The sequence below is a fragment of the Myxocyprinus asiaticus genome, chromosome 27 (genome assembly GCF_019703515.2).
Source record: "Myxocyprinus asiaticus isolate MX2 ecotype Aquarium Trade chromosome 27, UBuf_Myxa_2, whole genome shotgun sequence".
Classification (NCBI taxonomy): Eukaryota; Metazoa; Chordata; class Actinopteri; order Cypriniformes; family Catostomidae; genus Myxocyprinus; species Myxocyprinus asiaticus.
In genome coordinates, this window is record NC_059370.1 from 39,336,058 (window position 1) to 39,457,738 (window position 121,681).

At 37.2% G+C, this 121,681-nt stretch overlaps 1 protein-coding gene across 4 annotated transcripts; it reads right to left on the reverse strand.

Moving 5' to 3' along the window:
- Positions 1-585: 585 nt before the first annotated feature.
- LOC127417740 (LIM and calponin homology domains-containing protein 1-like) lies at positions 586-118,028 on the reverse strand. 4 transcript variants are annotated; one of them, XM_051657929.1, is made up of 28 exons: positions 117,791-118,028; positions 73,538-73,608; positions 64,391-64,460; positions 46,380-46,483; positions 43,042-43,072; positions 41,349-41,459; positions 38,765-38,963; positions 34,050-34,302; positions 32,809-33,207; positions 26,460-26,495; positions 25,743-25,869; positions 25,498-25,652; positions 24,149-24,587; positions 21,081-21,320; positions 18,387-18,474; positions 17,939-18,048; positions 17,702-17,807; positions 16,723-16,745; positions 16,008-16,121; positions 10,650-10,742; positions 10,434-10,556; positions 10,276-10,358; positions 9,742-9,848; positions 6,131-6,218; positions 5,537-5,620; positions 4,097-4,205; positions 3,146-3,248; positions 586-2,931 (listed from the first exon to the last, which is right to left on the reverse strand). In XM_051657929.1, exons 1-28 carry the CDS (start codon positions 117,908-117,910, stop codon positions 2,906-2,908), a joined length of 3,612 nt encoding a protein of 1,203 aa, XP_051513889.1. In that variant the 5' UTR covers positions 117,911-118,028; the 3' UTR covers positions 586-2,905. The 4 variants fall into 4 exon arrangements, with proteins under 4 accessions (XP_051513889.1, XP_051513892.1, XP_051513890.1 ...); XM_051657932.1 differs by lacking the exon at positions 32,809-33,207 and having other exon boundaries at positions 9,751-9,848; XM_051657930.1 differs by lacking the exon at positions 32,809-33,207.
- Between the last annotated feature and the right edge of the window lie 3,653 nt (positions 118,029-121,681).

Genomic DNA, 121,681 nt, shown 5'->3' on the forward strand with positions numbered 1-121,681 from the left:
TATTTGTGAATTTTATGAATATTGTAAATATGAGTATTCGTCAAATACAGTTTAATTAAATTTTGTGTGTTCATTGAATGTCTTTTTCACATCTTGTTGAAATCAAAGAGCATATTTTTTTTCATATATTATTTTAAGGGAAATTAAATTGGGACAATCACCGATTCCTTCACCGGAACACAAACAAATTTTGTGCAAATACTGCCGCTTGTCTGCTTTGATTTTGTAGGTTATGTACTTTTTCGATTTTTCAGTTGATATGATCTAACTCCAGCTGGATTGTTTGGGAAACAGTATTATTAATTCAATGTATTTGAAAAAAAAACAAAACAAAAAAAAACATTATATATATATATATATATATGTATTATTATTATTATTGCTCAAATCATGTAATCTGTGTTAAAGGTGTTTTGATTTTTCAATCCACTTGCCCCAACACCTCTTCCAAAAAAAAAAAAAAATGTTTGATCTGCTCCTTTGCTGATGTTAGAATGATTGAATTTTTTTCTTTTTTTTTCCCTCTTCCATATACACACTGATTCGAAACATTTCAGGACTGAGAAAATAAGGAACATGAACTGATTGTATTTTTCAGTATTTTATTTATAAACATACAGTATACTGTAAAGCTGTTGCGTTTGAACATCAAATTAATCTATTGTGGATAGTGTAGATTTGAATAACACAATAAATATACCTTAGATATAATATATACTTTCCAAGGTAACTATTTTCCCTTCTAAACAACATAAAACATGCCTTGGCCCTGTGTCAACCTAAAGTTATGACAAATTAAACAAAATACATGACCTGATCCGAAGCAAAGAAACTCTGGCTAAATAAATCAATTATGACAGAAGATTAAACAGCCCACATGATCAAAAAACCTTCACATGCCTTTATGGTCAGGTAAATATAATGAATGGGCTAACATTCATAAGCCAACTTTTTGCCAAAATTTTGCCAGTGAGTGTGTTATGATAGGGTTTTTAAAACAAATTTGTACAAAGTTGTATTCAATAATCTTCAGAATGATGAAATAAAAAAAGCATTTAATTAATTAACTAATTAATTTGTTTATTTATTTTTATCCTAAACCAGATTTGCAAACAAAATCTCCTTTTAGCCAATCCAAATTTTGGATTAAAGAAAAATAATGTTCAAAAACGTACTGTGATATGGGCCATACATTTCAAATAAACCTTGCATAATACAATTGCTAAGAAAAATTATGTACAATGTGCTGTAAAGAGGGCAAAACTCAAATAATTTAGAGGCCGAGACCTCACAATTCAAAGAGCAAGGTGCAACTTGTTCCATACCATCAAACGTGGCCAAAAATATTCCATTCTTTCAATTAAGCGTAGAAACAGTCTTTGGATCTGAACACATCTCTTTAAGTTTCTCATACAGGCATTGTGTCTCTCCTAAGGCACATTGTTTCAGTGCAACAACATTCCAACCCATCTGTTTAGAGTAAAATAACTTTGAATGACTTGCCGATTTATGTGAAAGAAGCAGCAGTTTCGATATGACTGAATTTTGAACCAGCAATTTGTTTTCATGCATTAGTTTCAGCCAAATGTGACTTTTTATATACAAAAATATGTACTTTGCTTCAATACAAAGATCATAGGTCTTATAGTGACTGTGTTCTCACAATTAACCTTCAGATAATTGAGGCACTATGGATGCTAACATGTTAAGCTTTCAGAATTAAGACAAGATAAGTAAGATTTCAGTCAGTTACAGCTTGGTATTTTGGACATTTTGTATTCAAGGAATATTCTGGGTTCTAAACAAGTTAAGCTCAATTGTCAGAATTTGTTTCATAATGTTGATTGCAACAAGAATTAATTTAGACTTGTCCCTCCTTTTCTTTAAAAAAAGGCAAAAATCACAGTTACAGTGAGGCACTTATAATGGACGTGAATGGGGCCATAAAAGTTACAATACCCACTGTTTTAAAAGAATAGCCACATACATAAACAATCTGTGTGTTAACATGATTTTACGATTTTAAGTGTAAAGTTATTTCCAATTTTACAACTTCACTGCCATGACGACATAACACCGTGAACCCTAAAATGATGGTAAAAACTTTACAGCTCAAATAACACACAAGTTTTAACAGAAGAATTAATGTAAGTGCTTTTATAAAATTATAAACTTCACATTTCTGCTTTCAAACCCTCCAAAAAATTTACCCATTCACTTCCATTAAAAGTGCTCACTATAACCTCAACTTGTTATTTATTTAATTTTAAATATGGATGAGTCGAAATTATTATTGTTATTTTTTTTTTAATTATTTTTTTTTTGTAATCAACATTATGCCACAAATTCTTTCGATTATCTATTTATCTATCTATCGAACCCGGTATATTCCTAGAAGGAACCCTTTAATCCACTCCAAAAACAATGTAAAAACACTGATCATATGCCATCTAAAAATCTGCTCTGAATGCCAGGAAGATTATGTAGCTTAGCTGTGTTTGGGGAGCAAATTAAGACAATTATACAATTTCAGGATCAGGATTTAGACAAAAATTCAAAGGGAACTGGAGTTCATCCAAAAATTTAATTTCTTTCAAATATTCTATTTGTCTGCATACAGTATGCTTTAAAAACTCTTTTTTGTCTGATGAATGGGCTTACTAGTCAGTAACAATGTCAGTTCAGTCAGAAACTTGAAAATGTAAAACATGATTTTCACTACAGTCACATGCTTTTAGTGGCATCCTCACGTTTAGATTTGGATAAAGAAAAACCGGGAAAACCCAGCTTGAAGACAGTGCAGTGGTTTGATTTTAAATGTGCTTGTGTTCACGTAAGTGAACACTGTGAGTAATGAAGGTGTGAGTATTACTGGTAGATTTCTTATGCTTCCAAATCAAAGAGCTCACAAGGTAGTTGGCTGACCAGCGGCTGAAAGAGATATTAAAAGACAAACACATATTAACAATGAACTGCGAACTGGATTCAAGATATTTAGGAATTTTTAAAAAGTTTGTTGTATTGACTTCCTGCATTGTATTACTTATATTATTTATGTCATTTTACAGGGTTGGGTACATGTCATGATTTTTCATCTTCATCTGCTAAATTTGAATGAATAATAATACAGGTATATATGACTTACAGCGGGAGCGGATATAGCACTGATTGCAGTTGAGTAGACCGTTTCTGATACGCACATCTGTTCCTGTACTGGTGTCACCCAACTGGCCCTTACAGATTCCACACTAACAAAGAAGTACAGAAAGTATTTGAAAATTGTAAAAACAAAAAACCCAACACAAAAGGTACAAGGGGAAGAACTACAATCCTTGTACAAGCATTGCGAATGGCGTAATTGAATTAAAAATGATGAAAAAATATAAAACTATTGATTTAAAGTTGTTGATTGTTAGTATAGAATCAATATATTTAAAGTTTATTGCAAACTATTCAGATATATACAGATATAGAACTAGTCTGAGAGTGTATGGAGAAAGACTTGGCTGTGTCTGATGGCTTTAACAGAAGCATATACCATTTATTAACAACCTCTGAGCTCATGGTAGATCTGTCTTTAAAAGTTAAAATGTCATTGTTAAAAATCTATTTGCCTATTAAGGGAAAATGAATGAGATTTTTACTTCCAGAATCAGACTGTTGTGCTCTGTATAATCAGTATAAACGCTATTTTATAATCAGCACACAATAAAGCAACTGGTCTCAAGTTTTTTTTACCTCCTTGAGGTCCCCTTTTTGGCGCAGCAAAGCACTTGTAATTATATTTTTTTATGTCAAAATACTTTCTCTAATACCAGTTTAATGTACAGAGATTGAGCAGAGATACCTCAGTATACTGTATATATAAAGTATATTTGTAAAGTGCATTCAACAGGCAGCACATCTATTCTAAGTATGTGCTTTACTTTGTTAAGCTCTAGAATGCTTTGAAAAGTTCCTCTAATAACAAACGATGTACAGTGCCAGAGCTTCAAATGACTCTTCAGATGTTTTGGAAGACAATAAAAATTACAGAGATTTACAGAAAACGCACTACTAACAGCTCTCTTACAAATATTAAGTAATGTACACATACCTTAAAGCACTGGATGTGGAAGTACAGACTGAGCGTCTCAATAATCATAGCGGCACCTTTGCCAAGTGGGTGACCACAACTTGAACACAGCTTCTTTCCACTCACAGACCTACACACAAACAAACAAAAATAAAGGGATAAAGTTATACTTCAAAGAAAAATCAAGCTGCACTGGCATGACTGGAAATAGCCTCCCGGAGCATTCCAAAGATGGCCGATAGACTGTGGACTGACTTTCTAGTACTAAACTAATTGAGTGCAAAGTTGAACTGAAAAAATTAAATTTTCTGAATTTCTTAGTTTTTGGTGTGTCCCCTATGTTGAATGTCAAAAATTTGCTTATTGGATTGGGGACCTAGAAATTGTGAACAAAAGTCACTCAATAATATATAAAAAAAAAAAAAAAAATAAAAAAAAAACAGAAACAGAAAACTCATGCATTGTCTGTCAACATGTCTGTTGGTGGATTTTAGAATTGACACTTAGGTGATCAAACACTTTTGTTGATCAGTCAAGTGGGCACGGTTATCGTCAATGTTGAAATGTTCAAAATGGCCAAAAAATCTGCCTGGCTGATAAAATGGTTTCACTATTTATAACACTATAAATGGCCATTATACGCGCCGGTTACACTGTTATTGTGATTTATAATGACACTGATACAATTGCAAAGATAAGTGTAGAAAAGTGGTAATGTTCAGAATAAAGACAAAAGAATGATCATAGGCATATCTTACTTTAGACAGATGTGTGAATGGTTTTTGCTGCAGATGGCATGAGTGAATGGACACTTGAGAGTATTTGAGAAAATCTGATTCCTTTAGTAGACTAATTAAACAAAAATATATTGCATGACATGGTCTTGGAAAATGTCTCTAAGCGAACGATCATACAGATGTACAGGGCTGTAGCAAGGTATTCTGGGCCCCTTGACTGTATATTGCTCTAGGCCCCTTTTCTATTAAAAACTACAGTTTAGAATTTGTTGTGGGGCCTTTCTGGACCTGTGGGTGCCTAGAATCATTTCCATCTTTCACCCCACTAGCTATGGCCCTGCAGATATAGGTAAGCTGCAGCAGGTCGCTAATAACTCTAAACGCCGATGTGTTTATGTTGACTAATTTTGACTCACTAATCAACATAAACAGAACTTGCTGTCGGCATCAAGGTAGGTGGAGCTCTGTCACACCTACCACTGATGTGGACCAATAGCAGTAAGAAGGTGTTTTGTTGTCGAATAGAACTTTTCCTAAAAGTTCGCCCCAGCGCGCTGTTACGAACCACCGAAATGAACGCGAAAACACCTTCTTTTTGGCCAGATTTTGTTCTAAATTATGTCACACCCATTTGTTCTTCTATTTCGTAGGAAGTATATCGAGGCCTTAAGTCGTTGGTTCTGAGAAGTCTGCAGTGACCTGTAGAGAGAGAAACTAAGTGTACCTGTTTGGTGATGGAGGTGGTTGCGTGTCTGTGAACGAAGTTGATGTGGTTGAATTTGGCCCAATGTTCTCTAAAGAGTCAGACCTGAGGATCGAAAGCCACATGCAGCGTTCATCTCATGCAAAAACAAATGCTCACAAAAGACAAGCTTCAGTCATGAGGATGAATGAGGATCCAGTCAAGCTTACAGAATTTATGAACAAAACAAACAAACAAATAAATCAATAAATGAATGTATGCATTATACAAACACAGGTAACACCTTACAATAAGGTTTCATTCGTTAACATTAATTAATGCATTAGTTATCATGAACTAACAATGAACAATATATTTGTTACACAATTTATTAATCTTTGTTAATGTTAGTTAATAAAAGTGCAATTGTTCATTGTTCATGTAAGTTCATGGCGCAGTAACTAATGTTAACTTCTGATTTAAAAAATTTATTAGTATATGTTGAAATTAACATTAACTAAGATTAATAAATGCTTAATAGGTACTGTTCATTGTTAGTTCATTTTAACTAATGTTAACAAATGGAACCTTATTGTAAAGTGTTACCCAAACACACACACACACACAAAAACACACCTCCTGCGTCCACCAGGTTTTGTTTGTGAAGTATTCTTTTTCAAGGTTTCATTCTGTTGTTGCTGCTGTCGATTGCCCTTTGGCACATCTGTACATGAAAAAAAAGAAAAGAAAAGAAAAAGAAATCATAAATAAGCAAACAAACATATCATTAACATACGTCTCAAATATAATTTACAATAAAAGTGTAGAAATTCACATCTAGTTTTACAAGTACTTTACAAGTACATTCAAATCATTTGTAGGATAAATGCATATCAAGAGAAATGTTGTGTATATTTATATTTTATTAAATCCCAAAAAGTGTCTCTAATAAATAGTTCCAATTAAACATGGACTAATGCAGGGGATTTAAAACTTTTTGATGCCAAGTACCCCCTAATATCATGATTCCAGTGCGAGGGACCCCCTTTCTAAAATATAAAGATAGCTATCTATTTTCATATATAAAGATGCTTTACTATGTGACAATATAAAGACAACATGTTTGCAAAATTAAATTTATTATCTATTCTTACATTTTTATTTTAAATTAAATTTGCTATTTTATGAGGGGGTAAAGATTAGCTAGTTCGAATCCCAGGGCTGCTGAGTGACTCCAGCCAGGTCTCCTAAGCAACCAAATTGGCCCGGTTGCTAGGGAGGGTAGAGTCACATGGGGTAAACTCCTCGTGATCGCTATAATGTGGTACGTTCTCGGTGGGGCGCATGGTGAGTTGAGCGTGGTTGCCGCGGTGGATGGCGTGAAGCCTCCACACGCACTATGTCTCCATGGCAACGCGCTCAACAAGCCACGCGATAAGATGTGTGAGTTGACGATCTCAGACGCGGAGGCAGCTGGGATTCATCCTCCGCCACCCGGACTGAGGCGAATCACTACGGGACCACGAGGACTTAAAAGCACATTGGGATTTGGGCATTCCAAATTGGGAGAAAAAAAAAAAAAACATAATTCTTGCTATTTTATTACCTTTGTACTAAAGCCAAAAGACAATAAAATATATATGTCTTATTGGAAAATATTTACTTTGAATTGACAGCATATCTTTTTTCTACTCACTATTATAGTCATGTTAGATGTATAAACCTGATTCAGGCTTATCTGTATAGAACTTTTTACAATAAATATTGTTCCAAAAAAGTTTAATAGAGAATATTGCTTTACAAACAAGCTAAGCTAAGCAAGCTAAAGTTTACAAAGGTGAGGAAAAACTCCTTAGCAAGATACAAAAATATAAACTATTGTGAAAAGAATGTATTTCAAAGATGAGATGAACACTTAAAATATAAAATACATTTTTCACAAAACTATATGCAGATTTTTTTTATTTCATACTGTGAAAAAATAGGGCTGTCAATAGAATAAAATAATCACAATCAATCATCCATTCATTTCTGACCAGTCTTCAAGGAACGTCTGTGACGTCTGTGGAAAGCAAGGCCAGGAGAGGAAGAACGGTAAGGATTGACACCTGTGGGAAATTATCTCTAACAGCTGTTCTGTGTTACAGTGAGAGCTAGAGAGAGGAATAAAAAGGGAGTCCAGACAGCTGGTGGTGAGGGACAGGGACACACAAAGCTGACTGTGTGTGTGTGTGTGCAATGTTATGCTGAAACGCAGAACTTTGTGTGTGTAAAATGAAAGACTATGTGTATTGTTTACCTGGCTCCCGCTTCCTCCTTCAAGAAGAGAGCTAAAAGAACCGGTCACACCATATAAAATAATTTCGACTAATCCCTCCTTTTCTTTAAATAAAGAACAATTCGAGGTTATATTGAGGCACTTACAATGGAAGTGAATGGAGTACATTTTATGGAGGGGTTAAAGCTTATAACTTTATAAAAGTGCTTACATTAATTCTCCTGTTAAAACTCATGTATTATTTGAGCTGGAAAGTTTCAATTGTAATTTTTACAACTGTTTTAGGGTTTGTTGACACTACATCTTCATGGCAACAAAGTTGTAAAATTGGCTACAACAGTGCTTGAAGTGGAAGAAAAAAAGGGCAGGTACTCTCCTTGTTAGTATTAATATACTCAAGACTCTTTTTGTTCGCAACATATGTTTATTTACAATATCAACCCACATAAGAGTACAATGGCAATCTAAAGTTGAACTGTCTTTTTATACAAAATATATGTAGCCTAAAACAAACAAAAAAAGCATTACGTCTTTTTTAAATTTGTATTATCCTCCCATTCAAGATGGCAAAATTAGACTTTCCAAACACAAACACAATCAGAATATATACATGTTTGTCGGTTCAGCTTCACATAATCTTTTTACGAACACTACAGAAAATAATGGAGAATAAAAAGCACATTTTCCTGTGTATTTTCTTTGAAGGTTCGGTTTTCATCACCAAGCTAACTTTTGTGAAAACATTTTGTGCATATGAGCTGACATCACTTCTGAAACAGCTTTGAATTGTTTTTTAAGTCTGTAGTTTTGACTGCACCCAACAGCTAAGCAATTTGCATAAAAACATTTAAGTGAATAAGATGCGATATAATGTGCTCACCCAAAAGTTGCTGGTTCATGTTTTGGAGAAGACTGTAAATGAACTATGCCAAAACAAGCTTAAACTTGCGTCCTCCTCCGGAACTGGACGGGACCACGGATCACTTGACAATTACCGATGCTGTTGCACATGTTGAGTGTTGAGTGTTGTTAAGCTCTCCGCTGAGTTTTGCGCAGAGAGCGCTTGGAGGTTTACTGTGATTTTATCAAAATCATTTGGAAGGTCAGATAAAAGTGATTGGCAGGCCTCATCAAATCACTGACTTACATTAAATAAAGACATTACATCATACCAGAAGACTCTGAAAAGTGGTGGTACCAAGAAAAACTGCCGGTACTCTGTAGAGTAAATTAGAGAAGAGCAGGTAATACGTACCGGTGAGTACCCGCCCATTTCAAGCACTGAGCTATAACTTTACAGCAAAGATTAGTAAGTGATTTTAGTCACACTAAAATCATGTTTACATGCATAATGTTTATGTCTTGTGGCTATACTTTTGAAACAGTGAGTATATTAATGTTTACGGATTGGCCCCCATTCACTTCATTTTAAGTGCCTCACTGTAACCCAGAATTGTGCTTTTTTTTAAGAAAAGGAGGGACTAGTCAAAATTAATTTTTGTGGTAATCAACATTATGCCACAAATGCTGTCAACTGAGCTTAACTTGTATTGAACCCAGAAAATTCCTTTAAAGCAGAAAATAAACAGTAGCCTAATTAAAAAAAAAAAAAAAAAAAAAAATGTCCCCCCATTTTATACATTTTTTTCTCTTCTGTGGCCCCCTTGGGGTTCCCAGATCGCAATTTAAAACTCCTGTACGCATGGACCCAATATTTTTTGATTTTAGAGTATTGTGTCATTACCATATGTAACCGGTCCTGCCCGACCCGCTCCGAGTGGGATTCGGATGGGAGGCGGGCACGCTAACAAGGAGGCTAAAGGCTACAGCCACTAGTGCGCCTCTTGGTTTACACATACCGAACAGCTATCACGTACCAGCTGACTCCCGTTACACATAGCAACTTATTAACAGCAAAATCAATAGAAATCAATTGTGAGTCAACTCTCCCGTCTGCTTCAGGACTCACCAGACTCACCCTGACTACGCTGTAGTGTTGGCTGTTTTTCTTGACTCACGTCTGGTCCTCTCTGGCCATATGACTGACCCATTGACCCACAACTTTGAAGCGGAGAACTGAAAAAAAATAAAAATAATAATTTGCAAATGTAAATAAAGCCATTGATGCATCAGAAAACAATAGAGTATGTTTAACAATAATGATAAAAAAGGAATAATTCACCCAAAAATTTAAGTTCTGCTTACTCAAAATTATTTACTCACCCTCATGTTATTTATTTCTTCTCTGAAACACAAAAGAAGATGTTAGGCAGAATGATAGTCTCAGTCACCATTCACTTTCATTGCTTCGTTTTTCCTTACAATGAGTGAAAATACAAAGTGAATGGTGACTGAGACTAACATTCTGCCTTATGTGTTCACTGGAAGAAAGCAAGTCAGATATTTGTTTGGAATAATGAGAGTGAGGAAATGATAACACAATTTAATTTTTTTTTTGGTGAACTACTCCTTTAAGTTTGTTCCTAGAGTTGTTGTCCCAGACCTTGCTGTCATCTGTAAACACTCCGTATTGTTCTGGGCTGCTTCTCTGATGCCGTTTTGCCTTTGTCTGAAGTTCTCAGACATCTGATGGAGTGAGAAATACTGTCAGTATCATTTACACAAGTATCAAGCAACTGTTGTTGTTCCTTGAACTCTTACCATCTGTTTCTCTGCGGGTTCCCACTGGGTGTGTAAAGTGCTGTGGGTATTGGGAAGGGCTGAAGGTGCGATTGGTGAATGAGGGGTCAGAGAGGTCACAGTCTCTTTCAGAATCGTTCCCTCCTGTACTGACAGTGAAACACAGTCACTGGCAAAGCTTCTATTACCCCCCCCCCCCCATCTCCAGCATTAAACATTCAAGAAAGATAACTGCACCTCCTCGTGGTACCTCCTCTCCTCCTCTTCCACCTCCTTCTGAGCCTGTTCCCATTCATGCTTTAACTTCTCCTGTTCACGCTGATATTTATCCTGTTATCACACACATATGCGTTTCATTCTTTTCAAGTCCAAAGGAAGAAAAGAGCCATCAGAGATGATGTCAGACCTGCAAAGCTCACAAACTGTCTGTAGAGATCCTTCTATGCTTGTTTAGCATAGTTTGTGTCTTCTGTATAATATGGTTTGGTTCTTTTAAATGAATATTATGCAAATATGGGTTAGATGAAGTGATTATAGTGTTTTGGAAGATACATTTTAAAGATAGACAAGCTAGGCAGCCCAAGAAGCACAACAACATTTTAAAAGGCAAAATCAAAGTCTTGATAACATTTCTTTATTTTATTAGATGAGACGAAAACAGTAGTCATTAGTGAAACATACATACTTCATGACACCCATTAGAGTCTGTAACAGAGCAATCTATTACATTTTGGTAAATGATTACAAAGATAAACGCCTTTTTTTTCAAAATATCACGCTCTAATGAATCATTCACAATAAGACCAGAAATGTGTATGGTATTCTTTCTTCTGTTAAACACAAACGAAGAGCTTTAGAAGAACATCTCAGCTCTGTAGGTGCATACAATGCGAGTGAATGGTGATTAGACCTTTAAGCTCCAAAAATCACAAAAGCAAACATAAAAGTAATCCATAAAACTCCAGTGATTAAATCTATGTCTTCAGAAGCAATATAATATGTGTGGGTGAGAAACAGAACAATATTTAATTCCTTATTTATTCAAAATCTCCACTTTCACTTTCACATCTGAAAGTCACATGTTAGTTTTACTTTCACATCTGAAAGTGAATGTGAAAGTGGAGATTTAGAGTAAAAAGGACTTAAATATTGTTTAGTTTTTCACCCACACCTATCATATCGCTTCTGAAGATATATATTTAAACACTGGAGACATATGGATTACTTTTATGTTTCCTTTATGTGATTTTTGGAGCTACAAAGGTCTGATCACCATTCACCTGCATTGTAAGGACCTACAGAGCTGAGATATTTTTCTAAAAATCTTCGTTTGTGTTCTGCAGAAGAAAGTAAGTCATACACATCTGGGATGGCATGAGGGTGAGTAAATGATGAGAGAATTTTTAATTTGGGGTGAACTGTCCCTTTAAGAAAGTAAATATTGTTAATTTAAAGCTACACTACACTATGTAACTTTTGGCCCTCTAGTGGTTTAAGCATAGAACAGCAAGTTACTTGCAGAGGAACACTGTTTTGGTAATTATGTCAGTCGGCTTTGGCTCTGCTCTCCTGCACGGATGAATCTGATAGTTTGAGGAGAACCGGTATAACCATGGAAACAGATTATCAACTTTTCAGAGCGAATGTCACTAACAACAACAAAACTCGCACCCTCCCCTCCCCTCAAAAAAATAAATAAATAAAATAATGAACGATAAAAAGATGGATATCCGAAGAATATGTCTTATTAGCAGATACAGTAAATAGTATATCTTCCGCTGTAGTTTTGACTTATTGAAATGTTTTTTTCAAAATAAATAACGTTACAAAAGCTAGACAATGATGACATAAGGAACAACGATTGCTAGTCATATCAGATAAAGTTAAACAGCGGAAACGGTGCAAACGGTGGAAATTATTATAATTTAGCTAGAAAGCAAATAGACCAAGGTAGTAACTGGTTCAGAGATTGGCACTGTTACCAGCATAAGTTTATTTTTTTCCATTGTCCTTCCTAGAAATGAAATCAAGCACTGCAGTCCCACAATCCAAAATAAAATACCCCATTAGAGACGCTAACTCTATCTAACGAACTACCGCGCTAAGAGAGCTTCCTGGCTAACTATCGGTCCAATAAAATATCTTTCTTTTCAAGCAAAAGAAAAAAAAAATTTAAATCCTTTAAGATCTCTGAGTTGTTGCCACCTCTGAAAAGCCAAGCTGATGTCGTTTCATGTTTTATTATTACAGGTTGTCTCTTTTTTCAGAATTATGTAATTTTTCCACCAAATCCATCCCGACAGCTCTAAAATATAAATAATTATTATAGGCTTACCATAGTAAATCGGGGTATGGCAAAAATGGTTTAGAAGAGTGTTGGTGTACTTGATCATTAATGAAATTGTTCATTTCTAACAAAAAAATCTTATATAGTGTAGCTTTAAGTTAACATAACTCAAGTTTTAAAAATTGATTCACAAATATCTGCATGATTGTGCCTTTAAATAACTTGACATTTGCAGTGAAAACCAATTTTCTCAAATAGACACACAAACACTTTCCCCTCTACACACACAGACAGTTGTACTGTACACACACACACACACACACACACACACACACACACACACACACAGGAGTGTCTTATTTTAGGCAGGAGCCCATGCATCTAGCTGACTTTGATTTAGGCTTGCGTTTTGCTGCTTAAGCTCAGAGTGATGGACCAAAAACTGAAATCTTTAAGGCTGAAGTTAAGTAAAAGTTACTGAGAATTTTAGTGGCTAAACTGTATAAATTCTTATCAAAACAATTAAACATTTTCAAAAATCTATTATTAGGTTTTCGGGACTGATGTATAGTTAATAATGATGCTGGTTATTTTAGTCTTAATTCTAGTAGTGCATGGTTGAAAAGGGAACAAGAAAAATCCAAGAGTGGGTTAAAACAGCTAAAAATGCATCGATTCTCTTCTTATCAAGCAGTTCCGATCAACCCTCAGAGACCCTGCTTAGCAGAATTGCAATGTTTGTTTAAAGCAATTAATTGATATCTTATTTTCATTAAATATGGGTAAAACTACACATAAGAACAGCTGAGACTCTGAACTGTCACAACAACAGTTGCATATTAACTGACATAGCTTTCTAAAGTCACACAAAAAGTTGACACAGTTGCTAACCCTTTTAGATTAAATTTAGCAAATTTCCAAGCAAGTAATTGACCGGTTTATTTTATTTTTTTCTTAATTCCCAACATTATTACTGATTAAAAAATATTCATGGTATATTAAATATACACAGAGACCGTTATTTTTTATTATTTTATTATACAAGCACATTTAACATCAATAACAATTGTCCTTTTAAAATGTTCAGATTTCTTAACTGTTCATGAATTTACCCTTACTGCTTGTAATTCATAATCTTTTCATATACATTAGTGTGTTGAATTGTGTTGTGAATTCAAAACTTCCATGTATTGCCTAAAACAAAAGTGGTGAAATTGTGCAACCCTTTGCCAAGTACTAAAATTTTGCATAAACAAAATATGCATAAAAATATTTTTATAACCAGTGGCTCCCCAAAACACACTTTCAAAGAGGAGGGGAAAAAAATCATAAACATCAATGCTTGAGTCTCTGAGGGTTAAAGTTCTACTTTTTTTAAGACCATAAACTTGTTTAGATTAACATTTTGTGTCCAATACCAAACCGGTCTTCTGATGATATTGTGTCTATTTAGTTGATTAGGAAATGGAACTTAAAGGAATAGTTCACACAAAATTTTAATTCTGTAATCATTTACTCATCCCCATGTCATTCCAAAGCCACTTTCTTTCTATTGTGGAACACAAAAGCAGATGATCAGCAGAATGTCTGAGAATGTCTTCCATACAATGAAACTTAATGGGGACCAAGGAACTGTCAAGCTCCAAAATGACACCATAAAAGTAGTCCATATGACTTATGCACTATTTTCTAAGGGTGCGTTTACACGACAACGTTTTCAACTAAAAATGGAAAACTTTTTATGAGTTTTGGCTGTTCGTTTACACGACAATGCCGTTTTGGGGCCTGAAAACGCAAACTTTTGAAAATGGATTTCAAAGTGCAAGTTTTTGAAAACGATGCCGTTATCGTCTCCGTGTAAACATACAAAAACGCGAATTTGTGAAAACGATGACTTCATGCGCACACGTATTACGTGTTATATAAAGAATGATGGATTGACAGGCATCAATTTGAGATGTATAATTATCAGTATGAATACTGATGTCTGTGCAAATAACAATAATCAACAATTTATTCATTTGGAGTGTTTTGTATGGAGTGTGAACATTGTACAGTAGGCAGAACCTTCAATTTGAAAATCTTGAAATTTATGTATGGATTCAGATGGGAAAAATATATTTGTATTTTAAATGTTATTTATTTATTTACTTAATTTTATTTGATGTAACTTTACCCTGCAATTCATTCACCTACCGCTTATGTATATAGCCTATAGACAGAGATGTGATATCATGTACAGTAGTCAATGATATGCTTAGAATATGAAAACATGAGGCAGTGAAAATGCATGTTAGGTCCAGTGTACACAAGACCTCTCTCTCTCTGTCAGAAGATATCCATATATCAGAGTTCTGTCTGATATCCAAAACCAGTCAACATCAACAGCTTGTTATGTTAACTTACTCTCCTACCAGCCCAAGAGTCAGCAGGGGGAATACAGAAGAAGGCAGGAGATGAAGTGATGGTAAAATGAGCAGAGTTTATTGAATAATCTTGAGAGTTCAGTCTATAGGCATGCGCGCGAGTACTTCAAAACAATGAGCGAGACATTCAAAACTACAATGGCGGACTACAGGACTGTGTTTGTGCTGCTCAAGATTTTGAGTTTATTGACGCTTCTTCAGCAAATTAATTGTAGTAATAAAGCAAGACAAAATTGCTCGATGCTTTCGCCATCTTCATTGTTTGTATTCACCGCTCTGTGGAAGAATGCTTATGTGTGCAGGCGCGTAGTGTTTCTTTACAAAGTGACATTGCCAGCTACTGGCCTGGCATGCATAATACGGCCTTTTTAGTCGTTTTCGCGGATCTGTGTGAAAGGGGATCGTTTTGACTACGTTGTCGTCTGTACGGGAAACTTTTCAAAAACGCAAAGGAAAAACGTTTCCGTTTTTAGTAAATCGTTGTTGTGTAAACGTACCCTAAGTCTAAAGCCAAACAATAGCTTTGTGTGAGAAACAGACTGAAATTAAGTTGTTATTCGCTAAAAATCTTGCTTGACAGCCTCGGTCACCATTCACTTTACTTTTAAAAAAAAAACAGCAGCTTGGACATTCTGCTATATATATATACTGTATCTCCTTATTTGTTTCATGGAATGAATAAAGTCATAGAAAGGTGTGTAAATGATTTTTATTATTGGCTGAACTATCCTTTTAAGCTTGAAGCTTAAAAGTGATCAACGGCTACTTAGTCTACAGTCTGGTTGATTGGTAGAGTCTAATCATGCTCAGTTTGTGCTCTTAAAGCTCATCCAGTTCTCAGTGCCGTCTCAAGCGGGGCTCTGGTTAGTCAAGCCGTTGTACCTGAAGCATGCGTTCCTGCTCTCGCTGCCACCTCTCCTGACGTTTGCACTCTTCCTCGTGGCTCCAAGAAAAGTGCTCACCTCGATTCACCAGATTCAGCACTGTGGGAGGGACCTAACCATACCGTCCGCAATGATCGAACCCGCACGCACGCCGTACGAAGAGGCACCAAACAACACCAAATAAAGATGAAGGGAGTGGACAGAGAGAAAGTAGGTCTATTACTCTTGAGGTAGTCGTGTCTAACTATTCTACTGGAGAGGATATGACATAGGAGAAAAGAGAGGAAAGAATAGGGAAATTCTGATCTCTTCCCATCTGGTATAGAATATATTTATAGTTTCCGAAGACTATTTTCTCTACCGATCTCAACAGTGAGCACCCACTTTTTCAGTGGCTTTGGTTCCGGAAATATTTTTCCCATTGATTTTCTCCGTAGGCATTTCAGAATTTTTTTTTATTTATTTTTTTATGAAAATGACAGTTTATGCTTTGAACCAAACCAAACAGCTACAAGTTTTATTTAAATATTACAAATAAATTTGATTAACATTACATTTGATTGTGTTCAGTGTTGTGGAAATCTCAAATTAAAATTAAATTAAAAAATTAAAAAATTAAAATTTATCACCAGATGAAAAACAGCCAGAAACCAAAGTCAACCCAGATTAGAAAAGAGGACAGATAGATGAATAGATGTGTATTCTTTACTTACATTTCCATCTTTCTCAGCCATATCTGGAAAAAGGAAACAAGGCACTTACTGCACATTCATGCATCCATTAAATGTTTTTTTAAAATTAAAACTGCATAGCAAACGACTGTAAACCCAAAAGGAAATAAAGAATCAAATGAAAGAAAAAAAGTTGCCATATCAATTAAGACATTAAATAATAAAAAATGTCAAATATAAAATAATTTGCTAGATTTACACTGTTAAATACAGCAGAAAAGAGTCTGTGAAAAAATTGTATCACGCAAAGTACAGATACAGTTGTGCTTCTATCAAGAACTTAAGTTGAAACTGATGCTGGACATTTAAGTATGACAAAACATGTTTTTGTGAACCCCATGTCAAGTCATTTTTATTTGTATAGCGCTTTTCACAACACACATCGTTTCAAAGCGGCAACAGAAAATGAAACCATAATATCTATAAAGTCTTAGAGTGATCATTGTGTAGTTTGATTAGATATGATTGTAAATTGTGTATAAAATTAAATAATTAATTAATAATTGTATTTAGAACCCATGTGAGCAAGCTGAAGGCGACTGTTTAACAAGAAAGTTAAATATTGCAAGTTTATTTGCTCATTTACATTACAGAAATTTGTTACTGAGATTTGCACACAACATTATGAATTTTACCATGTCCATTTGCCACAATGATGGAATATGTGGGGTTAGACCAAAATAATGGCCATGAACTTGAACTGGCTTGCAGCCAATGGCAGACTCCATGAGACGGGACAGTACAGTATAAAGCTCTGATGGGGTGAAGAAATCTCTGCGCAACGTAGGGTTACTGGACAACGATGTAAACTGGGCACTGGCTGACAGCTCTAAACAACGGCCCAAAAATGGGTAGATAAGAGAGTTTTACTCTTGGCTGCATTTATCTAGTGGGAGAACAGAATTTTGGGGAAACCGCCGCTAGGTCATTGTTGGAAATTATAATATATAATGGGACTCACCTGTTATTGGAGCGCCACCCACTGGTGTGGTTCTAAATGATGATATGATGGATGCTGCTGAATGATTTGATGATTTCTGCATGGACTCATTTGCTTGTGTATTGACCTACAACCAAAACCAAATCAGATAATTTCATTGTTAAATATGAGCTGCTATGAACAATAAGAAATTATCAAATTTGTTTGCTTGTGTTTTTAAGTAAGCACAAATAAAATCCAGTTCACAAACAGACTAACCTGTGTATCAGAGGTGCCAGACTGAATCACATCCTGTACAGACTCACTCTGGTTCACTTCAGTTGGATCTGTGATCATACATGTTTGATCTTCAGAGAACTGCCCTTGATCTGTAAAGAAACATTTTGCCATTGCCAAACAGAATTTACATGAAATGAGACATGATGATATACAAACCTACAGCACACAATAATTGGAAAAATGTATAATTTGTATAATAAACTGTTTAAAAAAATCTTAAATCATGAATTAATGACCAAGTATTTCATTCGCTAAAATTATGTTGAAATGCCTTAGAACATTATTGGCTTGTCTCATTAGACAAATAAATTGATTCCATAACAACCTGAATTTACTATACAAAATTGTGAAAAAGCAGTTTGCAATTGCATGAAGCATTTCTGTATTTGTCTGTAGATGTCCATTTACCAAATAAAAGCTGACCGACCTGCTACAGTCTCATCTGTTTTGGGCTCCAACACTTTGGGGGACATAGGGGCGTCCCCGACCAGCGGGATTGTCCCTCTTTTGTCCATCTGCAAACAATAACACATAGTAAGACTTCCTGAATGTATTCAACTGCTACACACAGTCGGTAAACTCTCCATACATTTGCTTTAGCCTGATAACATGAGTTTACAGCATATGGACAAAAAGGTCTAGGATGAGTTTTTTTTATGTCAAGGACCCCAAAATATGATGATCCCCATGCGAGGAGCCCCCTTTCTAAAATATGAAGACAGCTATATATTTTAATGTATAAAGACTACTGTGCGAGACAAATAGTAAGCATGATGTTTTAAAGACAGCACGCTATTTGTAAAATTAAATAATTAGCTTTTACATTGTCATTGTACTAACAGCAAAATAAATTATTACATTAATATCTGGAAAACATTATCTGTGCTGTTAGTTGTATAAACCTGAAGATAACTTTAATTTAAATGTATTTATATACCACTTTTCACAATAAACACTGTTCCCTTTCCAAACACAGGGGCGGATCATCCAATGGGTTTTATGGGCATGTGCCCAGGGGGACAGGCCACTATGGGGCCCACGCGAGCAAAAAAAATCAAGCCGATGTAAACACGGAGACGATGCGCGACAGCAAAATGCGTCTGTGTAGCGCATGGTCATAGTGTAACGTTCTATATCAAGTCGATACTAAAATATGAAGTCGCGAGGGCTCTTCTTGCATGCGTGCACATACTGGAAACAGCCTCCAATAAGACAGTGTATTGGTACTGAATTGCATCTGTATTTGGTATTATTCTGTAGAAAGACCGGTATCTTTAACTTTTAAATACTGTATATACAGTGCATTCAGAAAGTATTCAGACCCCTTCATTTTTTTCACATTTTGTAATGTTGCAGCCTTATGCTAAAATGCTTTAAAAAAAAAAAAAAAAAAAAAATCCACATTAATCTGCACTCCTTTCCCCATAATGACAAAGCAAAAAACAGATTTTTAATAACTTTGCAAATGTATTAAAAAGAAAAAACTGAAATATCACACTGACATAAGTATTCAGACCCTTAACTCAGTACTTAGTTGAAGCACCTGTGGCATCGATTACAGCCTCAAGTCTTTTCGGGTATGATGCGACAAGCTTTGCACACCTGGATTTGGAGATTTTCTGCCATTCTTCTCTGCAGATCCTCTCAACCTCTGTCAGGTTGGATGGGGATCGTCAGTGGACAGCCATTTTCAGGTCTCTACAGAGATGTTCGATTGGGTTCAAGTCTGGTCTCTGGCTGGGCCACTCAAGGACATTCACAGAGATGTCCCTAAGCCACTCTTGTGTTGTCTTGGCTGTGTGCTATGGGTCATTGTCCTGTTGTAAGGTGAACCTTCATCCCAGTCTGAGGTCCTGAGCATTCTGGACCAGGTTTTCATTAAGGATATCTCTGTATTTTGCTGCATTCAGCTTTCCTTCAACCCTGACCAGTCCCCCAGTACCTGCCGCTGAAAAACAGCCCCACAGCATGATGCTACCACCACCATGCTTCACCATTGGGATGGTATTGTGCAGGTGATGAGCGGTGCCTGGTTTCCTCCAGATATGATACTTGGAATTGAGGCCAAACAGTTCAATCTTCGTTTCATCAGACCAGATAATCTTGTTTCTCACAGTCTGAGAGTCTTTTAGGTGATTATTTTGCAAATTCCAAGCGGGCTTTCATGTGTCTTGCACTGAGAAGAGGCTTCTGTCTGGCCACTCTGCCATAAAGCCCAGATCGGTGGAGTGTTGCAGTGATGGTTGTCCTTCTGCAAGTTTCTCCCATCTCCATACATGATCTGTGGACCTCAACCAGAGTGACCATCGGGTTCTTGGTCACCTCTCTTACCAAGGCCCTTCTCCCCTGATTACTCTAGGAAGAGTCCTGGTTGTTCCAAACTTCTTCCATTTATGAATTATGGAGGCTGCTGTGCTGTACCTTCAATGCAGCCTAAACATTTTTATAGCCTTTCCCAGATCTGTGACTCGACACAATCCTGTCTCTGAGCTCTGCAGGCAGTTCCTTTAACCTCATGGCTTGGTTTTGGCTCTGATATGCATTTTCAGCTGTGAGACCTTATATAGACAGGTGTGTGCCTTTCCAAATCATGTCCAATCAATTGAATTTGCCACAGGTGAACTCCAATCAATGTGTAGAAACATCTCAAAGAAGACCCAGAGAAACTGGATGCACCTGAGCTAAGTTTCAAGTGTCATAGCAAAGGGTCTGAATACTTATGTCAATGTGATATTTAAGTTTTTTCTTTTTATAAATTTGCAAAGTTATCAAAAATCTAGTTTTTGCTTTGTCATTATGGGGTATGGAGTATAGACTGATGTGGAAAAAAATTATTTAAAGCATTTTAGCATAAGGCTGCAATATAACAAAATGTAAAAAATAAAATAAAAAATGAAGGTATTACACTGTATTACTTATCATTAAAATATATTTATATTAAGTATCAACTTGATACCAAAACACTGGTACTTTTGACATCACTACAAGATGATAAATACATTCAGGGCTTTACTGAATTCATTCAGGGCTTTACTGAATTCATTCAGGGCTTAAGCCCCTGTAGCCCAACCCTAGCGCCGCACATGGCTGATTTCTCGAGCCATTCCGGATCCCTTCTTACCTCTGTCATCTCTCTATCTTCCTCCCAGCGATCTGGCTTGGGTGTGTGTGTGGACGAGAGAGTGTCCATGGGCTGAACTCCTGACACATCAGTCTGTATGATCTCTGTGTGCTGGGAGGGAGAAGGAAAGAACTGCAGATAATGTTCCTCCTCCTCTCTGTCTCTCTGTGGTTGTTCCTCCTCCTCAATGCCACAGATGTCATCCTTCCTCTCTCCATTCACTTGTGTCATTTCATCCACCTGAGAGACAGAAAGGCTTTGTTCACACTGCACATACATTTCTGATTTGTTTTTCAAATCTGATCTTTAGGACTGACTGTCCACGCTGTCATTATGTAGTGATAAAATCACATCTGTGTGGCAACGGGGGCGTGGTCGAGCGTCCGTCCGGAGAGAGAGAAAGCGGTAAGGGTGCACACACCTGAGTCTGATAATGTCTAACACTTGTTTCTAGTTGCAGAAAGCAGTGGGGAGAGCGATAAAGAGCGACCACGCCTGAGACGGGGGAGAGAGTGTGTGCTATGCCTAAATGTTACGCTGAAGAGCCAATTTGCGTTTACTGAATTAAAGTCTTACCTTGAGTTTCAACCTCACGTTTCCTGTGTCCTCCTGTTTCCTGTCTACAAACTTCCTTACAATCTGGTATTTTTACATCGGTTGGTATAGTAATAGAATATAACAGAATTTAGACAACTGTAGATGCCACTGCACTTTACGTACGAAGATACAGTCACGTTGCATCCCAAATAATTGAGAAAAAATAATTCAAACTGTGGTGCATTTCCCACAAACAGATTTTAATTACATATGGTATGTACTGTATATGGTTTGGATTTGTAAAAATTTGAGTAGGACAAAAACAACACCATAGAGGTCTGAAAAAAAAGGCATGAATATGAATGCATGGCATAAAATAAAACAAATCCTATAAAATCCAATCTAGTTTAACAGACATGTTTAGAGAGCTCAAATAAATCACTGTGATTTGGGTGTTTAAATGAGTGGGTGTTTAAGATGGGCTGGTCTGGTGATTCTTTTTGTCCCCATAAGAACCACTTAACCCAGAGACAGCCCATCCATACATTCATACAGCCAGTTCAGAACACAAGGCCCTATTCAGCACACTCCCACTTTAACACCCACATTAATCATTCCAGCCAGCAGAGGGCAACATATAACTATTGTTGATGCTTTCGGAACCACTTTATTCTTGCTCAGGAGGATGAGAAATATTTGAGTTCATATTGAAATCACTGACTTCTGGTTGCCGACTTTGGTATCTTGGCAAATTTGAGCACAGTTTTAAACAGTGTTCTGAAACTTTAAAGGATTGCTGGGATTACTGAATTCTTCTGAGAAGCAGGAGTCTTCAAGGGATAGTTCACCCAAAAATGAAAATTCTCTCATCATTTACTCACCCTCATGCCATCCCAGATGTGTATGACTTAATTTCTTCTGCTGAACACAAATAAAGATTTTTAGAAGAATATCTCAGCTCTGTTTGTTCATACAATGCAAGTGAATGGTGGACAGAACTCTGAAGCTCAAAAAAGTATAAAATCAGTATATAAGTAATCCATTAGACTCCAGTGGTTAAATCCACGTCTTCTGAAGTGATATGATAGCTGTGGGTAAGAAACAGACCTTTTTTTTTTTTTACTATAAATGGTCACTTTCAAACAGCCCTACTAAGCGCTGTTCTCTCCTTAAAGTTCTTAATGTTTTTTTATTTTTGGCGATTCACATTTTTCGTGCATATCACCACCATATCACTAGGCAGAGAGGAGATTTATGGTAAAAAAGGACTTAAAGATTGATCTGATTCTCATCCACACCATCATGTCACTCCTGAAGATATGGATTTAAACACTGGAATCGTTTAGATTACTTTTATGCTGCCTTTATGTGCTTTTTGGAGTTTCAAAGTTTTGGACCCTGTTGACTTGCAGTGTATGGACCTACAGAGCTGAGATATTCTTCTAAAAATCTTCATTTGTGTTCAGCAGAAGAAAGCAAGTCATACACATCTAGGATGGCATTAAGGTGAGTAAGTGATGAAAGATTTTTCATTTTGGGGTGAACTATTCCTTTAAGTAAAAGTCCATTTTCTCTCCAAAAGCATTGCTGTCGATATGAAACAGCTGATATATTAAAAATATAACATTCGTAATTTTGTCCAAAAGCAAAGGCCAATCATCCGCATAAGTGAAAGAATCCAGAAGTTCAAGAATCACTAACGGAACCGTCATGAAAAATCATTCGGTTCAGGCTCCTTTTTTTTAAATTCTCAAATCCCAACCTAAGACGGCATTTTAGTGCCATGTTAAAATAAAAACAAGAGTAAGAATTTGAGTATAATGTCGTAACATTACGAATTAACCGTAACGTTTCCAGAATAATCTCATAAAAAGACTTTTACAAGGGGTCTGTGTAGCTCAGCAAGTATTGACATTGACTACCACCCCTGAAGTCGTGAGTTCGAATCCAGGGTGTGCTGAGTGATTCCAGCCAGGTCTCCTAAGCAACCAAATTGGCCCGGTTGCTAGAGAGGGTAGAGTCACATAGGGTAACCTCCTCGTGGTCACGATTAGTGGTTCACGCTCTCAATGGGGTGTGTGGTAAGTTGTGCGTGTCTGGTGGAGAGTAGCATGAGCCTCCACATGCTATGAGTCTCCGGTGTCACGCACAGCGAGCCACATGATAAGATGCACGGATTGACAGTCTCAGAAGCGGAGGCAGACTTGTCCTCCGCCAACCGGATTGAGATGAGTAACCGCGTCACCACGAGGACCTATTAAGTAGTGGGAATTGGACATTTCAAATTGGGGAGAAAAGGGGATAAAAACATTTTTTTTTTTAAAGTAAAAATTCAGAGAATAAAGTCGTAGCATTACGAGAATAAAGTCATAATATTATTAAAGTAACATGTTTTAAAAAAAAATCAAACCATTACTAATATTCTCAAAATCTTCTCAGATTTTTAATTTTTTTTACGTGGCACTAAAATGTCATACCAACCCTAGTCTGCATGGAGAAAGACAGTGGTGAACATGACATTTTGTTTGTACCTTTGCTGTCCTTTTACCAGTGTTGCCACTTCTGCTTTGTCTATTCTGTTTTGGACCCAGTGAGGGTGCTGTCACGTGTGAACGAACTGGACCTGAAATGCCCTCTGTATCCCTCATGATTCCCTGCTCTAAATTGTATCCCGTCACCCGAGCCTCAACCATGGATGTGAACTTGGGAACGGGGAGTGACTGCTGCCGCAGGTACTGCAGCGGGTTCGATGTGGAGCTGAAAGCAGAGATGTCTAAGGAGGTGGGGAGGGAGTCGAGACAGGTGGGGTTGGCCGACACACTCCTCTCCAACAGCTTGGGGAGTTTGATGCGCTCTAGAACGGCCTCGCTGATGGTGAAGCGTTGGGCATAGCGCTGTAGCACAGCTGCAGCTTCCTCTGGCGTTCGGGCGTTCTGATATGCTTCATGCAGCTCTCGCTCGCGACGCTCCCTAGTGGAGAGAAAGAAACAAAAGAGAAAATGAGACTTGTGCTTGAAGTGAAATATTCTGGGATATAAAAAATGAAAAAATTCCTCAATTTGCAATTATAATGGAACCATATGTAATCCAAGTTTAGCTGGCAGGCAGTACTGCAAATTAATTATTAAATATGCAACACATCCCACTTCATGTTCATATACACGTTATGTTTACATACAGATACCTAGACATCAGGTAAAAAAAAAAAAAAACAGAATATTCCTTCCTGGCACATTACTGCATTAGTCAATAGTGATAATGCCAAGGAGTATAAAAATATGAATTTTAAAAAGGTAAAACAAATTTAGTATTAAAAAATGTTTTAATAAAGTGGCATCTTAGTTATATGCTCAATTATTTTTTCATTTTCTGAAAAACATAAGTGCAACGCAAAACTCGCAGTCACAATGCTAGGGTGATCTGGGTGGTTGCTTGGGTGTTGCTATGTGGATGCTAGGGTATTCCGGGTGCTTGCTAGGGTGTTGCTAAGTGGTTGTTAGGTTGTACTGGGTGCTTGCTGGGGTTTTTCTAGAAGGCCACTAAGGCATTGCAATTTGGCTATGTTGCTAGATGTTTGCTTGGGGATTGCTATGCGGTTGCTAGGGTGCACTGGTTGCTTGCTAGGGCTTTGCTAGGTGTACTGGGTGGTTGATAAGGTGTTGCTATGTGGTTGATAGGGTCCAGAAGTCCGCTAAGGCATTGCAAAATGGCTATGTTGCTAAACAGTTGTTAGGGTGTACTGGGTGGTTGCTAGGGTGATGTTAGGTGGTTGCTAGGGTGTTCTGGCTGGTTGCTTACTTGCCCAAATCAAAAGAGCCCACCCCAAAGTCTTTAAGATATTTTGTTCCCTAGATATGTCTTTGAAAAAAGATGGACATACTTCTCCTCTACTATCTCTCTGTATGTCTTGATGCTCTTCCTTCTCTGTGATCCTTCATCTCCACTCAATAATCTCTCCACCATCTTCCTCTCCTCCTCTTTCTTGATCAGGTCCTGAGACACACTCCTCCTGCGACTCTTCCACCTGGCCAGATCCTGATATAACATTATATTGGCTTTGTCACACCAACACAACAAACATTATCAGGGCTGACATCAAACAGTACAGGTAATGAAAACACTTACATCCTGCCAATGGTCTTCTTCCTCTTTCATCCTGTTGTACTGATTGTGCATCAGCTCATGTCGAACTTGACAGTGTGGTGGCAACATGGAGTCTTCATCACTCCTCATGTCAAACATACTCACACTCCTGTCATAGAGAGAGCAGAAATTCACAAATTTACTGCCTTAGGTTAATTGTTTTATAACATGAAATTACTATAGTTAACTTTGGAAAGGCAAGGGAAATTATTCAGCAACCAGTAAATAACCACCGCTATTGTGAGCATTTGTAAATAGGCAGGTTGTGCAGCCCATAAGCCATGCATCCAAAGAAAAAGGCAAGAAGAATAAAAAAAAAAAGACTTTCTGAGACGACTTCCAAATTACAGTTTCAAAAGGAAAAACGAATACATTTTCAATACGTAAAAGAAAATACAGAGGTTCCATTTAGAAAATGAATAGCATATTCAGTAAAATCTATTTTAGACATAAGTGCTTTAGTAAACATAAGTATTAAAAGGTCACATTAGTAGACCAATACCAGTGATTCTTCACTTTTTACATAAATACAGATTGAGGACAAAGAGGTTACATTAAGTAATACAGCCACATTGCAAAGTTGTGTTTGGTACCAAAACCAAGTGCCGAATGCACAGCTGGCTGCATGCAGACATTAAGCACCGTGAGTGTGAAAATGCATCCGCACAAGCGTGTTTCAGACAGATTAGAATCACTTACTCAGGATCATCAAACACACTAGATGAGCGGCTGAATCTACAACAAGCGAGACAAAAGAGCACAGACACAATGATTTATGAGGACACTGATGATCAGCAATGATTTCAAAATGAATAAAGAAAGCTTACTGAATGAATGTAATTTAGAATATTGAGGATATGATTTTTATCCGATAAGTACCATGTCCAAGCAATCCCACAAATTGAATTTAAAATTATATAAATAAAAAATAAAAATATGTGCTATACTTGATGACATATTTTAAGATTAGAAATACATAAAACAGTACAATGTTTTCAGGGGAAAAAGGTAAATGTTGATATTCTGTGTTTCCACATTCTCTCTATATTAGCTAAAATGGCAATGTGGACTTTCTCAGTAAACAAAAATTCAAATTCACGCCATGTCATGTCTTTGGTGTAACCATCTGTCACCGCAACACCACAGTACTGTCTGTGTTAAATATGATTAAGCTCTGAAATGTAGGGAACCATAATGGTAAAGTGTAGAACCATGATTCTGAACTCAAGTCTCAAAAGTTTCTTAGATATTTTCTAAGCTGTTTTAACAGTTAATGAAGAATCACACATACATGTTCAGTATTTTTGTGTACTCTGGCAGCCCTGATGAAGCTACAATACAAATGTTATAACACACATGCATGGACAAAAGAGGGCACCAGAAAGCAGTATTACAATTTCAATGTATCTCTATTAAATCCATGCCATGGTGTATAACCTATCATATTAACCACATCAAATCACTATTCACTTATCACATGGTCATTAAGATTCTTAAAGAAGAGGAGAACAACCTAAAAGAAATAGATCTAGCCAACAACAAATGGTTTCAGCTCTTTAAAGCACTGAGATGTGTGTCAGTGAAAGTAGCCTGCGGTCTCACCACAAGAAACACACAGACACTGAAAATACAGGCCACCCAAAAAACAAACCAATTATAAAGCCCAGAGTATTCCTCATAAATGTAAATATGTCTTGAGTTTGCTGCAAATCCGTCCAGCAGAAGAGACCAAAGGAAACAGAAATAGAGCTGAGAGTCTCCACTGAAAACAAAACAAGAGCTTAGGTTGGACTGTAACTGTATTTGTGAAGGGATCCTGTATAAAGTTTAAGCCTTTCCACATCCTAAAATACTTTTTCAGCACATTCTTTCTAAATGAATCAAAATAAATCTGCAAGAGTGCTCCATGTAGGCCTACCATACATTAACTGGCATTAAAAGAATAGTTCACCCAAAAATGAAAATTCTCTCATCATTTACTCACCCTCATGCCATCTCAGATGTGCATGACTTCCTTTCTTCTGCTGAACACAAATGAAGTTTTTTAGATGAATACTTAAGCTCTGTTGTTCCTCACAATGCAAGTGAATGACCAGACCTTTGAAGCTACAAATAGCACATAAAGGCAGCATAAAAGTAATCCATAAGACTCTAGTTGTTAAATCCATGTCTTCTGAAGTGACATGATAGGTGTGGGTGAGAAACAGATCAATATTTAAGTCCTTTTTTACTATAAATTCTCCTCACTGCCCAGTAGGTGGCAATATGTGCAAAGAATGTGAATCGCCAAAAACAAAGAAGAAGAATGTGAAAGTGGAGATTCACAGTAAAAAAGGACTAAAATATTATATTGAGTTTCTCACTCACACCTATCATATCACTTCTGAAGACTTGGATTAAACCACTGGAGTCATATGGATTACTTTTATGCTGCCTTGATGTGCTTTTGCATTGAACTTCAAAATTTTGTTAACCACTCACATTTGTTGGGTGAACTATACCTTTAAATAAATGTGTTAACTATGAGTAAGATTTTTAAAAAGCTTCATTACCTACAGCAATAGCCTATAGCCTATAGCTATTTGGCTATTGGTTAACATTAACCAATAGTTTGCGCAGCCTCACATGGAGCATTACACATGGAGTTATTAAAATTTGATGAAAGATTACAACGACATACATTTTTGTTCTTCGGAATAACATGCATTAATGAATCATGCACAAAAACACCATGTGTTTTAAGCAAGTAAATATGGTCAATTTTGATTTCGTGTTGACTTTTAAGAATGTTTTGGTAGTGTTCTGATCATTAAAGATACCGACAGTCATGGGTTGATTGGTTGGCAAAGACACAAAACAAAAATGATACAGATCTGAGGACATGCCATGGCTTGGCCTTAAGTTTGTCTTTTTTAAAGTGAATTCTCCCATAGGAAAACCAATAATGGTGATGTAACAGGCATTTTATCATCATAAGTTTTCTTATTTATGCTTAACTTCACTCTATTTCATCTATTCTGCTGAACCGTCACCTTTGCACCAACCTATAAACGGAAACACATTCCCCTATTATTTTTTTTACAAAATACATAAATAATCTTGTACACAGACAAGTGACTTTTAACCCTACTGAAACCATTGAAAAAATATTTTCTTGAAGCTCACACATACATATACAATTCATCTATCAGCAAAAAATCCAATAATTAAAGTGGGTGTGTAAGAACAGGGTTGGGACCGAAATTCCTGCTGTTTCCTCTCTACTTTTTCTAGCTATGAACAAAAATATTATCCCTTCACCACATTCAGATCTGACTCACATCGAATGTTTTTATGTAATTAGTGCTTGACCTGTAGTGTTACATCATGATTAAAACAATCAGACGTGAGAATACAGTGTTTATAAAAGCCTAGAAACTCTCACACATGGGCTCTAGAAAATGTACATTTATTATAGAAATTCCCATTAATTGATTTTGATTATTTTAATCATTTGAAAATAACAATTTTAAAATTCTCACATATTTTCAGGTTTTTCATGATCATAGGAACCCTGACCAAATTGGCAGGAAACAGTTCACATTACTGGAAGGGCTTATTTCATTATGCAACATGGACTTATTCCTGTAGCTCAATGGGTAAAGCATAATACTAGCAATGCCAAGGTCATGGGTTTGAATTCCAGAGAACACACGTTGTCCAATAATGAGTACCTTGAATGCACTTCGCTGTGGATACATTTTGATGCAATTGAACAGAATAAAATAGAAATAGAATAGAAAGTGTCTGACCAATAAATTCCTCCAAACTTTTGAATTGTTTCTGATTGTGTAACCTCCATATAATATCCAGTGGGTAGGCAAAATAACAGAAGCACCATGAAATATACTGATATAAAGTACTTATTGAGTAATAGGGTCACCATTTGGCTTCAAAATACATTCAAACCTGTTTGAAATGCTGTCATTCAAGTCCCCTGAAGAGTATCTGGGAAAAATACTGCACCTTTCTTCCAGAATACAAATTATCCAGTTCTTTCATGGATGAAGAAGGAATTTCCCATAAACATCAATGACGTTTGTTCATAGGGGTTTGTTCAATCCCTTACCTTAAGTATGAGCAATAGTAAATGTGATGCTTGCCTTAGTTGACTGTTAATTGTACTGAAACGAACATGTCTCACATTTGAAGCTACATGTGTAATGGTGACTTGGTTACCTCAAAGTTTTCCATATGGTGAATCTATTATTTTGTCCACCTTCTGTAGGGCTACAATGTTCTAACACATTCCTGACAGTGCCAAGCCAAGCTCAGATCAGGCCAGTTCATGGCTGAACACAGGAAATCTGCACATTCCCCATCTTCCTCTGGGTGGGTCGCCTGTTCCTTGTGTGCCTGTATGAGCGACTATTTTCATAAACACACACAATTGGAAAGTACTCAGTGCAGCATTTAAAGTCTTTCCTCAATAGTGTATACATTCGTGTGTGTGTTTGTGTTGATGTATGGTTACAGTATGTGTCCTATCTGTAAGCTGATACAATGGCCATTGTGAACCGCTAACCTTGTTGTTCCGAGGCATTGGGAAGGTAGGTTTTCTAAGGGTGGGAATCTTTAGACACCTCAACATTCGATTTGGATTCAGGGAGACACAATCTGATTCCAAAACGATTCTTGATGCATCTAAATTTTGATGAACAAAAATTATTTAAAATACTGTATTTTAAATATTAAATAAAATATATCCCTTTAGAGCCAGACGATCATCTGCCAAAGCTCTTTATGAAACAAACACAGTCAGGACCACCCTGTCTCAGCCCACCATGTAAATCTGAGCTACCAGAACCAAAGGCATTCATTGGCATGTCATTGAAGCTCATTCACACTGACCTACATCAACCCCAAACATTACAAACAGCAGATGCCTGGCGTGGGACTGGAACCCAAACTTGTCTGGCTTTTGTTTCACCTGACAGTCAGAGTCAGGCAAATGTGCCAAAACTGGCCCTTCAAGACCCTGATTTCATAGAACAACTCCAAACATAAAAGAAAAAGAACATAAATGTGCATGTTCTTTTTTCTCTGATCTTCAGTTCTGATCCCAAAAACAATACAAGACTCCTCCGAGGAGGACAGACTCAAACACTGGCGTTTAGACACAGCAACAAGAACGCTTGAGAAAGTGACATCAAAAGAAGCTACATTTGTTGTCAAACAGTAAACATGGTAGCAGGTTCCCACCGGATTGCTATAAAAACTACTGTTATCTTTATATGTAAAAGGACTTTTTACATATTTCAAGTCAACAAAATAGGGCGGGACTTAATTTTATCAACTAGGAACTGATTGGATTGTGGAAGTGGGTGTTCCAAGAGTTTGCAGTTATTTTGGAAGCACTTTGGGAGGACTAATTCCCTTTCTAAAAACATCGCCAGAACTTGTTGTTTGAAACTTAAGTGACCTTGGTAACGTCAGCCAAAAAGTAACATCAAAATTGACACTATTTACTTTCTTAATAAACATTCCTGGTCTTACTGTGCACGATTCGACGGTTATCTTGAACTGATTTCAAATGACTAAAGCCCCGTAGACACATGCAGCGACTTCCAGTGACAAAACGACTAGTTCTCATTCATTTTCAATGAGAGCTGGCGACTTCCGGCGACACGAGCGACAACGACCTATGGCGACTAGATGTGGGCGTGGCGAGCGACACGACAAAGCTGAGAAAAGTTTAACTTTATGCAAATGAGGAGTGACTTTCGGGAGCGACAACAAATAGGAGTGAAGACGGTGTTCACTGGGGCTCACGTCACCCTTCTCCTTTGAGATAATGGAGTCAAGTGCAGGCGAGACAGAGAAGTTTCTGTGAGCAATTTCACTGTTCTGTTTGATTATTCTGTAACCACATGCATGGATATAATAAAAACAATGCATGGAAAAGAAACTGTCGGCAGTCTGAGTGAGTTTGATTTGTACATTGATAGATCGTTCATCTTACTAATGATATGGTGCATTGAGCACTGCAGCAGGTTACATAAAAACACTCCCCCCTGCAAAATACGCATGTTTAGGAGCAAGAAAACTGAATCCTTGTCAGAGTAGGGTGATATCTTTGGTTCACTGGCAAATGCCTCATCTGTGATCAGATTTTCAAAAGACTTGGCCAGACATGCAATCCACCAATAACGTTAGAGCGACAGTAGTAGAAACGCCCACTAGAGACTTCACAGTACAGAGATTAGCGACATCAAGCGGTAAAGCCGTTTTGTGTGATAAAATCACTCACTAACATCTTCTTTGTGAAGTTATACAGAACTTTACAACTTTTACAAATTTGACGGCATAACCCTGTAATCCTGGTCATTTAGTAGTCTGCCACAAAAATGGTGATTTAAACAACTTTGTAGCTCAAATAATACACAGTTTTAACTAAATAATTAATGTAAGTGCTTTTATAAAATGATCAAATTCACATTTCTGCCTTTAAAACCTCTAAAAATTTGTCGCATTCAAGTTCATTGTAAGTGCCTTACTGTAACCTCCATTTTTGCTCTTTTTAAAGAAACGGAGGGACAAGTCAAAAATATTTTTGTGGTAATCAACATTGTCACAAATGCTGTCGAATGAGCTTAACTTGTATTAAACACAGAATATTCCTTTAAATAAACATTAGTAAACATAAAATCAAACAGCAACTCTATTTGTCTGTCGCTGAGTAAAACAAATGTACTTACAGGGTCACGAAAAACTAACACTATGCTACTCAAGATGGAAGACTGATAATCTATCAGTCTTTTTTTTTAATTTAGGAGCATAATCAGTACATTTACGCACTAGTTATGGTCATTGGCTGATACTGTAGGTAATGTAATCAACAGGACTGTGTAATGCAATTCATAAAAAGTAACCTGATTACACATTTTAAAATGCTATGTAATCTACATCGCAATCTAAAAACCTGTTTATAGTGCATAATAGTCCAGTGTAAAATCGGGGTCGTGTAGCTGTTTTGTATGTTGGCATAGTGGAGGGGAAGTCTGGGCACCTGGCATCATTTCCAGCAGTCTGATTATGGAACATCTCAACGTCGCTCTGAAGGGAATCACTGATGTTTTGAGAGGTTTGGTTAACCGTGACCTGTCCATCTCTCTCCATTTCCTCCTTCTCCATCTTCTTACAGTCTGAGTGGCTCTGCTCTTGAGGGTGGGGTGGTACAGAAGGGTGGAGGTGGTTTTTGGAAAGAGAGGGGGATCTAGTCTGAGGGTCACTGAGTTGTGGATTATTTGATTCAGGGTCACTGGAGGGAAGCTCATTTTGAGGAAGCACTATAGTCTTTTTAGGGTGAGTATCAGTATCTACTGGTTCCAAGTCTATATAGTGAACATCATTTCCTGTTACCACACACTTTTTACAGGACTCTTCTGATGAAAGGGAGTCAATCCCACTACAGCACACAACAACAGTGACACACCCCCAAAAACAACATACATGAGCAAGACAATGACACAAAAGACAGAAACACGTGATGGCAGGGAAATGCAGGAAGGGGAAATGGAAAGGGAAGTGTTATGTCACAATAGGAAGGGAAGATAAAAAGGAAAACAAACATTACATCATGTGTGCTTACAATTTGGCAAAAATCTACAGAGGCAATGTTCGGAATGGAACACTGCGCAGTAAACTGTATGCACTACTGTATATTGTCATCTATAAAAAAAAAAAAAAAAAAACAGCCAACCCTGTCTCATAGAAACTCGCTACTCTGCCAACATTTACGTGGCTCATTGTATGTCTCGCGTCGGTTTCCTGCTGAAATAAACACTAAAGATATCATTCTATTTTTCATTGATTTCCAAAAAAATAAAAAAATGTCGTCATTTTTTAAGAATTCAATGAAAAAATATATAAATAATATACATTGTTAATATATACATTATATACAGTATATATATTATATATATATATATATATATATATATATATATATATATATATATATTGTAAATATATACATACACATCATCATAGTATTATAATAATTTATATATAAATAATATAAACAGATAATTTATGTTTTTAATTTACAGTAATATGTGGAAATTTTACAGCTATAAATATATAATATAAAAACATATAAGATAGACAGACAGACAGATAGATAGATAGATTGATAGATAGATAGATAGATAGATAGACAGAACCCTTAATAACAATCTTACCTTCATTAAACACTAAATGGAAAATCAATCCTTTTATGAATTCACCAGAGTGACAAAATTGATTTACCTGAAGGGTCTCTCTCCTCCAACAGGTGAGGTTGCATTACTCCAGCTCTTGCGGTTGTCCTCTCTGTCGGCACGCAGGTGTCGCGCTGGCATTGGTATAAATGAACTCTGGTTGCTCTTGTTGGGCAAGTACTGGTTGAATGGAACGGCAGTCCGTGGCTCATTGCAGGAGGTTCGCCGCACCAGCATGTCATCCTTACGCACATCCGGCATCTTCCTCTGGGGGGCGTCGCTCTCCGAGTCGCTGCCGTGGCCTGCGATGGTACAATTAGTGTTCATTTACGAAGATAAGTGGAGTGTTTTGCAATTGTTTTGAAGGGGTCATGTCATGAGGAATCAAATGTTCCTTGATATTTGACATATAAGAGGTCTTTCTACTATAAAAACAAACTGTAAATTTCAGAACTCAAAACTTATTCCCCAATGCAATAAAAGCATTTACTGAAACCAAGCTGCAAAAATGCCTCCTTCTCTGCATCCGTATATTAGTGATGTCACAATGGGTACTCATTAATTCATGCCTCTACAGCAAAAACATCAACGCCTACTTTACATCATCGCACCCTTGGCCCCGCCCACTGGGGGGTCAGTTCGTAAAGAGAGAGTGAGAGAGCAGGATATAGGCCTACTGCTCTGCTTCTTGTTGTTTTGTGCATAAACTGCTCAACAAACTGTTCTTTCGCCCAGCTGTGATATTTTTAATTGATGGTGTATGTACACACACACTAGATGGATGTCTTTGACCGTTTTTATGTGTTTCTGGCGATTATACTGTAAACTGGATGTGTGCGTCTTCAGAGTGCTTTAGACTATGAATGTGTGTCATGTGGATTTGTCTTTAGCGTATTTCAGCGCGGACTGCATGTTTTGTCGACTGATATCAGCGTGGATTGCTTGTGAACCAATCATAAACGAATCAAGCTTGGCCAAGGAATTGTCACTGAAGGATATGGGGCAGTTAAAAACACTACTGGACCCTGAAATGAAGTTTTTTAATATTGTGGGGTTGTTCATTCTCTGCCAATTTAATTTCAAATATGGCTGTATTAGAGGGGCTGCACAAAGTTAGCCAATCAGAACAGTTTACGTTGACATTTAAAGGAGGAGCTGAGGCCAAAACCGAGCGTTCAGACAGAGGGCCAGAAAGAGGGTGGAAAATGATAATATATTACTAAATTATGACTGTTTTGGTGACTATAAAACTATAAACAAAAGAGCATTTCATTACCCCTTTAAAACATATTCTTCCCTCCTCCTGCGCTTATTTTTAAGAGAACAGACTTCTGGATTTGTGGAAGCTATAATGGGCACAAAAATACCATAGACTTACATTGAAGGATGGACCCTAGACATATAAAATGGGCAAAACTCACAATTTCTTCAGAACATTTACAAACTCTAGTTTGTAATAAACTTTTAGTTAAGCAATACAGAAGCGGTAAAACCTACAGGCCTACTAATATAATGTACAGTACTGGACATTTCAGTGGTAAATAAAATGGGTCGAAATTGAACTTTGAGGCAGCTATTGTTTTTAAGTCTGGGAACATTTTCAGCAACACCAGTTTGAAAAAATACAAATCCATCATGGTCCTTTTTTGTTTGGGGCCTGTGAGCATTATGAATTGCATACAAATACAAGCCAAAATTTATATGTCTGACCGAAAATGATGACGGTCCAATCCCTGCCACTCAAAACAATATCTCAAGCACCCTGGAGTACAGACAAACAGCTATTTAATACACCATTTGCTTAAACAAGCACAACCAGTGGCTGCATTTGGGAGGACTGATACACAACATTGAATTCTGACAAAACTATTGTCATTCTGAACTTTGATTGAAGCAAAAAAGCAAATGAAAATTGAAAAAAAAGATGAAGAAACAAGACATTATTGAGTTAAAATACAATCCCATTAAGCACTGCAAATGACGTAATTGAATCAGATTTGATGGTACAAAATAAAAACTATTGACTTATAGTCAATGATTATAATATGCCGTATATAGTCATTGTAAACTAAATGTAAAAAAATATAAACAAAATATTTAAGTTTATTACAAAATATTTATCTATACCAAAATATAAGTAGTTTGAGAGTACAGGCAAAACGTCTCGATTATGTCATTAGCAGTGCATCGTCATGGGAGTGGGCCACCATTGCACCAATTTCCGTTTCCATGGTAACAGTGAATTCTCTGCTCAGTTGATAACTCTTTTAAGGATTCATGGGTGGTGTAGTTCTTCACCAGGAATTGTGTAATCAAAACACATTTTTCAAAAAATTAAGTTGAAATCACACTAAATTGTGGCTTCTATAGAGGCATATACCATCGTTTTACAATCTCAAAGCTCGTTTTATGAGAAAAAAATGAATGGGATACTTCTATTGAGTTCACCTCTTGCTTTCAAACTGAGGTAGTTCAACATCAGAGTTCTTTTACAGAGCAGTTTTCAGCAGCACCTGGATCAACAGTGACCTAACACTGAACTTCTTCTCCTCATCTTCCATCCGTGTTCACATTCCTGGGCAAGGTGCTCTCCACATGTCACCCTGTCTGTCTGTCTGTCAGCCTCCGTGGCCAAGGTTAAACACACATCATGCATAATGATGACTGATGATTCATGCCACGCCACTCAAACTTTAACTACTGACATCAGTGTTAAACACATAAGGCAGGAAAAATGGCAACAGTCTCTTTTATATCCTCCTAGAGCACAATCTCATCTGTAGTGAGATCTCGTCTGTAGTGATTTGTAGTGATTCTTTGGGGATTCAATTTATTTGGCCCCAGTTGGCTAATTAGCATAGCAAGAGAGTCAAGGGGTTGCATTCACACATCCAAAATCCATTTTTGCCACCTGAGTTGTTGCCTAGAGCATGGTAAACGCTAGCACTCAAATATGATGTGAAAAGAGAAAGGGTGGAATTTAACTCAGTTTCGGGTGAAGCAACTGAACCATGTGCGAAAACAGCCTGCCTTCCAACAGCTTCCTCTTAATCTCCAATATGACTGAAAAACTACAGAATTTTGACCAAAAGGCTTAATTCCCATGCTATGTATATTGTTAACGAAAGCAATAAAGTTTTACACACGTCTTGTTAAAACCGTTAACTGCTTTTGGTATATTCTCTTGAAACCAACTTATGAGAAGAGTAACATTATAAAATAACTTTATATAGTGCCAAGATATAATTACATCTCCATGTGTACTTTAAACCCTCACATAAATATCCTGCAGAACTGTTTACAGTTCTATCACACATTTATTAAATATTTACAAAGTGAACATATATTGTAAAACTTTTTTAACATGCATATGCTGTGTGCATGTTACTCATCAAATGAAAAAGAATCAAAGACACGGCACTCTTTGTGTTCTGCAATGCAACTTCCGGAACTCCAAAGAATGCTTTAGAGGAACTACAAAAAAAAAAAAATGGTGTGGTATTACTGAACAAAATTAGCATGTAAGCACAATTTACATTTGTCTACAAAACTAATTTCAAGCTTTTAAAGGGATAGTTTTACCAAAAATGAAAACGCTGTCATCATTTACTCACCCTGATGTTGTGCCACACCTGTATGACTTTCTTTCTTCTGTGGAACAGAACAGGAGATGTTAGGCAGAATGTTGGTCTCAGTTACCATTCACTTTAATTTAATCTGTGTTCCATATAATTAAAGTGACTGGTGACTGAGGCTAACGTTCTGCCTAACATCTTCTTTTGGGATCTCTCTCACTAGATTCTATCTCATAGGAAGTCTGTAATCCATACCAACACTCTTCTCAATAGAAAAACTGGTTGAGGACCGGGTTAAGCTACAGAGCCACTGAAACCACATGGATTATGTCCACATGATGTCATATCTGTGCGATGTGCCTTACCAACCCAATCAAACCAGCGCAATAACAGCCATGGCAAATTGCACATATGAATAAGGTATTACATTTGTTTTGAGGAGAATTTACTTTAGAATAAAGAGACTCGAATTCTAATGAATTTTGACCATGCATATGCTATCATTTAGATAAATCTGGACTATTTTAGGGAACTGAGACCAAAATAACATGTTGATTAAATAAATTGATTCCACATATTTGGCTAAAGGCACAACTGGTCTAAAATCATAAAGCATTAGGATTTGAGGCCTCCTTTTTTTACAATTACTCTATACTTAACATCATGATTACTTTATTATTATTTATTATTTTTCATACTGTTATTCTACAGACTTGGTTAAGTGTTTTAACCAATATTTTCAATATCCTAAACCAAGACGTAACAGGTCTTATATCTATCTATCTATCTATCTATGTATCTATCTATCTATCTATCTACCTACCTACCTACCTACCTACCCCTCTCTCTCTCTCTCTCTCTCTCTCTCTCTCTCTATCTATCATCTGTCTGTCTGTCTGCCATCCATCCATCCATCCATCCATCTAGCCATCCTTTAAACTTTAGCTTTTTAAAACTAACTTTTAGACAAGACTTTGTCTTGACAAACCTTACCTATCTAGTTTTAAGTGTAATCTCACACATTTGCTATTTGATTTTATCTATTGGGTATTGATTGGAAGTTTTTTTCTTATTTGGAATAATGTGCACTGATGAATCGTTCACAAAAAGAACAGGAATGTGTGTTAATGAGGTGTAAATAGGGTCAATTTGGATTTCAAGTTAACTTTAATGTGTGTGTGGCGCTCACCATCACTGTAGCCACGGGCGAGCAGGCCGTCGGGTGAGGGGGTATGGCGGGAACGGGAGCCGATGGAGTCCAGGCTGTCGAACGAGTCGTCTCGAGCGTGTCTTGGCGGAGAGAAAGAGTCACTGCGCTCGGACTCCCAGGAATCTATATAACCACTGTCCCTGATGCTACGCTTCGGGCTGTCCCACTCCTCTGCCTCCTGACAAACACACACATATAATCAATATCACTCACTCATAAAGTTCAATCACAAACTCAAGTTCCTGCTAGCGGTGTTTCAGTCGTGAACGACTTGGTGTTTTAGAATGAGCCATTTAAAGTCCCCATGAAAGAGCTTGACGAGCAGTTTTCTCTCCTGTGAAAAATTATTCCAATTTGTAAATGTGAATAGATGTGTACAGATGACCATACCCAATTAAAATGTCAAAAGGACATCATTGAAACTCATAATTCATTTATTTATGCTATTATTATTGTCTTTATTCTAAAGCTTGATATAAGCCCACACCCAAAAACTGACACAATGGAGGAATAAATGAAGTATTTGCTTTGTTGTCATTTGTTGGGAAAACACCAATGCTGCGTAAGCACCATTTCTCAACTCATAGTACATTTGTAGATGAACACATTTTAATAAAGGATAGTAAGACTCGTTTCAGTGATTAATAACTTAATGTATTGAAAAAATTACACCACTTACAGGTGTAATGATGTAACTGACAGAAAGGGTCACTAAATGAATCAGTGAGCAAGTCTTTTTGGTGACTGGATTTAAAAGAGTCAATCAAAAAAATCCCCAACTCTAGTTCCTCCCCTGGACCTAACCTTGGAGAGAATAAAGGGAAACTGGAATAGGCGAGGTGTGACAGAGGAACTGGAAGAGGAAATGAGGTGAGCAGCTGTTTATACAGAATAACCTCATCGCTGTGACTGGCAGGAACTGGGAAATAAAGAGCAGTTTTCTAATTAAAGAAATAACAGATCTCAGGTCAAGAGCACCAGTTAGCTCTTTCTCAATTAGCATTGCCCAAAACACAAGCCTTTCATTAACATCCTGCAGCTCTGCACTGACTCTAGGACTGAACCGAGATCAGTCTGTTTGTGACCATCTGAACAGATGGGAAAATGCTTTTCATGCAAAGGACACACGACATGATGGAAAAATAAATTGCAGCCCAGTGACATCACCCTCTTTTTGACCACGTCCATTTAGCTGCCATTTGACATGGTCTCTCCACTTTTCTAGAACAAACGCCAAGTTCTCTAGAGCAGTGGTTCCCAACTGGTGGGTCACGACCCAAAAATGGTTGGCAGGTCTGTTCAGGGCTACTAACAGAATGGAAAAAACAAAGCTAAATGCAAATAATAAAATGCCACTGACCGTATAATCGTGCATAGTTACGACTACAAAATATATAGACTTATCAACTTTTAGTAGTAAACACTTCCATGTTTTTTGTTGTTGGCGTCAAAGGCCGTGTCCAATTAAACTCTACAGTATTTTGCCGAAAATTCTTCTGTCACTTGGAAATAAGGCTAAAACTAATACAATATTTGGTCCAGTGTTTGTTCCATGCTTTAGATTGGTAAATCACACTTTTAACAGCAGGGCCGCTACTAGGATGTGACCAAAAAAATTTAAGGGACTAAAGCCCCCTCTAGCCATGCCCCTACAACCCCCCTCAATAATACCCCTCAATAATTACTGTTTTCTATTCACCCATGTAATGTTAATAATTTTGCATGATTTTGAATTTATGCAGATTATAGTGAAGTTCTTACATTCCAATGAATGATTTTAAGGACAATTTAGCTTACTTTTGTACAATAACTTATTTTGGAACTATTTTGGGTCACCACTGTATCCAATGTAATGTCATACAGTCATCCAATGTATCCAATCTGGGTCCTAGAGGAAAACCAGTTGAAAACCACTGCTCTAGGCAGGGCATCATCATTTCAACATCCATGTGAGGTAGAAATGTTAAAAAACAGGGCACATTTGAGAGAAAATATTTCAAACAGAGACACTGTTATTTGGCCAACAGAAGTGTGTGTGAGATCATTGTATTCTCTGGAGACCAACAAAAGATCTCAGCCCTGGTTGAGTCCAGTGATCCTAACCCATCTGAAACAATGATGAACAGTCACTTCTAATAACGACCCCAAGATTGATGGGGAGAGGTGGGGTGTTATTCCAAAGACGGGACACCATACACTTAGCCCATGCAAACAGTTAGAACCCTGTTAAACTGATACCTCTTTCAAAAATCATACTCAACGTGCTTTATACAGTACACAAGTTCTAGGAGAAAAAGTCAGTGCATTTTAAAATTCTTTCTAAGTAGTTGTTAGGGTGTTCCGGTGGTTGCCTAATGGTCTACATTGAAGGCACTCCCTTCAGTGTAAGTCTTTAAGAGATTTTTTGGGCTTGTTTTCGTCTGCCAGGCAAAAATTGTAAGTGTGACTGCTTCATCAAGTGCTTGAAACAATCCAACTAGAATCTGATCCATCAAGTTCATATCTAAGCTGCAGAGTGTGTAGATGAGGGCAGTTAGAATATGAGGTTTTGATTTGTCTTTACCTTTCTCATCTGTGACAGCAGCCCTTCAAACTCGTGCAGGTCCAGGGTGGGCCCGTTGTATGTGGCGCTGCTGTTGGCCGCTCGGCCCAGCCAGTAGATTGTGATTAAAACCTGAAGGAACAAAATCGATTGTAACATTAAGTTAGTTTCTAAATTAGAGAGGAGCAACAGAATATTGTCCTCTTGCAGATTATAGTCTCCACAAGTTTGTGCAAGATCTGATGATCCATGCTATCCAGTATAATTTGAGAATGTCCCAATCTTGTGTGTTTCAATGGAAGCAAGGAAAGGTCTGGATCTGACTGTAACTTAGTAAATTTCACAAATGTACTTATTTGATTAGTGACCTAGAAATAGAGCACAATCTTAAATATTTTCTCTTCCGATTACATTTTAAATGTTTCAAAATCCTAAATCTTTGTTTCTTTCCATGTTTAAATTACATTTTGAATCCCAGATTCAGACTTTTGGACCCCAGTGTATGGAACAATTACACTATCCTGTTATTGTATGCTGTACTGTTCTCTGTCCGCTAGCTCAGTGATGTCAGGACTAGGTAAACCAAATGGGCCTGTCATATTTATGCTAAAAGAGGGTTAACTCAAGACTACAAAACTTCTCCTTTTCTCATTTCCTTCTGAAACAATGAGAGGATTATTCTTTCCAACACATATTTGATTGTAAGCAAAGCTGAACACCTCATTGAACGTGTTCTCACGCTAGGAACACCAACGCTTTGTGTGATAATTTGTGGATAATCAAGCTAAATAATAAATTAAAAGATAAGCATGTTTCCTTAAAGTGTTTCTCAATCAAGTATGCATCGCTTAAGTGTTTTTAAGTAGGTCCTAATGAAATCTATTTTATTTTTTCACGAATCCTGTGTTTTCCATTTGATTTTTGATTTTTTCATAATTACATGTTTTAAAGTTTAATTTAATTTTTATCATCAAAGTGTCTACTGAAGTAATCCTTTTTTTTTTTTCTCCCTAATTTGGTATGCCCAATTTCCAATGCGCTCTAAGTCCTTGTGGTGGCGTAGTGACTCAATCCGGGTGGCGGAGGACGAATCTCAGTTGCCTCTGCATATAAGACCGTCAATCCGCACATCTTATCATGTAATTTGTTGTCGCGTTACCGTGGAAACCTAGCGTGTATGGAGGCTTCACGCTATTCTCCGTGGCATCCAAGCACAACTCACAACGCGCCCCACCGGGAGTGAGAACCACACATTATAGTGACCACGAGGAGGTTACCCCATGTGATTCTACCCTCCCTAGCAACCGGGCCAACTAAGAAATTCCCACTAAGAAATTTCACGATTTCATTTTATTAACTGTGCATTTTAGTGTAAAAGGAGTAACAGAGCACATGCTCATATAAGTCGTGTGTCAGTCATACTGCGCACTGTTACCGGATTGAGTCAGTGCTCGGTACTACCGGCATTGTTGAAACACTGGTATCGTGACATCTTCTTTATTTTAGTATTGACTTGGTACTGAAGAACCGGTACTTTTAATATCACTAGAACCTACCAATGGATTGCTTTTTATAGCTAATATATGCATATCAAGCTTGAATAAGGGAAAATATAAAAAATGTCACACTTCAGCTTTAAAAAAAGTAGTCTAGGGACAATCCTAGGGGTAATATCACTACATATCTGAGCAGACATGGTACTCTATTTACTTACATTTTTTATCTTCTTGTTACTATCTGGACCTCTGAGAAAGAGACAGAGAGAGAATATAAGTACTGTATATGTCACTCAATCAATCAATTAAACTGAAGTGAACAGGTGTGATAAAATGAGTGGAAAAACAGCACATACATACATCCTCAGGTCATAGGCAAGGCAAGGCAAGTTTGTTTATATACCGCATTTCATACACAATGGTAATTCAAAGTGCTTTACATAAAAACTATAAAGAAATACAAGACACATAAAAATCTATTTTAAAACAATCAATAAATAATCAATAATCAATTTTTTAAAAATATATATTCATAGCAGAATATATAATATATTCCTCCTTTTCTCACATACAACATCCGAAACCTTTGGGCTTTTTTTTTCTTTCTTTTTTTTTTTTTTGGCAGTCTTTCAGCTGCCATACATAGGCCTATACTTACTCCACTAAAATAAGAGAGAATTCAGCTATAAACATCATGTTTGTGTTTAGATTAAATTCAAGTATAATTGGGAGATATAAAGTGTAATTTTCTTTGTGATTTTGTACTTTTTGCTCTTTATCATAATGCAGTAACACATTAGCATAGTGCGTGTTGTTTGCAGTCATGAAATCAGAGACCCTCCCCTTGAAATCCTAACACAAGTGGTCACAGGAGACGAATTTGAGAGGGATATTTATGCCAGGTTTAAATGCTACTGCTCCTTACTTGACCAATTGTGATTGGATCATCGGAAACGCATCTTAAAACCAGGTGTAAACAAGGCCTGTGACAAACTAGTAATGACCTCTAACTCATGTGTCCAGTACAACTGTTCTGCAAGTTTATTTTCTCTTCTGTAACTTTCAATTAATAGAAAATGATATGAAAAAAGATAGTGAGTGAGAGAGAGAGAGAGAGAGAGACAAAAAATAGAAAGGAAAAGATGAATAGAAGATTGATAAACGAGTGCAGCAGTGGTTTCTGCTTTCCTTCATGACTGCAGAATCAGAGAATGGATTGTTGTTCTAGGAGTTCTCTCTTTAAAATGTTCGCCACATGACAGATTCCAATTCATATTAGATCATTCACTCTGATAGCACCTGTCTGTCGACCTCTCTTTCTCTCACTCCCTTTACCTGTCATAAAGTGTTCATTGTTTCCATCAACAAGCAGAATTTCTGCATACTTCATTTCTGAGCTCACTTTATAGATCTGTCCCTGCTCCAGTGGAAAGAGTGTTGACAGAGAGATATGAGAGAGATGAGATATACTGGAGAGAGCACTGACAGGACAGTAGAGGTGAGAGACAAAGACAAGCACATTTTATGTTGATTTCAGATGTGCAAATGAGCCAGTTAAATGGTACACTTATAGTAATTTTTCCCTCATTTAAGACGTTTTACCCCTAAAGAAATAAATAGTACTGTTAATTTAAAATATGTTTAAAATCATGTACACTCAGATGAAATGAAGACTCCAGTCATATCTATATACGAGGTTAACTCATGTGGGTATTTTATTGGCTGACGCCGATATCTAGAGAGCAGGATGGCTGACGGCCAATTATTGGTAGAAAATTAGATATACACCAGATTGCAGGGTTTAAATTTAAACTTATTTTATGCAATTAAAAAAATAACTAAAACAGAAAATGTGCACTATCCTTTGACAATGCTGCCGTAGCTTTTATTGTAGATTTTGAAATGGACACTAGGTGGAATAACCACTTCTATAGATCTTAATCAGGGCAGATGACATATTTAATTATTTTAGCAATTTCAAATAAGGCTGACTTAGAGTCTGATCAATGGGCTGTACAATCGAAATGTTCTAGATCACTTCTAATGATCATAACTCATGTTTTCTGGTGTTATTGTTCAACTGGATTTCTTTTGGCTTACCGTATTTTTAACATTTAGTTGCCTGAATGATTGTTAAAAAGACATTAAACATCACAACCCAGTGAACAGACTGTACATGCATCCCTCACAGCCTCTTTCTTAATTGCAAAAAAATAAGTTTGGAGTCTACCTTAACAGAGGTCCGTTAATCTGCCAAGTAGGCACAATTATCGGCCAATGGCGATAACATCAAAATATCGGTTGATTAATCGGCCTGCCCGATATATCAGTCTATCACTAATCGGTATTCTAATAAAATTATTGTACATGGAATGGGTCACCTCATGGGGGTTGACATGTTAAGATCATATGACCAGGTTTCCATTAATTGGCCAAGTAGGAACATTTATCAGTTAATACCAATAATATCAAAATATCGGTTGATTATTCTGCCTGCCAGATATATCGGTCTATCACTAATCAGTATTCTAATGAAAGCTGTTTTATTACTCTTGCAGTGAGTCACTTCATGGAGGTTGACATGTTAAGATCATATGACCAATTGAAAATATTTTAGTGGACGAGGCATAATTTAGTCACAGATTTATTGTGCATCCATACTTTTAAATACTCTTTTGGAAGAGTTCTGCCAGATATGTTGTAAGTGGTTATACAAAAATGGGAACCTGATTAAAGGGGTCTTTAGTACAACTCACAACAACTTTAAATTGTGGCACTAATTTAATTCAGAATTGCGACACTGAGTGGAGTGCACAGGCCAACAAACACATTCACGTTGAGAGGAATGAAATTTTACCTATCTCGCCTATCCTTTGAGTTTGACAAACCAGTCCTGTAAGCAAGCTGATCTCTGTTATTTACTGTAGTTTCACTCTGGACTCTCAGAAACACCTCCTTACACCTGACGGCTTATCCTTCACTGAGAAGAGCTCAGTCTCTACAGAAACAACTACACTCTTGAACTCTGAACAGGACATATGAGATTACAGAATATGCAGTGGACAAACACAGCTCTGTTTAATATCTGATCCTACTGGCTAAGACCTTTACAACAAAGACAACAGCAACAAAAAAGCAAAAAGTTCATACAAGTCATACAGGTTTGGAAGGACACAATAGTCGGTTGTGATGTTTTAATTTTTATGTGGACTTCAATCTCATTGTGGTCTTTGTGAAACAATCAACATATTAAATAAGTCTACTTAATGATTAAGATATTTATAGAGTACATAAAAAATGCAGATCAATACAGTAAAATCTCTGATTTAATGAGACAACCTTATATTCATCAAATCTTGAAGTATATACATAAATGTAATCAAGTTTATTTTTGAATTTAAAACCAAAACATTTGGGAACATTCACAGAGATCCACTATTCAAGTAACAATGCAGAAGAAATTACTTCAACGTTTTAAATCCAGTGTTTCAGAGTATGCATACATATGGACGTACACAAACACATAAACACAATAATGAAGATTGGTTGATCTTACTTGTTGGTGCATGTGGCGGTGTCTTGCAAATCCCCAGGATCAAACAGCTGAGAGCCCTTCAAACCCAACTCCTCACAACCCTTCCGGAAGAGTGACACATTATCCTAAAAACACACACACACGTGAGTGGATCCCGCACAAACTTAGTGCCAAGACTAACTTCACACACACATCGTTTAAAAACCAAGAGGGGAGGCAAATCGACGGCAGTGGTTTTGGGCACCCACTGCCTGCGGACTCAAAACACTCTCTCTCGCTGCTAGTTTATACTTTTAAACACGTAGGCTACTTTAATTCAGGTGCAGGAATGTCTCTCTCTCTCTCAGGTTACTCGGGGTCTTTTGTTGAAGTATGCAACCTGAGCTCTCTTATCCGCTCTGTTCTTCTCTCCTCCGCTGCTTTCTCTCCTCTCTGGTTCCCAGCACCATTGAAAGGCCCCAGACCCCTCCCTGCTCAACACTTTGTCTCTCAACCTCTCTCTCTAGTGGACCTGGAAGGGTGGCACAGTTTCCTGTCCCTAGTGATTGTTGTCCCACTGTTGTTTTGGAAGGACAACTTATTTTAATCTCACACCCGAGAGAGAGAGAGATTTTATAGTAAAGAGTTATATATTTTGCTGATATAATAAATTATTATATATTAGGATTATTGTATTCTATTTTATGTTTTTGTATTTTACTTTACATTGTTTATTGCATTTATTATTTGTATTAACTAAGCTGGTATAGTACCATATTTCCATTTTATTTCTTGTATAATTTGTATTATATATAATTATAATTTTATAATAAAATACAAATAAATCTGAATAAAATAATTATAAATATATATTATTTATTAAAATTCTATTTATAAATTATATATTTCTAATATATTATTTTATTAAAAAAATTGTTTTAGGATTATAATTTTATAAATATAATAATATATTATTTTAAATAATATATATATATACAGGTGCATCTCAATAAATTAGAATGTCATGGAAAAGTTCATTTATTTCAGTAATTCAACTCAAATTGTGAAACTCGTGTATTAAATAAATTCAATGCACACAGACTGAAGTAGTTTAAGTTTTCGGTTCTTTTAATTGTGATGATTTTGGCTCACATTTAACAAAAACCCACCAATTCACTATCTCAAAAAATTAGAATATGGTGACATGCCAATCAGCTAATCAACTCAAAACACCTGCAAAGGTTTCCTGAGCCTTCAAAATGGTCTCTCAGTTTGGTTCACTAGGCTACACAATCATGGGGAAGACTGCTGATCTGACAGTTGTCCAGAAGACAATCACTGACACCCTTCACAAGGAGGGTAAGCCACAAACATTCATTGCCAAAGAAGCTGGCTGTTCACAGAGTGCTGTATCCAAGCATGTTAACAGAAAGTTGAGTGGAAGGAAAAAGTGTGGAAGAAAAGGATGCACAACCAACTGAGAGAACCGCAGCCTTCTGAGTATTGTCAAGCAAAATCGATTCAAGAATTTGGGTGAACTTCACAAGGAATGGACTGAGGCTGGGGTCAAGGCATCAAGAGCCACCACACACAGACGTGTCAAGGAATTTGGCTACAGTTGTCATATTCCTCTTGTTAAGCCACTCCTGAACCACAGACAACGTCAGAGGCGTCTTACCTGGGCTAAGGAGAAGAAGAACTGGACTGTTGCCCACTGGTCCAAAGTCCTCTTTTCAGATGAGAGCAAGTTTTGTATTTCATTTGGAAACCAAGGTCCTAGAGTCTGGAGGAAGGGTGGAGAAGCTCATAGCCCAAGTTGCTTGAAGTCCAGTGTTAAGTTTCCACAGTCTGTGATGATTTGGGGTGCAATGTCATCTGCTGGTGTTGGTCCATTGTGTTTTTTGAAAACCAAAGTCACTGCACCCGTTTACCAAGAAATTTTGGAGCACTTCATGCTTCCTTTTGCTGACCAGCTTTTTAAAGATGCTGATTTCATTTTCCAGCAGGATTTGGCACCTGCCCACACTGCCAAAAGCACCAAAAGTTGGTTAAATGACCATGGTGTTGGTGTGCTTGACTGGCCAGCAAACTCACCAGAACTGAACCCCATAGAGAATCTATGGGGTATTGTCAAGAGGAAAATGAGAAACAAGAGACCAAAAAATGCAGATGAGCTGAAGGCCACTGTCAAAGAAACCTGGGCTTCCATGCCACCTCAGCAGTGCCACAAACTGATCACCTCCATGCCACGCCGAATTGAGGCAGTAATTAAAGCAAAAGAAGCCCCTACCAAGTATTGAGTACATATACAGTAAATGAACATACTTTCCAGAAGGCCAACAATTCACTAAAAATGTTTTTTTTTTTTATTGGTCTTATGATGTATTCTAATTTTTTGAGATAGTGAATTGGTGGGTTTTTGTTAAATGTGAGCCAAAATCATCACAATTAAAAGAACCAAAGACTTAAACTACTTCAGTCTGTGTGCATTGAATTTATTTAATACACGAGTTTCACAATTTGAGTTGAATTACTGAAATAAACGAACTTTTCCACGACATTCTAATTTATTGAGATGCACCTGTATATATATATATGAATGATTATATTGTATATATACACAAAGTATATTATCATATTTATTGTTTTATTTTTTCCCCTTTTCTGTCACTGTTTTTAGAATGTGTGTATTGATGCTTTGGCAAAATTGTATGCAAAGCAATCATGCCAATAAAGTTCTTTGAAATTGAATTGGAGAGAGAGACATCCCAAGAACTGATTTATCCATGCCCCATACATGTAAATATAAAAAGCGTCCTTTCACTCGTCCTTGCTGAGCATTGGTAAAAAAAATAGATATAATAGTAATCGAGAATAATTTACCATAAGTAATTTCCTCAGTGGTTGTCTTTGATTTGCAACTATGAGATATTAGAACGGTCCAGAGGCGTCATGCCCATTCTGAGTTAGGGGCACGTGCCCCCTCAGTTTTTTGAGCGAAGAGGATTTTGAATGGTTTATTTGAACTTCCAAAAACGCATTTGTATAGTATCTTCAAAACATAGACAACGACTGTATTATTAATTCCACGAAGACTGTCAATGTTACGCTCCTTTTATACACATGGAAAATGTTATTCTCATCTGAATTTGGATGCACGCTCCATTAAATTATAAGGAATGTAAGTATTATTAACCATTTTCATCTACATACAAATCATGGATAGAATTAAAAGTGATTGTATCAGCACACATTCACTTCTACCGGTCGATGTCCCTGCTCTCACTAAGGGAGTGCATGTGCGCGCTCTAAATGTGTCATGTGCACTCGCAAATTTATTATGAAATCATACAGCTCTGCCCCTGTTCATTCGTAGCCTACAAACATTCTGCCTCTGTAGACATGTTATAAAGACGTGTCCATTAATGAGTTCAAAATGATACCGGGTCGACGTATCTTCATGTTTTTGCGACAAGTACAGTTTCACCAAGAGACGGAGACTCGCTCATGTGATGCGAGTTTATAACAGATATAGGTTAAAAACATTTAAGTAATCCCATTGTGATGAGGACAAACAGGTAGTTTTAAAAAAAAGTTATGCAAAATACGGTTTCATAGAAATATTTATAGCCGTTAATCACGCACCATTGTATGACACATTGCCAAATGAGTCCGTCAATCAGATTTTAAGGTTATTGATCATCATTGGTGAATTGCTCCAACACCTGTAATATTATGAAATATTATGAAAGACATGGTTTTCAAAGTCTTTTTCAAAGCGATGACCTTCATTAACCTCACGAAAACAGAGCCCCTTTTCTCTTATTCTTCTTTTTTTTTTTTTTTTCTCCTTTACCATTATGTTGTCTTGTCTGCCCAGGGCTTGGTTTCCCAAAAGAATCGCAAGCTTAAGTTGATCGTAGAGACCATTGGCGCCAATGGTTTCTAGGATCTACTTAGGCTTACGATGCTTTTGGGAAACCAAGCCGAGCTTAGTTGAGACGTTTGTCATAATGTTTTGGTGCCTTGTTTGTTGTATATTTGAATTTTTTGCAATAAAAGATGCAACAACAAAAAAATCCCTATATGCATTGTGTGTCCATATTTAAGACACTTAAGACCATATTTGTGGTCAAAATATGTTATGGAGAAATAACACACTCTTAGTAAAATGCAAACCATTATATTTAGTTAATTTTCTTACACTGTAAACATTTTTAGTGTGAGTTTACAGTAAATTCCTGGCTACTAGTTGCATGAGTTTCACAGTATGTTCGACAAAAATATTTCTACAATTTATTAAATTTAAAACACAACCGTATACTGTGACTTCACAGTGAACAGGACCAAGAAATTACTGTAATTTAGTAGTGCTATATTGTAGAATCACAATGATCATCTGTATTTTTTATCTACGTTGTTTGTTGATTGTCACCATAGTTGAGATTTGTATGCTGAGTGTTGATATCTGTGTTGATAACAGTTTTTTTTTAATAAAAGTTCATGAGATATTAAACCAATCATATCATAGACATAAGCATTGGACTAATATGATTAACTATTCCTTTACTTTCATATGCATCATATAGTCTAGACAATACATCATGGTCTGACATAATATCAACCCCTAAATTGACAAATTTTCTCCATATATCACAGTACAATAACTTCCATTCTTAAACACACTTGCACCAATTGGGAGAAAATTAATTAGAAATAAATAATACAAGGTCCCATTCAAAGGGAACACTAAACACCATAATGGTAACTTCAAATGAAACACCATTTTCCCATAATGCAGTGCGATTATTCTAATTTCTTTTCTTTTTTTTCACAGTTATTTGTTGTGTTGTGACAGAAAATGACCTAGCCTGCATTGATTTTACAGTTCAGTACTGAAAACAGTATTTTATCGTAAGAAATTACTGTTAAAGCTAGTAAAATCCTTGGAATTTGTTACAGTGTAGTTTTATTAGCTATCATTTACACTGAACACGGAATACAATATTTACAAGATTGCCTCATTCAGAGATAGGCTACATGTTTTCATTCTCTATTGAGCTGAAGCAGTGAGCATCGTTGCATTTGTGCTGGTACCTTTTGCACCACCTCTCGTGTGGAAAGTGCTTGCAAAAAAAAGAGGTAGCAAGATCACAAATTGTGATGTAAAACAGCCAAAAGATGTCAGACATGCACACTAACTCATAAAATGTAACCAAATGTATCCATTACAGACATATATTGACAAACAGCTGCAAATGTAATAGTTATACAAAAAAAAAGTGATCCCATGATTTAAAGGAAGGGGGTGGGGGTTTCGGTTGGATTAGGGTTGAAGTGGCTTGACCTTGGTGCCTGACGCCCCTGGAACGGTCCTAATCTATACCTTTAAATCATTTGATCGAGATGCCTTTAAACTTTAACAGCTGAAACAGAGATTTCTTTAATATGACCACACCACCAATATTATAATTCCTGAACAATAAGCAAGAATATTTCATTAGACTAGCTGTAGTATGCTGCCCTCTGTCGTACAGATGTTCATGCTATTCTCCACAGCATCCACACACAACTCACCACGCGCCCCACCGAGAGCGAGAACCACACATTATAGCGACCACAAGGAGGTTACCTCATGTGACTCTACCCTCCCTAGCAACCGGGCCAATTTGGTTGCTTAGGAGACCTAGCTGGAGTCACTCAGCACGCCCTGGATTCGAACTCGCGGCTCCTGAGATTGATTATAATAAATAACTCCACCTAACCCCTAACACCCTGAAGTAATTTTTGTCTTTAGTGACACATCTAAGTAAGCATGCTTACGTACCGTGCAGTTGTGCGTTTGTCTTGCAGAGCCAGTCTTATAACTATCAGCATAAAGTCTGGTCTACTTCATAGCATTTTCCGGCCACAAATCTTTCAAAGATTTGCTGTTATAAGCTTCACAAACTTTGTGAAGATCCTAGTTTGGAACTCTGTAGTATGTGTTGCAAAGGATTATGTTTATATGCTACCCTCAAGTACTCAACAGTCCCATTCTGTTGGCTTGTATGACATATCACTTCATGGCTGAGCTGCTGTTGTTACTAGAAGTTTCCATTTCACAATAACAGCACTTACTGTTGGCCATGGCACCTTGAAAAGGGCAGTAATTTGATAAACTGACTTGGAGAATGGATGTAACATTGCCAAGTTGAAAGTCACCAAAGTTTCAACATTTACAATTACAAGTCATGATCCAAGCCAATATGCAGAATCCCTCTCTTTTTTCTTCACCTCCATCCATACAACCTACCAGCCAAGAATAATATGCTTACACATAAAAAAGCTGACACCTGCATTAAAAGGAACCGGCAAGCAAACAAAATATGTTGCCGATGGAGAAACAGAGAAAATGAGAAGCAGACTGTTGAGATGGAGAGGAAACAGGCTGCAGGACAGGGCAAAGTTTAAATTAGAACCCTGCAAGTTACATTTTAAAAAGAACATTATTAACCGTTCTTTTATTTAGTTCTAACTGGTTACCATTTGGAAAGGAGGCTGTGGAATGCCAGAACCAAATACGGTTCCTTCTCAGAACGAACCAAAATGAAAAACATTTTGTTTTTGGTCCCTGGTGCAAACATAATCTGCAGCCTGAAACTAAACTTTTGCCCAGAAGTTAGGAGTGAATGCACTTGGCTGAATAGGAAAGCTATAGGATGCTCCCTTGCTCCCTAATTAGTGAATGACTTGACCTTCAGCGTGTTGTCTGACTGCACTGGTCTCAGAACAGTTTGAAATGCACCTTATTTTCAACCTAACTCCATATACAGCCTCTGAAAGCAACATTTTCTAGCTTTTGGATATACCTACTGATTCTCAATGTAATAATGCACAGTAGATACAGGATTTCTAAGATAAGTAAGGCTCACTGTCCTCGCAGGAGGCCATCGTGTTTAACAGTGTGTCGTTTCGCAATAAATCTGTGAAATTTCAAAATGGCATATCTTTTCATACAAACAGCGTTTCTCCCAAAGATAAACTTCACCATGTTGTTTTGTCACACAACTCTGTGTGTCAAAAGTTTAACCCTTTAATGACAGCCAAGAGTGTCCTGAACTGAGATCAGTTGGTTTAAATTAAATTAGATTGTGCATAGCATATAGCGAAGACAAAACAACATGTATGCGCATGAGGATGCGAGGTCGCACAAGGTTAACTTGCAAGCGGCATTGCTTTGTGGTCCGGTCAAATCCTTAAGCCTTTATTTTGGCAGAGGCTTTTATTTTGGCAGAACGCTGAAGGAACAGTACAGTAGCTGAGTTGACAATGGCCTTTTAAAGCAGAGAAATGCTCTCATCCACTGTTCTGTCAACAAAAACCCAGTGCTATGAGGTTCCTTTGGATTTGGATAGTAACTTTTAGCGGCCAAGCATATTTGAAATAACGCAAATATGCAATTAGTGAATCGAAAGCACTGTAAATATAACACGCTCAGCTCAAAAGCCTCATGCGTACAGACAACAGAGCTGTGCACGTACAGTAGGCGCAGCGATTATTAAATCGCAACCCTTGTTGTTTGATAATCGCACTACATCATGTTGCGATTTCGATTTTATTTTGATTAATGTTTCAGCCCTATTATGACTTAAAACTATGTCCAACGTGAATGTTGGCCTATCACAAATTTGAAGAATTTACCTTTTTTATTTTACAGACATGCAACTTTTAAAGCAACAATTACACAAATTATTCAGCATGAAAAACAATAACTAAGGGGTGTGGCTTAGCAAAGGGTCAATTCAACACCGAACACACTAGGACCTGCAAGGGAATTTATGCTCGTCTGAATAGGTCTTTTCAGCAGGGGTACCATTTTTGCACCAGAAGGTCTGAAACTTTAAGCTTATTTGTGTTTCCAACTAAACTTCTGTCAAAAGAAAGACTTTATATTTGCTGATATGCACATATGGTTGATAAAACATAGTTTCGCAAGATTTATGCATGCATTTGTGCATTTTTGTGGTTTGAACTTGCAGTTAAAAGGACTCCAAATTTTGGCAGATAATTCCAAACAATACACATAATAATACACAGATAATACGCAGCATTTTGGACCAACAAAATTTAACAATGGGCAAAGCTACCTAGTGCAACATCACAGATTTTTTTTATATTTATTAAATAACAATTTAATAATTAGCATGATATCCTTTCACTTGTGGTTGTGCTGGTTAAGTTAAAAACTTGGATTTACATGGAAGCGTTTTTGTCGTTTGTTGCTCTTTCGCATCGCGCCTGGTCATTTGGTCACTGTTGGACAGTGGCGATTGCTTAAGACTAAAGAGGAAGCAAAGCCTCCCCTAAAATTTTGTAAGAAATGCAGCAATGACGAGTTTAATTTGTATAAATTAACATAATACTATTTATGCAATTCAGTATTTTACCAAATTAAGCTCACACATCACAAATTGCGTTGTTCATTCAAGTAACGCAATCTGCTTTTTTCCCACATAAATATGTCCACAGTAGTCGCTAGACAGACGACTCATTAAGTGCTACTGAAGCCGAGCTTCAATGAGATTCTATAGCAGATACCTGTACTAGAGGTGGGGGGGGGGATTGATATATTATAGCATTGTGATATTTTTCCTCACGATATTGTATCGATATTCAAATTTTTCAAATTCTAAAACCGTCCCTTAGATGGCGCAATTATTATCCTGTACCGCTGAGACAGAGCGGAACTCTTTTGACGTCACCCACAACACGGAAATTTGTTGACAGCATGAACACGTCAGAGACTATTCAAAATCCGCCTTCCTCTTTCAGATCCAGAGGTTGGCAACATTTTGGTTGGTCAAAGATCCATAAAAAAAACATTGTTTATGTTGTACATTAAAGGGGACTGTAGAGCCGAGGAGGGCGGGGCCGGGTTGGAATGACGCACACCTGGTCCCCAATCAGCCTGATGGGGCGTGCAAGGGATAAAGGCGGCCGGGGACGACAGTTCGAGAGAGAGAGAATTACAGGCAGCTGTACTGTGTGTGTGTTTATGGTTGTGTGTTTTTGTTTAAGTTGTTCATTAAATTATTATTTAAGTTGTCAAGCCGGTTCTCGCCTCCTCCTTTCCCTCGAACCCCCTTACACTGGTGCTGAAACCCGGAAGGGAGGAGGGATTCCCGTCGCAGAGTCCTCGACACTGCCGTCCACCCAGGGGAGCGCCGCTGCCATCCGACGGGGGACGGAGTAGCCCGACCACCCGGACGCGGGGAACGGCCGCCGTCCGTGAGGCGAGTGGGGACTGGACTCCCCGACCACCTGGAACGAGGGAGCCGCTGCCGGGGGCGGAGGAGTGCCCTGCCGTCCCCCGGGAATGCGGAGGGGTCGAGAGAAGACCGCCGTCCGCGGGGGGAGGAGGGAAGCGACTCCCCGACCACCTGGAGTGGTAGGGCCGCTGCCAGGGGCAGAGGAGTGTCCCCACGGGACGCCGGGAACACGGAGGGGCGTTCTGTCCTCTGGGGGTCAGAGGTCTGACTCCGGTCCGCCCGGGGAGGAGCGGCTGCCGTCCGCCTGAGAGGGCGGAGGAGTGATCGAGGACCACGCGACGGCGCATCAGAGAACCTGTGAGTTTCTTTTTCTCTCCCTCCTCTCTCTCTCTCTGTCGCTCCGTGTTGGCCTTTCCCTCGCCTATTTTGTTTTTGTTGTTGTTTTTCCCCTCCTGTCTCCTCCCAGGTCGAGGAAGGCGGGGATGACCCGCCGGCCCCCCGGAGAGGAAGGGGGGATGTACGTCATGCAGGGGGCTCCCCGGCCTGAGGCAATGCCGGGAGGAGTGTAGAGCCGAGGAGGGCGGGGCCGGGCTGGAATGACGCACACCCGGTCCCCAATCAGCCTGATGGGGCGCGCGAGGGATAAAGGCGGCCTGGGACGACAGTTCGAGAGAGAGAGAATTACAGGCAGCTTTACTGTGTGTGTTTATGGTTGTGTGTTTTTGTTTAAGTTGTTCATTAAATTATTATTTAAGTTGTCAAGCCGGTTCTCGCCTCCTCCTTTCCCTCGAACCCCCTTACAGGGACCTATTATGCAAAATTCACTTTTACATGGTGTTTGAACATAAATGTGAGTCGGCAGTGTGTGCACACAACCACCCTACAATGTTAAAAGTTCACCCACTCCTCTTTCTTATATTTCTATTAATCTAAAACAGTGTCTCAAAATGATTGGTTTTCGTTTCTGCTCTAACGTGACGTCACGTTAGAGCAGGCCTCGCCTACAACTGGTGACGGACTCCACCCTATTATCATAGATCCTCTCCTGAGTGATCTACACACAGTCTGCCATTTCCACACTGGAGCAGCTACGGTGAGAAGAATAATGTCTCAGCTTCGTAAGCATCATAAGTGTTCTGTTGTTGGCTGTAAAAGTGAACTTAAGATTCTTCATGTACTCCCGGCATCAGAGCCACTGAAGACGCAGTGGACAAATTTTGTTTTTGAAGCAAATGTGCCCCAAAACATACCAAAATTCTTGTATGTTTGTGCAAATAATTTTACACCGGACTGCTTTGTGAATGAGGGTCAATATAAAGCAGGATTTTCCAAAAATGTGATTCTCAAGCATGGATCAGTACCAACTGTTCGTGTTCCAGCTTTATATCCTGAAGATGTAAGTATCGCACTTTATATTTTGTGAATGTTTGCAAATCTTGTTAGCTGATTCCACGGCTAATGCAGCTGGTTACCATTATCTCTGATTGTATTCACGGAGAACAGAGCTATGTCATTATTTTTACAGAAAGGGGGCGGGGAGCAGCAGCTCATTTGCATTTAAAGAGACACACATGGTTAACCTCCTCATGGTCACTATAATGTGGTTCTCGTTCTCGGTGGGGTGCGTGGTGAGTTGTGTGTGGATGCTGCGGAGAACAGCGTGAGCCTCCACACACTATTTCTCCGTGGTAACACGCTCAACAAGCCACGTGATAAGATGCGCGGATTGACTGTCTCAGACGCAGAGGCAACTGAGATTTGTCCTCCGCCACCCGGATTGAGGCGAGTCACTACGCCACCACGAGGACCTAGAGCGCACTGGTAATTGGGCATGCCAAAATTGGGTAGAACACACACAAACACTATTGAGAAGCATATTAAAACTACTGTGAACTAGCCTACAGACACAAACTTCAAGTTCTTCCTGCAATGTAACGCAAAAATAAAAGCAAGTGGGTTTTAGAGTGTAATATAACTATATTATGATTAACAATAATAACACTTAATAATAAGGTAATTAGAATAATATTTAAATTGACTGAGTAATGTTACATCCTATTACAAATAAAGTGAACACAAAAGAGATCCATTAAAGTATCCACAGACTTATTTGAGGGTCAGCATTTTTCATCTTCACAAATAAATTGTATACTTTCAAATTATTTGAGGCACTTTTATATTTATTTAACAATGCATTTGGTGATTTGGCAACAGTTTTCTGAAGACCTATGAATAAGAATGAAAAACGGTGAGTAAAATACGGTAAATACCACAATATATCGCAGTTTTGAATCGCAATACACCAAAAATAAAGAATCGCAATTATATCGTGTAGATATCTATATAATAGTGCATCGCCAGTTACCTTGTAATTCCCACCCCTAACCTGTACTATTACATTTTAGGGGAGTAAAGATTGTTGTTCGTTGGACTAGGAGCTATAAACTCGTCATTTTGGGTCCCATCCGAACACCATGCTTCTATAGGAGTCTAGGGGAGCTTCATAAATGGTATTTGCTTTGGATTTGTATCTGATTGCCTTTTGGACAATGGGATTTCAATCAATGTATTTCACTCCCGCCTGGAAGAGAGGCTTTTCTGTATGATGACTGGTCTAGCTCTAAAATGGACATGACTTCACAACAAACAGCTAGTAATTAAAACGATGGTTTTCATGATTAACAATGGATAAAATGTACAAGCACCACTGCCCAAGTGTAGAGTGTTCTTTTACAACCTTTTACAGTTATTTACATCCTGATGTAACATTTACTTCAGCAATCATAGTTGGATATTTTGCCTATTTTGCTGCAAAATACAGTTTTGAGCTTAGTTTATTATTTTCGTTAAGAAATGTCACTGTTTGAGTAGTAGTTTGATCAGCTTTGGAAGCAACACTGCAGATACCAAAAACCATAGTATGTGCTTCTTCCTCTCCACTGTCTAAGTAGGCAGCTCGCTAGGTTTTGGAACAGAGCTATTGTGATACAAACGTGAGAGATCTTGTCTGACACAACAAGCAAGCGAAAGTATTCCAGGGCTTTAATGTGCGATAAGATATTCTAGCGTAATTGTAGTTCTGGGATCACAGTGAGACAGGGGAATCAAGGCAGAGAGAGCGATAGAGAGAGCGTTAAGGAATGCAGGCGTGAAATTACCCATGCCTGTTTACGAGCCATAGGAGGGGTGGAGGCACTGATTAGTGGACGGGGAAGATAAGACGGCCAATCTAGCAAGTGAATGATGGAGGGGAGAGGAAGCGGCCCAGCCAAAGCAAACTTCCTTCAAAACACTAATTCTGAACACTGTGGTGATTAACACCTGATATTTTCCCTGTTTTTCCTTCTCTTTATTTTACAGTGTCTTCCTCTGGCTGCTGTAAGTTCCCTCTGTACATCACACACTTATTAACCTTTGGGTCATTCCTGTAATGCAGTACCTTTTGAACTCTGCAACCTTTATAAAAAAAAAACAATTTGTGTTGTAATTTAAGAAAGTATTTATATAAAAGGGTATACCAGAGTTTCAAATAAGCTCTGGTTAAAGTCAGGCATCTAAACTTTATTAATCATAACTTATACAATGGCAAAAAAAGTAACGGGATTTAATCTAACAAGATTTAAATAAAGTTTATTTACTAAGTTAAGTTAGTTATGGATAAATTAGCTAAAGTTAGGGATTAAGAATTAAGAATTGGCTTACATGAGGGTGTCAAAAAGAATTTCATTTTTATATTTTTAATAATCTTCTAAAATTTTGAAATTATCATACAAATTTATGTACAATAAAAAATATTTCAGCCTATTTTTAAGATTTGCATATTTCAATTTTGCATCAAAATTCCATCAAATTGAATTGTGTTGTCATGATTCACTGTTGTTTGCCTTGTGTTTCTCCCCTGTCATCTGTTCCTCCCGGACTACATTTCCCATAATTCCCTGCCTTCATCACTACCAGCTGTCCTTGATTGCCCCTGTCTTCCATTAATTCATTACCATTGTGTATATAATGCCCTGTTGTCTGCTTAGTCCTTGTCAGTTGTTGTGTTTTGACCTCCTGTGTATTACCAGTGGCCATCATAGATGTTTCCTTTGTTCCTGTGTTTTGCCCATCATTGATGTTTTCATTGTTCCTGCATTTACACCGTTACCTTGTACATTGTTTATTTAATAAAACTCTATTTTAGCCACACCTAGATCCAGCTCTTGGGACTTCCTTTCTAACGTTCTTTCACAGCCACGCCTCAGCCTGCTCCATGCCATGTCACAGCCACGCCTCAGCCTGCTCCATGCCATGTCACAGACAGACCTCAGCCTGCTCCATGCCATGTCACAGCCACGCCTCAGCCTGCTCCATGCCATGTCACAGCCATGCCTCAGCCTCCTCCATGCCATATCATAGTCAAATCTGAGTCCGCTCCACACCATGTCACATTCACGTCTGAGTCAGCTCCACGTCATGTCACAGTCCAGCCTTCTGCAACTCATTGCTCCAAGCATTCTGCGGCCCTTGTCTCGAAGCCTTTCACGGCCCTTATCTCCAAGCTGAATTATTCGCCACTGATACCGGTGCGTAGGGCCATGAAGATCCTTCCCCACACATTGTCAGTGCCCACGCCTGCCACACCCAACGTGCCGACACCCACGGCCAACGTGCTGATGCTGACGCCTGCCACGGACAACGTGCCGTCGCCTGCCACAGCCAACGAGCTGGAAGCCTCGTCCGTCCCAGAGCCGGCGTTGCCAGCCTCGTCCCCGTCTATGCCTACGACCACAGAGGTAGTCCCCGAATCTCAGTCCATGCCCACGACCACAGAGGTCGCTCCCATGACTCTGTCTATGCTCAGGACCACAGAGGTCGCTCCTGAGACTCTGCTCATGTTCACGACCACTGAGGTTATTTCCCAGTCATCTTGGACTCTCAGCCTCAAGCCTGCCACGGCTCAGCCTTCTAGGGCTTTGCCCCTCGAGACTGCCACGGCTCCACCTTCTATGGCTTTGCCCCTCAAGCCTGCCACAGCTCCGCCTTCTACGGCTTCGCGCTCTGCCTGATCTGCTCTGGTCTCCTTGGTCTCTCGTCCGTCCACCTGATCTGCTCTGGTCTCCTTGGTCTCTTGTCCGTCCACCTGATCTGCTCTGGTCTCCCTGGTCTCATGGCTACCCGCCTGATCTACTCTGGTCTCCCGGCCTTCCGCCTGTTCTGCTCTGGTATCCTTGTTCTCCAGCTCCATCTTGGCCCTGCCTCCCTGACCAGCCTTCCTTGGGCTTCAGGAGCCGCCCATTAGAGGGGGGGTTCTGTCATGATTCACTGTTGTTTGCCTTGTGTTTCTCCCCTGTCATCTGTTCCTCCCGGACTACATTTCCCATAATTCCCTGCCCTCATCACTGCCAGCTGTCTTTGATTGTTTTCACCTGTCTTCCATTAAGTCATTACCATTGTGTATATAATGCCCTGTTGTCTGCTTAGTCCTTGTCAGTTGTTATGTGTTTTGACCTCCCGTGTATTACCAGTGTCCATCATAGATATTTCCTTTGTTCCTGTGTTTTGCCCATCATGGATGTTTTCTTTGTTCCTGTGTTTACACCATTACCTTGTACTTTGTTTATTTAATAAAACTGTATTTTAGCCACACCTAGATCCAGCTCTTGGGACTTCCTTTCTAACATTCCAGCAAATGTTATATGTGTAATGTTTAGCTAAATTAAATGAATAAAACCTTAAATATTTGCTTCTTTTTTTTATATTACTCAATTCAATTTGAGTTTAGTTTTGAAATTAAAATGAGTAATTTTTAAAAATATTTGAGTGTAATTCTATCAAACAAGATTAAATGTTTTAAAGTGAGACAAACAGAATTCAAAATATCACAGAATTCATAAAATCCATTGCTAATACTTATTGATGTTTGTGCTGATGGTATCCCACCAAAATGATGTAATTTCCTGGAGGATTATGTCAGCTGGCTTTTGTTAGTTAATGGGATATTACAAAAGACTAATTGGATGGAAAGTAACATTGTGGATGGAAAAACCTTTAAATTGATTACCAAAAAAAAAATATTCCCATACAAATGTGTTGTTTAAAACATTTCAATTAGGAAAAAAAAAAAAGAAACACCTGGAATATTTCTTAATAAATTGGCAGTTTTTCATTTTAGAAGTGTATAGCATGCAGGGACATAGCAGAATGGCAACATCTGCTCATTAGCTAAATTTCACCCCAATGTTCACTTAATTGTGAAAGTGTAATCAAAGAAAACTAAAATGACTTGCATCTTTAAAAATTAAGTGTAGTTTTTATCCAACATATTAAGACGTGATGAGGACATGAAAATGTACTGCAACAGGAATGCCCCTTTCTAAAACGCTTCAATCTTCAACAAACGAGCACGGTGAAATGAAAAACAAGTTGTGCCGCCCCCCTCTTGAGTGCATACTTTTCATTCACTAAAGAGCTCCATAGATGAGAGCAGGGGAACCTGGGCAACTCCTCCTGAGACATACAGGCACATAATTGATGTGAAAGGAGTTGGGATAAAAGAAAGTGGAAAGAAAGAGAGAGAACACCCTAAAAGAAAATAAGAGGTGGAGTCTGAAACTCCAGGAAACAGCATTCAGGCTTCATGATTTTTTTACTCAGTTTACAGTTTGACATTTTGACTAATATCTACAGCATATCTGAGTTGAACTAGGTAAACGCACAAATGCCGACAGTGACCTTTATGTTTTAGAAACATCAACCTATCAAAGCTGTGCCACAAAACAATTCAAGAAGTTTAATCAAACTCATACTGTAGCAGATATCTTCATCTATGGTGAAAGTTAATGTGAATTCATTCAGCAACATCTTCCTCCGCAAGAAACTTACAATTTGTCGAAAGAGAGCCTAGAACTGTGTAATTATGCCAGACCTTCTTTTCTTTGTTTACAAACATGATTTAATCATGGACAAATGACAGAAGCCAGAAACATTCCACCAAATTAAACTCGACAGCTAAAATATAAATTATTACTGAAGGCTAAGCTTAGTGACTCAGGGTAAGGCAAGAATGCATTTATGAACTGGAGATGTTCATAAAGATTGTTCATTTCTAAAAAAAAAAAAACAAGGCGATAATTTCTCCATAATGTACCTTTAAGATTGGCAAAACTTGCAACAGTAGATGAACTTTAAATTGGTATTAGCAACTTTACTCAAATAACATGCCACACTAGCAAGCATACATTTCAATTGCATTTTTATAATAGAAAAATCTTAAAATATTTATGTCTATCTCTGTATTACAGAGTCAGACTATTATGCCATGGTAAGATAAACAATTTGTAATTTTTATTGTTTATTATTTTGTTTTAGTTAGTATTCAACCACTGTTTAGTTTATAGTACTATCTTATAAAAGTAATCCACACAACTCCAGTGGTTAAATCCATGTCTTCAGAAGCGATATGATAGGTGTGGGTGAGAAACAGATCAATATTTAAGTCCTTTTTTACTGTAAATCTACACTTTCACTTTCACATTCTGCCACCTACTGGTTGGGGCTGGTCAAAGGTGGAGATTTATAGTAAAAAAGGAATTAAATATTGATCTGTTTCTCACCACACCTATCATATCGCTTCAGAAGACATGGATTTAACCACTGGAGTTGTTTGGATTACTTTTATGCTGACTTCATGTGTTTTTTTGGACCTTCTGAGCTCTGGTCACCATTCACTTGCATTTTGAAGACCAGCAAAACTGACATATTCTTTTAAAAGTCTTTGTTTGTGTTCTACTGAAGAAAGAAAGTCAATCACATCTGGAATGGCATGAGGGTGAGTAAGTGATGAGAGAACTTTCATTTTTGGGTGAACTACCTTTAAGTTTAGTATACGATAATAACTCTGTCTCATGTCTATATAAACATAAGGTGATTTTCCGTGGGATGTAATGAATGGAATTAACTTTTCAAAGTGTTTCAATATGTTTTAGAAAAATACATGTTTTAAAACATTTACATTTTTCATATTGTGAAAGCAAATATTTGTTTAAAGCTTTCTGAAAGGCATCCAGGAAACCTTTGCCTTGGATACTAAAACTCAAAGGATTTATGTTGAAGTTAGAGAAGAAAAATCAGCATGCAAAACTGCATCACCACAGCACTCGTTTTACTGTTTGTTTATATTCTCAGTTAAACAGTAATAAAAATGGTTTGCCATACTTCAGAGGGGATTAGCCCAGCACACGGTGATCATCATCAGTTAAGAGCCTGTCAAAGACTGCAACCTCATTTGCAGCAACACACACACACACACAAGTAAACAAATCCCTAAATAAAATCAGAGAGGCCAAATCCTCAATGTATTCATCGCCATTCAGAAAAGCCAGTAGGCCTTTCATTGACCGTTTGGTGCATTTTGAAAATTAAAATGCCAAGAGCTGGCTGAAATCACCAGCTTCAATCTGATTAACCAACTGCTGACGGACAAATATTCCTAAGTCCACTGGTAAACTAAGATTTGTTTACAAGTTTAATGTTTCACGGCATTTAGTCTTTAAACGATATTCCAACATCACCTCATTAATATTTGTAGGTATTCATATGAAAATCAGTTCTATCACACATAAATTTTCATACATTTGCATAACCACTGAAACATATCAATATCAACATATTAACAGCATCTAAAACATAAACTTTGTAGATAACAAAAAGTCCAGCCTGCAAGATGACCTTTCAGCTAGCCTATGTGGAATGACAAAAGAATACAACAAAGGTGGACAGAGAACGTAATGAATGCTTTAGATGGACAAAAGTCCTTACCAGTGCAGCTACAGCAGTGGGCAGCCTGTTAATCTTCTTCACAAGACCTGGTTTGATTGAGCTCAGCAGTCTGAGAGAGAGAAAGAGACACGTCAGACAGTCTGACTGTGAATCAGATTCAAACCCCACCGATCTTTCATTACCAATCAAGCATCTTTGAATAATGACTGCTTCAAGGATTTGTCAACATGATGAGAAGAGTCCAAAAAACAACAACATTGCTCTCTTTGCTCTTTGGGACATCACTCGCCAGGAACTCTTTTAAAACTGATAATGTTCCTAATATGGTTTGTTATTTTGGTTGGATAAATTTTTTTTAGGGAATGTAAGTTTAAAGGTGAAAGTACAGGCTGTAAAAATCAAGATGTAGTCTAGAGGGTCTGGCTGAAGACAGGGGCACTAAACTAAAGGGTAAATTGGCCCTACAGGACAACAAAATATACATGATACATGATAAAATGTGTAATAAAAAATGGCCATCATGTTTCAAGAAGGACAGCAAATCAACAGCCTGCAGAGGGTCTTTAAAGGAATACTTTTTTTTCATTTACTCATCCATATGTTGTTCTGATCCCATATGCTATTATTATTTATGTGGAACATAAAAGTAAACATTTTTGAAGAATAATTTACGCGTTTCAATTTCATAACAAAATTGTATTAAATTGAGTTGAGTAATCTTTAATCAATTTTAAAAAAAAAACGAAATATTTAAAGTTTTATTAATTAAATAAAAATAATTTGATTTGAATTTTGAAACTTAAATGCGTAAATCTGAAAAATAAGCCAAAATTTTGTTTTGTTTTTAAGTGTATGCACCTCTTGCCATTCGACAGTTCTTTTAGGGCTTTCATAATTCATTGTCATATAAATTGTCATATTTTTTTTAGGTGCATGTGTGCTTCATACACCTTAAGAAGTAATTTTTGCATATAATACAAATATATATATCGAATAATAAAAGAGGGATATATGGCTTCCTTTTAAGGCTTTAAAAACCTATGAATGACATGAAAAATGGTTTTAAATATCAAAATATTTCTAAATACTTAAAATATGTCTCTCTTTTTGGTCAGCTTTAGTTTTGATAAATGTAACTTTTACACTGTTGTTTTTGGAACACATTTAAGTCATTATTCACTGATAATCTTTCATTCTGTTATCACACATGCAAGACAAGATATCGTCTGGCATCAATGACGCTGACGTGCGATTTTTACATTTACACTTACATTTTGGTCTGTTCCTCATACAAAGCAATTGAATGGCTTTAGAAAACTTACAGCTGAAGTCAGAGGTTTACATATACCTTAGCCAAATACATTTAAACTCAGTTTTTCACAATTCCTGACTTTAACCATAGAAAACATTCCCTGTTTTAGGTCAGTTAGGATCACTATTTATTTTAAGAATGTGAAATGTCAGAATAATAATAGAGAACTATTTATTTCAGCTTTTATTTCTTTCATCACATTCCCAATGCGGGTCAGAAGTTTACATACACTTTGTTAGTATTTGGTAGCATTGCCTTTAAATTGTTTAACTTGGATCAAACGATTTGGGTAGCCTTCCACAAGCTTTTCAAAATAAGTTACTGGAATTTTGTCCCATTCCTCCAGAAAGAACTGGTGTAACTGAGTCAGGATTGTAGGCCTCCTTGCTCACACACGCTTTTTCAGTTCTGTCCACAAATTTTCTATCGGATTGAGGTCAGGGCTTTGTGATGGCCACTACAATACCTTGAATTTGTTGTCCTTAAGCCATTTTGTCACAAATTTGGTGGTATGCTTGGGGTCATTGTCTATTTGGAAGACCCATTTGCGACTGAGCTTTAACTTCCTGGCTGATGTCTTGAGATGTTGCTTCAACATATCCACATAATTTTCCTTTCTCATGTTGCCATCTATTTTGTGAAGTGCATTAGTCCCTCCTGCAGCAAAGCACCTACGCAACATGATGCTGCCACCCCCATTCTTCACAGTTGGGATGGTGTTCTTTGGTTTGCAATCTCACCCTTTTTCCTCCAAACATAACAATGGTCATTATGGCCAAAAAGTTCAATTTTTGTTTCATCAGACCAGAGGACATTTCTCCAAAAAGTAAGATCTTTGTCCCCATGCGCACTTGCAAACTGTGGTCTGGCTTTTTATGGTGGTATGGAGGAGTGGCTTCTTCCTTGCTGAGCAGCCTTTCAGGTTATGTCGATATAGGTCTCGTTTTACTGTGGATATAGATACTTGTCAACCTGTTTCCTCCAGCATCTTCACAAGGTCCTTTGCTGTTGTTCTGGGATTGCTGTGCACCAAACTTCGTTCATCTCTAGGAGACAAAATGCATCTCCTTCCTGAGCGGTATGATGGCTGCGTGGTCCCAAGGTGTTTATACTTGCGTACTATTGTTTGAACAGATGAACGTGGTACCTTCAGGTGTTTGGAAATTGAGGTCTTGGCTCATTTCTTTTGATTTTCCCATGATGTCAAGCAAAGAGGCATTGAGTTTGAAGCTATGCCTTAAAATACATCAACAGGTACACCTCCAATTAACTTCAATTAGCTTGTCAGAAGCCAATTGGCTAATAGCCTAAAGGCTTAACATCATTTTCTGGAATTTTCCAAGCTGCTTAAAAGCACAGTTAACTTAGTGTATGTAAACTTCTGGCCCACTGGAATTGTGATATAGTCAATTAAAAGTGAAACAATCTGTCTTTAAACAGTTGTTGGAAAAATGACTTGTGTCATGCACAAAGTAGATGTCCTAAACGACTTGCCGAAACTATAGTTTGCTAATATGAAATCTATGAAGTGGTTAAAAATGAGTTTTAATGACTTCAACCTAAATGTATGTAAACTTCTGACGTCAAATGTATATATAGCACATGGACTACTTTTTCTGTGGTTTTATTTTTATAAATTTTTTTGCACTTTTTGGAGCTCGACAGAAGTGGTAGCTGTATGGCAAGAGCTTAGTAACAATTTTTAAAACATTTCTACCATTGTGTTCCACAGAACAAACAACAGTATAAAGGTAGAACAACATAAGGGAGAGTAAACTATTATTACAGAATTGAACTATTCCTTTTCGGTTCTCAGTGGTGTAAAAGGTCAAGTGAAATATTGCGGAAGTTTGTGTGTGTGTTTTACATCAAGCTGTAAATGTGAGAAGAAGTGTTTGAGGATGCACCTGGAATGTCTTAAAGGGATCAGACACGAGGGGTCCTGCTGGCCTGACCCACAGAAGTCACGCTATAGACACACTCATGTACAAGATCATTCATCGTGCGTTTATATTAGTCTTTACCTGAACACAGCATGTACTTACTGAAAAGCAGCTCTGTCAGAATTGAAACATTATGTGTGCGCCAGTGTGAATGGTCCATATGCTCAAGCTTCCTGCTTGTCCTGGGGAGATTGTGGGCATGGGGCTGGATTCACTAAACATTCTTAAGAATAAAATTTTCGAAGTAGTATTTTCTTCTTATCTTATTTTTACAACTTAAGAATAAAGTTACGAATATTTTGTATTCCCAAAAAGTCTACTGAAGAATGTTCTTACGATTTTTTCCTAAACTGCCAACATTTACATCTAGATATCTTCTTATTTTTTTCCTAAACCGTCAACATTTACATCTAGATACCTTCTTACAAAGTAAATATAATGTATCTGAACTTTGTTAATTTTTTTTTTCTCAAAACGATTTTTGTGAATCCAGCCCTAGGTTTTACACTTTACAGTCTGTCTGATGCACATTGCACACAAAAATCAAGCTTTAATCTGATTGACTGGCTTTATGCAATTTCCAGGTGTCATTCAGAAATGTATTTACTAGTCTGCTGGGAAATTTGTGCTCATCAGAATAATTAATGGCGGAATTTACCAAAGTTTGCAAGGGTAATGGTTTTGAAACTCTGAAATATTTTGAGTTTTGAGACAGTTAATAGCAAGCAAACAACATATCGTTCAGAGCTTTGTTTAAAAGAGTAATGTTTGATTTCAGATCTACCTGGCCTTAAACATCACACAAAATATCTTACTTCGATTGGTCACTTTCATGTCTGTCAGATACACCTTTAGGTCTAAATGGCCGGTTCTGGGTCAGAATAACTTTATCCCGATAATCTGGCTACATAACGATTATTGTTTGGATTAGTAATTACAATTATCGGTAACACTTTACAATAAGGTTCCATTTGTTAACATTAGTTAACAACATTAGTTAACATTACCTAACAGTGGGGGCCTGGGTAGCTCAGCGAGTAAAGAAGCTGACTTAGAGAGCATTGGGAATTGGGCATTCCAAATTGGGGAGAAAAGGGGAGAAAAAAAACCAAAAACATTAACTAACAATGAACAATATATTTTTACTAACTAACATTAACAAAGATTAATAAATTGTGTAACAAATATATTGTTAACTGTTAGTTCATGATACCTACTGCATTAACTAATGTTAATAAATGGAACCTTACCCAATTATCTTATATAAAAGAAACTGTTCCCCCAAAAATGAACCTTTTGTCATAATTTACTCACTGTCATGTTATTCCAAACCTGTATGACTTTCTTTCTTATGCAGCACTCAAAAAGATCATTTTTAAAGGACACCCCGGTTCATCTTTTCAATAGAATGACAGTTGATTAAAACTCACATTAAAGCTTATAAAAGGACCCAAAAGCATCATAAAAGTAGTCCATGTGATTCATGTGCCATATTCCAAGTCATCTGAAGCCATATAATGGTGAGAAACAACTTGAAATTAGGGCTAGGTATCGATACAGATTTCCCGATTTGATTCGATACCAATTCACAAGCTCTCGGTTCGATTCGGTTTTCAATACATTTTCATTCGATTCTGATTCGTTTGGGTATATTTCAGTTATAAAGTCCATTTTGCTTAAATATGAAAGAAATTCTCTCTAAGCTAACGCTCTAAATTATTCAGTAAACTTTCTAACTTAGTACATTACCAAAACATTCATTTGAAAATGAACAACAGGGCCCAAACTATGCAGTTCGATTGCTATATATTAACAGGGTATAATAATCAACACAGCCAAAATGAAAGCAAACTTTAAAGTAAAAGTTAAAGATCAATTACGATTAATCTGAAAATTCATATTTTTACCCAGGCCTACCCCATATGTAAGTCATTTTTCTGTGAAAATCTTAACATTTACTGCGCATTCACTATAAGAAAAGCTTGTTTACAGTGGCAAACATGTTCACACAAGAACTTTGTTGCTATTATATGCGCTAAACAAATAATTTAAATTTTTTGGCAAACTTTTCCTTTAAGAACAATTTATGTGAATGAAAATGGCCACATTGATAAAGGTTGTGTGTGAGAAGGGGGGGAATATCTGTATGTGCATGCATGTGTAACGAACAATGACGATATTTTATTTATCAGACCGAAGAGTTTGAAGTGTTGAGCTATAAAATAAAAAACTCCAACACAAACACTGCTTTTAACAATTAGTCTAATGATAACCAACACTGTTAAAAACTAGCCATGAAACCACTGAAAGGTTTGTTCGGTGAGAATTATCCTCTTCTCAAGACTTACCATGGGAAAGAAAAATCTCTTTAATATCTCAATTGTTTCTCCTAGACAGCAATGAAAGCTATTGGAACAAACTCAGACTTTTGCTGAAGTCTCCTGCTTCTCAGACAATTCTTTTGAGATGTTTCTATTCAACATTTATCTCCTCTATAAAGTTTCAGAGGAGATCTCAACAATGTCTCAAACTGTGCTCAGATTTGCAAAGTCTACAATCAAAAGTCAGATCTAAACACAAACTCAAGTATTTTTTAGCCAATACTTCCAAGTCCAGATTATCTGAGCTATGCAATCCACATTCATTGTATAGCTCTATACTCTTACTGTATGTAAAAGGATATTCCGGTTTCAATAGAATCTCAGTCAACAGCATTTGTGGCATAATGTTGATTACAAGGTTAGACTGAGGCACATGCAGTGCAAGTGAATGTGAAGCTTATAATATTATAAAAGCATTTACAAACATTCTCCTGTTAACTTGTGCATTATTTCAGCTGTAAATATTGTTTAAACTGTCACTTTTACAGTCATTTTAGGATTTTAGGGTTTACACTAAGTCATCATGACAACGAAGTTGTAAAATTGGATATAAATGTTACATAAAAAAGATAAGTAAATGATTTTATCATATGAAAATCAATTTAACACACATACGTCTTTTGGCTATAATTTTGAAACTGTTAGGGAGGAATTCACTCAGCGGTTCCGCTGCTTTTGCACATTGTATTTCAGCGCAAATACCTGCATCTTATTCACTTACCACACACAATCTATTTTAGCAGGAGCAATCAGCGCTGAAATTGCGCTGCATCTTTAGGATTTAAATGAAGTCACTGTCATTTCTTTCTACGCAAACACACCTTCTATGTAAATTAGGCTCATTGTAGACCGCACTTTATTCACACTTTATTCACAACAATTGCCAGGTGCAATATGGCTATTACCGCCAAATGAAAACAGGTAGTTTTCACGTGCCGCCACGTGTTTTACGAGGATGATTTTTTTAGGTTACAAACTGGTAATTACAAGGGTATTATTCTATAAATGTGGTTTATGAGGACATTTCTAGTGTCCCCATAATTCAAATCACATAATAACAATGTTTTTTGAAAATGTAAAAATGAAGAAAGTTTTTTGTGAGGGTTAGGTTTAGGGGTAGGGTTAGGGTTAGTGGATAAAATCTATAGTTCGTACAGTATAAAAATAATTATGTCTATGGAGAGTCCTCATAAGTATAGCCGCACCAACATGTGTGTGTGTGTGTGTGTGTGTGTGTTTGGCACAAGTGGAGACAGCCAGGTTAATGTGGCCCTTCTTTTAGCTGCCTTAGGGGGTCTGCTGTCTCCCTCTTACACACACACTCACACACACACACACACACACACACACACACACACACGTGTGCTGATGACAGGCTTGTCACTGTTGGAGGACAGAGCTCCATACATCTCACAAATTTATTTCTGTCAGGGAAAGGACAGGCCAGTTCAGTTCCTGCTAATGAAAAACGTGTGTGTAACAAGATCATGACAGGAAAGGCACATTTACTTTAGACACACAGGCTTCCACTGCAATAGTTGCATATTTATCACTGTGAAATATCTCTGATTTATGCTTCATGGACAGACATCATGAAGCAGCACTTTCTCTGTAAACATACATGGATATTATAAAACAGTTAGTTCTGGTCTACTAATCTAATTGGACAAGCTTTTTTCCAAGAGTGCTGATATTTAATAAATCAGCAATGGGACGCTTCACTATTTGTATCATGAAGCTTGTTTGTATTTATCGCTTTAGCTTTTGTTTTTCGTTGGCAGAGCAACAAAAACATAATAGTTGATCATATTGAGTGTGAAATGTCTGTTACTAAATTTTAACTTATTTAAAGAACCGTTGATTAAAAGCGATATCACACTCACAATCACACTGTTGTATGAAAGCACCAACCTAGTCTTGTAGAATGAACGTTACTATAACTACTGATTTTTATGTGCCGAATTCTACGTTTCACTACAGTTTCATGGTGAAATGAACACTAAAGGCGCTACGACAACTGTGCATTTAATTCACTTTCACACAAATCACTACTAAAACGATTGATTATGACACGTATTTTTTGCTTTATTACTCACACACTGCTGTTATGATATCGAAACACTTTAACTCTAAAACATCATTTAAAAACAATACATTTTAACACTTGTATTACAGACCCGCCTACATTTACACACTTATTCCAATGTGATTAACTTGTGCGGTAGCTCACCTTATAGAGTGTGACTCTGGACTCTGAAGTACGCGGTTCGAGACCAGTCAATCACACAAGCTGGCACACGAGACGAGAGAGTCATAGAAGTAACACGAGATGACGTGGTTGCTTCATACAATGTGCTTTTCATTTCGCATTTTGTTTTTGGACACAATTTGTTAGGATTAGGTGATGGTTTAGGGTAAGGATGTCTGTTTTATACACCTCTCATTTACTTTTAGGACACTATTGGTTAGGTTTAGGTTGAAATTATAGGTTAGAGAGGTATGTTTTACTCATTAAAACCTCTATCTAACATTCACCTTTAAAACCTCATCTGATTATGACATCATTTCACTCGCTTTTGACGCCCCCCGCTGGACATTTTACTGGGAAACTACAGCCAAACGTGTAATGAAGCACGTAATTTCATTTTGCAAAAATGTTGCCACGGTCACGTAATTTTCATGAGATCAGGCTGGAAAGCACTCTTGCTTGTGACACTGCATCCACATAAAGAGTACACTATACACTGTAAAAATATGTTTGACATCTAGTTGTATTAATGTGCTTTTTTGAGTTGACACAACTAAATTGTCCAGGCAACTTAACATAAAGTTGTGATTCCATCAACTTGTACTTAAGTTGAATTAACAAGTATATCTGTCATCTCAACTCGCTTAACAAAGTTGTCTGAACAAACTTGCCAGCTCCTTTTTTTGCTATTTGCAGACTTTATTTGTGTTGCTGTTGTTGTTTTTGTCCACACTGTTGATTAATAATTGTGTGTTGATGTTAAGAGCTCATCTTTGACTTAATATTGATTGAGGATCACCATTACTGTGGTTTGTGTGTCAAATGAAAGGAGATTTTCAGAAAGAAAGCCACAGTCACCATTCACTTTCATTGTATGGATAAAAGGTGCAATGGCAGTTAATAGTGACTGAGGCTGTCAGTTCCTGACAATTTCCTAACATCTCTGTCTGTGTTCCAAATAAGAAAGAAAGTCATACAGGTTAGAAACTACAAGAGCGTGAGTAAATGATGACTACATTTCCATATTTGGGTGAGCTATCCCTTTAAGAGTATCTCTAAAACATGTGATGCCTAGATTTTATAATGCTTTAGACATTTATGGAGATTGACAGTCCCCATTTATTTCATGGTATGGAAAAGAGCAGCTCGGACATTCTTCAAAATCTTCGTTTGTGTTTCATGGAAGAAAGAAAATGGGTTTGGAATGACATGAGGGTGAGCAAAAGATGACACATTTTCATTTTTTGAGTGAACTATTCTTTTAAATGTGTCTGTTTTTGTGTAGTATTTTGTAGTACTCACTCGCACAGTAGAATGCCGTTGTCGAGTCCACCTCTGAAGTCTTTGTCACCAAAACTCCTGCCGGTCACTGCCTGCAAACACACACACACACACACACACACACACACACACACACACACACACACACACACAAGCAAGTTACTCACACAATTCTGACCACAACAAAATCAACTCTATCTCAGCAACTCAGTAAAAATATTCTAAGCAGCCGTATACAAAGCATCCATGTGCAATTTCGAGCTGTTATTGCTGAGTTTATCTTGAATAGTGTGTAATATCCGGCTCTACAATAGAGAAAATTCAAGATGAGCATCAAAAACAAAACCGAAGAACAGAGCAATAGGAAATGACCTTCCATGATGCAGTGCAAATCAAAGCTTATTTCAGAAAACTAACACACTAATCCGTCCACAGAACTGCCGATGTTTTTTTATTTTTGGCACCATTCGGAGTAAATTCTAGAGACTGTTGTGTGTGAAAATCCCAGAAGATCAGCAGTTACAGAAATACTCAAACCAGCCCGTCTGGCACCAACAATCATGCCACGCTCCAAATCACTGAGATCACATTTTTCCCCATTCTGATGGTTGATGTGACATTAACTGAAGCTCCTGACCCGTATCTGCATGATTTTAGGCACTGCACTGCAGCCACATGATTGGCTGATTAGATAATTGCATGAATAGTAAGAATGCTATTCTAAGATGCGGGTTGGTGCTGTTTTGGCGGCACGAGGGGGACCTACACAATATTAGGCAGGTGGTTTTAATGTTGTGGCTGATCGGTGTATAAAAAAATTGCTTTGACAAACATATGAACAAACAGAGCTGAAATTACACTGTACTTTAGTACACTGTACTAAAAATGTTTGGTACCATAGTAACACCATGGTTATATCTGTATCTATTAATTTATTCCAAAAATATATTAAAAATGCAATTCACACAAAACAATTACTTGAATACGTCTTTATGATGAACAAGTTTTTGCAATTTCTGATTACAAAGTCATTTTATTGTGCTTAAAAAAAAAGTGGTATAACCATCCGGTGACAGCAATAAGTAAATAAATCTCATTATGTATTAAAAATAAATAAATAAGAAATATAATAAATAAATATATAATTGAAAAAAATAAATGTTTCCAAAGTAGTTTGGAATAATGTTTTATTCTAATATAGAAATAAAAATAAAAAAAACAAAACAGAGAGAGGACCCCTTTAAACCCTCATGACTATGTGTTAAGTTTTAATGAATTTTTTATTTTTTTTTATTATTATTGAAAAGGCCCTGTTGTTCAGGTCACATGGAGTAACCCAAAGCAAATTTCTTGATATTCATTACTCAAAAATTCATGATATTCATGATAAACTTATTTTTTTAAATAGAAAATAGTTGTGAATCCATCAACTTGTACTTAAAAAATAAGCACAATTTTCAAGAACAAAAAAAATGTTTGCATTTTTTTTATTTATTTTTTTTATTTAGGATTAAGTTGTGCATTAAGTTGTGCATTCAAGGTGCAAGGGAATTATAATAATACATTTTACTTGATATTTTTAAAGCCTTTTTGTAGAAAATGTTATAAATGCTGTAAAAAAAAAAAAAAAAAAAAGAAAGTTATTAAACCAGCATGAACACATAGATTACATTTCTACAAACTTGGCACGTTTTAAACTATTAAAAAAAAAAATTCATCTCAGTCAACCTTATTTGTCAATGACCCATCCTGTTTTTCAAAATACCATGGTATTACCACCATCTAATACCATTAATGTACAACCACAAGACTTTTTTGAGAGTGACATTAGCACACCCTGTGTGGCTACAAGAAGCTTTTTATCCTCTTTCCAGTTCAAACTGTGAAAGCCTTGAAAAAGATTTGAGAACATCATAAAAACATATAAAGAATATCTACATCACAAATGGCCAAAGACAAAGCATTATAAGGACTGCATGCTTTTTCTCTTTAATTCCACTGGGTTATAAAACCCACCAATTTCAAACTAACTAGCTTGTTGTGGCGCAGAATGCAGGCTTGTAGGTTCACCTCACCATTTCATCGGCACGGATATTTAAACCCCATCTAAACTCCACGGTAGCTTCTGGCAGTTACCCGACATTGCACAATCGAAAAACAACCGGCGCAGGTCGTCCGGGGCCACTCAATTAGTCGCTGGAATGCATCCTCTTTGCTGTGACAAATGGAATGCATCCCGGTGCGTGTTTGCATTGTTTCCCAAAACAATCAAAAGATGTTTCCTTTTTTTCTGCGACTCTGCTCCCAGCGGACGTTTTAATGAGATAACACAGCCCATTCTCAAGCATCCACATCCAAGTTTACCACTTCCCAGGCTTTGTTGTGCTCTGCAGGGGAGCACAACAGAGGGAACTCAGTAAAGTTACGAAGGAAAAACAACGCAAAGATTTTCTCATGAGACAACGGCCTGCTGGGCCACTTTGTTTATAATATGATCTGAATTGTAGGAGATGTTTCAATGATGCATCTCTAAACAATCTTGAAATGTGTATCAGTTTAAAACAACAAAACAGTCACTATTAGTGATACCAGACATGGCACGAAGCGCATGTTTACATAGGGAAACAACGGATGTGATGTGTTGATGTGATGTTTTGGTGTGAACTGCCACTTAATATGCATTTTAGCAGCGAGATTACTGTTCTAGGCAGATTAACTTTTAGTCATTTGTCACTGACATAAGTCCTGTGTTTTGAAGAAAGTTCCTGTCTTCCTTTGGATGTAAAAAGTATTTTTTCTGCTATCCTTGCACTTTAGAACTCAAAGCTTCCTCTCCAGTCCAAAAAGAGTGTTTATTTTTTCAACTCTGCAAAAACGACTCATTTTGAAATCAGTTACATTGTGAAGGTGAAACCACATCATCCAGAAGGCTCTTGGTGTGTTTGATCAGGAGTGCACATTAAAGGACATCCTAAACACCATTATCATGTCTGAAGTGGGACATGCCACATCAAGCAACTATAACGCTGCCAGCTAGATTTAATTACCATGCAGTCTCCATAAACAGGGATTGTGAAATCAAACAACTGATAACCGCAAATTGAAAATAAGCAATATGAATGTCTCCTGGCAGCCAGCCAGTAACCCAACTAATTTACTTTAGAGCAATAATTAGCAGCTCATCTCTCCATCCTGCTCATTACTATTGTGAGAGACAGGTCTTTTGGAGGACTCTGTCTGACTGACTACTAGGTAGGCAGCTCACTTGGCACAGCCAATATGTGTTCATGTCTTGCATTTTGCTGACACCACTATCCACTAATTCACCCTTCACTCTCCAACTCTCCACTCAGTTCTCCTGAACACACTGCTTTATTTTTAACAGAGACTAAATTTAGTACTGCAGAATGCTAAGGACCTAGAAGAGCATGAAATATTGAAATATTAAGTCTCAGAAAATGCTGAACCTGTGTTAAGTGGGATCAAAGGGTTACACTCAGGTGTCATTTATGCGTCCCTTACTGCTGATTTTTTTCAATACATTTAACTCTTTGTAGTTAATGCAAAAGAACATTTATAATATATACATTTCATAAAAATAATAAAAAAATTCTTTAGAATGTCAGTGACTTCTGTCAGAGAGCAAGAGCGAGACAAGAGACCCAAGAGCAGAGGAACAGTTCAAAGGATTTATTAACAATAAATATTAACAACCGGCTGCAGTTGTGGGGAGGGGTTTGAGGATGCGTGCGCGCCATGGCCAAATCCTTGAAGAGTGTGTTCGTTGGCGAGTTTGTGCGTTGTAGAAGTCAGGAGCAGATTTGTAGGAATCCTCCTTAAAGCGTAGTGAGGTGCAGAGAACAGCGCCCAGCAGACTGGCAGGCTATCAATCTCTCGACACGCGGGCAGAGACGGGCAACCAAAAAGATACACGAGACAGGACCAACTAGGCAGAGAGAGTAAGGTGAAGTTACTTCACATCAAACAACAATCTAGTAAAGATACTGAGAACACAAAGGGCTTAAGAAGGGAGTGAATTAGAGGAGAACCAGGTGCTGCTAGCATGCTAATTAGGGCATGATCAGCGTTCCCCTGGGAACAATCAATGTTCCCATGGAAACACTGATCATGCATGATGGCAGCACCTGCGAGATATGAGGGAGAGAAATGAACAAAACATACAGAACAAACCGACAAACTCACCAGAGCCATGACAACTTTGTCTGTGCCTATTCATCAACTTTTCGTCACACATAAAAATATAAAAATAATATAGAATAAAAAAAAATATATTCTTTTTATATATTTATATATATCTATATATATATATACTGTATCATATTCAAATAATAATATAAATTAAAAAAGTAATACTGAATAATAAAAAATATATATGTGTGTGTGTGTGTGTGTGTGTGTGCATTTATATATTACATCATATTCAAATAATATAAATTAAAAAAGATATAGAATAGTAAAAATAATATTCTTTCATTATATTATTAATAATATAAAATAGTATTATTAATATATATTAATAATATTAAATAATATATAATATAAATGAAAATAATATAGAATAAAAAATAAATTCTAGCTAAACTTTTATTTCACTTGTAGTTTTTTTTGTATGTGTTTTTTAAAATGCTTTATGTTTTACGCATTTTCTGAGAACACGCAGAATTATGATGTGACATTTCCACCCTTTAAAAATAATGTTTTGATTTATTCTAACATATTTTAGTGAGCAACATTACAAAAAAAAAACAAAAAAAAAAACAGAGGTAAATTTATCTTACAGCCTTTATTAGTGTTTCATTATGTTTACATTTACTGTACATTGGCATTGTCAGGCTTGATAGTTAATTTCTCAAAAATAATAGTATCCAATTTGATTGAAAAATATTTTTCTTCACACAAAACACAAGATATTTGGTAACTAATGCAGCTATTGGAAATTTTTGCCCTGATTTTCAACCATGTAACATTCAACCACAAAACCGAAAGATAAAGGGCTGGAACAAAAAAAAAAATGTTTTCATTATTTATTTTTTTGGTCAATTAGAATGTGTGATTTATTTTCTAGCACCGCTTCCTGAGAATTACCCCCTTTTTTGCTCATTTAAACATTAATTACTTAACACACTTTATGTAACACCTTCTGAAAGCTTCTGGAAATCAGTAGCGATGCAAGACTGTCTCCCTCTCAAAGAACTTGACTTAATGAAAAGGACTTAATACAAGTGTTTTTTTTTTTGTGTTGTTATATGCAGTGCTCGGTGACGGAACAACCTTCATTCTGTCAGATAGTTGGGTGAGTGTATGGCAGGGGAAGAATACTGTCTTTCTTCCTGCAGTCTGAAGAGCAGCAGGATCCATGCGGTTCAGCCAAAGGTTAGAGAGCACATCCATCTCACAGAGTCAGAGCTCAATGCAATGCAGTACACATCTATTCTCTCCTGTGACAGCAACTGGGGTAACTGACTTCAAGAAATATAAACTGATGTAGGAATTCTGAATATAGTGTCTTGGCACTATTCAGCATTTTTTAATACACTACAGGAGAACAGGCATTATGCAACTTTTCATAGAGTTTGGTGCATAAGGATCTTATTACAAAATACATGGCATCACTGAAAAGCCCAAGTCCACTTTAAGATACAATAGGATTAGCAGAAATGTAACATACGGTCTAAGAGAAATTCACTGATTAACAAAGCTAATAGTCCAGGGGGTCTGGGTAGCACAGCGAGTATTGACGCTAACTACCACCCCTGGAGTCGCGAGTTTGAATCCAGGGTGTGCTGAGTGACTCCAGCCAGGTCTCCTAAGCAACCAAATTGGCCCGGTTGCTAGGGAGGGTAGAGTCACATGGGGTAACCTCCTCATGGTCACGATTAGTGGTTCTCGCTCTCAGTGGGGCGCGTGGTAAGTTGTGCGTGGATTGTGGAGAATAGCATGAGCCTCCACATGCTGTGAGTCTCCGTGGTGTCATGCACAGCGAACCACGTGATAAGATGCGCGGATTGACTGTCTCAGAAGCGGAGGCAACTGAGACTTGTCCTCCGCCACCCAGATTGAGGCGAGTAACCGCGCCACCATGAGGACCTACTAAGTAGTGGGAATTGGGCATTCCAAATTGGGGAGAAAAGGGGATAAAAATTTAAAAAAGAAAGAATGCTAATAGTCTGGGATAATAACTTTCTAAGAGAGAGAAAAACAAATTCTGTTAAAAAATACAGATTAATTCATCCTATCAACCCCCAGAGAAGTTCCATTTCCATTTCTCTATCAAGCTTTTATCCAATAGGATTACTTCTGTATGTAAAGGGTTTATGAATCTAATCAACATCTGCAGATAACATGTTGTAAAACTCGGTACTGTGCAAATCTTCCTCTAGCTGCTAAGCTTTGTTTAGTTGTGTGAAAGTCCTCTCTCTGTGTTCAGATGATTAATAGATTATGAAAGAGTCAACATGAATTAAAGGAGGCCAGAAAAGATTCAGCGCTTCCCCAGAGGCTGATGGGAGTGGACTGGAGGTGGCAGGAGAATTTCTGCCCCACTTTCTGCTTTTAGATTCACACAGATCTGCAGAGCCACTCCTAGATTTACCCCAGATGACAGAAAGACTATATTTCTTCAAATCATTTATGATTTTAAATTTTCCAGAGGGTATCTTCACCTACAGTCCAAAGTATCCCCCTTGTTCAAAAACAAAAGACTCGCAGAAAACGTTCCAGATCACTCCGCAAATAGTTCTCTTACCATGAGAGTAATTTAGGTGTTGTGATGAATTTGAACATCTTTTCAGCATTAAATACAGATTTTACGTTCAGCAAAAGTGAATGGATTCTCCATGGTTGACACATGGCAAAAAGATCTGTGGGAGAAACTGTCCACACAGTTTAGTCTGACTCAAGTAGTGATTTGAAAGAAATGATTCAGGATTATTCTGGTTAAACTCCCCTTTACACACACTAAAAAATAACTGGAAGGTTATAGGGCGAATGTCACGATGAGGAGTCCTGGTCACATTTTACCCCAAAAATCTAAGGAAGAAATAATAATTCTACAAAAATCTATAAAATTTTGCAGAATGGATTTAAATATGCAATCTTAATGGTTGCTGAAGGTATTTTCAAATTAGCTAAATATTTAATAACACACAAAGGGCAAGGAAGACACAGAAAATTGGGAAAGATGCATGTCCCAATTCTGCAGAAATCTGCAGTTTTCTGCAGAATTCATTACAGTCCCAAAGAGTGAGTTTAGCACAGTTTGATGCATGTTTTACTCTATGTCTCACATGAACACAGTTCTCAGCTTGTTTTGGATGTGTAGCCTTTATAAAGAAAATGGCATGCAGTTGTGCTTAACAAAATAAGTTTATTAAAGTCAAATCTATTAATTACATTTATTAATTGTGAATACAATGTTAAGGGATATAATAACATTTTTTGATTTTTGTAACTGTGCTACCCTAGTTTAGCCTATGTGTAAAATGCAGTAGCTAGGGTGTGTGTCCCAACGTATCATGATTGACAGTGGATCAGGAGAAGCTACAGGAGTTTATACAAACAAATTCTGGCAGGGCAGAACAACAGAACTCTGTTACCGGCCCTGACAGATAATGACGAGCCATTACAAGCATATTACCCTGAGGAATCTGCACACCACTTCCACAAAGAGCAGAAATATTATTCTATACAAACACGGAAAGCGCTTCCTGCAATGTATGTGAAGAACAATGGGTGTTTCTTCCTCAGGTTTCTGGATGTGCAAAACAGAAGAATGTTTTGCCTAAAGATCCAAAGCAGAGCTCTTATATAATAAGTAGGGCTGTCAACTTAACACATTAAAGACCTTTTCAGACCAAACGCGACGCGATAATGAGAGGCGAATCGCTGGCGAATGGCCCTTTCCCATAGAAAGCGAAGCGAATGACTGCCGTTAGCACATTCAAGCCTTTAAGCACTAAAGGTCGAAAAAAGAAGACTGATTTCTCTACAAGCTGCAGCTGTGATGAAGAGTTTGTTGATGGTTTGCTCAACGAGAGAGAAAACATTTGAGACACTTCACAAACTATTTCAGTTCACCTGCTGGAAGAGTTAAATGTTAGTATTATCATGTGTACACAATCTGAGGGGTGATTACAAAAAATCAAGTGTAAAAAATTATATTAACGGTTAAAACATTGTTATCATTTGAAACAAGAGTGATTATATGCTACTGCTTATATGTTAAGTATGCATGTATTTTAAGTACATTTTTTATTCACTGCGTAATGCATACATATAATGACTGTTGTAACAGATTTGTCAATTTGGACTATTGATTGTATCTTATTGCATGTGTATCTAAATACATTTGCTCAAAGCATGTTATTATTTAACCCTTGTGCGAATTCAATGATAGTATGCTTTCATTCCGGAGCCCTGGCTTCAAAATTTAAATTTTAAATATTTTCCACCAGATGGCGTCATTTTTCTCATGTTTAGCCTATGGAGCAAATACATGCTTTTTTCCTATTCTCTGTTTGCTGTATTATAGAGCACTGCAGGCCAACTGAATAAATTATGCAGCTAAAATTGTGTGGGTGTGTTGAGAAATGTGTGTGTGGGTGTGTGTAAAAAACAACAGTGGCATTATGTAAACAAACTGGCATTTAAAGCATTAAATCCTGAAAATGAATGAATATTTGGTAGTTATGATCAGGACTGATGTTGGTTAAAAAAAACCTAAGTCAGTGAAAGTGGAAAATAATATCAATATATAATATTTTTTATGGCAGTTGTTTGACGTGGACATTTTTGTCCTTTAAGGTCCTGAGTGTGTGTGTGGTTTTTTTTTTAATCTGACACTGCACAAAAAATAATAATGCATCAAAATCACTGTTGTTGCTAATCACTGACATATCCCAGACTGTGATAATCCCGAAAAATATTTCCCCTTAGCAATTAGTATATGGAAAATAATTCATTTTTTGTGTTTTTTTTTTTTTCATAAAAAACAACAGTGGCATTATATAAACAAACTGGCATTTAAAGGGTTAAAATCCTGAAAATGAATGAATATCTGGTAGTTATGATCAGTACTGATGTTGGTTAAAAAAATTAACTAATTGAAAGTGGAAAATAATATTAATATATAATATTATTATATCAGTTTTTGAAGCAGACATTTTTGTCCTCTAAGGACCTCTGAGTAACTTTTTTTTATTGACACACAAGGGTTAAACGTGACTGCATTTAAACAGCCAAAGAGTCTATAAAATGCAAGAAATATAACACCTCATGCAACAAAACCATCTTCAGTCTGACCCATTTTTAGATACTAATACCAGTGTTAGGTGTAATGCAATTACTGTAATTAAAATACTTTTTTGCTTGACAAAAGTAAAGTAAGGGATTACTCTTCATTTTTCAGTAATTTAATTAAGTTACTGATGTAATTGCATTATATACTGTATAGACTATAGAACAATTCTATATAAAACAATAGTTAATTTAAAATCAAAATTTAACTTCTGATGTTAAAATGTATGTTTTTTAATTTAATGCTGCCCCCTTAAATTCTTTGGCCAGTTCAAGAATAATGTACGTTGTTTTATATGTTTTATTTGAAAGAATTAAAAGAACAGTTATATATATATATATATAATTATTAATATTAATTATTCCGCTTCCAGCTAAAATTCTGCAATTCTAGGTAGTTTTTTGAGAATGTTTGCTTGTGAATGTAATATTTCACTACAAGAATAAGAACATTAACAGTAGCCTTGTTTTTGTTTTCATAATAGCAAATGATATCTTTAAAATTAAAGCTTAATTTTACTTTAGAAAAAAAGTAATTACACAAGTCACTCCAAAAAAAAAAAAAAAAAAAAAAAAAAGATGAAATCTTACACAGAAAAAACAGGTGACTGAGACTTTCACTCTTGCTTTTACAAAAGGTGCATGTATCACTCACATCACAGTACTTGGATAGAAGTGCATTACATGGGTAGATTTTGTGCAATATTTTAAAATGAACTTCTTTGATTTTATTAGATATACAATACTTTTATGGTAACAACCATGTTTTCCTCCGGTGAATATTATTAAAAAGAGAAGTCGAAAAGAATTTCCCTCTTGGGGAAATTGAGGTTCAGGAATGTAATAATTGCCGAATAAACTTATTATTACAAGATTTACTCAACAACGAAACTCCTTCCAAAGACAGTTGGGGCAATTTTTTTATGGTATATCTAAAGAAGATTTCATTAAAAAAAGATTACACCCATTGGAATGGTTTTTATAACGGAGTGGATTCTTTAAAGGGAATAGGGTGTTGGTAAATCTTCATAAACTCAAATAAGTCTGCAACAAGTATTATATTTTTACTGAACTATTTGTCCAAAAAATTGACCTGTTTTTAGTCTTGATATCACCATTATTCTAAAGAATAGTCTTGCGGGGGGGAAAGTTGTGATTGTACAATAACTTCCAAGCTAACAAAGTTTGAGCCAATTTGATAGGTAATTTGCCTATAGAATAGTTACATTTCATTAGAAAAGATAGGCTGCCAATTTTTTTAAGATATTATTGGGAATAAAATACCATAAAGAGTCATTGCCAAGTAGACATCTTTTCCACCATTTAACTATGAATGTGTTGTTAATATCATCAAAATTAAGTATTTCGAGCCCCCCTTCACATCTTTTATTTGAAAGAACATTTATTTTATTTTTTTGTGTGATTTATTTTTCCAAATAAAATCAAGGAATTCTCTATTAATTTCTTTTGAGATTTTGTTGTCAACATGTAAAGATAAGGATGGATAGTCGTGAAATCTTATTTAGGCCTTCATGAGGAGGAGGACCACATTTGCATCTAATAGGTAAACAACAGAGCACTTTGTGCTTCTCCACCTCCACAATCAGTCTTGTATCATCCACTGTTGAACACGAATGAGGTAAGTTCTGAATTTACCAACGTCACAGTCTGTCATGTGCATGTGTTTACAAGTGAAAGCAAACTCAGCTGTGAGTGGGTATTTCTGAAGCTTATAGACCTGTTTTATGTTTAATGGAATTTGTCTCATATTTTCAGGCTCATAAGTTGTAGTTTACTGTAGTTTTAAATGACAAACTGTACTTCTGATTAAGATCTATAATTAACATATTTTAAATTGGTTTAAATTGTTAAATATCCTTGAATTTCTTTTTTTCTTTTCTTTTGTTTTTCAGATGTGCTCTAATTCATACAGTATAAAGACACACTAGACTACTAATATATGCTTATTCTGTACTTTTTCGTGTCAAATCACATTAATTTTATCCATCAACTGTGCATGGTCACTTTAATTGAGTCTGAGCGGCACTGCAAAAATAGTCTCTGAGCCAAAACCCCCCACTGCACTGCAGCTCACGCGACGCTCTGACGTGCTGCTGACTTCCAATATGGAAAAAAAATAAGTTCTGATCACGTGCCAATCACACTTGCGATGTGAAACAGGCAACACATTTGATGCAAATGAAACACACGTCTTCACTGCTTCAGTGTTTAATGTAGGTGGTCAAAACAGCTTTCTGTGCTTTAGCGCCACCTGTTCCGCTAGTTGTGGGACCTGCAGCAGCTCCTGACATGTGATTCACAGCTCAAAATTTATTGGTTTCTTCAACGGGTGTAGAAAAACTTTCGACACGCTCACCACAAAAAAAAAAAGCTTTGCTTTATCGCGTGCGATTCAGCGCGACATTTATTCCAGGTGTGAAGGGCTCGTTAGGAATCCATTGTTACTACAGAAAATGTTAAATCGTGTCGAAGGTTCGCATTTGGTGTGAAAAGGCCTTAATTTAGTGCAATTAATTCTAAAGAATAACATGTTAAGAAAATCAGCCATGCAAAGTATGTGCCATTAAACTGAATGTGTTATTATTTAAATATATTGACTTTACTTTTCTTGCTCAGCAATATTCTCTTAAAACTGTTGCTCTGCCATTATAAAGAGAAAACTCACTGTAGAAGTGGACAGTTCACACAAATGTACTGTATGTTACAGCGTTGAGAACGCAACATGTTCTTGCATTGTTATGAATTGCTGTGGCACATTTTGGAACGACAAAATTAGCTTATGTAGCTAGAAGAGTCTGCGTTCACATACCTGCGTAGAGTACGTTTTGGTTTTATGGAGCCGTTCACACAGGACACGCTCTTGTGTTCAAAAACAGCTAGACAAAGTTTTGAGAAGCATTTAGTTGAACTACTTTTATCTTAACACGAAACGTGTGTTAAACAGATAAAATGCGGGGTTTATGGCACGAAATGTTGAAACGATGCAACAGGCATTGACGCCCATCTGACTCATTTGCACATAGACCAACAATAACAAATTAGTCAGCCTGATCTTTATGTGGATGCAATGTCACACAAGCAAGAGTGCTTTCCAGCTTGATCTCTTGAATATTACGTTATCGTGGCAACATTTTTCCAAAACAAAATTAAGCCCTTTATAACACGTTTTGCTGCAGTTTCCCAGTGAAATGTCCAGCGGGGGGCACCAAAAGCGAGTGAAATGGTGTCGTAATCAGATGAGGTTTTAAAGGTGAATGTTAGATAGAGGTTTTAATAAGTGAAACTTACCTCCCTTTTCAAAAACCTTAACCTAAAGCGATAGAGAAAAGGAACTAGTGACTAGGTTAAAATAGTGCAGATATGCAAGAACACGTCCAGTGTAAAAGACCCCTAAGCCCATCTTAGATTTACAAACGAGATGACTGTGGACTGCATGCAGGAATATGTAGAATTCTCAATGCTTCAATGATATAAAAACAAACAATATAGTTACATCTAAAGGCATTTTTTATAATATTTATTAAATGATTTAATCGCCAGCTGTGATTATGTAACGACTTTGAATTATCTTCATTTGGGGGGCTTTTCTCAGCAAATATTGATTTAGGTGATTTGTTTAATTCAGCTAATGTACTTTATTTGATTAAAGCTTTTAATCGATTGACAGCCCTAATTATAAGATATGTCACATGTATTTTAAAGGGTACGAACTTTACCTCAAAGAACAAGACTAAGTCAGATCCACCTCTCAGATAGATCAAATACATCTCCCTTGAAAAAGATTAGTTTTGGATGGCAAGAGTAGACTAGCTGGATACACCCATCTTGAAGTTGGCACTGGCAAAAGAAATTAGCTGTAGCGCATGCCAGCACACGTCATTACACTTAAACCACAAGTGCTATCATGTGTCTGAGCTCAATTAGCATGATCTACAATCACCTTGTATGCAGACACAGAGAAGCATCATCTCTGTAAATCAGCGACTGGTATTAGCGGTTAAACTAAGAATCATGACTGATTGCTGTGGGTGTTTATGTGGTATTTTTGGGATGAAGTTTTGTGTAACCCTCTGCTCTTCACTCTGATTCAGGTATTATCTAACATACTTGCGACAGGCTAACACTACGAGGGATTTACAAGCCACAGTTTGACTACAACTGCAAACACTGAGAACATGAATTACTTTCTACCTGCCACAAAACAAATGCACAATAAACTTCCTTCTAGGTCGCTTTGGTAAGAATGCATTTTCTAACAACGTGAACGTGCAATGTTTATGTAAGATCTTTCTGCAATGCGCATGCCACGCATTAGCACAGACTGTTCCATACTAATATCCAGAACAGCATGTAAAATAGAGATAAATAAGCTTGAATGGAGGACCACCTACATAACCACACGCCAACACATGCACCAGAGAGAGACAGATGGGGGTGAGACAATAACTGCTGCTAAAATTCTCTTACAGTGATAAAGAAAACTAAAGGCTAGGTTGTACTGTGTTTTGATGATCGCTCAGCCTTTCAAAGTATTCTTTTTTGAGCATAAGCCGGATGTGTTTGATGCATGTGCACTACAACTGCTTTGTGGTACTCTTTTGGCACAGTCAGTGGCGGATGGATGCACCGGTGATGCACAATGACGCAGACAAAAATAGGCTGCACGCAGACAATCTGCTCGTACGGTGCTGATGATGAAATGTGCGCTACTTGCATTGCGTGAGATACATTTTGGAACGACAAAATTAGCTTATGTAGCTAGAAGAGTCTGCGTTCACATACCTGCATAGAGTACGTTTTGGCTTTATGGAGCCGTTCACACAGGACACGCTCTTGCGTTCAAAAACAGCTAGACAAAGTTCTGAGAAGCATTTAGTTGAACTACTTTTATCTTAACACGAAACGTGTGTTAAGCAGTTAAAATGCGGGGTTTATGGCACGAAATGCTGAAACGATGCAACAGGCATTGACGCCCATCTGACTCATTTGCACATAGACCAACAATAACAAATTAGTCAGCCTGATCTTTATGTGGGTGCAATGTCACACAAGCAAGAGTGCTTTCCAGCTTGATCTCTTGAATATTACGTGATCGTGGCAACATTTTTGTAAAACAAAATTAAGCCGTTATAACACATTTTGCTGCAGTTTCCCAGTGAAATGTCCAGCGGGGGGCACCAAAAGCGAGTGAAATGGTGTCGTAATCAGATGAGGTTTTAAAGGTGAATGTTAGATAGAGGTTTTAATAGTGAAACTTACCTCCCTTATCACGTGGAAAACCGAAGTATGGGTGATACAGTATACCTGTAGCTTAAAAAATAAATGTCAGTATTCTTTTGATGATATACAATATATCTGGATATTACTTACTCTGAAATAGCTTAAAAGGGTGTTTTTTACCCATATGAACCATCATCTCAACCACACAGCCACTGATGTCAAATAGATTCAAAATGTTTAATGGAAGAATGGAAACAATGAAATCTGGTTAAAAATAAATAAAAATCAGTTTTATAATAGACTAAACGAACACAAGAAAGAATTATATTTAATCTTTAATTTAATTTAATTTTAATTTATATTCACTGACATAATACACAGTAAGTTACAAACAGCAATATTTACATATATACATTTTTACTTAAACGTTGTAATTAGGGCTGTCACGATTCAAAAATTTGGCTAACTATTAATTGTCATACAAACAATTGTGATTATGACGATTAACTGTCTCTTTAAAGGCTTTCACAAATAATTTTCATGTCATATTTCTTTAGGTGCATGTGTGCTTCATACGTCTTAAGAAGTCATTTTTACATATTTAACTTCAAATATATAAATCAAATAATAAAATATATATGATTTCCTTTAAAAACTTGAATGACATGAAAAGTAATGTTTTAAATACCAAAATATATCTAAATACTTAAAATATGTCTCTTTTTGGTCAACTTTATTTTTGGTCAATTTTACATTTACACTGTTGTTTTCGGAGCTCCTAAAAAATTATATATATATATTTGTAAGTATATATATATATATATATATATATATATATATATATATATATATATATATATATATATATATATATACATATATATATATTTTTTTTATTATATTATATTATATTAAAGTACAATATTTCTGTCCTAATTTATTTACTTTCACACATTATTTTAATGCTCTTTGATGAAACCCATGACCCATTATTTCTCATGAAGAAAAGCCTTTGAGATTTTGTTTCATCATTTTATCACTCCATCCTCTGTGTCACTGGGTGTCATTAACACAGCGTGTATGATTGAACCCGCTATGACCAGGTACATTTGCCATTGCACGATCGTTAAATTAAAGTGAAACAGGAGCACTTGCGTTTACTATCAAACTTTATATTTGTTTTGTTTTTATTTTCGTGGGAGTTTGCCATGGCCTGTGAGCCTCTGCTGACAGTATGCGCATCAGAGTGCTTGTGAAGCGATTCACGTGTGCTTCCGGACAGGAGCTGCTCTCTGGTTGACGTCAGCATCGGAGTTCAACTTTATGACACACAAATTGAATTTACCAACTATTTTTCCAATCGAGTCACTAATGAAACATCTCTGAATTAACGCTCTCACACTTGCAAGTCACAAGGCGAGACATCGTGAAACTAGTCTAATAACGCGATCTCTTTAAGCCTAACTTCATAGCCAAATAAACATTAAAAGCACTGAAATATTCAAGATGAATTTTAAATTGGCGAAACCATCGCACAATATAACATGAATATTTGATTTGGCGCCCTGTCCTAAAAATATACAGTCACTGATTTTAGTCAAATGAAACAACAAATATTCCATAGTTCTCATTCAGCTTACGTCATGTCACAAGCTCTTCTTGAGCCGAGAAACTGAATGACACATTCACACAAACGCTCACGGAATGACTGCGCTGCCATCACTACAAGACAAAAACACTGACTACATAACTAAACAAGCAGCCTCATAATGACAGGAGCACTGGTATGAACACTGGCAAAACAATCATGCTTTGTCTTCACGATCATATCGTCATACACTGATAGAAACCCTGAAACAAGAAATACAAACATACAAGTTTTTAAAGGCACACACACACACACACACACACACACACACACACATGGTGGTGCAGCTATCCTTATGAGGACATTCCATAGACATAATGGTTTTTATACTGTAAGAACTAAACGATTTGATCCCCTAACCCTAACCCTACCCCTAAACCTAACCCTCACAAAAAACTTTCTGAATTTTTACATTTTCAAAAAAACATCATTTAGTATGTTTTTTAAGCTATTTGAATTATGGGGACACTAGAAATGTCCTCATACACCACATTTATAGCATAATACCCTTGTAATTACCAGTTTATAACCTAAAAAAATGTCCTCGTAAACCACACAAACCCGCCCACACACACACACACATTATTTAAACCCCATCATTACTTACTTATCATTACACTGCAAACATCTTCATTCTCAGCACTCATGAATCAGAACAAGCACAAACCCAACCTCACAAATACCCTGTTTCTGACTACATTAACTTTAGATGCAAAATTTTGTGGCCTTATCAGTATCAGCCAATTTTGGTGTTGTTTTTAAATTAGCATTATCGGTTTGATTAAGCTGACATTGGAAGTCGATAATTAGGCTTATATTTTTCCAATTCTAAATTCAAGAGTATTAATTGGGTATGAAATGACCACCTTATCGGTTATCAGGTGTGAAATAACAATGAAATCATATTGTTTGAATATGAGTGCATTCCAAAAACAAATTCAAATAGAGAGGTTTTTAAAGTAGTGATAGACTGATATATTGACATGTCTAAATTTGATTATTATTTTTATTTTATTTTTTTGTATTTTTATTTGTTATTTTTATTTATTTATTTAATTTGTAATTTTATCCCCCAATTTGGAATGCCCAGTTCCCACTACTTCGTAGGTCCTCGTGGTGGCGCGGTTACTCACCTCAATCCGGGTGGCGGAGGACAAGTCTCAGTTGCCTTCACTTCTGAGACAGTCAATCCGTGCATCTTATCACGTGGCTCATTGTGCATGACACTGCGGAGACTCACAGCATGTGGAGGCTCATGCTACTCTCTGCGATCCATGCACAACTTACCACGCACCCCATTGAGAGCGAGAACCACTAATCGCGACCACAAGGAGGTTACCCCATACCCTCTCTAGCAACCGGGCCAATTTGGTTGCTTAGGAGACCTGGCTGGAGTCACTCAGCACACCCTGGATTCGAACTCGCGACTCCAGGGGTGGTAGTCAGCGTCAATACTCGCTGAGCTATCCAGGTCCCTAAATTATATTTTTTGAGATTAGAGGCATCAGCTGATATTCATGCCTACTTGGACCATTAACAAAAGTGTTCGTTCTAGTGGTCGACCGATATACACAGCTGATAAATCAGCCGATATTTCTGTATTTTAAACTTATCGACATTGGCCGATAAATTTTCCCGTTTTGCAAATCTACCAACAACCATGTAAATTAATAATGCACATTTTCCAGTTTCATTTAATATCTACAATTTTCGAGTATATCTCATCAGATATCATTAAATTGTATTTTATATACTGGTTAGGTATTATAGGCCATCAGCCTCCTATATCAACTCTTCAGATATAATTACTGGCAGCAGCCACTGAAAAAACTATATCTGTCGGCCACTACTTTAAAGGCCATGAAATGATCTGGACCATTTGACATGTTATTTTAGCAAAAGTGATATAGTACATGACCTCTAACCTAAAGATTATTCCAGTGCATATTGACCTTTCACCTCGGCTCAATCACCTATCTATGAGATAACTATGATTTAGAATGTGGATTATCACAATCTCCACATTCTGCTATAGAACAACTCAAATCAAATGTATTTTTTGCCATAGTGCTGTCACTTTCATTTTGTAGGTGTACTGTAGGTTATGAGAAATGAATTAGTTATTGTGACATGCAATAATGTTATCATGTGAAATACCTTATCATTTATCAGGGCATGTTTTCTTGAAGTGAAAGTATCTGTTTCTTCCTCAGTATTTATGAAGATTGTCCACAATACTATATACAGTATAATTTACACTCTTCCTCACTCATACTTCAAACAATCTTATGTCTCTCTCGCACACTCACACACACACACACACACATATGCCGCAGTTCTGATTCTGCAAATGAAATAACCTTCCATTAGAAAGAAAAATCATAAATGAGATCTCCTTAATTGCTCAATTGTTTCTCACAGATAGCAATAAGTTTAAATAGAGAATTGGCAAAGTCTCCTTCTTCTTTTCTCACTCGAAAGAGACACCACTAATCTCATGTGTTTCCTCTGGAGGTCTGAAGAGATCTCAACATTGTCTCAGACTTGCTCAGATTCGCCAAGATACCAAAGTCTGCAATCAGAAGTCTCAACAAATTCTTCCAAGATCAAATCATCCGAACTATGCTAACCATGTTCATTTTATAGCTCTTACTGTATGTCAATACTTGTCCAAATTTTGTCTAATTTTATTTATCTCTTAAATATTGACTCTAAAGTGGTTTACTAACACTTGAATGTCAGAAAGCCACTGTCAAATGCATGGGGTGCAATGTTTTTAGACGCTGTATCAGGTAAACAAGAACGTAAACTTTTAAAAATGTGTCTCTTGAGACACCTGTGTTCTGTTCTATTCATTGTGCTGCATCTAGCTTTTTTTGTGTGCAAAAAAACACACTCAGTCTGAACGGCCCCTTAAAAAGCAGCCACACATACACAAACACACATGCACAATCTCAGCTCCCCAGATATGTGACTGTTTACACATTGGAAGAGCATTTAACTGTGACTAACAAAACAACATGCAGATGGCTGATGTAGTAAATCTGTGGAAAAAAGATAAATAAAAATGAAATAAATGTCTTTTCTTTTTTTAACTCAAAAACACATTTTATTTCCATTTTCCTCCTCCTCTCTGGCCCTTAAAATTCAACTAACTGCTTTTGCTACTGTACTGTTAAGACTTGTATGTAGTGACTCCAGCCAGGTCTCCTAAGCAACCAAATTGGCCCAGTTGCTAGGGAGGGTTGAGTCACATAGGGTAACCTCCTCGTGGTCGCGATTAGTGGTTCTCGCTCTTAATGGGGCTCGTGGTAAATTGTGCTTGGATCGCAGAGAATAGCATGAGCCTCCACATGCGGAGTCTCCGTGGCGTCATGCACAATGAGCCACGTGATAAGATGCACAGATTGACTGTCTCAGAAGCGGAGGCAACTGAGACGTGTCATCCTCCACCCAGATTGAGGTGAGTAACTGTGCCACCATGAGGACCTACTAAGTAGTGGGAATTGGGCATTCCAAATTGGGAGAAAAGGAGATAAATCTTAAAAATTAAAAAAAGACTTGTATGTAAGACTATTCGTAATTGAACTCTGTTATGATTGGCTAACCTTCATTAGGGCAGGCCAAGTTGCTAATGTTCATCCGCCCATCCATCTTCTATAGCCGCTTGTCCTATGCAGGGTCACGGGTAGTGCTGGATCCTATCCCAGCTGTCTTGGATCGAAGGCAGGGAAATACCCTGGACAGGTGGCTGCTAATGTTCAAGTATGTCTAAATACATCAAATCGTACATCAAAGAAAGTTGTTTTAAAGGAAAATTCTGTTCCAAATTCCAGAACTTGAGATCAAATAAAATTCTAGAAATAAACAACAGACACAGAAAGGCTTATGTACTGTATAGTCATCACACATATGGCCAACAGAGAGCTGTCTTATCACGTGCAGTGAGTTATCAATGAGACGAGAGAGAGAGAGAGAGAGAGAGAGAGAGAGAGAGAGAGAGAGAGAGAGAGATCACACAGTTCTTTCTTCTTACACTGAGCTGGGGTGAGTAAGTGGGTTCATGAAAGATCAAGCTACCTTCCAACCTCTTAAAAACCTGACAGCTTACAGTAATGATGAGAAATCCGCTAAATCCTGCCTAAAATGTTAGAGATCTGCAGCTTTGGGGGGGGTGTCAGTACAACAAGTGTGGTTATCTTAATTTTGAATATCTATCTATATATATATATATAGATATATAGATAGATAGATAGATAGATAGATAGATAGATAGATAAAAGCACAATTATAGTTGGAAAAAATACTAGTGTCTAAATGTCCAAAGTATACATATAGTATATATTTAATGGATTTTTTTTTAATGCAAAGGATAGCTTATCAAAAAAATAAATAAATTACTAAATTAAAAAAATTCTGTCATCTTTTACTCACTCTCATGTTGTTCCAAACCCATAAGACTTCCTTTCTTATGTGGAACACAGAAGGAAAATATTTAAAAAATAAACACCTTCAACTACAACAGACAGGACTGCTGAGAGGATTATTGGTGCCCCCCTGCCCACCCTCTGTCATTACAGTCTGACATAGTTTTGGCTTATGCAAAATCTGACCAGGGTCTTATCATACAATATGAAGATTATCAATCACACAGTGTGCACCTGGCTGTAGGGAATGAACTGAAAATGCCTGTGCCAGTGGACATGTACGGTAACAGCAGAACATTTAACATAGCCAGTCTGTTAATCCCTATAGGACACCTAGTACTCTCCAGAAATAGCAAATCTGTGTGCACATGTGCTTTACACACTGTGTGAGAGGAATTCTCTGTGTTATGTGTAACTTCAGAGCGACAGGCACTTTAGCGCTCACAGCAGGAAATTTCAAGTCTAATCAGATGCACTTATCGAAGGTCAGTCAGGAAATGCCAACAGGACCAAACACACATACAGACTTTTCTTATGAAAACACACAGCCTTTAGTCCTGTCTGAAAGAATTACTGGTCCCATTAACACAGACTGTTTGTTATTCAATCTCTTCTGCAGAGTGAAAGCTGATATGATGTTCTGATATGATGCTCATTATCTATTCAGACAAGTTTACTTTTTCGGCACAGACAGAGAGCATTTGAAAAGGTAAATGGATAGACTTAGCTTCTATGCTATTACAGAGCTAAAGAGCTGACTGACACAGTATGGTGCTGTAAAATGGGTCGGACTCGGCAGTATTGATTATTTTTGCCCAGTGCTTGAGTGTGTGTGAGGGCAACATATGATTGTTTACAGCAAAGAAAAAAGTGGTAGGGTGCATGAAAAACAGGTCATGTGTAGTTTAAAAATGTCATTGTCCATGTGACTGATGATCTATCAGTGCAGCATGTTTTACAAAATTGTTGCAATGCTGTTCTTGTAGCAACTGCCTAGTTCAAGAGCAGAAATGATCCATAATGAAAATAACAATTCTAGATACTAGGGATGACATATTTCAGAAATTATGTTGGTTGTTTAGATGTTAAAATACATGCTTTTACAGGGACTGTTTGACCCAACCAATGGAAGACAGGGGAGTGTTCAGGAAACAAAATAAATCAATGAAAACAATCATTTTTGAAACACAATTGGCTAAAAAATGACAAACATCAGATTGAAAATAATTAGGGATAGTAATTGATTAATCAAGTACTCATTTAGCTTTAAATATTTGATTAGTAAAAACACTACTCGAATATTGCAATTTGATTATCCTTTGTCCCTTTGTCTGGCGTAGGCAACAAAGAAACAGATTCTTTCACCTAAATCATGCCATTACAACACTGTTAAAGGAATAGTTCACCCCCAGAATTTTTGTTAAATTATTTAAAGTGACTGTATCGCTTCAGAAGACTTGTATGTATGTTTCGTTGTATGAGTGCAAGTGTTTTGTCATTTTTTAATCTAGATGTTCTTCATGCATAGTGGTCGTTTTTTCAAAAGAACTCAAATTCTAAATTTCAAGTTATCAGTTACTCTCTTTTTTTCTTTTTTTGTTAGAGTGCTCGGCTACAAAATTACTTGAAATTCCCACCCCTAAAAATAATCAATTGATCAATAAATTGTTAACCACAAAATGCAAAAAGGCCTCTTATTTTACTATGAACTTAAATTTGATTTACCATTAATGTCTTATGTTTATAGAAAATACAGATATGACTCTTTCTCCATTAAAACTTGGGAAACATATGATATTTCGTACATTTACTTTTGATTACTTTTAAAAGTACCGCTACACAGGTAAATGTTATTTAAAGAGAAAGGCTCCCACACCTGACTAATTGACACTCAATAAGCCTAACTGATTACATTTAGTAACTACAATTAATCTGTACCTCTAAAACTAAGTACACTAAAAAGTGAGTGGATTTAGGCCCTATTTACAGTACAATACTTCAGATTCAAGCATGCAATACATTTTTCTGAATAACAGACAATGGAAAATTAAAAACACACTCCCAAAACTACAAGAAATAGTGAAAATGAACACACACGCAGGAGCACAGCTGCACTGATAAGGATCAGCTCTGATTTGCCATGAAATTACTTAAATAAAAAGTGTGTGTGTTTTTTATGTGCCCCTAAAAGGCCTCAATATCCTGTTCAGTAAAACCCCAGTGGGCAAATCAGCTCTCCAGACACTGAAATACACAGAGCGTAACTCTGCACATGTGAGCCCCATCTCTCAGGTATCAGTGTCTACATCACTGCCTCTGTGTCGACCCCTGAATACAAGCTTTCATTAAGACCAGCATGCGTGAGTGGAACAAACCCTCCAGTTAGTGGGCTAATTCATTTCCAAACACCCTTTTAAGATAAGGTCTTCAAACAGAAAGCCATTGTTTAGAATTCAGATTGGCAGATGTTAAATGAAGTTCTTAAGAATGACTTATCCATTATACATGTGATATATAAAACCTCAAAAGGAAATCAAAAACTCTCAGATTTTCAACAATTTAGAGGTCATATATGGTTTGATTCATTAAAAGGAATTATAAAAAAAAAAGAAAAATTTTAAATCCCTGAAGACCACTTACAATGGTCAAGGCTTCGTCCATTAAAAAAAGTCCTAAGTTAGTTTTTCATCACCACTGTCCACCCTCTCTTATAGCTACTGTACCTTTAAGACATCAATATGTAAATGACCACGATCAAACCTATTCCCATGTGAAATCAGACTGATCACAGTGTGAATTCAGTGATAGCAGGTCAAATATTCTGCTGCAAAAATCGGTGTGTGCTTACCAAAAATCAAATCGCTGCCCCTCAATGACCAAATATATGGGCTCCTGTGAGCTCCAGTTTCATGGGAAATGTCCACAGAGTGGCGCCAAAAGTGAGTTGTATTTTTAGTTGTAAATGATGTAATACCGTCAAACAGGAATGCATGTTTTATTAACCATAAGCCCTAACCCAAACCCCAACCCTAAACCAAACCGTCAGTGAAATAAAAATGTAATTTGTGAGGGAAAATGCACCCTCCAAATCATGCTCACAATTGTTTATGTGTACATGATTATTTCCTGGCTCTCCCGGGACCAGAACCCATGTCTCGGAGGTTGATCATGCAACAAGCTATCAATAGCGCCAGATGGAAATGCGTTTGAGCTTGAATTGATGCACAAATGTGTGATACGGGATGGCGCTTGTCAGTACTTCAGCCGAATGTGCTTGATTTATGGATACATGAACTTTCTAAAGCAGTACAGTAGGGGTTGGCAACCTTTTTGACATGGAGTGCCATTTTTTATTGTCCTGGTCAATGGCTGTGCCAGCGCTGAGCGCTCACAGGACAACAGAGCAACAGATCAACAGTACATAGGCGAGAAGATCGATGGCAAATGCCAAGTAGATTGTAGCGTTACAGCTTGTTGAATTTGCCAAACAAAGGTGTCATGTCCCAGCGCTACAGTACATGAAACATGTTGTTTTATTCACGCCGACATCACCACACAAATCGGTGGATTTGCGATGCAGAAACACAGCAGCAGCAAAGCTGCACTCCTATCAGACGACACTGAGCATAACACTGAGCAAGACACTCATAAGTAACTCACAACCCGTGATTACATTAGACTTACTATTCTCTGGTTTTGTCATCGAAATGTAAACAGGTATGAGTACAACACTTGCACACAAGTTATAAGCTGGTAATGACGCCAGTAATGTTTACATGCATCGTGACACCAGAGGAAGAGAGTAAAAAGATTACGTGTTTCGATCAGTTTTTGCTCAAGCTGCTAAATAATATTGGATTACGTACATATATCGTAAAACCAGTGGTCAAGTTCCTCTCTAGTTTTTGTTTTTCACTACTAAATAACATTAAAAGGAGTTTTTTCCTTGCTACAGTCACTTTAGCTCACTCTCTGGGGGCTTTAAGACATTAAGGCATGATTTTCTATAAAGCTGCTTTGAAACGATGAGTATTTTTCTCTAGAAAATCATGAAAATTGTGAGTTCATATGAGTTTTTCCTCATTACAATCAAACAAAATAAATGCAGTGCTGCTGTTTAAGTTACTTTATTATAGAGCTCTTTATGTTGCCAATGTCAGACACTGTTGTATCATTTATGATTTAAAAGACGTTTTTATGCTGAATCCTTGAACATGTTTGAGCGAAAAGTTTGTGGGCGCTGTTTTTTTTTTTTTTAAACCATATCGTATCGTATAGTGAGGCTTTGCATCGTATCGTATAGTGACATTTTTGTATCATTACATGCCTATAAATGACATCTCACAGATGTTACATTTCAACTTGTGTATTGTATTCCCATATTTCATGAAAGGATGGCACCGGATGTGCACATCTGCAAAGGTCTGGGCTAAGCCCTGAATAAGAAACACGCCTGCAGCAATATACATGCAGATGGATGTGTCTGATCAACACACATTGAGTGTTGCATTAAGACAGCGCTTTGAAAGTTAAAATACTCCAACTTGACCACATTTCAGTTGAGGTCCATCTAGTTATTTCTGAATGCAAGAATGCATCTTATGTAGTTTTGCACATCCTTTTTATGTAGACTAAATCTGGGAGGTCAATGTACTGATAGTTCTGACACCATAACCGTGACGCGTTCTGAATGACCCATTTTTCGCATCTTAATTTCCATTAATGGTTTGGGTTGACTGGGGAGAGAGTAAATCAAACTCTTAATTCGAATGAGCAGGGACAATTATGTTTTCTTTAATATGTCCCTAATAGGTACTTAGGCAAGTAGGAATGTTACAAATCAGTTATCAGATGACAATGTTTGCTATGTAAATTGTGCTCTAGAGCATTTTACAAAATTGGAAGCTCTTGCTGTTAACCCTAGTCTAATCTTCACCTTCTACATCCTCTTTCATGTTGACTAAGAGTGTCTGTTTTCTGTGCCAGTTCTCTTGCATCTCATGTTGCCGACTCTGTTTGGCCTCTTACAAAGATCTGTCTCCGTGCCATTTTCCCAAGGTTTGCTCCAGAGCTCCATTCCAATGGGTGGGTTATTAGCTCCCTTTCCCTCTGCTAAAGCCTCCAGTTTAGGGCTGTCAATTGGGCAGAGAATCTAAATTTGAATTTTTTTCTAAACTGAATTTGAAAGTCATCTTATTTTTTAAATTGACATTATTTTTTTAGTCCACAAGAGGGCGCACTGAATACATTTAACCATAGAGCACTGTGCTATATTATTGCAAAGAACATTCCAGGCTGTTAAAAACAATATTCCATTTTTAAACTAAAGTGCATAAAATAAAAAATAAACGTTTTAGTTGGTTCATATTCTCAAATTTTAAGTCAAAAGTAAAACTAGGGGGGAAACACTTCAATAGGCAATTCTGTGTTAACATGGTGTTACACTTGGTGCCACAGTATATACTACCACAGACTCAAACTTCATAATAACAGCGATATACCACAGTGTTTTTCATTAATTACAGCTGTATGTAGGGTAGAATTATTCCCAGCTAGCAGTGGTATTCGGCTGAACTCGGTGGTAAAGCGGGTCATGATCCCTGGTCAGGGGCTGTTCAAACAGACAGAACACAACAGAAAGGAACAGAACGTGAGGATCTCGAGACACACATTTCCAACTTGAACTCCTTTACAGACAGACCCATTGCTTAATCTGAGAAATGCTGATAAGAGAGCAAGATGCAATGGCCAAAGACCTCCACCTACTGTAAGGGGCTGTTCACACCGAACCCTTTTGCAACGATGCAGCTTACCAATTGTTTTTTTATGTAAACGTGCTAGACGAACGTCTTTGTTTCGCTTTGTTTTTGTATATTCAGGGTCTCGTGCAGGAGCACTATTTTTCAGATGTCAAGTTAAAAAGAACTTTAAAAAACATTTCGAGACACCTGGTTTCTGTTAAACTGTTTTGTTGCACTTCACCTAGTCTTTTTTAGCACAAGAATGCAATCGGTCTGAAGTCATCGCCAGTGCTTGGCACACATCCAAAATTCGAATGCGCAGTTTTAGCATTTGAATGTGCGTATTTTTCTTAAATTAGACGAATATTTGCATTTTTATTTGACAGCCCTACTCCAGTCTCCATACTGCTGGAGAGACCCTGTTCATCTAAGTCCAGCAAGGCTTCCCAAAGTTGGAAATGCAGAGATCCTGCCATTGTGAATCTTCATAGGGGTCTGTGACTGGGAAAACCAAGCCATAATTAAATCCAACATGCCACATATCAACTAAAGCCAAGTGCACTTAACAAGACTCATCCTGCACACACATAAAGCTAACGCCTGTGACTCTTTCAGTGTTAAAATACTTTCTCCTATTCCAGCTTAATATGTAGAGACAAGCCATTCGCAGGTTGAAACAACACGAGGTTGAGTAAATAATAAAATCTCATTTTTGTGTGACGTTCTTTGCTTCAAGGATTGGCAATACTGGCACAATCTTTGCGATTATCGGAACACAATGCAGAGTTGTGATGTTCAAGAGAATTTGATAGATTACTCTGTAAGAGTACATTTAGTTTGGTAAAGTTTTTGTAGCCTGCACATAATCAGATTACCTAAACAAAAATCAAAAGGATTTGCAGCCCATTGAAGCACAGAGAGGCATACAATCTTGATAAGAGCTTAACTGTGGGGAAACCACCCTGGATATTTCCTAGTGATTACTTAAATCGCTTCCAATTAACCCTCTACAAGTGGATTATTCACCAACTCTAAAAATGCCAGTCATCTGATGTACAAGTTAACTTGCTGTTCAGAGCAAACACACTTCGCTTTGCAATTTCTTTGTGGTTTGTGCAAACATGTCTTACTGTATTTGGAGACAATAAAGTGGTTTTCACTAATATTTCATTTTCAGGCTATTATGAGTCAAGTACAATGCACCAAACAAACGGTGATGATTTCAGCCGAGTGTTGAGATTCATTCAGAGTATTATAGGGAGAGATGCAGAGTAGAGAAAAGAATGAAGGATCACTTTTAAAAGGACAGAAAGAAATGAAAGAGAACAGAGTGGTAGAGCAAAACAAAGTGAATGAAAGAATTGGAAGACAAGATTAATGAACCTGGATCAACTTCCAGTTAAAGTAAATAGACGTGGCGGGTGCAAGCTGTTTTCCAAAGCCAAAAGGTATGAAAAACATAAACAACACACACACTAAAAGTGTACATCTGTGGCGGATAAATTAAATGTACTTAAAAAACCTGACATGCACTATTTTCTTGACGTCTCTCAGTCTTTTCCTTACTTAAAATACCAGTCTGATCTCATCAAAATTATGTGACTGGTGACCTTTTGCAAATTAATGTTACGTGGTTCTCGTCACGTACCACAGTTCCGAGGTGAAATGTCCACTGTGTGGTGCTAAAAGTGAGTTAAATTTAATCCCAAATAGATGAGCCTTTTTAACCTTTTTAAGGTTAAAACTCTATCGCATTTAAAATCAACAAAACCTACCTCCCTACCCTAAGCCTTAAACCCAACCTTTTGTTTCATTAAAAGCAAAAGATCGCAATGTATCACAATTAGGAATTGCAATACACTAAACATAAATATATATATTAGTTGTATTATATTGGTTGTATCGGTAAATATAAAATTGATCTTATTGGTCGTGATACAATAAAATTGCAATATTACTGTATCATAATATTAACGTACAGCAACCCAAATAAATATACAATAGGGTATCACTAAGTATTCCCACCCCTAACACACACACACACACACACAGGAGCCCAGTTGGCCTAATCTGAAAGACTTGCTCATTTAGCCCGAGGTCATGAACCTTGGACTGTCGTCAAACCTGGTAAATGTGTGGGGGGGATAATGATTCCATTCTCTGATCCATAATCATATTTCATCCCTGAGGAATCCCCTCAGACAAAGTGCCCTCATTCAGACGCGATGGGGCCGGCAGTGCACTGAGCAGCAAAGAAACAGATTTCATCAGTCACATACAAAACAAGAGATTAAATACAAAACATTAAATATATGTAAATGAATGTATAAGGTTGGAGCTGTGGCCTAGTGGTTAGTGCACAGGCTCGGACAGGTTAGAATGTCTTGCTGTCTTGTATTGCTCAGATTTTCCCACAAAATCAACGCTGGAAAAAAGTCAGCCGATTCTGTCTGGTCCTACAAATTAGAAATGTTGATAACTATTGTGTAGTCTCAATGGAATAGTTCACCCAAAAATGTTTATTCTCTCATCCTTTACTGAACGCAAACGAATATTTTTAGAGGAATATCTCAGCTCTGTTGGTCAAATTTGAAGCTCCAAAGATCACATAAAGGCAGCGTGTAAAAGAAATCCATACGACTCCAGTGGTAACATCCATGTCTTTAGAAGCAATATGATAGGTGTGGGTGAGAAAAAGATCAACATTTAAGTCATTTTTTCCTATAGATTTTCCTCCCTGGTAGCACAAAGAACTCGAATCACCAAAAACAAAATAAGAACTCTTAAGAGGGCTGTTTGAAAGTGGAGATTTATAGTAAAATATTATATTTTTCTAAAAATCTTCAAAAAATTGTGTTCAGCAGATGAAAGAAAGTCATACACATCTGGGATGGCATGAGGGTGAGTAAATAATGAGACAATTTTCATTTTTGGGTGAACTATCCCTTTAATCATCTTATTAAGTGTATTATTGTCTTTTAAATTATGTATCACATACCATAACTGAAGAAACATTTGGTCTTTCTGTGTTTAAGTTAGCATGCCAACTGATTAGCCTGCTAAGCTAGCATATACGATACTACACGTAATTATATCAAATTATTGTACAATTTTGAGCTCTTTGTGTTACTTTTTGTATGATATTTCCTATACTATTCCTATAATATATATATATATATACATATGAGAAGAACAGAATATTCTGATATGTGGGTTGGCATTGTTTTGGCAGCACGAGTGGGACCTACACAATATTAGGCAGGTGGTTTTAATGTTGTGGCTAATCGATGAGTATGCATATATATATATATATATATATATATATATATATATATATATATATATATATATATATATATATATATATATACACACACATGTGTGTGTGTATATATATACGTATATAAACACATTTAGTCAAGCTTATTATTACATTTAGTCAATTCCTTAGTGTACAAAGGAATACGAACAATTGTAGTTAACAGTTGACTTGCTAAACCACAAAGTGATTAAGCAAATTAGCACAACATGACCAAGTTCAAAAACAAAAGCTACAAAAAAACAAACCAGAACTAATTTTGTTGCAAGCAGTGAGAAAAACTGAACAGTAGAACTCCTTCATTCATGACTCAATAACATGATGTACGCATGTGCTATTTTAAGCATTCAAGTTATTTATTATATTTGCATAGTTGTAACAGATCTTAGCCTCCATACAACCTGTATAATAGCATAGAACATCAGAGACATAGGCCATCCTTTAGCATGCCTGCTGTAATCAAAACTCACTCTGATAGTAGGGAATCACAGGCTCTGGTAGAGGGCCCCTGAACATTTCCATGTTTACACCCTATCCAAATCATTTATACGGCAAGCTAGTTAAGGCCAACAATGGGGAATGAGTAGCGTTTGAAACCGTAGCTGCCACCCAGGCGCCATGATGGCTTCTCGCCAAAATGGAAATCAGCTGCTGACTCTAACATAATAAGCACGCTGTGCTCAGAAATTACTGTGAACTTGCACACGAGAACATTCCCACTGTCACTCGCTATATCAAGTACACACTTTAAGTACAGCAAAAAAAAAAAAAAAAAAAAAAACACGTATATATAACTATGAATGTGCAAAATTCTGCCTATATATATTTTTAAAAACCGACTAGTCGACTAATTGGTCTTAAAGGCATAGTTCACTCAAAAATGAAAATTCTGTCATTATTTACTTACCCTCGTACTGTTTCAGTCCCTTAATGATTTTGTCAGGCAGAATGTTAGGGACTGAAAGTCTCAGTCACCATTCACCTTCATTGCAGTTTTCATTCATACAATGAAAGTGAATGGTGACTAATACTATAATTTCCTTAACATCTTCTTTTGTGCTCTACAGAGAAGAGTCGCATGGCTTTAATAAGGGTGAGTAAACTATATCTTTAAGGTAGCATTGTATCATAAGGCATATAAAACTTTATATGGAGCATTTACTTATGACGCTTTATGAAAGTGCAGCAGAATGGAATGCAGGACTCACATGTCATCTTAAAGGGATAGTTCACCCAAAAAGGAAAATGTTCTCATCATTTACTCATACTCGGGCCATCCCAGATGTGTATGACTTTCTTTCTTCTGCAGAAAGCAAATTAAGATTTTTAGAAGAATATCTCAGCTCTGTAGGTCCATATAATGCAAGTGAAAGGTGATCAAAACTTCGAAGCTCCAAAAAGCACATTATGGAAGCATAAAAGTAATCCACAAGATTCCAGTTGTTTAATCCATGTCTTCTGAAGTGATCCAACAGGGTGAGAACTGACCAAAATATAACTCCTTTTCACTACAGTCTATATCTTGACATCAGCAGTCTCCTTTGCAATCATGATTTTCAAGATTACCCTTCCTAGCGCCATTTAGCGCCATCTATACTTCAAGCACTTGGAGATGTAATCAAGCTTGAAATCATGATCATGCCTATAGACTGCAATGGCAAGATGCACAGTGAAAAATTAGTTACATTTTGATCTGTTCTCACCCAAAAGCGATTGGATCAGTTCAGAAGACATGGTTTTTGGAGCTTCAAAGTTTTGGTCACCATTCACTTGCACTGTAAGGACCTACAGAGCTGAGATATTCTTCTAAAAATTGTGTTCTGAAGAAAAAAGTCATGCACATCTTTGCAATGCTCATGGTGGGACCCGAAAAAACAGCCAAGGACAACCATCTGAATGTGTATGGCTGTAACAGCAGTGCTTTAAAGGGGATACATTTAAAGACAAAACTTTTCTAAGAGCATTTTACCTTTCAAACTGTCTTTGCATAATTTTCATTGCATTTTCTTTCTACACAAAGAAAGTGAATGGTGACTGAGGCTAACATTCTGCCTAACATTTCCTTTTATGTTCCATGGCAAAAAGAATGTCATATGGGTTTAGAACAACATGATGACTGAATTTTCATTTTAGAGTGAACTATCTATCCCTTTAAAACACCACTGCTAAAATATCACAACTAAAACAAAAGTTGAAAAAGCAAACTAGTTGACCTCACTAGTAGATTAGTCCATTGTTGGACAACTAGTTGACTATCGTGACCCATCCTTACTTATGTTCCTGCTGCACCAGAACATCCCGTAAAAAAACATCACAATTATAATAAAGGATTGAGGTTAAGAACAAAACATCTGCAAAGTGACAGAGTAACCACATACATGTCAATCATTTAAATAATGCATCCATCTGCTGCATACAGTAGCTGCAGAGACTGAGTGCAGCTAAGCTAAGTGAGAGGTGACTACTATGGGATCGCACAACTGGATGGAGGTAGGCCTGTGGTGTTTTATTTAATAATCATCTGATCACGATTATTTGATCTAACCGCGTTTATCTGAGATGACCATAATTATTGCGCACTTCAAATTCCAATCATACTTTGACCAAATAAAGGAAATTTAAGGAAGGAGATGCTTTAAAATTTCTGTTGTTTTAATGCATGTAAATGCATAACACTATGTGTACAATGATGACTGCACTGTCTGTCTATCTCGACAAAACACATCTGTATGATAAGACGCTTATTTGTAAAAGTGTGTGCGCGTATATCTGTGTGTGTGCGTGTGATACTCTCTGAAAGACCTTATTCATATGGGCAGTCTCCATTGTTCCACATGAGGGCTTACCATAGGGCAGCAGTGTGTGTGTGTGTGTGTGTGTGTGTGTGTGTGTTTAGGAAGTTGTCTGATTGAGAAGTCAGAATCAGTAATCAGATGACACACAAGACCTCCATAGATTCATATAAAAACAAAACCATGAGAACATTCCCATTCTTAGATTGTCTGTCTCATGCATAGTGTGAGAGGCCAGAATAGTCTCAAAATAAATACAGGTATATTCACAAAATACAGTATAATTCACAAACATGGCACAAATGTGATTCACAAATCTGACATACACATGAACAAGAATTGTACATCAAATTGAGTGACATATTAGATTTCAAATTTCAATTACAATTATAAGCAATTGGACTTTGTCAGCAAGATGATAAAACTGGCAAAAGTAATCCTGATACTCAGACTTGCATTAAAGAAGGGACCCAAGCCGCATTTAACGACCAGAATATCACAGACACACTCAGGTGCGCTTGCAACCACCATGAGCACCCTAATAACCACACAGCAACATGCTAACAACTACTCAATATACTTTAGCAATGCCCTAGCAGCCACCTGTAACAGCTAGCATTTTGCACAGGCAAGCATCACTGACTTTCTTATAAAAAATAAATAAATAAAAAAAATTATTTTGTAAGTTCACTATTCGTGCAGAAATGATAAACTTTGGGGCCAATTCACTTAACAGTTGCGCCACTTTTGCACATGGGATTTTAGCACAAAAACCTGCGTCTTATTCATTAACCACCTGCAATCTAGTTTAAGCAGGTGCAATCAGCGCTGAAATAGCACAGCATCTTTTGTATTTTATTTTTTTTTGTATTTTTTTTTTCTACCCAATTTGGAATGCCCAATTTCCAATTCTTCATGGAGACGTAGTGACTCGCCTCAATCCAGGTGGCGGAGGACGAATCTCAGTTGCCTCCACGTCTGAGACCATCAATCCGCGCATCTTATGACGTGGCTTGTTGAGCACATTACCGCGGAAACACCGCGCTTGTGGAGGCTTCACGCTATTCTCCGCAGCATCCACACACAACTCACCACGCGCCCCACCGAGGGAGAGAACCACATTATAGTGACCACGAGGAGGTTACCCCATGTGACTCTACCCTCCCTAGCAACCGGGCCAATTTGGTGGCTTAGGAGACATGGGTGGAGTCACTCAGCACGCACTGGATTTGAACTTGCGACTCCAGGGGTGGTAGTCAGCGTATTTACTCGCTGAGCTACCCAGGCCCCAGCATCTTTTGTATTTAAATAAATTCGGCAGTAAACACTACGCTATTACTGCCTGAAACGGAAATCTATTTAAAAGAGATGTTTGTGTTCATTTGCTTGCTACTCATGATGGCAGCAGTAATTCATCAAATAAAGATCAAATGCTGGAGAAGAGCGTTATAACCTTGCATTTATGTAGTCAAGCGCACTTTCGGCATGTTAAATCACAGTAGAGGAGTGATGCTGTACAGTCCCTCCAGAGTGTGCTAGATCACGGTGGTCTGCTGTGCCCTCCGTTACATAGGCTAAAACTCAGAACCGAACCGCAAGATCAGGAATTGCGCCATGCAAATTTCGTGCAGCACAGATTCTGTGAACGTGTTTGAGCCATCACCTGATCTGCATAATTCTTTTAGTGAATCACACGCTAAACCAGCACAGACAGCATGTACAAATAAACTGTGCTTTTAACAGGCGCAATTCATTCTTAGTGAATTCCCCCCTGTACCTTTAATGTACATACTCTGTATCCAATCAGATGTGACTTTTTCAATCTAGTCAATTATAGAGCGGCTTCAACTCTATGGCTTAAGGAGCATACAATGCATGATATATTTTGTAAATTCTGACTCTATAACACGCACTCACACAAATAAATGATCCTTTGTGTAGCAAGTTTGAAAATATCTCATTGTAGAAAATTAATGTACAGTAGCTATTAGAAAGGTTTTATGAATAATCACACAGGTATCCCAGTTATGCTTTTTAAAGTAATCCCATAGAAATAATTTCTCTGCCACAGGACAGATGAAAACAATTTAATGAGCTCTTCATTACAGCTTTCCATAAACATTCATTCTTAAGTGACAAAACTTTGAAGGGATATTTCCAGAGAACCATTAATGCATACAGCAAAAGAGATAAGTCCTGTTCAGTCACTCAGTTCATTTTACAGTCAAATTATGAACAAACCGAAGGCAGAAACTAGTGAGACGAGTGAGAGCATGACAGGAGGCTATGAGTGCAAAAGAGAAGAATAAAACTAGATTTGTACATAAAGTTTTGTCACTTTTAGTCGATGTGTAAGTTAGCTTTAAAGCCATCAATATGCTAGCGTACTCCTATATGTTGACAAAATTCACTTTTGGCAGATGCTCTCTAGAATGAGAATGTCCCTCCCCCTAATCCCACCTGCAACAGACTAGCAAATTGCAACTCCTGGTTCATGTCTGTTATGTAAATAAAGCCTACTGGCTATTTAAAATAAATAAAAAAATAAAATGGGTAAGCTCTTCAATATGTAGGCTACAGCCCAAACATCTTGCTTAAATTAAAATAGAAAATATGGCAATACAGGAAAGAAAACTACTCTTGTCAAGCGAATTCACAGGGTCTTCAAAATAAATTTAACATGCTCGCCTGTGCAAAACTGGTTAGCATGTTTCTATGCGATTACTAGGGTGTTCTAGATTGTTGCTAGGGCATTGCTAGAGATGGTTGTTGGCATGTTGAGGGCAGTTGCTAGGTGGTTACTTACTGGCAAAAGTTAAAAGAGCCCTCCTTCATCATAAATCTACAGGATTTATTCATGCTTGCCATAGCAAACTGTAGCATTTAAAAATGTGGACTATTGGGGAGTACTTGAGTGTTTAACGTGTGTATGCCAGTATGAGTGAGGATTCTAAGGATGTGTGTGTGTGTGTGTGTGTGTGTGTGTGTGTGTGTGTACATGTTTATACTACATTGTGGGGACCAAATGTCCCACAAGGATAGTAAAACCTGAGATCACCTACATTGTGGGGACCAGCCAGCGGTCCTCACAAGGGAAATGGCTTATTAAACATACTAAACAATGTTTTATTGAAAATGTAAAAATGCAAAAAGGTTTCTGTGAGGGTTAGGTTTAAGGGTAGGGTTAGGGGATATAAATTATCGTTAGATCTGTATAAAATCCATAAAATGCATTGAAGTCTATGGAGAGTCCCCACAATGATATAAAAACATAGTGTGTGTGTGTGTGTGTGTGTGTGTGTGTGTGTGTGTGTGTGTGTGTGTGTGTGTGTGTGTCTATGTAAGGTACAGGCAGCAGTTTCCCCTGATAAGCAAAAAGAGCCCAACTCTCAAGAGTACATCACTTCTGTCCCACTTAAAACATCCCCAAACACATGCACGTCTTGGATGCACACATATACTGCATGTCTCTAAAGCTATGCCCCACTTACAGCACTTACTGAAGTAGCAGAGTACTGTATTTCAAGCATTTAAGTGTGTGTTTGTTTCTGGATGAGAGCATCTGACCATGTAGACTAGAGAATCCACTGACATTCGCCAAACAATCAGTCCATTAATAACTACTGGAAGCAAAGAAAGCCATTCAAACAGACCAAACCATGAAGATTTCTGAAAGTATAAGAAGTCCAATAAAGAGTTTAAGCTCCAGTGAACGAGTAAAACCTCAAAGCCCCATTTTCTTTAACCCCCTTTCCTAATACGGTGAGGTACTTTGGCCATCTGGACTCAAATTCGACAGATCCCAGCATAATGGATTGAATGGTCTTGTTGGAAAAGCAGATTTGGCTTAGTTGTAGCAGTTTTTCAGTGTTCAATGTTGGGAAACAAGCTATTCGGATTACCATATTGCAATAGCTGAACACTGTTTAGAAAAATATTTTTAGTATCCCAGTAAACGTATTTTCAGATTTTGCATTGATACTCTCTACAGTATCATAAGTCTAACCTGGCGACACAGTTAACTTAACTATAAATGTATATAAAGATCATATATGAACAATGCAATGTAGTTCTCTGAGTTAACTCTTACAATGTGTTGACATTATGGAATATTATAGCAATCCAGGGATAAAAAACTGAAGGAAACAATTATTCTTCAAATCCGATCCACTGTGTACGTCAGATCCCCAATCTCCTATCTAAATCTTTTTTATCCCACTTAAGGACCTCTTTCTCAAGACCATCTTCTTCTGGTCTTAAGTCAAAATGAAATGGCATTCACAACCCCTTTTACTTCCAAGTGAAACAGGATACTCAATAAGAATAATCCATCAAGAATGGATTGGATCATGAAAACTGGGTGTTCTATACCAAGGCAATGCAAGTTTAATTATATACAGTAGCACAATGGTGACACATTTTCAAATCTATCATTCGTTGCTATATTGCCATCATTTTCATTGCATTAACATCAACTGTCTTAAAATTACTACTATTGGCAAGATTAAAAAGGGTGTATTACATAACACTGTAGCCTTAAACATTAACCAATAGGTGATATCAATCAAAATAAATTTTGTTTCAGGGGCGGAAGTTGTTAGAGGCAGTAATTACATTTTTAGGTAAGATTAATAAGTTTTTAAAACAAGTTCTTTCGGAATAACATGCACTCATGAATCATGCACAATTACACCAGGAACATACTGTATATTATGCATTTTAGGAATGTCATAAAATATTGACACATGGATTATTGATTGGCACGTAACTTTCTCGATACGTTTTTGAGGCATCGAAACATTAACATTAGCTGACATTCAAATTAGAACCATAATTTGTGAGCTTTCCAATTCACTGTCAGTTTGTCTTCTGTTTAATGTAGTCTGATGTAATGGATGGCAGACCACAAGGGGGTGATGCCGGTCCCGGATAGGACGAGGCACAGGTATGGCACAAGGATGCATCGATGCGGTGCAGGTGGCAGTCAAATGTTGTGAATCTATTCACCATACACACAAAAGTTAAGTTGATGAGTTTGCAGGTTAGTGTATGAAGCTGGTATAACCGTGCAAACTAAACAATTAGAAATGGCGACATTTATTAAGCAATTTCTCTGTATGTAGCCTTGAATACGGTATGTTTCATTCAAGCTGTCAAACCACAAAAGACATAATTGTAACTGAAAATACATTGTGTAAGCTGTAGGAAAGATACAGTACATATACACATTATATCATTCAGTGATAGCTAGAGTTGGGTGGAATTTAATAGAAAACTATGCGAGTTGCGCTCAGTGGTGCTGCAGAATTTTGAGTCGTAGCTTGGCACCGTTTCTATTGTTTCTAATTTCAGAACACGCCATGTCGTCCACCAGACGCGTCCAGTGTGCAACCCCCTATAAGTTACCCTGCTGCTCACACTTTACCAAAGTTGTGTAATATGTATGAAGAGACAAAAACCATTGTGCAACTATTTGCCCTAATTATATCATTTACAAATTTACATTTGCTAGTGTGCAATATACCGGTACAAACAAAATTCAGCAGTACCAGCATTTTCAAAACAGTACAATATCAACTTTTCACTAATTTCGGTACCTTACCACAGTGTGGTATGAAATCTGTCATTATTGGATGTGATTGTATTAGAAGATAGCAGCTTATAGTAATATTTATGTTTCACATGTTTTACATGTTTTAGTGTTACACAGGACAAACAAAACCATTTGTGCTCCTGTCCAAAAATCGAAATACTGTATATCAAAGGAGTTAAAAACTCAGAACAGATAGGGAAATTTAACCAGTCTACATCTATAGTGCATTTTCCGTTATATATGATCGTTTGGAATATGTGCCTTGTTGCATTAGTGTTAATAAAAACAAGGGTTTTTGAGAGTTATTCAGTATTTTTCAGTAACACACTTCTATACCTGCAAGGCTTTTATGCGGTTCTGTTAATAAAGTCATTTTCTGTGTAATTTCATCGGTCATCTGAGGCGATTTATTTGTTGATAATTATGATTTAGTATCGATACTGAGAAGCCAAAAGTTTGGTATCAAACCAACCCTAATGCTGACCAAATTGTAGTGTAATCTGAGACTAAGTTACAATATTTCACCCCTCTACATTATTGTAGGGACTTCCATTACATGGCTTGATCAACTAACCAAATTGGTTTTGCAAAGCAGATATCTACTGGAAAAACTTTACTTTGCACACATGTATAAACACAGACCTGCTCAAAAACATGAGAGAGGATCATGACAGACAGACAATGCAATAAATAATGAACAAACTTCCCTCATTTTCCAAAACAGCCCCAGGAAATGTCTTCCCACATTCCAAAAAAAAAAGTCCAGCCCCTTTTGAATGGCATCAAACAAATCAGTGAAGACACACACACACAATGACCCCACGTGACACTCTCAACAGGCTCTTTAGGCCTGGCACGGGAATTGCACTTTTTGCACACCCAACCATTCTTCTGTTCATAACGTTTGAAATCAACAAATACAAAGGGGAAGATGGTTCTGAAAATAATTTATTATTGGCGAGTGTATTGCTTTGCTCTGTCAAGTTGTTGCCTAAACTGTGACACCAAATTTTCCCCACATTTCCTCCAAATGCTCCTTTACAAACGTAAAGTTTTAAGTCCACTAAATTTTGTTGCGTAATTTATCCCATACCGTTTGTGCTTTGAATATGAATGATACCTCAAAGAATAACACCTCAAATTGTGTGGCTTATTGAGGACTGCTATTACTTTTCTGACTGATCGGACTTACGTTTTTTGCCATGAGGATGATGAAATGTGTGGAAAACTCCCATAAACAAAGATTGAACGAGGGACCCCAGCCATTTTAAAGGGTTACTTCATCCAAAAATGAACATTCTCTCATTATATACTTACTTTCATGCCATCCCAGATGTATCTGACTTTCTTTCTTCTGCAGAACACAAATTAAGATTTTTAGAAGAATATCTCAGCTCTGTAGGTCCATACAATGCAAAAGAATGATGAACAGAAATCAAGCTCCAAAAATCACATAGAGGCAGCATAAAAGTAATCCATAAGACTCCAGTGGTTTAATACACAGTATGTCTTCTGAAGCAATGCAATTGCTTTGGGTGAGAAACAGATCAATATTTCAGTCCTTCTTTACTATAAATCTACACTTTCACTTACAGAATGTGTTAACATATAATATATATAAAATCACTGGAGTCATATTTATTACTATTATGCTGCCTTTATGTGATTTTTGGAATTTCAAAGGTCTGGTCACCATTCACTTTACCTTAATTGTTACATTCATTGTATGGACCTACAAAGCTAAGATATTCTTCTAAAAATCTTTGTTTGTGTTCTGCAGAAGAAAGACAAGTCATAAATTTCTGGGATGGCATGAGGGTGAGTAAATTATGAGATAATTTTCATTTTTGGGTGAACTATCCCTTTATCAGAAACAACCTAGCAACCAATCAGAACACCCTAGCAACCTATGCACTGAAAAGCCCTCAGAACACCTTTGCAAAGCAAGCAAACCCATTGCAACACCCAATCAACCACCCATAATACTTGAGTATCATGGCAGTGAATTCTGCACGTTCAAGCAATGCTCACATTTTCAGAAATTGTAAAAATTGTGCTTATTTATTTTTTTCTTATCACATGTAATACGTAATAGCCTACATAATATGCAATTAAATGAACATGCAGCTGCAGAACAAATCACTGTTATTGTCCACATGCCTGTAAGCAGTATAAACAGATGACAATGCATTTAATGTGCCCCCCAAGCCAATTATAACAACCTCTAATGCTAAAACGATGACTCCCCCAGGCACTGTGCAGTGAGCTGTGTCATAATGCTGGTGAGTTGACAAAGCACATCCTAAATTGGGACTAAGTTTTATTTAGCAACTCCAATGATCCCAAGTTTACCAATGTGTCTAGCTTAGTCTCAGGCTCTCAGCTTAAAGTCAACGTGAAATGGTGTTCACAACCAATTTTACTTCTGTAATGTGACATATCCGAAAAAGAAATAAGAAAAATTTAAAGATGGGCCTTGATTTTATCCATCAGGAATTGATTGGATTTTGAAAAATGATCTTTATATGCCAAGTCAACAGGGTTTTAAACTGTTTTTCTGACTGCTGTCTTCCTCAAATATCATCTAGACAATCAGTTAAATTGATCAGTCTTACCTATGTCTGGCAAGCCTATGTCTGTGATTTTTGCCTAAAAGATGGTAAAATGGGCAAAACATCCCATAGACTTACATTGAAGGAGGGACACAAATATCATAGAGATTGAGCTCTTTTAACTCGTCCAATAAGCGACCACAAAGAACACCCTAGCAACACCCTGGCAACTACTCAGAACACCATAGCATCCTGGTGGAAAGTTCTGCATGGGCAACCACTCATATTTTCTCTGGAAAATTTACAAATCTAGTTTAAGGTATAATCCAATTAGCCTATATTGAGTCTTACTTTTTTTTTTTTATCATTGGACATTAGCTGGGTTTCTATCCACATATTTTTATGCACATTTTGGGATATCGCATTAAAACTGCTGGATGGAAAAACCAAGATGCGAATAAAATCTTCAAAATGCACATAAAAAACTAAATTTTGGGGGGCCTGGGTAGCTCAGCAAGTATTGACACTGACTACCACCCCTGGAGTGGCGAGTTCGAATCCAGGGTGTGCTGAGTGACTCCAGCCAGGTCTCCTAAGCAACCAAATTGGCCCGGTTGCTAGGGAGGGTAGAGTCACATGGGGTAACCTCCTCGTGGTCGTGATTAGTGGTTCTCGCTCTCAATGGGGCACATGGTAAATTGTGCATGGATCGCGGAGAGTAGCATGAGCCTCCACATGCTGTGAGTCTCCACGGTGTCATGCACAACGAGCCACGTGATAAGATGCGCGGATTGACTGTATCATATGCCGAGGCAACTGAGACTTGTCCTCCGCCACCCAGATTGAGGTGAGTAACCGCACCATAAGCAGTGGGAATTGGGCATTCCAAATTCCAAAAAAGGGGATGAAATAAAAAATAAAAAATAAATAAAAAAAAAACAAAATTTTTATTTGATAAAAAGAAATGTGCATTAAGAATGATGGAAACACATTTATCAAATAAACTCCTATGAATCTATTAGGAATACAAGATGCGCATCAAAAAATTCATGTGACTGAATACCTCGTTCATAACTGGACTAACCAACGGACCAATCATTGCATCTGAAATGTTGGTCAAGTCATCCTGAAATAATGGTGTCTAGAAAATCCAATGCCTGCAGTGCATGGAGTTAGAGTAAATAAGTCGAATACAAACTTGAACTGTTTCTCGAAGAGCAGATTTATTTATTTATTTATTTCTCCCCTTTTTCTCCACAATTTGGAATGCCCAATTTCCATTGCGCTCTAAGTCCTCATGGTGGCGAAGTGACTCGCCTCAATCCGGGTGGTGGAGGACGAATCTCAGTTGCCTCCGTGTCTGAGATTGTCAATCCGCGCATCTTATCACGTGGCTTGGTGAGCGCATTACCGTGGAGACATAGCGCATGTAGAGGCTTCACACTATTCTCCACGGCATTCACACACAACTCATCACGCGCCCCTCCGAAAGCGAACCACATTATAGTGACCACAAGGAGGTTACCCCATGTGACTCTACCCTCCCTAGCAACCGGGCCAATTTAGTTGCTTAGGAGACCTGGCTGGAGTCAGTCAGCACGCCCTGGATTCGAACTCGCGACTCCAGGGGTGGTAGTCAGCGTCAATACTCGCTGAACTTCCCAGGCCCTGAAGAGCAGGTTTATTGACACTTTTGAATAATATCTTAGATCCAAACAGCAAAGATATAAAGATGGAGAAACGCATACACATAGCGCTCCCTGTTCTGTGTGGTGAGACAACGTTCTTTAAGTGTTTTGTCTGTGTGCTCAAAACCGTGAGTATTTTAGTAATAAAGGAGTCACAGTGGCTACAATTTCTCCAGAAATGATGATTTTGTTCTTTTAAACACAAGCGATGGAAAAGTGGCTTTAGTCGCACATTGTTTTTGCGATACTATGGTTTTTCGCATAATTTAAATACTCAACTTGGATGGAAACATTTTTTATGTCAACATCACAAGGCACATAGCCCTTTGTTGAAATTAAAAAAATAAAATCTCCGGAAATACCTGAAAAATCCTACGGTTTTGGGGGCAATGCACATAATACAATGGCTTTTATCAGTGCTGCCCTGAAGACAATATATCAAAATAAAACAACTTCTACAGACCCATGTAACAACTCATGACAAGGTGGATGGTCTGTTTACATATGCTTAAGTAAGTTGACATAGGTGCGAGATCATACATACACTAAATGAGACTTTGGAGAGGCACACCTTATCCCTGCGCTGTGAAAACACTCCCAGTTTCATACAAAGATCACAGTATCAGCACAATGGACAGAAAAGCTATGAGCTTTGTTACATTGAACTCTGCTTACAAAAGCCTATCTGAGGTGTGTGCTTTTCAATAAACAGTTATTTGGGGCATCTGGCATTGGTATGAGCACCACAAGTCAGCCTGAATGAGCCAGCATTGTTGATGTTCAAAGACAGTTATGGGGTAAGCATCAGGCACATTTTTGTGACTACAAATGATTTCAGGTGTATGCTACTCTGACTTCATGTAATACTCTTGAACTGCATTCCAAATGCGCCAGATTGTTTATATTTGCCTCAGTGTGAATGCAAAAAGCAGGTCAAATGTGTTATATACAAATCTATCTGTCCTGTCAATAATTACAAAGGCTTGCTTCAGTTGGGTCATGAAAGGATAAATGGTATAGCTTCTCCCTGATGCAATATATAAAAGACAATCCAAGCATTATAAGATTTAAACATTATCCAGCCAGCACTAAAATGAGTGTCATGTCTTAATAGGTTGGCATCTTCCATTTATAAGTTAAAGGAGTCATTATGAGCCATACATTAGTGTAAATGTATAGAAATGTCTGCATAGAGTGAATGCCACTCATAGTATGCACATACCATCCCATACTATATTAATAAAAGGGAACGAATCTATACCAATGCCCCGAGTCAAATAATTCCTAAGGAATGCTAATGGGATTTCTATCATAAATTAGAATTCTTTTTTTTATTATTATTATTTATTTATTTTATTTTTTTGCTTGAATGAAAACTTAATATTAGGAATGATTACAAATTATGATAGTAATTCAATTCACATTCATTAAAGGAATTTTTTGACAAACCCCTATTTTGTCAACAAGTGTCAACAACAAGAACATTTAACATCCCAACATTTGCAGACACTAGAAATACCTGCACATTTCCTATTAGACTTAAAATATGTTGTCTTAGAACTAAATAAACTGAAAATCTGAAATAAATGAACAGAAAAAGGAACTTCAGCTAATGCAACAGGATCTTATTTGATTCTTATAGGATTCTGGTTTGATCCCATTAGGATTGGTTCTAAATTATGGTACAAATTCCATTTACATTCCTTTAGGAATTCTTTCAGACGAAAGTCAGATGAAAGCCCTAATTTATTTCAACAGGTGACCACACGTAGCCCCTCTAAGGTCCAAGAACATCTAAATGATGCAATTCTAAGCGAACATCAAGCTACTTGTAGACACCGGAGATCCCTGCGCATTTACTGTTAAACCTGAAACAAATGTTGCAAAGCTTCAACAAGCGCATGTATCAGAGAGATACATTGTATCAGCAAATAACGCAGTGCCATGACGTCACGCACCTCTATCCATCTCTGCGCCTCGCGGACAGCAGGTTCGGGCGCCGGTTCGGTGTGATGATAATGATGATGAAGAGGCTGCAGAGAAAGATGCCGTCCTGCATCCGAACCTGGACTAGCCATTTAGATCTGGTGCTTTGATAAAACCCAACTTACGCCCTTTGGGTGATGAAAAAAGTCACGCAACTCGGCAGGTAAAGTTATTTCAGGACTCTGTATGCGTGTCGTGACGCAGAACTGCGCTGCTGCCGCAATCGCAGATTAGATGAGAGACGCAGTGCGCCGTCGTCTCGCGGAGCGGCTCAGACAGCCAATCAGAGCCGAGCTTTGCGTCCCACCTCCGCCCACAGTGGCTCAGACAGCCAATCAGAGCGGAGCTTCACATCCCAACCGCCCAGCTCACGCCCACTTCTAATGCCTTCCTCCAGAGGCATAATGTCATCATAAGAACTTTCATTAACAAGTCATTAACAAACATCATATAGTGCAGAGCAGTCCAGTAGTTCGTTTAAATATTGATATATGTGACCTCGAAAAGTATTTGGGCACTTAAGCCACAATTAAAAAGGTGTAAACGTTATTGCATTTGATAACACACTATATGGCGTTTATTTTAAAGAAAGAGAAAATGCACTCTAAGGTCACCTTGAAACTTGCAGGTCAGGAAACATAATGTCTTATTACGAAAATGAGATCGAGTCATTTGTTTGTAGGTCCTATATTTGGCTTTGTCACTTCAAAATAAAAATATACATTTTTCCTCCAAAAATCTAAATACTTTAATGTGTCCACAGATCCCCATTAACAAATAGACATAAAAACTTTTGATAGCCAACATAATAGAATGTCACAGATCACTATTTTCCAATGACCAAAAATTAGATCAGGGTGGAATAAATCTCACAAATGTTGATATTCAGATGAAATATCAAGATTAAGAGGAGCACAGACATTCAATGAAGGTATTGAGATGAGATTTAGTGTCATCTATGGTCAAGAGAAAAAGTTAAGGTCTTCCCCTACTTTTGAAAAAGTTTGTATTAAAAAATTGGCCCCCATTCACTTCCATAAGTGTAAGTGCCTCACTGTAACCCACATTTCTGCTTCTTTCTTTCTTCTTTCTTTCTTTAAGAAAAGGAGGTGCAAGTCAAAAGATATTTTTGTGACAGTCAATATTATCCCACAAATGCTGTCAATTGAGCTTAACTTGTATTGAACCTGGAATATTCCTTTAAGTGTCCAAATACTTTTTGGGGCCACTGTATGAAAATATCGTCCTATTTATACTATTTTTAAGTTTCATGACATTTCTAACTATTTGAGTTTGTATTATGATCTGCATGATATAATGCAACGTTTTGACTTTTGCTTTTTGATAGTTATCTTTTGGTAATAACCCACATTTCTTTTAATAACCTTTGACGAGATGCATTACTGCCATCTAGTGTTTAACAAGAGCTACTGTCGCTAAAATGGGATTACTTTAACAGGTATTCCACCTGTGTGCATGTAAAAACACACACACTCTCTCTCTCTCTCTCTCTCTCTCTCTCACACACACACACACACACACACACACACACACACACACACACACACACACACACACACACACACAGTTTCTTTGTTTGGGAAGAGTGGAAGACATAAGAGATGAGATTAGATTATGGTAATCAGAGAATATTAACTATTCCTACTGTTTTTCAGCTTTTGAGATCTAAGCCTCTGGTTTTACCATTTACCACTTTGCAAGTTATAAATGTGCAAAGTGTGTTCATTTAAAAGATAAACTCACTAGGGAAGAAGATAAGGTCAAATAAACCACTTGTTACTGTACTCATCCTTTATCAAGCTGCTCTAATGCCTGTAGGAGAATTATCTACCACTGTAGAGCAAAACTTCAGGAAATTGGAGCTGAATGGCCCCATCAGTCACACACTTCAGTACGATGTTTGGCAAGGGACGGATTCGGTGAACTTAGTTTTGTGTTGGTCTCTAGAAACTTGTGTGAACATCTTAGTGTGTTAAGACAACGACATATTAACTCATGGGAATGTGGCAATATATGTTCTGGCTACAAGATATTATTTCAATGAGGTAACAAACTCGGTAAGGACTACAGCAAACGAACACCTCTCCATTATTAATTATTTACAGATCTGCAACATTTTCATTAAACTGCTTACAGTCCCATATTTGCTCGGGACCTGTAACAAATATATGATTAAAGGTGCACTCAGTTACTTTTTGTTTGTGTCATCTTGGACTTATAGTGACACCTAGTGGTGTGGATGCAGCATCATTCAAAATCAATAGTTTTCAGTTACAGATGCCATTGTAGAAATTCACTATTCACAATCAGCCATGATTAATTTTAATCCAAGAGTGAAGGTGTCCAATAACATGATGGTTACTGAGATTAAGCGAGTAGTATTCAGCTGGTCATGTGATTCTAAAATGGCAGCCCCCATGAGGGCGCACCTGCACCATGCAGAATAAAATAGCTTTTTATAAGGTTACTGATATGAGTCCTCATATCATGTGAGTGGTCATGTTTTTATACATATGTTTCAAAATTACAATTCATTTCTTTAGGATTAAAAGTTTTTTAATAGAGAAAAAGGAGTGCACCTTTAAAGATAGGCTAACGCTGAAGACATCAGTATAGTGGTGTTTCATTCATGAACGAATCAGCACTTTTAAATTAATCTTTTAAGTGAACAAATCATTCTCGTTCATTCCAATTATTGCAGTTTTTAAGGGCTCAGTGTTTTTTAAGGAATCAGTTGAATCATTGATTCAATGACTCACTCGTAGTAGCACATAAAAAAGACGCTAATTTGTCGCCACCTAGTGGCGTAAAGATGAAATCTGCAGAAATGAAGTCAAATGCGCGTGCGCATACTGTTGTATGTTGGAGTGCTGGTATTTGTCGCAGGCAATGCGCGTGTGCGATATCCGGCTGGCAATCTCATTTTAATATGTAAAACTACTTGGATAATTAAATGGAGATTTCTCTTTATGATATTAATAACAATTTCATGATATAGTGCATTATTATTTGTTTTTTATTATTATGTGAATTTTGTTTATTTTGCTAAAAGCAATTGGCTCTATGATCCAACCCATCCAAAAACCATTTACAAATTGTTTTCAAATCATGAACGCATAGGAAAAGGAAAAGAACTGAACATGGAAATGCTAAATTGAAGTTTAAAGATCTCTTCTTTTCAGCAGCTCAGTATTTTTCCTCAATGCAAATATTATTGTCACATTTTTTCCAATAATTCTCATTAACTACAATATTATTCCTTAACTGCATTTTATTTCAGGGCCCTTATTTATGGTATACCTTGAACCTGTTAGATCCATTTCACACAAGCTCTTTAAACTTGCTTGACCTATCATCTGTCGTTTAATAATTCCTGTTAGGTTTATTGATGCTCCATGATTTCTCTGCTGGTCTCAGACTGACTCTATGTTCAGTGGGGGGCTCTGTGGGGGCCATGACATCTGTTGCAGGGCTCCCTGTTCTTCTATTCTAATCTTTTCTATTTGCAAAAGTAATGTTTGGGAGTCTAACGTTTATATTTCCTATCGACACACTAAAGCTGAAGATATAAATAACCATCTTAAGACAAATGCTTTTGTGAAACATTTTATGTGCCTAAGACTTTTGCACAGTACTGTAGATCACAGTAAATTTGCCTTATCTTAAACTTGTCTTCACTACTTTGTTTCACAATCTCCTTTTGGGGTTTATGATAGAACTTTCCTTGAAAAAAAAAAAGACAAACTATTTAATAAACATCTTATGGGAATTTTGACAGTGTATTTATTTTTTTTACACTACTACCATAATTACTTGAGTTCTTGATATTGTGTAAAATCATA

Bases quoted from the DNA above. Each gene is read 5' to 3' on its own strand.
- LOC127417740 (XM_051657929.1), bottom strand. From the start codon at position 117,910: ATGGCTAGTCCAGGTTCGGATGCAGGACGGCATCTTTCTCTGCAGCCT. The intron at 17,808-17,938 runs GTTAGTCTGTTT...TTTTGGTTGTAG, and splicing joins CTGGCACCTCTGATACACAG to GTCAATACACAAGCAAATGA. The intron at 16,122-16,722 runs GTAAGTAAAGAA...CGGTATGGTTAG, and splicing joins TGGCTGAGAAAGATGGAAAT to GTCCCTCCCACAGTGCTGAA.